Source organism: Drosophila tropicalis, unplaced genomic scaffold (assembly GCF_018151085.1).
Source record: "Drosophila tropicalis isolate 14030-0801.00 unplaced genomic scaffold, ASM1815108v1 contig_4, whole genome shotgun sequence".
NCBI classification, from domain to species: domain Eukaryota; kingdom Metazoa; phylum Arthropoda; class Insecta; order Diptera; family Drosophilidae; genus Drosophila; species Drosophila tropicalis.
Window position 1 is genome coordinate 1,523,233 of NW_027172862.1, and position 144,179 is coordinate 1,667,411.

At 37.2% G+C, this 144,179-nt stretch overlaps 9 protein-coding genes across 18 annotated transcripts; 3 read left to right on the top strand and 6 right to left on the bottom strand.

Moving 5' to 3' along the window:
- The first annotated feature begins 13,856 nt into the window (after positions 1-13,856).
- On the top strand, positions 13,857-14,750 carry LOC137573314 (venom allergen-1-like). Its single transcript, XM_068285241.1, has 2 exons — positions 13,857-14,391; positions 14,457-14,750. The coding sequence occupies exons 1-2, from the start codon at positions 13,868-13,870 to the stop codon at positions 14,701-14,703; spliced, it is 771 nt and encodes a 256-aa protein (XP_068141342.1). The 5' UTR covers positions 13,857-13,867; the 3' UTR covers positions 14,704-14,750.
- A 1,016-nt stretch (positions 14,751-15,766) lies between these two features.
- LOC137573313 (venom allergen-1-like) lies at positions 15,767-16,812 on the bottom strand. The gene is made up of 2 exons (XM_068285240.1): positions 16,650-16,812; positions 15,767-16,585 (listed from the first exon to the last, which is right to left on the bottom strand). Exons 1-2 carry the CDS (start codon positions 16,782-16,784, stop codon positions 15,929-15,931), a joined length of 792 nt encoding a protein of 263 aa, XP_068141341.1. The 5' UTR covers positions 16,785-16,812; the 3' UTR covers positions 15,767-15,928.
- Positions 16,813-23,154: 6,342 nt separating this feature from the next.
- On the bottom strand, positions 23,155-23,720 carry LOC137573401 (venom allergen-1-like). The gene is made up of 2 exons (XM_068285337.1): positions 23,458-23,720; positions 23,155-23,386 (listed from the first exon to the last, which is right to left on the bottom strand). The coding sequence occupies exons 1-2, from the start codon at positions 23,718-23,720 to the stop codon at positions 23,155-23,157; spliced, it is 495 nt and encodes a 164-aa protein (XP_068141438.1).
- A 1,017-nt stretch (positions 23,721-24,737) lies between these two features.
- Positions 24,738-60,433, bottom strand: rut (rutabaga). Of its 2 annotated transcripts, XM_068284980.1 has the most exons (18): positions 60,141-60,433; positions 59,339-59,441; positions 36,633-36,921; positions 35,827-36,564; positions 35,633-35,760; positions 35,263-35,566; positions 34,902-35,180; positions 31,792-32,268; positions 31,543-31,724; positions 31,352-31,462; positions 31,028-31,268; positions 30,592-30,958; positions 30,343-30,517; positions 29,415-30,280; positions 29,266-29,348; positions 27,568-28,742; positions 26,659-27,326; positions 24,738-26,597 (listed from the first exon to the last, which is right to left on the bottom strand). In XM_068284980.1, exons 3-18 carry the CDS (start codon positions 36,831-36,833, stop codon positions 26,251-26,253), a joined length of 6,342 nt encoding a protein of 2,113 aa, XP_068141081.1. In that variant the 5' UTR covers positions 36,834-36,921; positions 59,339-59,441; positions 60,141-60,433; the 3' UTR covers positions 24,738-26,250. The 2 variants fall into 2 exon arrangements, with proteins under 2 accessions (XP_068141081.1, XP_068141080.1); XM_068284979.1 differs by lacking the exon at positions 29,266-29,348 and having other exon boundaries at positions 24,739-26,597; positions 29,698-30,280; positions 60,141-60,432.
- Positions 60,434-62,590: 2,157 nt separating this feature from the next.
- if (inflated) lies at positions 62,591-95,511 on the bottom strand. 8 transcript variants are annotated; one of them, XM_068285150.1, is made up of 12 exons: positions 95,417-95,511; positions 91,354-91,717; positions 81,715-81,839; positions 79,433-79,530; positions 74,074-74,200; positions 71,251-71,312; positions 70,657-70,705; positions 68,667-68,741; positions 65,591-66,872; positions 65,269-65,512; positions 63,492-65,210; positions 62,591-63,425 (listed from the first exon to the last, which is right to left on the bottom strand). In XM_068285150.1, the coding sequence occupies exons 2-12, from the start codon at positions 91,527-91,529 to the stop codon at positions 63,336-63,338; spliced, it is 4,047 nt and encodes a 1,348-aa protein (XP_068141251.1). In that variant the 5' UTR covers positions 91,530-91,717; positions 95,417-95,511; the 3' UTR covers positions 62,591-63,335. The 8 variants fall into 8 exon arrangements, with proteins under 8 accessions (XP_068141251.1, XP_068141250.1, XP_068141248.1 ...); XM_068285149.1 differs by having other exon boundaries at positions 95,413-95,450; XM_068285147.1 differs by having other exon boundaries at positions 95,409-95,436.
- Positions 95,512-101,291: 5,780 nt separating this feature from the next.
- On the top strand, positions 101,292-102,367 carry mRpL22 (mitochondrial ribosomal protein L22). Its single transcript, XM_068285279.1, has 3 exons — positions 101,292-101,684; positions 101,749-101,962; positions 102,028-102,367. Exons 1-3 carry the CDS (start codon positions 101,394-101,396, stop codon positions 102,243-102,245), a joined length of 723 nt encoding a protein of 240 aa, XP_068141380.1. The 5' UTR covers positions 101,292-101,393; the 3' UTR covers positions 102,246-102,367.
- Positions 102,330-103,674, bottom strand: LOC137573351 (zinc finger protein 501). The gene is made up of 2 exons (XM_068285278.1): positions 103,422-103,674; positions 102,330-103,346 (listed from the first exon to the last, which is right to left on the bottom strand). The coding sequence occupies exons 1-2, from the start codon at positions 103,605-103,607 to the stop codon at positions 102,375-102,377; spliced, it is 1,158 nt and encodes a 385-aa protein (XP_068141379.1). The 5' UTR covers positions 103,608-103,674; the 3' UTR covers positions 102,330-102,374.
- A 350-nt stretch (positions 103,675-104,024) lies between these two features.
- On the top strand, positions 104,025-113,971 carry Crag (DENN domain-containing protein Crag). 2 transcript variants are annotated; one of them, XM_068285010.1, is made up of 15 exons: positions 104,025-104,177; positions 105,230-105,594; positions 105,662-106,208; positions 106,277-106,427; positions 106,490-106,761; positions 106,822-107,035; positions 107,107-107,262; positions 107,325-107,489; positions 107,563-109,103; positions 109,165-109,470; positions 109,948-110,028; positions 111,134-111,566; positions 111,642-112,109; positions 112,175-112,359; positions 112,428-113,971. In XM_068285010.1, the coding sequence occupies exons 2-15, from the start codon at positions 105,294-105,296 to the stop codon at positions 112,744-112,746; spliced, it is 5,139 nt and encodes a 1,712-aa protein (XP_068141111.1). In that variant the 5' UTR covers positions 104,025-104,177; positions 105,230-105,293; the 3' UTR covers positions 112,747-113,971. The 2 variants fall into 2 exon arrangements, with proteins under 2 accessions (XP_068141111.1, XP_068141112.1); XM_068285011.1 differs by lacking the exon at positions 109,948-110,028.
- Positions 113,972-114,527: 556 nt separating this feature from the next.
- Positions 114,528-118,342, bottom strand: Caf1-180 (Chromatin assembly factor 1, p180 subunit). Its single transcript, XM_068285198.1, has 3 exons — positions 116,393-118,342; positions 116,160-116,335; positions 114,528-116,099 (listed from the first exon to the last, which is right to left on the bottom strand). The coding sequence occupies exons 1-3, from the start codon at positions 118,227-118,229 to the stop codon at positions 114,936-114,938; spliced, it is 3,177 nt and encodes a 1,058-aa protein (XP_068141299.1). The 5' UTR covers positions 118,230-118,342; the 3' UTR covers positions 114,528-114,935.
- Between the last annotated feature and the right edge of the window lie 25,837 nt (positions 118,343-144,179).

Below are 144,179 nucleotides of genomic sequence, written 5' to 3' on the forward strand. Positions count from 1 at the left end.
CCTACCTACATATGTAGCTATATATAACATAGAATACCTATGAAAATCACCTACCTCTTTGTGTCTATCAGTTATAACGCCCTGAAGGTTTCTTCCGCATTCCAATTTCTATGAAGGTCTTTTGCATTATCTCACTTAACCACATATATACATTTTACAGGACACCATAAACCCAATTGTTATCAAAATCACAAAAACTAGGTCACTTCAATACTGAATGATGATGTTAGGACTTTCTTACATAATGCCGGACATTATATTTTTCTTTATTCATAGTTGTCAATAACAATAAATTATAAATCACATCAATACAATAATTATTGCCAAGTTAAAACGTTTAAATCATTGTCAAAAATATTATAATTTTATAAAATTGTAATATAAATATATATTTTTGTTTTGTTCCATTTATTAAGGCTAAATGAATGGTATTTCAGTTGTTTAGTCACATAGATCACAATGAGTTATAAAACTGTTGTAACTTTGTGCATCTGTTTCTTAGTAAGTAACTAATATTAGCCCAATGTATAAAAAGCAAACCAACTGCATTTTAAGTTAATAGCCCTTTGTTTGCTTTCAAGTCTTGCTAGATATACATACATACATATATAGAGAGCTACTTATTAAAAGAATATATCAGAGGGTAGATTTTTGGCTTAGAATAGTTTGAGGATTTATCAAAATTCATAAATTTAAACAAATTTAACAGATATATACCATAAAAATACTTTAAATGAATCTACCTGTAGGATTCCATTCCTTAAATCAATAAATTTCAATACTTTTAAAACACTTTAAAGTTTATTTGAAATGTGTTTTCCAACTATTGATTTAAATAAACAAATGTTGATTCAAACATTCCAGTTAATGACAATTGAATGAGGTTATTATTTTTTTTAGTACTAACTTTAATTATACAATTATATTATTTACTAATTTTAATGCAAAATGTACTTAGTCATTGTTATGATTTTTGATGAATTTAATTTAACAAAAGTCGAAATTTTCTTTTCATTTCTAAAGAGTTTTGATTCAATTTTAATAGCAAAATTTTGCAATTTTACGGTCTAACAATCAATTTTTGAAATATATATTTTTGTGTCAATGATTTACATGAACCTTTTCCACATAAAAATTAAAATCGTTTTGTTTAACTAGTAAAACAATTAAGCTAATATATGGTAAAAAGTTCCCCCTCACTTGAGATTATTGTTAAATCGTGCCCGAATTATCTTCACTTTTCATTTCTATGAATTACAAAAGAAAAAAAAAATAAGAAGAAAAAATTAACTTTCAACAATTTATTGTAATGACTTTTTGAATAGAACACATACAATGGGTTGGTGGGAATCGTCGGAGGGGGGAGGGCGACGTGTAGAGGTGCACGTGCTAAACACTTGATAACAAGGTGAAGGCCCAACAACTACTTCGCCAAAAAGTGCTAACGAGCAAAGAAAAATCAAAAAAGAAAACAAAACAAAACGGTGGCAAAAAAAATAAATCAAACGAAAAAAAAAAAACTTAACAACAAATTGACGCATTTTAGGCATTAAATGAAAATGACAATATAAATTCATTTAATTTGTAATAAAAACAAAATTAAAACAGCTCAAAAGATTAGTTTTTCTTGGGCTTAAATGGTTGGATCGTTTTTTTTTTTTCTTCTTCTCTTTTGTTTAACGAAAATGAATTTCCACTTGAATTCAATTGGATTCAAGGTGCAAAAGCGGCAAACAATTTTGCTCTGGCCATTAAGCGAAAATTAATTATGATTTTTGCATTAACTTTAATTGGTCTAACATAAGAGAGCTTTATGGGCGGGCGGTGGGTTAGATTGTTTCACTGCACTGGCCCAGGGCCTTGCATCACGCCCCTTTTGGGCCTTGACTTACCAAGCTGCCGTCAAGCTGCGATAGTCAACATTGATGAGTTCTCAGTTGTCGATTCTCTTGGCGTCTCTGCTCAAGTGTAACCGAGAATTTAAGCCCTAGAACAACCAGCTTGGCCCTTGCCCACTACCCATCGTCCATCGCGTCCCCTACTGCTTCCCCAACCCCACTGCAAGTCTAGCTTATTAAAAATAATTTATTTATTTGGTAATTTGATGAAGCTAAACACAAATAATAATAATAATAATAAAAAGTGCAAAAAAAATGTGCATTTTTGCTGTTGCAGTTGTTCATTAATTTCCAATTGTAATTATGTTTGCAACACACTAGCTCTCCCCATCCTTCCAGCCCATCACAACCCCCCACTATCCCCTGCACACCCACCGCCCCGCAGATGTCGTAATTATCTCTGTTGCTCTGCGAAGTCTTATGCAAATTTTCAATTGCAAAAATGCTTTGGCATTTATTGATTTGCTTCTGTTGCTTGTTGCTGGTTGCTGGCTAAATGCAGAAGGGGTTGCCAACTCACGGGGTGGTTGGCGGGGGGGCATCGTGTCACATGACAATCGACGATTAACGAACCGATTAAGTGTCGATAAATCAAAATAAATCATCATATCAAACAAGTGATGATGCTGCACTTGCTGCTGCAATTGTTGCCATGGGAAGATGATGCTTCTTCCACAGATAAACTTTCACTTTTCACCTGATTCCACAATCTTAGGAAGTTTTCATACATTAAATTTCGCCTTTTCAATAGAAAAATGGTTGCAAAAAATGCTTTATCTCGTTTCAAATTGGTTTTAGCTAAATATTTAATTTGTGTTTGAGTTTTTGAATATACAAAAGCAAAGCTTTTAAGAAGTCTTTAAACTATCCTTAAAAGTTCAAACATTTTCATATTTAATAGTCTTAAGAAATATACTTAAAAGACCATTTATTTTAATATTTGAAATACAGATTTTTTGTACATTTTTGTAATTTTGCAACACTATTTTCGTATTGAGTGCCTTAAATGCCGTTTCACAACACTATTTTGTATTACCCATGATAATATAGTATTCTAAACAAGAAAAAGTTGTTCCAAAAAAGGAACGTGCTTATCTTTGAAACTTTCAAGTGTGTATTAACACAGAAGACTATTAAATAACATTTCATATATAATTTACAGTGTTGTTAATCAAATCTTAAACCTTTTGGTTTGTATAAATAGTGTTGTAAAGGCGTTGTTAAAAAAACTTTATGCTATTTAATATGTAGATAAAAAAAGTACTATTGATCACAATTTGTGATTTACTTAAAGTTATAAACATAAAACAAACTCACCATCCAGGGTAACCAAAATTCCATATGTATATGTAGGTATATAAATTCCTGGGCCAATACTTTCAAAAAATTTGCCACAGAAATCAGCCTCAGGCCAATTGCGACAGATTTGCAGCTGATGGGCCCCGCCGTTAACTAGCCGGTAATGCCTTGACACATTTCTCATTTAATCGTTAATCACATAGAGTCTCGTACACACATACATGCATAACTTTTACTTCACTTCACACTGCTCTCCCTTTGTGTGCATAGATCGCGGACACTTTCACTTGACCAGTTTTGATCATATGTAGGTAAACAAAATATCAAATTGATTAATTAGACTTGCTAATTGACAATATATCGACGACGAGTTTTTTTTTTTTTTTTTTTTTTTTTGCCGCATATAATTTATTAATGATGCGATGATTATTTTGCTGCTCATTATGCGGAAGACTATAAACAAATATACATAGGTACATACATATGTATGTCTACTACGTAGATGTAGTTGTTGATAAAATAAATACATAAAACATAAATGAGTTGGCAGCAGCTGCCGGCAACATCGCCTCCAAGTTTACCTTACGCTCCCCTTGAACACCGTGTTGTTGCCCATTTTTGGAGCAGGTGTCAAAAGTTTGCCCAGCGCAACGATAAATTATTAATAGCAACAACTCCACACAGACATCCAACTGGACGGAGTTGCCGCCAATGTCCGCAACGGTACAGATATAACGAGTTGTAGCTAATTTTGTCTAGTTTCACTCAGTCAACTTACTCGCCGCTTGCTGCTTGTGTGGGTGACTTGGCCAAAACACTGTGATGAAGGTAACACAAAGAATACACAACCCAAGAAAAAAAACAACAAAAAAATAAACGCTTAAACTGTTTTCCTCACACCCTTTGTATGAAATGTGTTTGAGTATATTTGGTTTATCACCATAGTGAGCAGTATAGCCAAGTAGACAAAAATGTGATCTAAGCTTGCTATATACTACTATATGCATATCATATTCCCGATCAGCATCAACAATCAATTTATTGTTTGACTTTCCATAAGCATTTCATTGTGCAATCTGTTAATAGCGAAATGTTTTGCAAACAGAAAACTTTTCTTTAAAATAGGAAAATAGGAATAGGAAAGATCGTTGGGTTAAACTAAAATTCTAGATGGTTAAAAATCTTTCTTATTTGCTTTTGAATCTAATTTAAAGTGTCTTTTATTTTCATATTAAAGAACAGCCAAAAGATGTAAAGAAGATGTAGAAGATACGTTTTTAAGCAATAAGTTTTAGTTCTATTTAGACATTATCTTCAGTAGGATACCACAGTTAACCAAGCAAGAAAAAAGAGGGATATGATGTCTGATTTAAGTATCAAAGTGCAAATTAACTATGGTTTTCACAGACTTTTGTTAGTTTGATTGAACTAATTGTAAGTATTTGGTATCCCAAAAGGGTTATAGACCTAGAGACTGTCAACGTAGATTTTGGGGCTGCAACGAACTGATTGTAGGATGCTGACAGGCCTGCAAAAGGAACAATGGCTCAAGTGTAGAAACTTGGTACACTCAAATGCACCACATGCAGGAAATGCCAAGAAGCCTCTGGAGCATCTCCTAGGTAATTGCTCAGTCTTGGCGACTGCGAGAAGGAGGTACTCCACAAACTGCTTTCCTATGCCAACAACTTAAAGATCGTTAATGACAGGCAGGTCAAATGGGTAATCTGCATGCACTTGTCCATCGGCTTGAGGGCCAGGGCATTATCATAGGCTTCTAGCCCGGAGAGGAACCGAATGCCATACCTTTGGATCTCGCACTTAACTGAGGGGGGTGTTAAGGTCTCTATGGATGACTGAGTTACACGCTTAACAAGGCGTGTTAGCATTCTGAGTAGAAACTTGCTCGTTGCAGAATCTCAATTAAAGGTCTTATAAGATTCATATGACATTCTTGTATTCATCATTTAGCAGGCATTTGGAAGTCGGACAGTTTTCATGAATTTGTTCTTTTTTTTGAATGTCGCGCTTGGTTAATATTAACGTTAACATTGGCTTATAACCAATCAGCTGGACTGTCTGTTATTGGATGTACAAATTATATTTCATTTGGTGGTCATCTCTATGCATGAGCTGCTAAGCGATGTGTGTGTTTTTTCTGAGTAGCTGAACTTTTTGCCAAAAACCTGAAAACAAAAAGGAAAAAAAAATTATGCCACGCAGATGTCACGTGATGATGGGCAAAGTTTATCGATTGTTGTTTTACTATTCACAATGATTGCAATATTTTTCATGGGAAAGAACAAAAAATCACAAAAGAAAAAAACAAATACCCATATAATTATTTGTAATTGAAAATGAAATTGAAATTAGAATTTCAGTGCAAAAATTTTGTCAACAAATCATTGGCCGGAACTTAATTATTGTAATTATTGTGATATCACGCATACGCAGCGTATGCAAAAAATAGAATAGCAATGACATTAGTCATAGATTTTAAAAATATTACAAAATGTCTGTGCTGTCACTCTCTCTCTCTCCATCTCCTGTTTTTTATTTCTCTAAATGTTTAAAGCAATTTATTATTCTACTTTCATATGCTGAATATTTGATAAATTGGCAATGTGATGCTTTAGGGATTTCAATGGTTCGTGCCACACACTTATTAGCTATTTATATTACCCATAAGCATTGACCACTACCAATTGCTGGTGCAAAGGATACTTCGAAGGGAGGTAGGAAAAGTTAAATACTTAAAAATTTAAACTCCATTTATTTTCACTCAGTTGTAACTTACTCACTCAATCGACAAACCTCATTTGGCTTTCCATCTGCATTGAATGCTTCCCTGCACATAAATTAGCATGTCTATTGCATAAAGCAATCGATTGATTAATTGATGTACTGATGAAAACAAATATTGCGTGCGAAATGATTTCACAAATGGGCTGCCAGAGAATGGGGCAAGACCTGAGGGGCAAATCCATTTGCCATTTACCATTCGCCACTCCATCCACTCCAGAGGCTTGTTCACATTCAAAATTTATGCAGAACTGAACACTTTGTTTACAATACACAAAATTTTACACGCACATTTCTCTCTCGCATAGTTTTCAACGTAATTACTAATTGTTGCATAAATTTTCCTCGAGAAATGCAATGCACTGCATTAAATTTGTATAATTATATTGTAGACTTTATTGGCATACGTTTTCTTATGGTTTGTTTTACTCAATTTAGGTTAACAATTTACAATTTCTCTGCTCTTCCTTTAGTAGCCCAGAAACTCTGGTCAAACGTTTAGCTGAATGATTCATAAAAATAGTTGGCAATTTTGGATTAAAAGCATCACGAATTTAATATCTTACTTTGCAGACATGGAAATAACAAAAATTCTTACTAGCTCAGATTGAACTAAAGGGAAAAAAAATTCAAAAATAATTCTAAAACTAAAAACTTGTGTTCAGCTTTCAAATGACCGATATTTTCTGCAGGATTCCAATGAGCCACAAGATGTTTTTGCAATCATTATCAAGGAATTGGCCAGATACGTTTAGGGGATGGTTAAATATTAAATATTTATTTAGGTATTCATTCTATTTTAGCTGAAATTTTATACATGTTTGTTTTAAAATTGCATTTCATTCAATTTGTTTTAATATAAAAATTCTAATTGTTTTCTTTTTCAAACACTAATCTTAATTTATCTAAAATATTATTTAAAAAAATAACTCATTTAAATCTTAACTTTTGTTTATAATACATTAAAATACCAAGTATATATTGAACTAGATATAAAAGTTTTATAATAAAACACAATTTTAGATAAACCTTCGATTTAGATTTAAACCCTCGATTTAAAAATTATAAAGACATAAGTTTAACAAGGTCTTTCAAGAACGTAAATAATTATAAAGACTCCATCAAAATCTAATTTCCATACATCAAAAGCAAAACGCAAAGCCATTCCAATACATGAGCTACCAATGTGAACATTAAGTAATCAAAAGTGATTAAGAAAAGAGGGAATGGGCAAATTATGAAGGAGAAGCCATCGTTCGAGTACAATTTGATCATTTTTGACTTTTTTAATCCGATTCGTATAAGATTTGTCTACATTTTGCTTTTAGTTTGACTTCTCTAACCTTTAAAAGTTGTTAACTTAATAAATGTGCTAGTAATTATTAAATTATGCGGACTCCATTCATGTGAGTATGGAACAACATCATCAACAATGTACATTTAACAAAGAAATTAAACAACAAATTATTTAATAAGAGAAAGAAAGGTTTAGGCAGACTTAAGACTAAGACTAAGACAGACTTAACGCCAGAATCGTATATGATCAGATATTTTATGAGATTGCTTTAAAATTTTTAAAATGACTAGGCCTGGTTAAAAAAAAAACGGCTTGCAGTTAAATACAAATTTCTCTTTTGTATTTGAAAAAGTAAAACTATCTTTAAGATACTTTCATAGTTTAAGCTTAGCATGTCAACTGTACCCCTGGGGTAAGAATATCAGCTACTTTCGCTTTATGTGGCTTATTTCTTCTTACAATATGTGTGCGCAAATAAACATATATATATATCTAACTTAAGATATACATATATATATTTATTTATTATCTTATATGGCCCCCAAGTTGCATGTGAGCGGTCAATTTAGCTGGTCAAACTGAACCAAAAAAGTAGGAAGGAAGCCCCCAAGAGGGGACCTTGTGTTGTATTACCTCCTTCCCCTGGTTTGTATCCTTTTTCCTTCTTCGTGAACCGCTGATAAGAGGTCGCAATGTTGTGGCATAGTTGTTGTTGTTATTGCTGCTGTTACTGTGACCGGCATATGCTGCTTCTGCTGCTGCTGTCTTCCATTTCGCACTAAGCCTTTGTTTGCCTCTGGCCTAACCAAGATGTTGCTGATGTTTCTTCAGATTTTTTTGTTATTCTCCTTTCCTCTGAGTGGTGGTTGGGAGGCAGGTGGGGGTGGTGGTGGTGGTTCGTTTTTTTTATGACTTTATCAACGTTTATGGCCCGAGCCGGGGCTCCCAGGAGGATTTGTGCCAACAGTTGTGTGGCTTTATTATTGCATCATTATAACATGTTTTTTTTTTTTTTTTTTTTTTTTATACATACATACCTAAGTCAAAAAGAAAAGGATGTTGTAGCTGAGGCCGATAATGATGATGCTGGGTAGCATCGGCTGATGACGATGATGATGCCAACGTCTCCAACACCACTTTAAAGTGCCCTGAACTTGATTAATGAATGGCAAAAATGCTGAAAAGTATGCTACAAACAACACTCTCACACTAACACACACACATTAACATATATAAACCCACACTCAACATGTCAACGACACGGCAGAAAATGAATGAATGAATGAAAGAAAATCCTTGACTAACAACAACATCACCTTAACAAAAAAAACACATGTATGTAGAGGGAAAAACTGAAGAGAACACAAAAACAGAAATGAAAATTGGCTCACAACTTGGCAGCTAATTTAATTTTTCAATTCTTAGCAGATGGAAGGGGGAGAGTGCTGCTGTGAGGTTGTCTGCTTGAAAAATTGTTTCAACATTTGGATTATACTTTTCTAATTGCTACAGACACACAAGTGGCAACTGCTAAATAGCTTCGTCATTTTATTTGTACAATAGTTTTCGAGTGGACCAAGTTAATAAACATTTTCCACCCAAGTGTCTTCACTTCTTCCAGTCTCACGTCTGCTTAAGAGTTTAACTTGGCTTACCTAGAAGTATGCAAGTGTTCTTTTCAACTGAATTATCTGCGTGTGTCGTCGTCTCGCTTTTACACTGGCTCCCACAAGTATGCAATGAATGTTTTGCCTGAAAAACCTCCCCCCGACCATAATCTAAACTCTTACATCTTCACCCTCTACTTCCATTACAAATTTTGAACATCCTTTCGACTGATTTTGGTCTTGCCCCATTCCAGTTTCTTCTTGCCACTTAGTCCTTTTGGAGAGTTACAAAAGTTGCTCGGGTTGGAGAGGGAATGAGAGGAGGCACAAAACTTTGTTGCATGTCCGTTTTAATAAATTGGCTTATGATTGCCTTTCGATAAACTTTGCTAAAGTGAAATGCTAATACAACCAAAGGGGCCCCCCTTTCAACCACTATGACGACCATGATGACGATGACTTAAAGCGGTTTTCAAGCGAAAAACAGATATACATACATATGCACATACAAATGCTGAATGGTAGGGGTGAAGGTGGGAAGACGGACATGGACACGGAACCGGTTGCGGATTCGCGCTCATATTCGTATCTTTGTGGAAAAGTTGGCGCCGCTTGCGTCGTCTCCATTTTGCTTCCTGGTAACAACAGTTTTTATGGCTTCCTGTGCAACGTTTAAATAGATACAACTCTCTCACACACACACACACACACAAATACACCTACACAGACATTACATTACCTTGGATGGTAATTTAAATTGCCATGTGACTGTGTGTGTGTGTGTGTGTGTATGTGTGTGAGTCTGGATGGGTGTGCATCCTCTTTCTCTGTAATTTGCCAATAATTGAATTTCAACAATTTACAACATGAAAAAATTATTCAAGAATTTTTATTTAATTCAAATCATGAATATTTATTGAATTGGAAAAACTCTTGTCGAAATGGCAAATGGAAATGAAAATCTTTATTTACATAGATATTCCTAATATGATTTATCAAATTCAAAATAATATATTTGATTAGACATTAAAAAAAAAACTGAAATGAATATTAACTTATATTAAGAATATTGAAATCAATTAAGGTTTTAAAGAGTTAAATTAATTATAGTCGTGATTCTATAGATTAATGCCACTATTTAAGTCATTTACTTTTCAATTGTATTGCATTATATTAGTTTATGTTTTTAGTTTATGATTAAAGAAGTTTCAGTCTATCTAAAAAAATTCTAGTTTTAAAAAAAACTACTTCAAATGAAATAATTCTATTAATTTCTATTAAACTTTTTTGACTATTTTCTTGAAATTGTTTTAGTGCTTAGATGTTAGAAGATCTGTTTCTTGGGTCGTAGTGAAACTTGGAAGAGCACTTTCCAATCTAACTTGTCCAATATTCGACCGATTTTAAAAAAGTTCCATCTCAATTGAATTAGAATTTCATAATTTGTTTGCTAAATTGGCAAAAATGTTAGTTCTCATTAGAGATTTAAAGACATTGGTCAAGCTTGAAATACTTCAAAAATTGATTAAATTAGAGCTTCATGAATTTTTTTTGGAATTTGTGTCTTGCTTAAAGAGATAACTTTTTAGCTATCGTAATTAACATTCCAATTAAAAATTGAATTAAATAAGCATTAAAATCACTTTTGAAAGTTGTTTACAGAAATTTTCAGAATTTTTCAAATTTACTTAAAAAATCTCTTAGCAGGCGCTGGACTAGAAGCCGATGACTAACATAGTCAAACCATTAAAACCAGAAGATGAAATCTTATGTTTTTGCTTTTTTAAATTATGAATCCTTTAGAGCTGAACTAGTTATATTAAATTAAATGGTAAATATTCTATTACCTAAAATTGTCATAATTCATATGACCCTAGTAAGTTTTGTGGCAATTGAATTCCATCAAAATTATGAAAAGTTTTTCAAGAAAGTTTATAAACTACTCTAAACAAATTCATTAACTTAAAGAATTTTGAACCATTGTGTTTAACTTGTAACTTAATTTCATGTAGATTAAAAATATTTCTCTTGAGCTCAAATCGCAGTTCCAGAGAGCTAAATATGGACTATAAATCGGTCTCATTTCCTTGGCTCAATGTACAGAATCTGAAGAAGGGCTTCCATCGAGCGTGCTTCGTGGTATTTGTGCTCGTTAAGTTCTCATTAAAATTCAATGCCGTAAATCCACAGGAATTCCATCAGCTTATTTTCGATTTGTGCAACAAATGAAGTGAGAAATTATGATTATTATTTTCATTACAGGCAAACGAAACGAACCCAAACGTGGGAAGGGATGGATGAGTGGGGGCAGAAAGAGAGAAAAATGGCAAATAAAAAGCAACACACATTTTTTGTAAGGGGTTCCTTTATTTTTTTTCTTTTATTACTTCATGTTGGCATAAGCAAATGTTGTAAGAGTAGCCCCAATCTTGCGATCTCATTCCATTGCCCAGCTCCCCCGGCTGCGCGCCGTACCGACATCGGTTCACCATTGGTGAAACGTGCATCACGTATTCACAAAGCAAACAAACGCCGGCGCACGCATAAATAAACAGGCGGAGGAGCTGGAAGATGGAGCAAAAGACCTGCGAGATGGTAGCTGAAGCTGAGGGCTTTTTTCTGGCAAAGTTAAGTAAAAATATGAAAAATAACCAAGAAAAAGGAAAAGTAAATTTTTGTGTTGTGTTGCGTTTTTTCTCCCCTTCTCTACATTTCTTATTTTTTTGGTGGTCTTCTTTCTTGACGTTTCATTCAGACAGGCAGCCAGTCAGTCACATCATTAAAATCGAGCAAAATGGATGCTGCCACCTAATTCCAATCCTTGCCGCAAGGGCGATGAGTGCCTGCCTGCCCGACTTTCGTGTCGGGTCGTGGACTGGAGACGGACGATGGGGGGTTAGAAATGAAGAATGGCCATATACATATACATATATACATTGTCTGCAAATACTAGAATTGTGGGGTGAAGTAAAATTCTCTGGAGGCATTCATCAATATGCCAAACATGTTTTGTTATCATCAAATGGAAAATGCTTCATTTTCACGTACGACAGGCGAAGATGGCACACAGACAACCACCCGAGAGAGATAGAGATAGAGAGAGAGAGAGGGAGATAAAACAGTCGGAAGGAAGAGAATTTTCCAGGTGAAAGTTAAAGTTCCCAAGCCAGCACAAAAGACGGGAGGTTTGGGGCTTAGGTCGGTTGGTGCTAACGCTCCTCTGTGGTTAAACCACCAAGAAACTAAACTCAAAACGTGGCGAATGTTCGGAACACATAAATTGATTACCAAAACACATTTCACGACAAATTCGCCATGGAACAACAACAACAACAACAATGACAGGGCCAAAAGCAGACAGACTCATAGAATACTGAGAGATGCGGTGGGGATGGGGGCAAAATGGGGTCTTGTCTTCTAAAGGGGAACTTCCCACGATGATGACGCTTATCGGCATACACAGAACGTCGCAGTGCCGGAAGCAATATGCTTATACATTGCCTTCACTTGCCGAAAAACTTGTCATTCGAATTATGTAGAAGAGAAAAATCTTTCCAATCCCATCCCATCACCCCAAAATAACAAAAAAAAAAAAAAAGGGAAGCAACAAGATTTCGTCAAATAAAATTCTAGCAACCGGTAGAAAAAGATTTACCGATTTAATCATAATACTTGATTTCGTTTATTGTTCAATTGACATTTAGATCAAATAATCCACTAGGTAGTCCACATTGGTTAAGTGATTTGCCATTCGATTTGATGAAACGGTCAAAAACAAAATTTACATAAATATTTCCCTCAAAATTTCAACCCAAAGAGGTTTGAGCCGGTTCTAAAACCTTGCCATTGTCCTTGAGTGAAAGACTAATTCTCCAGAGCTTAATTCTAGTAAGAACTTTAAGAGCAGGACAACGAAAGATATGTTAGAATGCAGGCTCCACATCCCTGTAGAATGTAGCTTTAGGCTCTGTTTTCTTCATTTAGTTATAATTCAGAACTAGTTTTAGCATTGAAGTTTCGGTGTGGCAGGATTAAAACTTAAGACGCAGAGCTAAGAACTAAGAATTTGTTTTCCTTGTAAGTCTTGGCATTTTTATTTCTTAAAAAACTAGCAATCACTTTGTTAACTTTTATATGTATAAATGATGACTAAGTTTTCATTATTATTATTGTTATTAGGTTTTGGTACTCTCGAGTCTGGTTAATCTACTATCTACATATATTGATATTCTTAGACAATTCAATCAATATATTTTTTTTGTAAACCATTTTTGAAGTACTTCAGTTGGGGTAATCGAAACTCGTATATGTCTATCTTTTTAATAATTTACTAGTCCAAAAAGCCCTCAAAACTAAGATCACAGGAAAGGAAATTTTCAAAAGAAAAAAAAAACATACATATGTTTATTATCAATTATCAATTCGTTGATTAATTTGTTATTATTATTCGCCAAAGATTGATGGCGGATGGGAGAGGGGGGGGCTGAAAGAAAAATGTAGCCCGAAATAAATTGTAATTATATTCTGATTACACACGCGCCAAGTATATGAGGGGAAATATCTCATAAATTCATGGAGATAAGAGACAAAATTAAAAAAGATGTTTCTTCTTCCCACTGGAATGACAGAGAAAAAAAACCCCAAGAAACTAACCTGCCTTAAGAAGATTGATTTTAGAATGAAAGTGGTTCTTGTTTTGGGGTCTGAAGGATTGGGTTCGCATTTTTATTCTTCACGAAATCGTTCTTTGGTTTTATAGTCATAAATCTTTTGTTTACTGCTTGCCACTTTTCTTTGGACGAGTTGCAAATGATTAGATAAGAGAGTTTTTCAATGAAGTCCAATGGTTGAGAATTAATGAAGATGATTTACCATTCACTTGTGTTGTATACGATAAGCTGGCTTCGTCTATATAAGCTCGTACGATAGGCCAAATAATGGAATATATAGATTTCTTATTCAATATGAAAGTGACACTGGCTGTGGCATTAACTCTTCTCCTGGCGGTAACTGTTACCCAGGCCACCGACTACTGTTCGTGGGATGTCTGCAATGGCGGCAATCACATTGCTTGTGGTCATAGCAATTGGTGGGACAGCAACTGTCCCGGTGATGCCGAGTTGATTGACATCAATGATGACTACAAGTGGGTATTTGTTCATTCGCATAATGACAAGCGCAACTATATTGCCGGAGGTTATGATTCCAATCATAATGCCGCCTGCCGCATGGCCACCATGGAGTGGGACGATGAATTGGCCTATTTGGCTTCCCTGAATGTCCGTCAATGCAATATGATTCACGATAGCTGCCACAATACCGATGCCTTCAAATACTCTGGCCAAAATCTGGCCTGGCAGGCCTATTCGGGTGATCTGCCCGATATGGGTTACATTCTGGACAACAGTGTCCAAATGTGGTTCGATGAGGTTCAAAATTCCAACAGCGGCATCATCGAAGGTGGCTATCCATCAGGCTACAGTGGACCGTAAGAATAGGAAGCAGCGCCCCCGTCAACTGACATTGGACTAACAATATATTCTTTTTTCATAGTGCCATTGGTCACTTCACTGTCATGATGTCCGAGAGGAATACTCGTCTGGGCTGTGCTGCTGCCAGATATAATCGCGATGGCTGGAATCAGGTTTTGGTTGCCTGCAACTATGCCACCACCAATATGATCGGTCGTCAAATTTACTCCACCTGCGATTGGGGTGCACAGGGCTGCAGCTCGGGCAGCAATGGTGAATTTGGTAATCTCTGCTCCAACAATGAGTGGTACGATGTCAACAGTTGGTAAACAGAAATTAACCAATAAAAAGCAAAACTAGAGCACACTCAAGCAAAGTCAATTCAAAGTCTTTTCTTAGGCAATTACTTACAATTAGACAGAGAATATTGATAAAGTGAGTTACGCAGTTCTCAGCCTAGGTTAAGGAACGATATTTTAGCTTGAATCACAAGCAACCTGAAGCAACAATTCTGCGAATCGCTATCAGTTGAAAGATATACAAATATTTATATAAATATATGTATGTATATGTTTTAGACCCATAGATTATTACATTATTCTGCGGAAAGCACTTGCAATTGCCCTATTCTAGTTAATTCCTTGAATTGGGACAATAAGGAAAGTATTTTCCGGTAGATATGGCTTAGTGATAATAAACAAATGCGATGTGAGCACAAGTTCTTTGTTTTTTACCCTCTGATAGGAAGATGCTTATTTGGTGAGGTTTTTGTAATTATATAAACTTTTTATCTAATATATTATAGTTTCTCTTAGTAGCAACGATCGTCTCTACATTTAAGTAATAGATTTACTCATCTAAACAAAAATGAGTAAATAGGGGCAGATGACATTTTTTGTTATGTTTCTATAGCCATGTCCATTCAGTTGGTCATCTGTCTGAATCATTGCAATCTACTACTAGATCATTGAGGATTCAGTGCGGAAGTTTCACATATATTTTTGACTCAGTGGAATAAATGGCAATTGATTAGAAACTCACAAGGGTTCAATATTAAGAAGTTCGTTATACATCGTGTTGATCGTGCCTGCTCAATGTGTCACGAAATAATAGTCCTAATGCATTTTGTAATGAGATGGCTTATTAATTGGCATTGCTTAAACTAACTTATGTGGGTAGGTCGGTTCTATATATTCTATATATGTATGTAATATATATTTTCCGTCTGGGCCAAGAGCTTGGCCTTTGTTTTTTGTTTTGCTTTACCGCCATTCTGGTTAAGAGTTCTGCAAAACAAGGTCCACACAGCGATGCGGTTGCTATTTGTGTGTTTACATGTGTTTCCTTATCTTATCTTTAGTATGCTAACAGAGAGTCCATAAAAACTTGCCGTTGATTCATAAATTCTCTTATTGTTTTTATTTATTCATGGTTTTGTTTTGCTTTTTTGTTGAAATTACTTTTCCTTCTCCTCTTTAGCGGAAGTTCAAGTAGATGCAATATAGTTAATTTACTGCATTATATATAACATTTGGCCATATGCTGTTGATGTTTTTAATAGGACAAATTATTGACATCGTAAACCTCTTTGGCACTGCATAGATATTTGTAGTCGGAGTTTGTGCCCGTTGTGCATTTGGAGGCCGGTTTGTTTGGACACGAGTTGTACATTTTGATGCCCACAACATTGGTGGCAGCAAAATTGCAGGCCAAGAGGAAACCCTTATAGGATTGACCACTCACCGAGAAGGTGGAAGCGGCACAACCGATGTCCGTATTACGATCCGAAACCAAAACAGTGAAGTGTCCAATAACCGGGCCATTGTAATTCGTTGGATAGGCATCGATATAGGCCTGTTTGGTATAGACATGCTCACCGTACCACATGTCGACACCCCATTGCACATAATGGGTTACATTCAACGGCGAATACCAGCCCATCCAGGCCAAATCCTGGCCAGACCAATCGAAGGCATCGGTATTATGGCAGCCATCGTGTTCCATCACACAACTGCGGACATTGAGAGCAGCCAGATTGGCCAATTCATCGTTCCACTTGATCGTAGCCATGCGACAGGCCGCACTTAGATTTGCATTTAATCCGCCGGCAATGAAATTACGATATTCATTCGTTCTTGACACAATGGCGGCCTTATCCGCAGCAGTGAGTGTAACTAAGGCAGCATCTTTGGGACAACTGGAACCCCAGGCCTATGGGGGAGAATATAATGAGAAACCATCTCTTTACATGGATAGAAGTAAGTTGCAGACTTACCCCACTGTTATCGCAACCGATATTCTTGGTGCCACCGCAGGATTTCTTACAATAATCTGTAGCCTGTGCCACATTCATTTGTAGGGCCACAATGGCCACAACGATGCCCAAAATATTCCACAAGATGTTGCTCATTGCTCTACTGCAAAACAAGTGCTAATTACTTAAACTCCACGCTCGCCCTTATATTGGAGGGGGAACTTTTTTTCTGCTCCATTTTATCTAAATTGTTTATCAACATTTGATTAAATATTTACCCTCTTCTCGACGCTCTATCTTTGTCGCTGTTCAGGGTATTGCTATTGCTAATTTGTTGGCTGCTGTGTAATCCATCAACAACAACAACAACAACAATAACATGGCGGTAGACGTCATTCGATTGAATCAAAACATCATATGGATAAACATTATCCCGCCAATACTCTCGAATATACACCTAATCAAACTTTTTTTGTAACCAGGCGGAAAGTGAAGCGCATCCATCCACGTGCATTGAGCAAATGTTTAAACAATTGAGTAGCTTGACAAACAACAGGAAAAATTATTCAGCTGCTCATGTCAAATAGTTAAAAGAATATTTAATTATGCATATGGAAACATTAAAGCCAGCCAGAACCGAACCTCTGATTTTTCCTTTTTGCATGGGAAATTTTCCACTGCATGAAGTTGAAAACAATAAATGAAATTGTTAAATGTATTATTCCCTTTCAATTTGTGGCTATAAAAGAAGCCACTTGCAACGTTTTCTGGGCAACAAGTGACAAAATGTGGCTACTGTCTGTTCTTTTACTCAGTTACCTGGCGATACCCAACTTGAGTATTACCTTGGATTATTGCGCCAGATCATTGTGTGGCCGTAGACAACATATAGCCTGTAATAATTTGGGTGTAAGTGGCAAAGAATCATCGTAAATTGTGAAAACGACCAACCAATACTCTTACAGGCCTGGTCATCTGCATGTCCTAGAGCACCCTCAGAACCATTGGCCATCAATTTCAATGAAGCCCATCGCAATCAAATTGTTTTAGGTCATAATGTTCGAAGGAATCAAATAGCAGGTGGAAATTTAAATGGCTACAGATCGGCCAGACGTATGGCAACAATGCGTTGGGATAACGAGTTGGCTCAATTGGCCTTGCTCAATGTGCGACAATGTGAGATGAGACACGATGCCTGTCGCAATACGGATACTTTTCGGGGAAGTGGTCAGAATCTGGCTATATATGGTTATTCTGGAGCACGATCGCGACGAACCATTGCACAGTTGATAAACATTTCAATGGAAATGTGGTGGAATGAGTATAGAGATGCCAGTATGAATATAATCAATAGATATCCCAGCAATCACAGTGGACCGTAAGTTTATGTTTTGTAAGGATAATAATGATGGGTGATGGGTGATTTGGAGAAGTGAGGAGAGTGAAAGCAATGGCCTGTTGAATTCTAAAAGATGATTTTAGTCCCTAAGAGCTCCAAGTAGGGCCCAAGTCAGCCTAGAGATTGCTTCCTTATGCTCCTCATATTGTTATGTGTTAATTCTTTTATCGATTGAGAGAGGTTTTTCTTTCAGATGGGGTTTCCATTTCAATCCTTTGTGATTCATGAAAACAATTCTCCTATCTCCTTTCTCAGACAAATCGGTCATTTTACTGCCATGGCCCAGGCAAATAATACTCATTGTGGCTGTGCTGCTTCCTTTTTTGTAAAAGATTCAATGAATTGGTTCCTTCTGGCCTGCAATTATGCCACCACCAATTGGGTGGGTCAACCTGTTTATCAAGTGGGAAATCCTGCATCCGGTTGCCTTAGAGGCAGAAATAATAATTTTAGATCTCTATGTAGTGTTAGTGAACGCTTTAATGTTTAATTATTATTATTTTTTTCTTTCAAATAAACATAATTTGTCTCTTTATATCTCATTGATCAACAAGTAATCAACATGTTGACATCTTGTTCTTCAAATGTCTGTACAAATATTGACCTAAAAAACACACACACACAATTCAAATTATGCCATATGTTTTTGGGCTTTAACTTTTAAAAGATTTAAGAGCAAAGCAGAAAGCGTTGAACAATATTTACCTAAAGACAAAACAAAGTTGAAAATGAAAAAAAACAACAATTTTCTAAATGGAAAACAAAATGTCAATTCAATGCAGAATCATAACTTCCCTTCCAAACAATCGAAAAACGATTTCACTTTGCCAAATGACATTTATTAGAATATTTTGTGGAGTATTATTTAAAAGTAAGTTCAAATCGGTTAAATTTCAAATTAAACAATTATTTTTAACTGGTTTTCTATTTTGCTTTAGTTGGAATTCCAAAACATTTTTACATTATTTATGGCCAGTGCCGGACTTCGTTAGCGCGGGGCCTGTAGAAGATTACTTTCCAGTTTGAAAGTGAATGAAAATAGGTCAAAAATTATTCGCAAAACTAAAGAATTTTTCCGAATTTTCCCATACATTTTATCATCTCATATTTTAGTCAATTTCTAACCACAATCATATGGTGATAAGTCAGGTCAATCGGAATTCAGCATATTTTAAAATAACATCAAATGCTTGGAAACTGGAAAATTAATCATTTAATTTCAGAACTTTAAAACATTAAAAAGATATATCATCTTATCAATTTGGCAATTTGGGTTCCAAAGTTACGAGTTTTTGAGAATTTTCAGAAATTTTCAAGTTAAATTTTTGTCAATTTACGTATTTTGCCTAGAACCGCAATAAAAAATTTGATAAGTTTCACTAATCAACAATTTTTTAACAACTCCTGCTATCCCGTAGTCCTTAGCTAATCCTGCTAGTCCTGTTTATGACTCTATGAAAAGGAAACATCTAAAACTTTCAACAATTTCATTTATATTCACATTATTTATTAGATCTTCATGACTTAAAAAAATATATTTTGGAATTGTCAGATTAATTGGGATTCATTGAGCTGGCAAAGATCACTTTCTTTTTCATTGTTTATCCTTGCTTGACCTTGAGAATTTATAGTTTCGCTTTATTTCTTGCTTTTTGGACAGATTTCATGTTTCTTTAGCTCATTTTTTCGAGCGCGTGTCGCTTAAATAAAAGTGAATGGAGTCGGAATCAAATATTTATTTCATCCAAACAAATATTTAGTTTATATTTATATTTCTTCATTATGCAACTCAGCTAAGAAACCATTAGAAGTACGCCCATCGGGTACGCATTATGGTATATAAAGGATAGACATTTTGGCATAAATTAGTGAAGACTAAAAGAAGAGAAATGATGTGGCAAAGTGCTGTTATAATGTTTGGCTCTTGCATTTTGTTGGCCATGGGACAAACTTCTAATTATTGCGATAAGGCATTATGCGGAACCTCCAAGAATATAGCCTGCAACAATAATGGAGTAAGTTTAATCCGTCTATGATTCACAATGAAATCATTGAGTTAGGGCGCTTCATTCGATTAGGCTTGGTCCTCGAACTGTCCCAAGAGTCCGGCACCAGTGGCAGTCACCTTCAATGCGGCCGAAAGGGCAACCATTTTGGATAAGCATAATACGATGAGAAATACTTTGGCTGGCGGCAAATTATCTGGCTACAAGGCGGCCAAACGTATGGCCACTATGCGCTGGAACGACGAATTGGCCAAACTGGCCGCCCTCAATACAAAGCAGTGTGAGATGAAGCACGACGCATGCCGGAATACAAATCAATTCCGTGCAAGTGGTCAGAATATTGCATTCTATGGCTATTCCGGTACGGCCAATTCAGGCATCAGCAATGCATGGCTGGCCTCTACCAGCATTGACATGTGGTGGAATGAATACAAGGACTGCAAGCAGGCGTATATGGATAAGTATCCCTCTGGCTACAGTGGACCGTAAGTGTTAAGTGGATATACATATATCCCAAATCACACATGCTTCTTTTCAACCTCCTTTCGAACTGGCAGGCAAATTGGTCATTTCACCGGCATGAGTCTGGAGAAGAATACGGCTGTGGGCTGTGCCGCCGCCAAGTATCTTAAGAATGGTTTCAACATGTTCCTAATGACCTGCAATTATGCCACCACCAATTATGTGGGACTACCTGTCTATGAGAGCGGCTCAGCAGCCTCCGGTTGCACCAAAGGCAAGAATTCGAAATATACTTCTCTCTGCAGCGAATCAGAAGTTTATAAGCTTTAATTATTGCAAATAAAAAGTTAACCGAATCTATGAGAGATATTTTCCTAAAGATATTGTTAGATGGGACAAATCTTTAACTCTCAGCCAAGTCGTTAGTCAAGTCAATTAAGATATCTTAGCTGATCTGGTATTATATTTAACGAATTCATCAGCGATTAAGGAAAATGAATTTTAATCGAAAAACTTTACTCTTTATTTATTTATTGAGCTTTGGATTTTTCTATTTTTTATAACTGAAAACAAAAGTAAATTTTTAACCATTCGAATCGCTTTCCTGTAATTTCAATGTTCTCTTTAAAAACTCATTAGTTTGAAGCTTAAATTTTGGTCGCAAAAAGTCAGAGAAAATCCGAATAGAACTATATTTCTATTTTATAAATATTAGAATTAATAAATTTGCTTCCAATTTATTAAGAATTTCCTACTCTCGCAAAGATAATGAAAAATCTAAATATCTCTAAAATACTTTTCTAGTAAAGAAAATATACTAAATTTTATGATATTGAATGAACAACATTTTTGAAAACTAAAATTGTATTTATTTAAAAAAAAATCTCATTAGGCAGCAGTTCCAATTCCCCCTAGAGCATTGAGTTTTTGTTTGCATTAGGAATTCATTCAATTTAGTTAAATATTTGTTTTTAATAATTTATTTAATTTAATTCATTTCAATATGAGGTAATATTTAGCGTTTTTTAAAAGCCAAAAATCAAGAAATTTGAAACTTGATTAAAAGAGAATATTTAAGATGACGAAATTGTTGATAAATGCTAAAAGAAAGTTTTCAATACGCTCAATAATTTCTGTGTGTGTTTTTTTTCAACATTTTTCATCATAATAAATGTATTAAAATTAGGTAAAATCGAATATCTATATCATAAAATAGTTAGTTCTAGCTTGGTACGAAAAGTTGATATATTTTACAGAAACTTTGTGCTTCTGCTTCTGGTATTAATATGTTAATTATGTTGTCTCAGCTTTAGACAGCTTTTATAACGAATTTGAGCTTTATAAATTGAGTCATGCAGTCCTTGGTAGATGAGTTGTCTAACAATAAGTGGCCCAGTCATTTAGTCAGCTGAACAACGAGGATCCGGGTTCGAATTCCAGGCTAGTGTATGGATGTAGTTTTCGTCTAAGGCGAAGCCCTTAGTTGCCAGTGCTTGTAAAGGTTGATAGTTTACCACTTAGGATATAGTACTTATAATATCGGTGTTGGTCGTCTGCCCAAAGGATGCAGACGCTTTAGCCTACGCCTGGAGGTGTTGCCGGCCAAATCATTGGCTAAGGGATTCGGATGAGCTTCGAGGCGGTTTCTATAGAGCGTGCTGGGTCGACCTTTTAGCTATTCAGCTAGCCTGAGTAGGCCCAGGTCATCGATTGTATATATTTAATGTTTGAGTTAAACCTTTAGATTTTTACTCTTTGGCCTTTCATTTGAAACTTTAGTTTCCGTTTTTTTTTTCTAAAAAATTATTAAATAAATAATAAATTATTTTGTATTGCCATTCACAATAAAAATATGAACCAGGGAAAAATCGAAAAACAAATAAAAAAAAAAAAAACACTTGTTATTAAATATTTACCCTGTTCTAAAAGATAGACCAAATGTATAAACAACATACACTTCATCACTTTACTCATACTTGGCAGTGTCGGATTAAAACAAGGCGGGGCCAAAAAAACCAAAATGTAGATTTTTTAGCTCATTTTCCTGTGTAAAAGTAAGGACATGAATGAAAAATTTTTAAAAACTTACATTTTTAAAAAATTTGTTCAATTATTTTTAAACTAACCTTTATTGAAAAGTTATATATCAATATTAAAACAAATTAATTTCATCTCAATTGTGCGAAAGTGGCTAAACAGATTGAGTTTTCGAGCTTTAAATGCGGTTTGACTTCAAAATCAAGACATGAGATTTAAAAATTCTCCAACAAAGAATTCATGAAGTTATGGCTTATTGAAATACTTTTCTGTTCTTGTTCTTCTCTAGCTTGTTGTGCTTCAAATGATTACTTGATAATTAATGTGACTAAGATTCAAGAGTAAATTTAAAACCATTAAAATGGAGACATTATATTCGAAAATCTCTTAAAGTGACAGATTCGCAAAGTTAGAAGTTGTTAAGAATTTCCCGAATTGAATTCAAAGTAAATTTATACTCTTTATGGATGGATGGATGTATGTAGATGAAGGATACTATGTAATATTTTATAAACATCTTTGGGAAGTTCATTAGAACAATCGACTAGTTAAAACAAACATTGCAAAGATAATAACAATTTAAGATTTTAGACAATTATTTATATATGTATTGACTTTTTTTTTACACATCGTATTTCTCGGCTATTTTACACAAATTTGTATAATTATCATTTTTGCCTGTATTGCAACCAGATGCAGCAGTTCCTTGTTGATAGACAGGTTGACCCACCCAATTGGTGGTGGCATAATTACATGCCATCAGGAACCAATTCATTGAGTTCTCGAACTTAACAGCAGCGCAACCCAAATGGGTATTCTTCTCTTGGGCCATGGCAGTGAAATGACCAATTTGTCTATGAGAGTGAGAGAGAGAGAGAGGGAGAGTGAGGTGAATTGGAATAGATTATCACTTAATTTCACTTACGGTCCTGAGTAGTTGCTAGGATATTTCTTGATTAGCGACATATTGGCATCCTTATACTCATTCCACCACATTTGAATGGAAGCTGTGACCAATTGAGCTGTTGTCTTGCTCGATCTGGCTCCAGAATAACCATATATAGCCAAATTCTGGCCACTGGCCCTAAATGTATCCGTATTGTGGCAGGCATCGTGCTGCATTTCACACTGTTTCACATTGAGCAGGGCCAATTTGGCCAATTCGGCATTCCAACGCATGGTGGCCATTCTTTTGGCCGGCTTATAGCCTGTCAACTTGCCGCCGGCTATTTTATTTCTTCTGACATTATGAGCTTTCAGGATTTGGTTTCTGCGCGCTTTGTTAAAAGTCACAGCCACAGGAGCAGGACTTGTGGGACAATTGGATGACCAGGCCTGTGAAAGGACAAGTGACAATCAGTTTATTATTTCTCTTTGGTAAAAGGGAATCTCACTCCATTGTTGTTGCAGCCAATATTCGTGGAACCGCTGCATAAAGAGGGGGAGCAATAGTTGGTGGCCTCTACCAAAGCCAACAGCAGGCTAAAGAAGCAGCAGACTAGGGGACCGTAACCGAATTGAAACATCTTTTCTTGGCGCTAAAATAAGTTAATGATCGTTTCTGGCTTATATAGGCAAAGATACTTACCAACATATGGCCTCTCAATAGAAAGTTCAGCAAGCGTGTACACTAAATATTTAATTAAAGACTATTGTTTAATCACCTCAAATATTTATCAACAAATTTTTAACAAAGTTTTTATGCCAAATGTTTAAATATGTTTTTTTTTTATTATTATTTTATTCAAATTAAGGGGATTTAATTTTAATTTCAATTCAGTTTGAAATGCTTGGATTCTCAATCTAATGCAATATTTTCATTCCTTTTTATAGAAGTTCTACAATTATTTTCAATTTTAATAAAAATCTAAAGTACTTTATTGAGAATTGTTTTTGCCAAGACATCAGCAAGGAAAATGAGTAAGTTCTTCTACATAGAAGTTCAATGGAAGTGACGATTGTTCATCCTTGAAATTGGGACATCCCCAGCTTATCCCATTCCCATCTTATCCTATTGAAAAGGAAGTTCTTACACATAAGTTGGCCAGGAAATTTTCTTCTTTTAACTGAAATTTTATTCCTCGATTTGCCACCCATGAAATGAAATAATGAACAGATTGTTAAATATTTTGTTGACATATTTGATATGCTGCCATTTTTTTTTTTTTTTTTTTTTTTTTTTTTTTTTTTGTATTTTTATTTTAGTTGTATGTAGGTTTTCAGTTTTTGTGTTTGTTGCTTGGTTGTTTTTGTTTTAATTTGATTTGTGTTTTTTTTTTTTGGTTTTGTCGATATATTTATATATACCTATATTAAATCCATACCAATTTGTTATGGATCATTTCATCTTTATTGGTTTTTGTTGTTGGTACAGAAAAATAAATATTCTTGCTTTTCCATATATGATATATAGATATATTAAAGTAGATCTGCACTTTTACGCTTTATTTCTATATATTGGTATTTTTTTTTTTTTTTTTTTCAATATAATTTTCTGTGGGCTGTTTTGTTGTTGTTGTTGTTGCGGTTGTTGTTCTTGTTAGTTAGTATTTAATAGAGATGATTTCCCAATCTAATAAATTTCACACACAAAATATCGGTTTCTATTTATGTATATATATATGTATGTATATCGGTTTATGCTTTTTCTGCTTTTTATATTTCGCTTTTGGGAAGATTTGTTGTTTCCTTTTAGTAATTGTGAGTATGCTTTATATACAGGTTTCTTATATGCTACACATTATATTTTCATCTTCATTTCCATCCTCATCTTTATAATTGTATATGTATGTATGTATGTATGTAGGTATGTATAAATTCTTAATAAAGCAAATGAAAATTGTGCATTTAGCCACTTGACTTTAAGTCAAGTATTGCCAATCAATCATGATTCATGATTGGTATTAGGTTTAGGTTTAGGTTCATAACATATAATCCACACATTAGATGAAATTAAAATTAAAATTAGGCCACTTCATGGCACTTGACATTGACATCGCCATCGACAACGACTACGACTAAACGATTCCATGCAATAGAATCCATCAATCTTATATTTATGTATGTATATATGCATATTTAGTATATAAAAACAAAAAAAACATTTACGTAATATCAAATTAATTTTTCTTACTTTCCTTTTGTATATTTACAACAATGTCATGGTCGCCATGAATTGATTTATTTTAGTTTTCTTTTTTGACATATTCGATTATATAGATTCCTAAGAGGATTTTTGCTCAAAGCGCACAGAAAACGATATTAATTGCATGCTATATATTTATATATATATATCATTAATTTGAGATTTTATTTTAGGTTTCGGGTTGTGAGGATGAAACTGGAACGTGTTTAACTGGGCAACAGAAAACCAATGACTGACTACGATTAAATATATCATTATGCTTTTTTCTTTTATATATTATAAATATTATATTTACTATTTCTAGGGAGATAATATTTAAGAGGGTATTAGTGATGAAGGGAAGGGTGGTAAAAGGGGGAGAGAGTGCCGTTTACAAACATATATTGTAGGTGTATAGAATATCCATAAATAGTTTCTGTGTTTCTAGACTAATATTAGTTTCTTAATAGACACCATTTGCATTTTAGCAGTAACAACGTGTTGAGTGTTGAGTTCCTTTCATCTTTAATTTGTCCCTTTGTGGTTTTTTGTTGTTTGTTTTATCTATATCTCTATATTTACTTAAGTACTTGTTCAATCTCTGGACTCGGCCGTATTAGCTGGGGATGCTTGTTGCTGTTGTTGTGCCGCCGGCGATGCAGGTGGTCCAAATTTGCTGGTTATCTTGTGCGAGGCATTCACAATGGCCAACTCATGCTTTGAATCCAAATCACAATCATAGAGACCGCTCAATGAATCGAGGCTAAGTAAACGTGAACTGGCACGACTCGACACAGATGTATCGTCCACATCGGGTGCATTGTACAATGAATTGACATCCGAGAGTGCGCCTTCAGCATCGGTCAGACCAGCCTCATTAAGCAGCGATATATTCTCTAGGCCCGGTTCATCTGTTATATAGCCTGTCGATTCGGCTCCCCCTAGACGAGAGAAGAACATAATTGAGAATGTGATGAGAAATTATAGATTACAACAGCTTACCTGTGGCCTCTTCGCGGCCATCGTCATCCGACCATTCCGATTGACTCTCAAGCGGATTGGAGTCCATGGACTGGTGATGATGTGTGTGATGTGCCGCTCCATATTTGAGCTCATCGTTTATCACATTCGACTCTAGACGCAGCAAACTGCCATTGGTTAGCGGTGCTGTTGCTCCTGCTGCCTCCTCATGCTCTTCCTGCTCATCGTCGTCGTCGTCGTCCTCGTCCTCGTCCTCATCCACCTGCTCATGATCGCCATGCTTTTTGTCCTTGGTATTATCATTATTCTTATGATGCTGTTGCATCAGACGCTTCTGTCGCACATGGCGACCCACTTCATCATCTTCAAATTCTTCATCGGCCAGGTTATCCTCGGTATCATCGTGATCATCCTGCTCGTTGACATGATTATAGCGTGTCGCCGACACAGCTGCCGCCGACTGTTGTCTCTGATGATGATGATGATGGTGATGACGCTGATGACGTTGCTGCTGCTGCTGCTGCTGATGATCCATTCTGCCATCGAGACTCTCATGGCTGTGTTGTAGCTCCTTGGAGCGTGGCCGTTGGCGATGCAAGCGCTGTTGGTTCTGCTCCAGCATGGCCAGAGCCTGCATTTGGCTGCGATTCTCGTGCAATATCTCGCAGGATTCCGTGTCCGAGGTTTGCCTTCAAAGAGAAGCGAAAGGAAAAACAGGAATTATAGAAAGCCAACTAGTTAAAGTTTAAATAATGTTGGGTTAATAGGAATTAGGGTCAATTGTCAAGTAGTGGATGGATGAATGAATGAATGGACGGATGGATGGATGAACGGATGGATAGATGAATGAATGGTTTTAATGGCCTATGCAGCCTTGTGGGCGGTGGGTGGGGATAATGGTCCTTTACCCACACTCCACCTTCTACTTACATTTGGCTCGACTCTGAGGGATTTTTGTTGCGCGTTATCTCCTTGATGGCCTCCAGGCCAACTGGATGCTTGGCTATCATGAAGCTATTACTTACAGGCAGCTTACTGCCGCCATTGCCGGCCCCACTAACAGCCATTACCATTAACTCATGCTCATCCTGCTTACTATTTTGATGGTGGTGTGGATGATTATTGTTGCCGCTGTTTGAATTGCTTCCACCGCTGAGATTACCATTCAGACTGCCAGCACTTCCTATGCCCTGTCCATTGGTTGAGCTTAGCTCTACATTCTGGCGACTGCTGCTACTGTTGCTCGTCGTGTGCTCCGATGTGGTAGCTCCGCCACCTGTTGCAGCAGCCAAACAACGTGCACGCGAAGATTCATTGAGCAGTCTTTGCAATTCCCTCTCAAACGGTGACTTGGTGCTATTGGCTAATCCAGTTGCCGTTGTTCCTGCTGTCGCCGCTGCCGATGATCCGTTACCGCCATTTGCCGTTGCCTTTTGCTGATAGTCGAAACTGTTGCAACTATCGCCCTTGTGTTGACTCTGGCCATGGCTCTCGGTGGTGGAGCTTAGTTCGAAATCTTGCAAATGACTCATATCCACAATCGGTGAGGTGGGATCCACTTGGATGTCACAGGGGTAAAGCCATTGCAGGGGATTTACGCGACCAGCAGGCGGCATTTGATAGCCATTGCCGTGTCCGTGACCGTGTCCATGTCCATGTCCGTTTCGATGCAAAATGCGACGCGGCGAATCCTCATCGCCATCATCAATATCGCCCTCACCTTCACCTTCAGTGGTCTTCGAGTAACTCTCATCTGAACTGCTCATCGATGGTGAATGTGGACGTGAGCTTAAATCATCTGTGGATGACATTTCACGATTCTCTTCCAGCTCGGCTGGCGGTAGCTTAGGCAAAGGTTTCATATACGTTCGTATTCCAGACAACGAGGAGGACGATTGTGGTCCATTGATCGTTGATGCGAGAGCTTGTTGTGTCGAGGGTTTTGGTGGCAATTGCGGTAATGGCGGCTGTTGTGAATACATGGCATATTGTTGCCGATGATCCAATTGTTGTTGTTGTTGTTGTTGCTGCAGTGATAACATGGAGTTGGGACAGGTGTAACGTGGTGGCTCGTACTTTGGTGCTGCATGCTGCATGGGCATGATCTGGATATTTTGTTTTGTTTTATTTGGGTTTTTGTTAGTAAATATGTGACGCGGGCGGGCGAGCAGGCGAGCGAGCGAGATGTGCGTGTGCATGCAGAGAGAGAGAGAGAGAGAGAGAAAGAAAGAGAGAGATAAAGAGTGGACACAGAGATATAGTGTTAGACACACACACACACACACAAATACATATATATATACACAAAAAGAAAGTGAGATCTATATAATGGTTTAAGATTTAGTTGTAAACAAATGGGAGTGGGTTCATCCGTTTTAAGAATTAATCACAAAATGGTACAAAAAAGGAAGGGACTGGACTGGATGGGATGGTTGGATGGTTGCATGTGCCAGGCACTGGGATAATTGGTCCATTTCAAAGGAGTATCTCCTTGCTCCAAAGCATTAGATCAACATCTTCTACATCTATGTCTACGTCATCATCATAATCTTCATCATTATCGTCATCATCATAATTATTGCCACCGTTATCGTTTTCGTCTTCGTCTTCATCTTCATCTTCACTCACCTTGGCTACCGGTGCGATGCTGCTGGCATGCAATAGCGGCTCGCTCTCACGGCAATGGCCATAGCCCAAGCTAGCGGACGATGCATTTGTATGAAGATGATGATTATGAAGTATTGTTTGTGATGGTTGTTGTTGTTGCTGCTGCTGTTGTTGTTGTTGTAGTTGCTGCTGTTGAATGTTACCATGCTGGTTGTGGTTGTGGAATTGATTGTGTTGGGTTATAATGGGCAATGCCGGCGGCGGTGCGTAGCTTCTTAGCTGAAGCTCCCGTCGCGGCATCATGAAACAGTCACCACCAATACCACCGACACCACCACCGCCAATGGACATGGCCATTTGTGTTGGCGGTAACTGTTCCATTAGCTGCTGCGACAGATGCCGACCAGCAATTGAATTTGGATTCTCAATGATATTGAATTCGCGCAACATTACCGAAGGGTGTTGGTGGGTCTGATTTTGTTGCTGTTGTTGTTGTTGATGATGATGCTGGAGCTGAAGCTGATGTTGAAGTAGGAGCTGTTGGTGCTGGGCTGAAGGCGGTGCCGTGGAGGAGGACATCATATAATGTGACTGCTGCTGCTGCTGTTCACCATTGTGACCATTCTCTCGTATATTGGGCAATCCACCATTGGCTATGAAATTCGATGGCTGCTTCTGTAGTTTACTATTCAGACGCTGCTGTTGCTGCTGGTGCAGGTGATGTGGCGCAGGTGGAGGCGGTGCCGGCGTCGGTGCTGGTATCATGGCCACCGGAGCCACCTGTGTATGATGCTGCAGCAGCAGTTGATGCTCCTCATTATTTGACATGCCCATTATGGCCTTTTTGCTGTACGTATCCGTGTTGACACGATTCTCCGTAAACTGTGATGCTTTCATATAATAATCTGGTGTATGCATCGATTGCGGCAACGACATGGTATTCCGCACCTCACCATTCAAAGATTTATTATTACTATCGCAAAGGAAATAGGTGACCATGTCACCTTTACCCTTGACCTTAATGGTGCCACGACAACTATAAAGAAGAGAACACAATTTTCAAACTGCATCAGCATACAAAGAACATTCAAAACTTACCGAAATTCGAAGTGTGAACCAACTAGACTATCGACAACCTCTTGGGTAACCTGAGAGTAGCCTGGCACTCCGGTGGAATCCATGCGACTGGCCACATTGACCGTATTGCCCCAAATATCATATTGTGGCTTACGGGCACCAATCACACCAGCCACCACGGGACCAATGTTGATGCCTGCAAAATACAAGAATAGAAATGCACGTAAAGGGATTTGCATAAGAGTAAGGGGGAAAGATGCCTTTACTCACCCACTCGTAGCATGAAATTATTATAAGAGTGACTATTGATCTCCTGCAGGGATAAACGCATCGCCTTGACATACTCAATCAATGCCGTCATATGGCGACGCACTGAATTGGGATCATTCGGTTGGATTTTGTATTCTGGGATCAAACCAACCACAGCCATATATGTGCTGCCCACAGTCTTGATCTTATCAATGCCACGGAAACGATCCTCCTTGAGCAGCTCATCGAAATCGGCAATTATCTCATTCAAGAGACGTAGACACTCTAAACCTTGATCGGAGCCATCCATTTCGGTATAGAATTCATTGAAATTCGGTACGCTGGCAAATATTACGCCAACCTTGGCATAGCTCTGATGGTAAAGCTCCTGTTAACCGAAGAAAATGACCCAATTATTATTCAATGTGTGTTAGGTGTGGTTTTATCCTAAACTAACCATATTGTTGCGGAATTGCGCATCAAGAAAATGTGCAGCCACATGAGCGGGCAGCAAATTGTGCAGAATGCGCTTATTTGACTCCTGCAGCACATCCATTTCTTTTTTCTCCTGTGAGGCCTGCATTTGCCATAGAAAGTCCAGACGAGCTGTACCCTCAACGAGACGTCCATGCACTAAAATGGCAATCATAAAGATGACAATGCGGGCCAATGAGATCAAATGAAGCGGAATGGAAGCGCTGCAAAAAATAAAGGTTTTAGCGGCCAATTTAGTCAATGGAATAAAAATGTGCCAAATATAGCAAAAGAGAGATTGACCTACTTAACGCGATTGTCGTAACACTCGAAGATATTCTGATGTGACAGCTCAATGAACAGGCCATAGATGGTGCCCATGCCAAGGACAAGCAGCGATTTAAATATAATTGGCAATCTAAAAGGAAAACAAACATGAACAACAAAATTTGATTAATGCGATGCCTTGTGGATTGGCTTGGGCTTGCGCCTACTCACCTGAGGAATACGGAAACGGAGAGGAAGGCAAATGCAGCCGATAACGAGACATATTGCGGTAAAGAGCATTTGCGATGTGCATCATTTGGATATGAAAATATATGGGTATAGATTGTTCGACTAGACAGGGCATTGGCTGTGGCATTTGACGAGCAGATCGGATGATCGGAAACACAAGTAAACTGTGAAATATAAATTGAATAAATGGGTGGGCATATTTTTGGGAGTGGGAATCCTTTGATCACTTACCACATTAACCTGTCCCACCGAATAGATCAGGATTATTGTAAATATCGTAATGGCCATTCGAAGAGTAAAACTTTCAGATATATCCCAAATGATCCATTTCAAGCGTACAGCCAGCAATAGCATCAATATGGCACTGACCCAAATGAAGGCAGTGAGAAAGAGTAGCAAAAGGATAAGGGTACGGGGCAAAGCTGTCACTTGAAGGGCTGCGCCCAATATCAATAACAGCAAGGAACAGCCCATGGCTGTGGTGAAGCCCAGATCAAAGTCCTTGTGATATTCTCGCTCCATTTCGCTTTGACGGAAACGCAATGTCAGCCGGTCGACATGTTCGGACTTGTCACAGTCCACAGAACGGGCATTGATGGCCTGCGAGAGGAAGCGATTAACCCGATTCGTTGGCTGTTGATGATGTGCGGCCACCGAGTGACGTTTGCGGAAGGGTCGCTTAAACTTATCGGCCACCTTGGATTGCGACTAATCAGCCACGGGTAGGAAGATGAAACAAAAAACAAGCTTAGTTAGTTTCACTCGCTATGATAGGTTCTAGTTATTCGCTGGCATTGCTGCTACGTCGAGAATTAAGAATGTGTGTGTGTGTGAGAGAGAGAGTTTAATAAGTTTAAAGAGAAAGAGAGCGAGCTGGTAAATTCGCTAGTTTTTTGGGCGAGCGAGCTGAGGCTTTTTTTTTTTAGGACATGCAAAGGTTGAGAGCAGAGCGCTAACTGTGATGATTTAATAACGAATTAAAACAACGAGTAAGCTAATTGAACTAAACAATATGAGAACATGCATTCGGGAACACGTTACTCTTTAAAAGCCTCCCCGCGAGAGCAAAATCTTATGAAACCAAAATAAAAATAGTTATAGTGATGAGTGCATTACATGTAATATGTGTGTATGTTTAATAGTTCAATGACTTAAGAAAGGTTTGCGAAATTGAAATTTAAACAAGAGAGAGCTAGAATGCTAACAAATGAGTCTTTAGTAGCGTCTTAAGTAATTGAACTTACATACATATGAAATTTTGAAAGGCATAGTGAATACTTTGGACATTTCTTTATAATTTTTTGATTAATGACAGCTTTGTTAGGCAGCATAAACGAAACACAGAGAACGAGCGAGAGAACAGAACGACAGAAGTAACGAGCGAGTGAGCGAACATTAAACACAACGACGAGTAATGAACGAAACCAACGAGTGAGTACAAGACATAAACACCACAACGAGAAGACGGCCGACAAAGTATGGAACAAGTATAAAAAATACCAAAAAAAGATAAAAAGAACTTGAATGAATAGAACAAATGAAACGAATTAAAAAAAAAAAAACGAACAAATTGAACGGTTTGTATTTTTTTTTTTTTTTTTTTTTGGATATTTGATTTTTTAAATTTTTTTATTGGCTTATTTGGGCTCTGCTCACTTTATTATTGGTCGTGTGATTGTTGTGCCTATGTATGCGACTAATCGTACTCGCTGCTGAATTGGGATTTGTGCCTACGGTCACTTGGACACTGCCCCCCCTGAACCGCCGCCACCGCTACCACCACCACCATTCGCACCACCATTAGTGACACCACCAAGACCAAGACTATTACCAACACCACCTGCACCTGGACCGCTGTCAACGCTGATGACGCTGCCATAGCCGATGCCGTGCGGTGGCGGGGTAGCATGTAAGATTTTTTGTAGACGTATTACCTAAAGATCGGAGAAGTATATACAGTATATATATATACACATATACAGTAGTAAGTTTTGTTGCTTAAAAACTAGACTTTTGTTTAGCCAAAGAAAAGACCAAAAAACGAAAAACTAAAAGTTAAATAGATTTGTTGTTTACTTATTTAGCAAGAATTAAATTGAGTTAAACAAGAGGTGAAAGGTAAGAGTAAGGATAGTTAGGAGATATAGAGAAATACAGATACATAGATAGAGTGAAAAACAGAGAAAGAGACAAAGAGAAAGAGAGAGAGAGAGATAAATGAAGGGAAAAACAATAGAGACAAAGGTCAACGAAAACTAAACGCAACTCAAATATAGACTAAAAACATATTTCGATTAGTATGAATTGATTTTAAAAGCATAGAACTTGATTTACCAAAATTTCCAACATCAAAGGAACTCATAAGCATATCAGATACCCTGTAGCCATACCCTAAGGTGGGTGTAATTTGGCATTTTTGTGCTTATTGAGTTCCTTCGAATGGATATTCCCCCCAATCAAATTTCAAATCAAAACCCCCTGCCAAATTTCAAATTTATGTAATGGTGAGAAAACTGTGTCAGTGTTGTGTAATGTCCAATGAGTACTTCTAAACTAACTACGACGGGACAACGAGAACGAAATGATTTGGATTTAAATTTAATCAAACTACGCACAACATTAAAACGTTTGAGACTAGACTATTACTTTTATACTACCAAGACTACAAGTTAGTTAGTAGATACGAGTAGTAAGTAGTTTATACATTAAATAAAAACAAAACTAATACAACCCACAGAAAACATGAGGAAAGGAAAACCAAAAACAAACTGAGGGGAGACAAATTCAAAGGGAAATGAAAGTTGGAAGTCTGGATCACTGGGTTTGGGGGGCGGGTGGGGAAAGATTCCCTTCGAATTAGTTTGGTATTAACTCGTTTGCTTTCTTTTTTTTTTCATTTTGGGCAAAACTTACCGCATCCTGAAAGTAAACGAAAAAGAATGAAATCAACGCAAGAAAGAAATCAGGAAGAAATTAGAAAACATCTTTTTTTTCTTTTTAACGCATTTCTACAGGGCAAATGAATAAAAAGACAAAAAAAGGACAACGCAAACGAAAACAGGACCCAAAAAAAAAAAAAAAAACTGCTCATACCCAGCAACTGTTTCTGCTTCATGCACCCAAAGAGAGGAAGAGTAAAAGGAGAAAAAGAACTCAACTGAAAACTGATTAACTACAACTACAAAGAGAAGAACAGGATCGATTTGGAACAAAGAGACGTAGCCAGAGTATGTATATATATATATATATGGGGGAGGGGGAGAAAGATAGATAGAGTAGAGAAGAGAACAGAATAGAAGGAGCGGGGACAAGAAGAAGGCGACCATAATTGAGCTTCTTACCTTACGCGAACCCTTCTCGGACACATGTACGGCTGTGGCTGCTGTCGCCGAATCTGTCGTAGAAGCGCCTCCTCTTGCTCCCACAATACCACCACCCACCAAGGCATTGGCTGCTGCTGCCGATGGAAACGAACCGGTGGCTATATTCGAGAACGGCACTGGCTCTGAGAATTTAATGGTATGCAATAATTGCATAACCACATTCGATACATTTCTAAATGACAATTTGCGACGACTGCCGATGGCCGAGCGGACACCCAAAGTGTTTAGCATCAGTGGCTATAAAAACGAGAGATGAAAAGATATTAAAGTAAAATTGCATCTAATGACAAAATGACAAATGATGATGATAATGTCTTACTTTACGCCGATGCGGTGGCGGGACTATAAAGAATGTATCAACGCCATGATCACGCAAATACGAGGAACGCTCATCGCCGTGTCCGGCCTCCACCTCGTATTCACCTGACAGCGAATCGAGAGTGGCACGGGTAACATGCACACGGCCAGGCTCACCGCCAGATTCCATATAATTGGCCAATGTGACATCATTTGACCAAACATCAAATTGCCATTTACGTAGGCCAAGAACACCGCAAAGCACACGTCCAGTATGAATGCCCACACGCATATTAAGAATCACATCGGTGGCCTCCACCACAGTGCTAAGAATCACAAGAATTATGGTTTATATAAAGATTTTGTGTGATAGACCAACGGGTAGCACTCACGCAATGGCATCGATCATATCGAGACCCATTTCCACTGCACATTTGGCATGATCTTTGCGCGGTTCCGGCAAACCAGAGACACAATAATAACAATCACCCAATATCTTAATGCGCAGGCAATGATTATCCTACAAATGATATAGAAATTTGGATTATATTAAAATTGTCACAACTAGTGGATTAGTTAAACTTACATGGGCCAATTGATCAAAGCGTCCGAATAACTCATTCAGCAGACGAACCAACTCCTGGGCGCTACATTGCGATGAGAGCACAGTGAATCCAACAATATCGGCAAATAGAATGCTAACATTCTCATGCTTTTGTATATAGATGCGATGAAATTGTCCAGCCACTGGCGATAGTATGTCATTCTTCATCTGCATGGCCACATGCTGTGGCAACACCGATAGCAACAATCGTTCCAGTTTCTCATTCTCATCCTGTATCTCCAGGCGTGCGGCAATACAGTTTCGTGTATCGAGGAAGGCTCGACGTTGGGCCCGCTCCATCATGATGTTGACCACCAAACCGGCCACATTGACACCAATGAATACGACAATATTGGCAATCAATTGATTATATTCCAAATACTGTAGAGCATCCGTGAATATCTTATAGACCGTGAGGCTAATGTGCACCGATGGTAGGGCGATGCCAAAGGCAACCGCCTCCCAGATTTGAAGCGGCATCATTGCATAGGCTAGAAAGACCACAAAGACAATCTGCCAAACTCCTTCGGCCATCACCTCTTTGGTGTCTACGGGGAATACACTGCCCAATAGAGTGGGCATGGAAACTATGCAAATGCTGGCCGTGAAGAGAAGTATGCCATAGCATAGTGTAGGTAAATGATGATCCTTGATAACAGAGCATTGCAATAGACCCAGCACAATGGCAAATAGCACACAGACAATTGAATTGAAGATGTTCTAACGAATTAGTGGGACGAGAGTTAAGATTAAGCTAATTAAAGGGTTAGTTTAAGCTAAATACTCACATGAAAGGTGGCCGCATTATTAAAGGCCAATGAGAGGGCTGCCATAACACCGCATAGGACAACAACTAGAGCCACCACGCCCAGCACCGAGAATCGTTGCAATTTGAGTGTATATCGCTGATATAGACATTCCAGTTCATCATTCTCGAAGCGCAGCGTATTGAGCGGGCGGCCGCGCGTCGCCTTCACGGCATGATCCATGCGGATGCCGGCGCTGCCGCCGCTAAGCGGCTCCTCCTCCTGTTTATGATGATGGCCAAACGACAAGGGTTGGCCAAGTTTATCTTAGCTGCAATAAGATTAAATGAGTCAAATGAGTTAAACTGACAAACGACCTTGAAAACGCAATCAATGGAGAGGAAAACTCAACATAATCATCATTAACGCAAATCCCAAAGTCCGCAAGTCCCACCCCCCATCACCTTCTCCTTCTGTCTATCTATCTATCTATCTATCGACTGTTTCTACTGTGCTTTTGCTAGTGTTATATATGGTGGGAGGGTGTCTTTAAAAATAAATCAAAACATTTCCCACATTTGCTCAAAATATCGACTAAAAATAAGCGCGCACAAGGAACACAAGAAGTAGCTGGCGTGAAATCAATCAATGTTCAGTGTCCAAGTTTGTTCCACCAGCAGCAGCAACCAGCAGCAGCCAGCAGAAGCCAGCAACAACACACCACAGCAATTTGCGCACCAGCAACTCGCCACCTGCCCGAGAAACCAGCCAGGCCAAAAAGCTTCCTATGGGAGGCATTGAGAAGGGGCTGGGGAAGAGCTGGGTGATGAGCTGACTTGAGAGAGTATGGGGGAATGGGCCATATGGGCCATATGGGTGACAACATGACAACGCACACACACACACATACACAGTCATCATCCATGGTAAGATTAATGGCGATTTGTATGCCGGCAATCCGTTAAATTCATTAAAATATTATGCACAAATTCACATTTTCAAAATAAAAATCCGTAATTAGTTGCCAGCAGCAAAACAGATCGGGGCGTTCAGCCAAATCAGTAAAGGAAAAGGAAGAAGAAGAAGAAGGGAGTGCTGAGGGGCAGACCGGTAGGGATCATCATTCCATCAATTAGCCATGACATGATATGATTATTATATATACAATACATATATATCTTTTTTTTTTTTTTTTTTGGTAATGTACTTTCTATATATTAAGAAACTTAAGAAACAGTTAAATATATATACATATAGTATATGTACGATATCTGTACGATATTTTCCAGTCTTAAGGTTATAATTTGTCAGTATTTGTTCTTTCTTCGTGGCTTTAATTAATTCATTTTCGTTTGAAGAGAATTTTTAAAATGAACATGCTTTAATTTCAAAAGGTTTTTTTAGTTTTCATATTTAAAAATTCCCCTGACCTTTTAATTATGGCTTGAAACTGACATACACTGTTAAAAATATTGAAAAAGAAAACTGAAATAAATACCTTTTATTTCTAAATATTCAAAAACCTTTTAAATTTGTTTTGTTTATTCATTTAGTTTCTTTTGATGGGCTTTGATTTCAATAACCAAAATTGTTGGCCTTAAGTAAAAAAAAAGTAAGAAACTAAATTTCATTTAGATTTCCAAATGTTCAGTTAAAATTTGGCCTAAACAAACCAGGGAAAAAATATGACCTAGAGAGAGAGAGAATTGTTTTTAATTATTTCAATTCAAAGTGGTCATTAAACATTAAGAATTTCCAATGAATATTGAACAATAGTTTGCACCAAATGTGGCCCAGAATAATGTTAATTATAAAATATACCTATATATGTTGTTTGTTTCTTTCGATTTTATAGCCCCAACAGGTGTTTTTTCAGTTAAGGTCTTACATAAACCTTTTGCTTAATTACTTGTGAAAAGTTTTCAGTAATCGAACATTCTCGCCATATTTGAGCTTCTATATACACAATTCAGAGACGACAATTGACAAAAGATTGTGTTTATTTGTTTGTTTACTTGTTTGCTTTTTCTTTTTGGCAGTTTGGGCAGAACTTTTCCTTCTCGCGTTTAATGTTCGCACCGTGCACATTTTGCACATTTCGCGACGGGCACACAACACGACATATTTAATATAATGAGACGTGAATATTTTTAATTTCATATTTCCAAAAAAAAAAAACCAAAAAAAACGAATAAAAATAAAATTCAAATTAAAATAAACAAGAAAAACGCAACAAGAAGAAACATTCTATTTGCGGTATGCCGAGAAAAAGAGACCCAAAACATTGCTCGAACATTTCTGAGTTATGCAAGTGTAAATAATAAATTTGCATTGCAGGTTTAACGAAATGCCCCCACCGCCCCCCTCTGCGCTTTATCCATCAACACATATAATTGAAATTCACGTCAAGTAGGCATTTTTCGTGCGTATTTTGGAAAATTATATTTATGTGTCCAACATAAATTGACGCCACTTGATATATAAGATTGCTACCCTGTATGCATGAGCATACACATGGGGTATATAAGCAATGACAGAGGAAGCTATAGAAAAATCAATTCTGATCAATACATATATTAAAAAGATACTTAAGAATCGAAAAATGGTCAACAAATGAATTTAGTTAGGTCTATTCTCGTTTTCTTTTTTGAATAAATTTGATCGATTTGAAAACGTTTGAATATGTGACATTTTAGCAACATTTACTAACACCACAAATCCTACGATGTGTTCATCCTAAGTCCACGGCATCTTGTAGTCGTATAAGCCAAAATCAAAAAGAAAAAAACCTTTACTTCAGTTTGTTGTGGTAACTTTAAGATATATTAATTGAGTTTTGTGAATGAATAGAGAAAATGTATCAATGGCAAATTGCTCATTTGATTGTTAAACGATTTTTAATGTATATTGGCAATAATTTAAGCATAATTTACTGCAGCAATTTGGCGAACATGAAATTTTTGGCAGCATTCACTGGCTCTTGCCAAAGAACACACACACACTGACAGCCACACACACACAGAGATACAACTAAAGAAAGAACAACAAGTTAAACATCAATTAAAAGGCCACGCTCCCTTGTCTTGAGAGAAATAGTAAAATAGACAACGATGTGGCTCTAAGTTCATTGTCAATCAAAAAGGCGACAAAATTGCAAAACAAATACATATATATATATATCTTATATATTCTTATTTTTTGTTGCATTCAATTAGAATAGAAAAAGTATCACACAGATTTTCTTTCATTTGCACTTGACTGAGATTTAGAATAAATCATATTTACACTTCTTTGCTCCATCAACCAATTATCAAACGAACATTCAATCAATCCAAACAACACACTTCAAAATACAAACTGACGTAGAAACCCACACCTAGAAAGAGTGAGAGAAACAATAAAGAATAGAGGGAAATCAGTAAATTGTATCTCAAAGATTTGAATGCCTCATCTTTAGACAAGACGAAAGCGAAGCAATCAACTAAACTGATGGACGTTTAGTCGTTTATAGAAATACCCTGTAGTAGGAATCTCTAATATAATTTTGCCAACATATTTTAAGACTATAACAATAAATTAAAGAAGTTTATGGTTTTGCTAAAGAGAATACTATTTATTAATCAACAGGAGAATCTAAAGATCTAACAAAAAACAATTTCATATAGTCCTATTAAGAAAGAAGTTCATGTTTCAAATACTTTTTTGTCCAATGCCAATATACTCTTACTTGCTTAAGTCCTGGGTATATGCACATCCTTTCAACTTCAATCATCAAAATATGCATAATTTCAATTCAATATTTAGATAGCTAATAGAATCAGATTAACTAGAAATATTTATTGTTGTATTAAACTGATAACATAAAAGGAAAAAGCGCAACCAAAACATTTCAACAATTGTATAATTAATAAATGCATTCACTCATATTTATAAATACAAACATTCATATGAACATATTTCATCTATCTTTATCGGTTTGCCTGTCTTTGTGTCTGTTTTCTTGGTGGCTGGCAAAGAGAATTCAATTAGAAAATAGTTTCCGGTGTTTTTTTTTTTTTCTGTGGATTCACAAGCAATCTAATTTCGTTCCGCTTTCGTCAATCAGAAGAACTTATTGATTATATATACAATATTATGCCTGGATGTAGATGTGCGGGCCAGTCTGGGTCCTTTTAGTTATTATTTTTGCAAATCAATTAGCTGATGCAGTTCCAAGAGAGAAAAAGGACATCGGAGCCTTCAATCGCGGCTCCATAATTTGATTATTGGCTAATTTTGTATGGCTTTTATCCAGCCATATGTGTGTGTGTGTGTGTGTGTGTGTGTCTGTTGTTGTCGATAGCAATTTAAGTGCCGCCTCGCCGTCATCTATAGAAGGAACCCAAAACAAAATCACTTTAGTTGACCCACCAAGACAAAAACAAAATACAATTTTTGGCGGATGACAGGATGAGTAAGAACAGAAGGCAAATTGGAAAAAAGAAGAGAGAAGAGGACGAGAAAAAATATGGCGCCAAAAGAAATTTTTGTGGCGCGCCAGGAACTCGTAGATATGTCCTGATGAGGGAGTGAACTCGTATGGGAATGGGGATGGGTTGTGTGTGTGTGTGTGTGTGTGTGTTGGGGGAGAATTATTCCAGTTTTCTTTTCTAGATACATGACAAAATGTTTATATACCCTGCAGGAATGATTAATATTAATAGTCCCTCGAACGAAAGGTCTTCCAATTGAAAAATTAAAGGAACTCTTAATGAACTCTTTCTCAAAAACAATCAATCAATTTGTTAGAGAGAATTCCATTGAATAATGGCAGAGTATGGCAGATTCGGTTATGGCCTGCTTTAGTTTTTGTTTTCTTGTTTTTATTAGCATGTGTGAAGACTCGAGTTCAAGGATATAAATATTTTGTCTTTGGTCCGTCGTATTTGTTGTTATTGTTGCTCCTTTCTGATGTCAGCAATTTTCAATGGGGTTGGTTCTATTGAAGGGTTTATAATATCCATTAAATAAATATTTGTTTTAAACTTTTTGGGTGCATTGTTGTTATTTTTAAAGGCCTCATATATATGTATGTACTTGTATGTATGTGTATGTGTATGTAAAATAAGCAGGCACATACATATGTATGTATGTTTTACTTTTCATTAAAGCACAAGGACATCCTCTACATCATAATAATTATTCTTCTTTTGCATTTTCTTTTCTAGTCCTTTTCCGTTTAGCCCTTTTGCCATTCTCCTCTGCTTAGGTTCTTTCATATCATTCGTTTGTCATACTCGTATGTCTGGATTTTGTTCTAGTATTTTCTTTCATTTATTGATTCCGCCTTCTCATCTTGTTTTTTGTATCAACTGTAACATTTCTCTGCCTTTCTTTTGCATTGTTGTCGTTTTACTTTTACTCCACTGCATAAATCACTATTTCATCTACATTTCCTTTCCATTGTTTTCCTCTAAGGTCCTTGACTGACATCTTGACTTACAAATAGCGAGTAACGAGTAACAAATGTTTGACTAGCTCAATCTCTTCCATTACTTCATTGTGAATTGTCAGATTTACTTCAATTTTTTACGCTTATCCGTTAAGAGAACTTGTTAGCTTTATTTGTAGATGAGTAGGGGGGAGGACGGAAGGTAAATAGGTAAGAGGTAAGAGCACGGTTAACGGAAATTATCTCTCAGTTGTTTCAGTGTTGTTTCGTTTTGTGTTATATTTGTTTGGAGCTGCCTATTTACCCTCACTGTTTGCGCATTTGCACGGCCTCCTCTTGTCTCTATCAATGCAGTGCAATGCACCTGCTCATCACCCCCACTCCCATTACCACCCACCCACCCATATGGCTGGCTAAAGCGATAATCAGCCACAGCAGGGCAGTAACGACACGATCTTCAGTTCAGCATAGTTTAATGGGAAAGGAGTGAAGTGAAGTGAGGTGTAAACGATGGGACACAGTGCGATAAGCGTAATGACTTGGCGATTTAGATTTAAAATTGGATTTCAAATTGAATTTTCGTTTTTGCATAAAATTTGGTTTTGTTTTTGTTTTGTTTTTGTCGTTTTTGCGCCTAATTAAATGGAATGAGAAGGTTGCCAGTGTTTAAGGGAAATAAGTCAATGCATTGAACATATGTTAAAATGTTGGCTGACTGAGCTAGAATTGTGCGGGAGGGTAAGGGAATGGGAAATGGAATGCCTGTGTAAAGAGGATGGACTTGAAACGTGGTTTTGCATCCGCAATAACTGGTAGGAGGGGGACAATGTCAAAGGCGGGGCGGGATGGGTTGAAAGGTTGGGCTGAGTTGGGTGCAATTGGCAAACAGTCAAGAGACTTGGCGGCAAGGGCATGCAAATTAACCCGCTAAAAGGCCAAAGCACACAAAATGTATGAAGAGAAAATCAATAATTTTTGGGTTTTTATTTTTAAACATAAAAATGATAAAGAATAAAACAAAGGGCCGGATTCTATATGCCCCTATGTTTCTATCTACTTCGAGTGTAAAGATCTATTAGAAAATGCAATAGGGACGAGAACGATACTCAAGAACAATTCCCCTGATCGATTTTACCTTTCAAACTCGATACCAATCTTAAATTATTAACACTAGTTACAACATTTTAAGAGCAAAACTATTTAAATTAGTTTAATTTATTAGATATAATTAACTTTGTTTCTATTAAGACCTATAGAGATGGCTAAGGTTATCTATTGTCAAATTTTCGTTCGATAATATTTATATACCCCTTATGGGAAGGGTGTTTAGACATATTTAGATGCTTTTAGCATTTTGTTGGCTATTACCGGACGAACGGTTAAATCGTCTGTAAAAACACATTTCCCTTTTCATTTTTTTTTTCGCCCAGTTTTTTTTCCATTTTTCTCAATTTTAAAAATAAAACTGTATTTGTTCGATGAGCATCAGAAGGAGTCGGCATCGTTGTCGGACCAGATGGGTTGAATTGGTCTGTCTTGTTGGTTGTTATTGTTGTAGCAGGGAAGTTATTAGGAATTTGCCTGAAATATACACACACACACAGCTAGACACATAAACGAATGTGTGTGTGTGTGTACAATTTTGAATTGATATTTCTGAGAATTTTGCAATTAATGTAGAGGGCAGAAGAAAGAAGAAAAAAAGTTTCTGTTTATTAGGGTTCATTCTAAAGAGAAATTGTGGTGCGAAATGGAGGGGGTGAGATCTTTCAACAAATTGTTTATGTAAATACATAGAATATAAGTTAAGGCAGAGTTATGCAAAACTCAGATAATGCATTCCTTTTTTGGGTATAACCTACAAAAGTAACCGAATAGAAAACACTTTTAACGAGACTTTTGAACGTATTTCTAAATGATCGAATTGTTCAGAAATGTTTAATGACAATTTCAATTATTTTCCATTACACATGCATGTTCATAGATATGCCATTTGTCACACTCAATGTGGAAAGTTTGTCGTCATTTGAACCAACGTCACATCAAGTTCAAGATTTCAGCCTATCCTTTCAATTTGAAATATCTGGCACGTGCATTTCGTTTGCACAAAATGTTGCAATTCGAGCGTAATACAAAAAAACATTCTCATTCTCGTTTGTGTGTGATATGAAATGTCAAATTCTTTGTATATTTTCTGTGACATAGATTGACAAATTGTAATACCCTAAAAATGCTCGAAAAGGTGTAAGAAAATTGCAATAGTTTGTTATCTCTTTTAAGCATTTGTTTTTTGTTCATTTTTAAGGACAATTTTACTTCTGAAGATACAAATTTTCTTGTTTTTAGAGGGTATTAAAGTTAAAAATCAAAAAAATAATTACAACAAAATTCTTCATTTTCTTCTAGTATTTTTTTGTTTTTGTTTTTTTGGCATGTTTCTAATTAGACAGGAGATTGACGGACGGGCAACATTCGAGGCAATGCCATGACGCCGACTGTGGCTGCTGGTCCACCCGATTCCCCACTTATCCGCTTGTCGCTCCATTCAACCACCCACCCATTCTCAAGTAAGTGCTGACAAGTTGGACAGTCGTTTTGGTCATGGAAACCAAATGATGGTCATGTCAGTCAGTCATTCAGTCAGCCAGATAGCCAGCCAAGACGTTCTCTATGTTAGCAATTTGTCTAATAGAGATTTAATCTAAAACTTTATGTAATATTTGTATAACCCCACACAAAGTAAAAAAACGTTCAGCTCTTGAAATGTTTGCATCATAAATATTTATAATATGACATCTGTATAAGTGTTTAAAGACATGCCAAATCCTTCAATCCATTTTTAACTGCTTGTCTGTCATCAACAATGGAAACAAAAACAACCATTGCAACTGTTACTACTTAGTTAGTATGTCTACTAAACGACAACGTTTCAGTCAAGAACGTTTCACAATTGCTAAATAACTGTAATTTGTTAACAATTTTCAAGTATTTAGGGCGGGCCATAAGGCACTTAAGTGGCCAAGATACGAGAGAAAGAGAAGGAGACAAAAAAAAAAGAGGGAGAGGGCGAAGGAAAGCTACACGAGAGGGTCTATTGAGTTGTTTTTAATGTGACATAACCAAAAAAAAATAAAACAACCAAACAAATTCATACAGAAGTGAATTGATTGGGTTAACTTTAAGGTTGAAAGCTTTACTAGAAAAATCTATAACTCAATTGGTTAAGCCATATAATTGGAATGTTTTTTTATTATTAACCGGGGCAATCGTTGCGTATACGTGATATGCTTGTTTATAAATAAAACCAATTCAACTAGGAACTGATGTTTAAGTGTTTCAAGCATTATTATTGATTACTATATTCATCTTGAAACTAATATCTGTATTAAGCCCTATAATTTTTAAAGAGATCTCTTGCCCTCCCCCCTTCCTGGTCGATGATATAAACTACTATAATTAGTAAACCAAGTCCAAATAGCAACTGGATACATTGTGATTTCATTAGAATGACTGAGAGGAAGCAAACCTTGGCATAACTTGGACTTTAATGCTTGGCACGCAAATTGAACCAGAAATTAAGCCAAGTCCAGAGACAACAGGGTGCTCAGTTGCGGGGTCAACGTCATCGCCATCGCCATCGTCGTCATCGTTATCGTCATCGTCATCGAGTGACCATTATGAATATCAAATATTTTCAACCGTTTCAAGTGAAACCAAAAGGCACGTGGAGGCGACAACAACAAAACGACAACGACAAAGTCGGCGGCGACGACGACGACGATGAAGGCAGATGTGACCAAAAATGAATAAATTCAATTTGCTAGAAGGTTTAAGTGACCGCGAAATGGCAGGGTCAAAATTTTGCAATTTTCCAACCACTGTATGCGAGAGTGTATGTGTGCGTGTAACTACAGTGGCACCAAACTGTTGTGTGCTTATGTGTGTGAGTATGTTTTGCTGTGAAGGTTCATTGATTAAGAAAATAAGCAATTTAACATGCTTAACTTGAGGTTAACTGTAATCTAATCTTAGTTTCAAAATTTAAAAAGAATTTAAAACACATTTGATGCAAAAGGTTCAAGATCAAAAATCAGATTTATGTATATTCAATGCAATCCTTTAGAATACCGTCAAAATAGATTTTACTTCAATTTACTTTTATCTCAATCAAAAATGTGAATTTGTGAAAAGAACCAAATATTGTTCCAATTTGTATTGAGATTCAATTCATTGATTTGATCGTTACTTGATGGTTTTTGTTGGCCACATGCGCCAAGCCAATCTGATGCCATGGCCCCGAATATATGTATGTGTATGAATGTGTGTTTGAATGACCTCTGGATGAGGCGTTGACGCCTTCTTATTGACGTTCACGATGACTGCGATGATTGCTGCTGCTAGCCTTATTGTTGGGCTGGCTGACATCGCGCACAGAGTCTCATTTAAAAGCGTTTAAAGTGTTGAATTTTAAATAGGCAGTCAACCAGAGAAAATACAAACAAAAACCGCCGACAGCAACAGCAAACACACAGCGACAACAAGCAGCAGAAGAGGAACAAAAAATAATAAAAAAAACATTTATATTTTTTGCCATTGACTTTGTCCTTAGAAATTTTTCATGTCAAATCAGAGAAGTAACAAATGAAAATGAAGTAATGCAGACAGACAGACAAACTGAAAAGGGATTTCAAGCCTTTTGGTTGGGTCCTTGAACTTGAGATAAGACAAACACAAGAGCTAAGAATCAAGAAAGATATATTCATCTGTTAGCCAATATATATTAGTATATCATATGATCTATTCGCAGTTAACAAGCTGAAGAAAAGATTAATTGATTAGACTTTTTGTAGAAACAAAGTTGAGATTTGATCATTTTGTTGTTTCTGTCTTTTTGTTTATCTAACAATGCAATCAACATTCAAAGCGAATGACACTTTCTGGTTCTGGGTCCACAGAACTTTTCACATAATCGTTAACCAACTTTTCTTGTCACCACGCACACAACACCCCCCTCTTACTCTCTCTCTCTCTCTCTCTATTTCTGGTATATTTGCCGGTGGTTGAACCAAATATGCCAAATGAATTGCAGTTGGTTGTCTCATAGTCTCTGTACGTTCCGTTCTTTGTGGAGTGCAGCGACCTACGCACAGGAAACAGCTGCAAAGTGTCCTATACACCTGCATTTCTTGCTCCTCCCTCCATCCATCCATACATCCCTTCCTTTCTTATCAAGGGCCGAGAGTGTTGATGACCCTTTGGCGTAATGCCAATAAGGCACGTTTTCGCCCGGCTGGGCAAATAAACGATGTACCAGAGGTTAAATGCTGGTAAACTGCTAAACTCTATACTAAATTGAGGTAATAAGCTTGGCTATTATATAAGTTAACCCTAAAACCCGTGATGGACAAGTTATCTGTATAAGTATATTGTGACAAAAATTCACCAATAGTTTTTAAGGTTTTAATTCAATTTATCAGATATTTTCAAAATTATTAATTTTTACAGATTTTAGGGATTTCTGAAACATAAAGTTTAAATGCTTAATAAGACAAAATCAAATAGTGCCCTTTGTATGAGGGATAAACGAAATTGATTATAAAGAGGCAACTACTCGAAATTTGTCAGGTTTGTTTACGATTTAGTCTAAAGGAACGTGGCCTGCACGGATCTTATGAATCATTACCAATATGTGAAGGAAACTTGGCTTATAAATGGGTTTTAACATGAATGAGAGAGAATTTTCGTCTTGTTCTTCATATTTTTTGGTGAGAATAGAAAAGTCACATTTTTTGAATCATAAACCTATAAACTCTTTGCCTATCTAATAGAGAAAGATCTGCCAGTAAATCCATATGTGCTTTAAATTATCCTTTGATAGCAATGATCCAATCCAATATGACCAAAATTTGAACTTGTGTGACTGTTTTGATTTTGAATTCGGGTAATAATTACAAAAACATTACAAAAACATTGATTTTCTGCCATTTAAGTTGTTGTTTTCGTTCTTTAAATTCATGTCAGTGAACTCCTTTGCAGTAAGTGCTGCAAATTGTCATGTCCTGTGGAGCAAGGCAACAACATGCATATATTTACAACTATCTGTGTGTGTGTGTGTTTGTGTGTCTATGGATGTTATTGCAGTCAAAGTTGTCATTCCCTACGACTTGGTTATTTATTATCCCATTGCATTTGTCAAGTAGTCAAATAAATAAAAAAAAAGAGTAAAGAAAATGCAACGTTGATTGAATTGCAAAAGCCACATGATAGCGATGGAATGGAGGGGGTAAAAGGGGGAGTCTTCATTTTTTTTAAGTGTCGCTGATAAAGAAAATAACTCAAGTGGCTTTTTGCCCAGTATATACCATATACTTCAAGTACTTTATGATATAGAAATCGTTTTTCATTATCAATGCCACAGCCGAAATTCATTTTAGTGTTGTGCCTAGTTGCGTTGATTTTGTTTAAGGGGGGTCAGTGTATACCTAAATATGTAGTTTCGATTAGTTATAGTGCAAATGACAAACATTTGCCAACTACTTGGCTGGCAATGTTAAAGGGTGTGATTATTATTAGTATGGGCTTAATACATATATTTGCCTGATTTCAATATTTGCGACGAGAACCTTTCTTTTTTCGTAGTTTTATATCGATTCACCCTGAGTGAGTGAGTGAGTGATGTCATTTTGAGAGCACGTAAAGAGATAGATACATAAACGCAGCGACACAGCAGGAATAGGAATAGAAATTGGTATTGGTATTGGTATTGGCATTGGAAATGGAATTCAAATCGAAGAGAGATTGGATGGCAAACGCACGCCCACCTTGTTGGGAGGACGGGGCCATATCAAGGTCAAGTTGTTTGTCGTTGCGTGTCGAAGGAGAATGTGGTGTATTATATGTGCGGATTGCATCTCATTTACTTAGCTAATGAGGATATAAAGAAATCATGCAACTTTTGCCAGCCCCCAATTCCCCAATAAACTCTTATCTCAATTAGATTCAAAAGTTTATGTCTATTTTTGAACAACTAATTAAGTGTAAAACCTTAAGCTATTAAGGTCAAAACACAAGATATTGACAACTTTTTCTTAGACGTATGAACAAAATGGCTTAAATGGCATTAATTCTACAAACTTTAACTTTTGACTTTAACTTTGCTAAATAATTTTTAAAAAGTTTAAAATTCTCGTTCCTTGACATTGAATAAAGCCTAGTATTTTTCCTGTACTTTGAACAAGTGATGTAAAATGAATTATAGCAGCTTGAACTAGCTCTGTTCTTAGCTGTGGTCGTCAAAACGTTTGTGTTTATTGCTTAGATATTTGGGTCAATGAGAAATTCACTTTTCATTGCATACATTAGGGGAGTTGGTTTATTTCCCTTCTTACGAGCAATTTCAATGTTTTCGTATCTTTAAGTTTCAGGAACGAAAACTTAAAGTTACGTTTCAGTAGATATGTTGAAGAAAATTATCCACTCTATTGCCCTTTCTTAACATTGTAATGACAAAAAATTTACAACAAATGTTACTCAACTTAAAGCCCAGAAGTATGTATGTTGATCCAGCTCTCTGGGTTTTTTAGTTTTTGTTTTGTTTTTATTTCTTTCTTTCATCTTTCACTATGAATTTTGAAACAAACGACAAATGTGTAATTATAATTGAAAATATTCGTTTCGAAAGTAAATCAAAGGACCGACATAAAGATACTTCACATCAGATCATCGAGTTATACTCAATCAAGAATTAATTTTCAGAATATTTATTCAAGTAAGTTCTCATGGGCAAATCTATGGCCAGAAAGAATCTCTTCTTCCGCATTGTAACGTGGTTAAAAATAATTGGACATGTGGCATACATTTTGCTAACATTAATATGCCCTTTTACCCCTTTCCATTTGTAGGGTAACGAAAATAAACTAAACATTTTGCGACTTCCCTTTGTTTTTTTTTTTTGTTTTTCTTATTCTGTTTTTGCTTCTCGGTACATGTGTCAAACGTCTGTTGATGGTTTTTGTTTTTAATTTTTATTTCATGTTTTCGTATTTGTTGTTTCGCAGCAGCAGAGGCAGCAGCAGCAGCAGAGGCAAATAATGAGCAATGGCAAACAGAAATGAATTATGGAAAATACTTATGTTGCGGGCATTCAAAAGTTAGTCCGATATAAATAGATTCCGTTGAAGCATTTGACGAGAATGAAATCAGTTTTTATAATTTTTCGTTTTATTTCGCTTTGTATTTAATTAATCAATTTGTATGATTGTCAAATGTTTATACACTTTTGCGCGTTTTTGTTTTGTTTGTTGTGTATGTGTTTATAACTGCAATAAATTGTCAACGTTCATCCGATAGTCAGTTAATTGTTTCCCATAATCGGATTGCAAAGATCGTAAAGTAATTTTACTCGTATATATAGTTTGGTGTGTGGGGCGGTTGCAAAGGGTGAGGGGTCTGCCACATTATGTACCGGGCATCATTCCCATCATGTCATTATCATCATCATCTTGATTGCTTAATACGTCAATGATGAATTGGAAATTAAACGGAAGCATCTTCTTTCTTTTTTGCCTTCTTGATTCTGATTTACTTTTTAATATATTTATATGAAAATACATAATTTTAACGTTTTTCTAGTACATATCCTTAAATCAAATTACAAAAAAACTCTTTTGAGCCACTAACGGCAAACTTTGTTAATTTGTTAGAAGTTTCCTACACATATATATATTTAGGCCAATAGATATTACCACACAAGTCTTCATTTCTTTTGGAATGAAGGGTATACAAACTGCATATAGACTCTGAAAAAGATAGTTTTTATTCAAATTACAGGGGGCGTAGGAGGCGTGGCAATAATTTAAAATAAACTCAATCTGCCTTAGGATTACACGCGTCTCCATACCGACTTTGGTGGCTCTAGTTTTAACAATTTTCAAGATCTTGGTATTCAAACAGACATCATTCCAAAAGGTTAACACTTTTTCTTTCCTTTGGAAACATTTGTATGTATATAAATTAACTTGGGGGATGTATAGTATCAAGAATAGTGTGTTAAAATTTAAGATGGATCCAAGTAAAACTTCTAAAGTTATAGGTAGTTGATTAAAGATTTTTGGGTGTCCAAAACTTTAAAACGCTCTCCTGAAAAGTTGCCATTTTCAAAATCGGTGTACACGATCCTGTAAAATCTACTGGACGAATTGTTTTGAAATTTTGCACAGTACTTCTTCTCTTAATGATTGAATCATTTCAGATGATTCTGTGACGAGTTACGATGTACACCGCAAACCACTTCTTTTTCGAGGTCCTGCCGGAGATTGTCTATATCTCACTTAATTTTCAATATTTTTGGATGAAAATTTTCACACATATTGTTTTAATGTTGTATTATCACACATTTAACTGAGACTATTCTTATAGCCAATAAAAGTTCTTAAAAAATTACCGATTTTGCACGAATTAACTATACTATAGTATATGGGAGTTGAACCTCAGTTTAGTTCAGAATAGAACCGAAAATTATTGATTTAGTTCGGATGTGATCCTTTTGGCTTGTCACATTTCAAATATATCGAATACATATCAGATAATGAAATTGTTGGCTGTTCATCAAAGTGTTTCATTGAGTTACTCAAACGAAAGAAAAGTGTTGAACAAACAAAACACAGAGGCAGCACCCAAAGGGCAAACGCTGACAACCTCTCAAGTGTACTCTCCGGTCATTGAAGGCATAAACACACACACACACACACAGATTGACACACAAGAGTACATAGTTGGACAGCTACTATGTTTTATATGAGCCTCTCGAGTGGCAGTTGGCAATTGGAAGGCGCCCAACTTCATAACGCCAATTGTGTGCTAATTGTTTTGTCTGCAAGCTGCTTTCAATTGACAGGCTACTGAGATGATGACGACGACGACGACGATGATGATGATGATGATGATGCTAACAGCTAATTGTGGGCATTAACAAGTCTTCGTTTTGAGCTCAAACTCAACTTGGACTTGGAGTGTTTGTTTCTACGAATAAATACATACATATGTACATATGTATATTTAGTAGGCCTGCTGCCTGCCTGTCTTGCCCCCCTTCTTTCCTCGTATGTAGCTGTCAATCTGCCTCTGGTTTTTTCTACTCTAACTTCATGCAAGATTGATTGGCTTTCAAACTATAGCGATTGAATCGATTGTCAAAAGATAATCATCTCGTTCAAGATAGCAATCTGAATAAAATTAGCAATTAAATCAAGTCAAAGCATTAAGTTTTGATTGAGTCTTAGATTGAAAACAGGTGTATATTGAATTCAACTAGAGATCGATATAAGCCTAATATTTCAGGCCGGTCCAGTTAACAATGAGAATTTTTCGCAAATGGTTTAAATTTTACAATTACTCTATTAATAATTTGTTTGGTTTTTGAGAATTTCGTAACTAAAACCTCATTATTTTAATGGGATTTGAGAATTTGTTCATCTTGAGCGCTTTGAACTTGGTGCCGTATGTTTAAAGCTCGTAACCTTATTCTTATGTCAAAAGGAAATAGAAAGAAGCTTCTAGACTTTTTGCTATGAAGAGTTTTATACAAATAGTTGTTAGGTTGGCCAAATTGTACTGAAGAAATAAGCTAAGAAGAGCCATATAATCAGATAAAAACACAATCGTTTCTAAGAGTAAGGCATATCTTTCGTTTCGAAAAGTAACTAATCCAACTATTACCACTAAAACCAATGCTTAGCTTAGTCGTATCGGTGCGAATATAACTAATTTGATGCGCGTGCGCGAACGGCAACCACTTCTCCGAGTGCTGCACCACATTCAGCGCAATTGCTGAATCAAAAGCGCAATCAAAACACGCGTGCGCGCATTCAGTTCGATTTTCAACTTTGTTTCAGTTGTTTTTATTTAGCTGGCCAATAAAGTAAAGTTTGTTAGTTTAGTTGAGGCTACACAGTTTACTCAGTTGGCTGCAGACAGAATTGTTGCCCGTCCGTTTGTCCATTATTTAGTTAGTTACTTAGTTAGTTAGTTAGTTAGTTTGTTGGCGGCGGCACGTCTTTGTCAGGGTTGCCAGCGTGAGTTCATTTTAATTGCAAGCACATTCCATTAGTTCAACAATATTATATTGGATTTATACCCTTTTTAATGGCTAATCACTAAAAATCAAAAAGAGTTGGTCTCTTTAACATTAAAATATATACATATAAAAGTTTCGACTTTTCTCATATTTGGATTATTATCATGGATAAATGTTGTTTTGTAAATTATATCAAGTGTATTTCAACTTCGTTTTCTTTCTCCCACACTGAACAACTTTTCCTTCTCTCTCTCTCTCTCTCTCTCTCTCTCTCTGAGTTTTGTTGTTGCTGCGGCTTCAACTCTGCCACATTTGGCGGCAAACAAATTAATTTTTGCGCCTACATACGCTAATTGACTTGAATAATATGGGCGTCGGTTTTTTGTTTTTTTTTAATTGCGACAAACGATTAATAAACAGCTTAAGGAGGAGCAGCTGAAGGAGGAGCCGGCAATAGGGTGGACTAGGTGTGGGAAAAGCCAACACAGCCTAACCTTATCTACATACATCTATGACCTCCCACGCACTCACAGATCACTCGGAACGTGCCGCTTGACCTACAAAGTATTTGCACAAAGAGAAGGTGACAAGCAAAAAAAAGAAAGAAACCAATACCGATCAAGTGCCCCATACACGTGCGGTGGAAGGAGGAAAGCAGCAAACTACCCCATAAGAGCAAAAAGGAAAAAAATGAAACCAAACTATGCCATCAAATGGCTGCTGCTTGGTTAATTAGAAATCAATTGAAACGCAGCAACAGCAGCAGCAGCAACAACAACAACAACTGCAAATCTGGCGACCTAAATACGTTGTGCCAACAAAACTGGCCCCCACCCGACTATGTCCATGTCTGTGACTATGTCTATCTATATTAGAGACTACTAGAGATGAACGCGTGTGGCACTGGGCCCAAAAACAAGATCGTGAGGCACGATCTCATCTTTAGTTTTTTAGTTAAGTTTTAGTCACTTTGTGTGGCATGCAAACTGGCCCCTGGCTCCATCGCGGGAACCAGTTTTTTTGGTTGCCACCGTTCATTCCGATTGTTCTTGCTACCCCCTGACACCGCCTCTCTCCTTACCCAACTTGCTGCTGTTGCTGCTGCTAACTCACTTACTCACCCCTTCGGTCGCTCGCTTACTGGCTCTTGGCCATTATCTCGACGAAAAAAATGCTTAATTGCGTTCGCCTTGCATATCGAAGACGATGCAGATAATGCAGAAATTTATTGGCAAATTTAAGTTCTATTTGATTTCAGTGTAATAATCTTAAGTAGGATTGAGTGGTGGGTTTGTGGTGGTGCAATCAATGTCACTAGCTTTTTATTGTGGCCCTTTAATGGGACTACTTGAGCTAACACTTCACCTCCATTCACCTCCATTCGCCTTCTTTTACCTTTCTTACCCCACGGTTCATAGTTTTCTCTCTCTGTCCCTCTTTTGATTTAGTTTTAGGACAGCCACAGTTTCTCTCTCTCTCTTACTCTCAGCGATTCGGCCGCCTTACCTTGTCTAAGGTGTTTTACCTTCTTAACCCCTCCCTCCCTGTCACCCGCCACCCTGGCACAATGCACAATTTGCATGCATGTCACGTTCCTTGCAATGATGACGGCTCCGTCACCTGGTCTCGCATAATCCCAGAAAGCCAACAAAAATTATATGTAAAACAAAAGCCGATATCTAAAATACGCTTTTAAGAGACTAAAAATAGTTGAGATCACTTAATAGCCTCTAGTTAAAATAATAAAAATACTTGCTGAGCTCACGAAATATATTGATTTGAAGTTATGGCAAGGCTAAAGTATACCCTGCAAATGGTAGGTATAATATCCCAACTCTAACTCTTAAGAGGCACTTGGCAAATACTATATTAAATTGTTCATATTGAGGAATATAATGAGATTAAGTATGGCTCATTTGAACGACTTTAATATACCCTTTCGGTACCCTATGCTGGCTGGGTATATTAAAAAATATTGTTAAAGTCAATTAAAAAATCTTTGGCCATGTTTCTTTTTGTTTTTGTTTTTGGTGTGTGTCTGCGTTCGAAGTGAATTGAATTCTTGGCATGCTCCAGCTCTAGACTAACAGCCACCCCTTCCGCCCCCTTCTCCGTGTCTCTTGATGGCGCCATGATTTACGATTTAGGAGAATGCCATAATCGAAAATGAAATTGTCGGATGGCAAGAATTGAAATTGAAAGGCAAAAAAACAAAAAAAACACAACGAAAAAAGACAAAAAGCTATTGGTCGATGATGTTGAAAGATGTTGATGATGTTGCAGTGTCAAGTTTGAGAGTGTGTGTGTGTGTGTGCGGGGGTGTCTCTGTGTGTTTCAGTGTGTGTTGCAATTACATTTGGCGATGATGAAGATAATGAAGTTGTTTGTTCTACGTTGTTCTTATTGTTGTTGTTGTTGCAAGTTTAGCGCTCAGTGTCTCGACGTTGGAAAAGGAATTGCGGTCACAGTTCATTGAACCGTTAGAATGCACTTTACACTGCCACCACAACAAGCCAAACAGCCAGCCAGCCAGCCAGCCAGCCAGCCAGCCAGCCTGCCATCTTTCTACATATAGATACATATATACTTGTATGCATATAAGAAAGATGCAACGCACCACTCATTCTCACCATCACCATCATCGCTCTTGCCCTGATGGGTGTTGGGTGGCACCCTTGAGAGAGCATGTCAACAGCCAACAACAACCATAAGAAGGACCTACCGACAGACAGCTTGTAGATCTAGAGGAAAAGAAGAGGATGCTTTATTTCAAGCATTAACCGTGAGAATGAGTGATTCTTTTAAGCAAAACAAGCAATAGAATATTACACTAGAACAATTACAATTCAACGACTCAAGAGGATAATGAAACTTAAACAGAATCTATAACTTACAATAACAAACTATAAATCGCCAGCATATAATCACAGGAAAGGATTCTCGTTGTGGTGGAAATGAGGAAAATTTATCAAAACTTTGTTATGCAAGTTCTATATTACCTTTTTGACATTATAATTCTTTAGAACACTATCGATGGCTTATAAAAAACCAATCGACTTATAGCCCAATTTCTTGACCATCGTAACAAGCGCAGTTGTAGCTCTTTCAACTATCAGTAGTTATTCAGCAAAACTTTCTCTATTTCATCTTTCACCTATGAATGCAACAATGCATTGCGTGTTAGAAGAGACTTTATTATTTTCCAGCCGAAATTAATTATTTTAAAAAAAGTCAAAGATCATTTCGAATTCATGATATTAGCCAAGAGGTTTAAACCAATTTGTTTGCCTTGTTTTAGTTCCCCTTTCATTAACCATTTTCCAAGTTTTCCTTTTCATAATTGGCCGAGAAATGATTTCCTCTTGCAGCTAATCACACACATGTTCTTTGTGGGTGAACAACTCTTTGGTGGAATGATCTTTTTGATTTATTTTCGGTATGGCTTTCCGCTTATTCATTTCGAATGGGAGACAAATCCCTCTGTGATGATGTTGTTGTTGCTGCTCGCTTGTTTGTTTTCGTTTGTTTGTTTGCCGCCTCTGTGTGCTATTATTATTTTTAGTTGACTCTCTACTACTGGAAGACTTGCGCCTTGGCGACTTGTGACATTGCAGTTGCACTGGGTAAATTATAGATCAAAGAGGCCTCCCCGCCGCCTCTTCGCATCAAGTGAAATTGGTTATAAGTTATAATGCCATTGGCCTCTATAATGACTCGCTGTTGGGTTGTGTTGGGGGCATTTTCAAACAATAGATCCCCCAAACCGAACCGACTGCTAAGGCAACTGCCTCATCGAAGAGGAGACAGCTTAAGCATGAGAAAAATAATAAAAACAACACCAACAAACACCATACAGAAAAGACTAAAGCTAAAGACAATGCTGCATTTGCTATGCCCTTTTTCACCATTTTCGTTTCCATATTTCAGTTTATGCCAACGCTAAACGTTCGATCTCCAACTATTTTAACTTCTATTTACACAAAAATAGATCCAAAATATTTCTACATATATGTAGATTATAAAGCATTGCGCAATTGGTAAACATTTTGTTAAAGGTAACGCACCCTTTTTCGTCGAAGGGTATGATAAAACACGTATGCAAAATGAATATGGCAACAATCCAAGTGCTTTGTAGTTGCAGTTGCTGTTGTGTTCACAAGTGCATAAATATTGCATTTATTGCTCTCTCTCTCTCTCACACACACACCAACAGAAACACAAATGATTATATACATTCACATACATACATACACATATTATTTTTCTATACGCACTTTTAACTTCAGAGTTCTAGGATAAAACGGAGATTTGGGTCGTTGCTTGCTGTCTAATGAACTTTTTTCCAATTTAAGAGAAGATAGCGCAAGTTAGATTCAATGTCAAATATATATATGTAAAAGTTAACTTAAGAAACTGTTATATTATTTAATTCAGAAATACCCAAACATTTATGCGAATCAAAGAAGTTATACAACATTATTTATATAAATAATATAACACGTTCAGTTAAACATATAGAAAGTGAAACCTGCAGGGCCGGATTGAGCATACAGCAGGATTATTAGATGCTATAATTTTGGTTTGCTATAAAGTTGATTCCATCTTTTAAACATTGGGAATCTGTAACTTTGCCACATTTTACAACGAGATCTTACAATGATTTTAAGTTCCGTTTTGAATTGGATTGTAATTCACGCTAATTATGATGTTATCTTCTTAAGCGAGGATAACAACAAATAAATCCAAGAAACCTTAATTTCATGGAGCTCTAAATTAGTTAATTTTTGAAGTATTTGTAAAATTCATCTCTTTAAGTTAGAGTGGTATCTTTCAATCTACATTAACATCTCGAAAATCGAAACAAAATTTTTTTTTTTCAATTATCCTAGTGTTCAATGGCATTTGAAAATATGATATATATCTTTTTAAAATCGGTTGAAAATTGTCCAAAATCATTTGTCCATTATTGCTCCTGGCCCCTGAAGCTGCCTGCACTGCTTATTATTGTTGTTTAACAAAATTGTCCTACAAAAGTGCTATAAAAATGTTAACAATACTTTTATGTCGTGAATGTGGTAATATGGTGAAGCACACTTTTATACATAAACTGTTATACAGCATTTGGTATATATTATTTCGTACATACATAGCTGTCACATGGAAGCAAATATACTTGACAAGGCTATATATTGTTATACGAACTGTTATACAAAACAATAAATCGAAGTTTAAGAGTTGTGCATACAATCCCACAAAGAAAGGGAATGTCTACACAGTTCAATTAAACTAAAGTTTAGAATTAACTAACCATCTGTATTCTACCAACCAATTAACTTTATTAAATTAACTGAATTGTAATTAATTTTTAACAGATTTTGACTTTAACAATCATTTAGACAACATTTTAAAGAGTATCCAATAGTTCAATTTGGTATAATTGATTGCAACAAAAATTGTATAATGCAATTTTGAAAGTTTGTATGCATATAAATATATAGAAGTAACTATATAGAAGGTACACATATCAATCATGTCAGCTCTTGGAATTGAAGAGCTTAGAATTGTCTAGATTTTCCTTACATAAGAATGATATGTGTATGTATGTATGTTAACTATGATCGCTGAACTTGAAAGTTGAACTGCACAATCTATCTACAATGAGGTTTCCCCATGCTACCATGAAGAGAGGGCTTTGTGTACCTGCCCCTCCTGTCTCCACCAGTTCCCCTCTCTAGCGACATCTTCACCTCACCTCACCACGCTGTTAACGGGGTTTTTTCTTTTTGAAGATAGTCGGAAAAACAAATACCCAAGAGGTAGATACTGCCATCAAATGGAAATGTAGGGTCCGCGACAACTTATGGACAAATACAAGACCATCTTTGGGGGAATATATGTACATACATATACAAATTCCACTTTATAATTGAAATGAAAACACACAAAATGTCGTCTATTCGAAAGTTTTAATCAACTTGAAGGCAAATTTTAGTTCATGAATTGTTATTATCGACTTGAATCAAAAATTGAATCACAAATTACTTATTATTTGGGTTGACATGCTTTATCAACATTTTCTATTATGTACGTTTCCTATCTAACTAACTTGTACTTGACCATATAAAGTGAGAGTGAGAGGGACAGAGAGAGAGAGAGAGAGAGAGCAAAAGATTGGGCCAAGAAAGAAGTAAACATTAAAAAAGCAAAAAAGGAAAACGGAAAATGAAAAGAAAATCAACTTACCCAAATAAAAATGTTGCAATGCAAGTTAACGGTTGTTATTTTTTGTAGTTGTAGTTATTGTTGTTATTGTACTTGTTGTTGCAATCAAAGATGCCTCAGAATGCTGCGTGGGAGAAAGAGAGAGTGTGTGTGTGAGATGAAGAGAAACTAAGACAGACAGACAGAGATAGAAAGAGGAAGAGAGGAGATAGAGCGTTTAAGCCTAAATGAAATAACATTCATCCACGCCCACGCTCAACGAAAAAAAAAATGCAAGGCAACTTTTTTCCGTCTCCTCATTTCGTCTTCATAGATTGGTTTTTTCTTTTCCTCCTCTTTTATATTTGATTATCTAACATTGAAGAAGTAGGAAGTGGCAAAAAGGGCTTTGGGATTGTTGCTGTTGCTGCTGTTGCTACTGTTAATACCGTTATTGATTTTTTTGCGGCTAAGCTCTTACCAAAAACAAAACTCACAAAAAAAGACAAAAAGAAAAACGAAAAGGCAAGAAATAAGGCGTGTTTGGCCTAAACGCATCCATAGACAACACACACAAACGCAATCACACACACTGACACACACACACACACACAAAGCAAAACGAGTTAAGACGCAGCCACAGACAAGAAGCGACTGCAAGATAAAGCTACAAGAACAACTACAATAGCAACAACAACAAAAGAACTTTGCCTTTTCCTCTGCAGCATTGCTGCTTCTTCGTCTTGAAAAATGTTTGACTAATTTTTGTTTGTATTTTTCGGTTTTTTTTTTGTTTTCCCTTATATTGTAGGGTACGGATGGGGGAATATTTGCTATTATTTACATTTTTCTTTTGCAATTTTTGTCGTTCGCCTTTTTAGTTGCGCGCGCGCATTTGGCCAACAACAAACCAAGAAAAAAAAAAAAAACAACAAAAAAAACTTTGCAACTTTAAAAAAAAAACAAGAAACTTTAATAGCGGCTGCAACGGTTTCACTAAACGCACACACTAACAGAAAACAAAACCGACAATTTGTTAACAATTTTCTCTCTGTTTCGGTTCAAGCTTTGTTTGTTCTTTTTAAACCAAAAGTTAATCGACATCCGCGCGCGTTACGGCCGCACAACACCATTCAACTTGAAAACAAAAACAACACTAGAGATGGCACGTACCTCGATTGCAGCATTTTACACATGAAATATCGATGGGTTACCACACCACGAACAAAACATAACCCAGCAAATATTTTGTGTAACTCAATGGAAATGTCTACCCAGTAGACATTTTCTTTAATAACATAATATCATGCACTGCTTCTTAGATTTATAGAGTTTATTTAATATGTTTTTTTCTTTAAAAATAAAAATGTTGAGAAAATAGCGAATTTTAAATTAAGTAACAATTTTAAAAAGGATGTGGTAAAAAGTGGACTAACAATTTTTAATAAGAAATCACCTGTTTTCTGTTTCCACTTCAGCCCACCACATCAGTATGATTGCATACTTTGCGGGTTGTGCAATTGTATTTGCTTACTTCCATACTTTTTTGATTATAATTTATTAATGTTTCATGTATTTTTACATATTTTTTATTACCCTATATGTGTGTATATTTTAAAGGTACATAAATAATAATTATACATTTGATGTGTTAAATTTTGAGAGAAATTGAAATTAAAAGAATTTCTTTACTTTTAATTCTTAACAGAGGCTGAGTCTGTTAACACTTGTTGAGTCTGTTAATACATTTTGAGACTGTTAACAGTGCCGCAACTGTCAAAAAAGAGCGCGTGGTTTTAAAAAATTCATACTTCACTTTTAGAAAAGCTCTTAACACTTTCAACTAATCCCATTTGGCCAGGGCAGAGATTTTAATATAAATTAGAAAATCACTTTCCAGTCTATAAGTTGGGATATGAATATCAATTAGAATATTTTAAACATTAATTTTTGGTCAACTTGCCTATTTTTTCCACCCATAATTTGACGAATTACTTCTTTTAAAAAGTTGTGTATCAATTCATCCCCAATTATTTTAAAATGATGTTAAACATTTGGATATTTAAAATAGAAAAATTAAGAGTTTTAAAGTTTTTGACCCTTAGGATTTGTTAATCCTACTAAATCAGTCAAGTCTCAAATGCAAATGGAGTAGCAAAAGAACTTACCTTACCATTAATGTTTCAAATATAATTCCACTTTTTATATCGTTTTTACAATTTCGATTGTTTCGTAAATTTTATTTTTTTTGTTGTTTTTTATTTATTTTTTTCAGTTTGTTTTGTTTTTTTCCATTGTTTAATAATAAAATATTACATTTAATTAAAAAAAATAATAATAATAATAAAAATAAAAATAAATGAAGAAGAAAAATTATCAAAAAAATAGCTCATTTAATAAGTACAGTTAATAAATTAAATAATAGCGCATAATTGAAACTAGAATTGCATTTCTAGTTTTTTTTTTTTTTAAAGATTTAGTATTAGAGGATTTACACACACAAAGGTTTTTAAAATTTGATATTCCTTTCCCATTTGTATACCCTTGCAGGAGGTATTATAAAATTGGTCAGATGTTTGTAACGCACAGAAGGAGACGTCTCCGACTTCATAAAGTATATACATATATTCTTGATCAGCATGAGAAGCTGAGTCGATATAGCCATGTCCGTCTGTGCAAATTACTTTCACGCCGCCATCTGAAGAGCTATCGGAATAAAACTTGATATTTGAGCTACTTTTAGCCCGGAACAGATAAAGTATGAAAATTGTCAGGATCGGACTACTATATCATATAGTTGTAGAAGAAATATAGATGAAGAAATTGGAGTATCTCAATGAAATTTACTAATATGATAGTTTTTTGTGCATTGATACCGAAAAAATAATTTGGAACAAGTCAAAATATTATGGCCAAGGACTGCAAGGGTATATAAACTTCGGCACAGCCGAAGTTAGCTTCTTTGACATTTCATTTTTATTTCGAGAATACACCAGAAGAAGTCAGTCAGTTTTGTCCGCTTCTTGCGATGTAGTACAGAAATAAATGCATTTAACGCAATTTAATAAAGTTTTGTTTTGGGTTTTTTTTTTCTTCTTTTCGTTTGTTTGTTATTAGTATTTACACATTTAAAAAAAAAATGAATTACATATATTAATTAATAGTTTTTAGAATTTAACACATTTTGGCATGACAAACTTTGAGTTTGGCTAGCAAAACGAAAACGAAAATGATGTGATAAAATTTGAAGAAAATCCTTTTGTATTTATGGGAAAGATTGATAGAGTTATGAAATTCCATAGGGTAGCACCTTTTTGTTTTTATTGATTTCAATTGCTACTGGTTTGTTGCCTGGCCGGCATGGGAGGGCGGTTGTGGGGCGTGGCAGTATATATAACTACAGATCATTGCTCTTCCCCATAGATATAACTTTGTTTTCATAATTTTTGCAACTTAATTACTGACAACAAAAATTATTAAAAAAAAAAAAAAAAAATTGGAGAATCATAATTATATTTTATAATATCTCTCTCAAATAATATTAGCTAACATTCACTCACTCTCTATCTCTCATACTCATTCAGAACTCATTCATACTCACTTAGCATTAGGTTATCATCTTCTCTCATCATTTAAACTTTAGTATAGATTAATATAGCACTTTAACTTGTTTTTGTTTCTTCGTGTGTGTGTGTGTGTGTGTGTGTGTGTCTGTGTGTGGTTTTTGCTTTCTTTTGTTGTTAATAAAAACCTTTTAACGCTTATGAAAGTTCTTAATTTCGTGACTAGGCAAGTTATATGGTAACTATATAGAAAATGATCGTAAACATCGCAAAAAACTAGAGAGAACACAAACAAGAAGTTTTGCCTTTTAAAAGCAAGCGCAGCCAGGTTTGAAACTAGGCTAAGCGCTTTCAATGTGATTTTTTTGTTTTTTGTTTTATAAGTTAGTATATTGTTTAGTGCGATGTTAGTTGTTCGTATTTGTTGTTGTTGGTATTGCTGATAGTTTTTTTTGTTTTTTGTGTATTAAGGCAATCTATAGATGCTCATCGCCATGGTAGCCATTACGAAGTGGTTGCCGTTCTTGTGAATGATCTGTGGGCCGATTGCGATTGAAGAAACCACACTAAAAATAATAGAATTGAGAATGATTAGTATATAAAATGATCATTGTTAACTTTTATCAACTTACCTTATACAGCAAAAAGATGAGCAGCAGCAATATCAAAGCGCCAGCACATGCTGAAAGGACCACAATCCAGAGGGATATAACATCTGGAACTGCCAATGGTTCCGGTTCGGCCTTATAGAACACCTCGTGAGATTTAACAATCTGATCCTTTGGTTGGCCAATAAATGGCAGTTTTGTGACATTGGCCACAGCCAGTGTAGATACATTCAATGGCACATTGGAGGCCAGTTTCTCCATTGTCTTGGCCACCATGCGTGCACGGATGGCCACAAAAGCGGCATCAATATCCTCCGAGCCCAAATTGGTAACCTCACAGCGTATGGTACGGCATTTGGCTGCCTGGCATGGTGAATTTAGATCGATTTGCGTTGGTCCTTCGGTTGGCTTTTCTTCGCGGCGAACACGATGCTGAGAGGAACTGCTACTCGAACTCGACCATTGCTGGTGGGCACGACCCTGACCCTGGCCCTGACCCAGTCCCTGTCCTCCTTGATTATCCTCGTCATAGTAATCCTCATTTTCGCGTCCATAGTACGACGGCTTGTTATGGACGACACGATGTTGCTGTTGCTGATAACCACCCACAGGTGCATGGCTTCGGTATAGTTCATTGTCCACATTGACCCGATGGATGGGACCCAGTTCAAAAGTGGACGTATGGAAATTTCCACTTTGGCCACCACCACCACCACCGATGCCACCACTAGCACCGCCAACACCCGCATAATGAATAGTTCTGGGCTCATTATTGGGCAAACGGAATTGCTGATTACGATATTGCTGACTGGAACTGGATGTGACAATTGGTGGTTCTGGTCCATTGGCCATTTGTATGTAACCATGAGTGCTATGGCCACGCAATTGGCCACTTGGAAGTTGGCCATTGGTGCTGGAGTAGCTGCTGCTGGTTGTCAGGGTGCTGTGATTCAATGGTAGCTCCGGATCCACTCCCACCGCTTGATTGGCACGATCCTGATGGACATAAGAAGCATCGCCGGTGGCATCTTGGGCATCCTCACGTTCCAAGAGATCCTTTTGCTTGGTCGTGAAATGGAAACGTCTCTCATTGCTTACGGCAACCCCACCCTGGCCAGCCTGGTTTGAACCCTGAGAGATTTCCACATGTCCTCCTGAGCTCTCCGACTCGCCATTGATCTTAACACTGGCATCCGCACTGCCAGCGGACGATGAGCCTGACAAGCTGCTGGTATGCCCCACCGAATTACTGATGGCTCCCTGAGCATGCAGATACGATTTCCTCTGCAATTTGGTATCCAATTTCAATTGGCGCTCATTCACTTCGGAAATCATGTCGCAGTGAATGCGTCCACCGGTTTCGGGCTGGTTGAGCAGATACATCAATGGATCACCGGCTATGGTCTCATAGGGATAATGAATATAGACGACTGCCTCTTCGATAATCGATGGACGATTGTTGCGTATCTCGTAGATGTGGACAACTTGTGGCCCCAAATCCTCCTCGGCCGTGGCGTTCTCCACACTCTTGTAGTCGTCGGCCTTATAAAGCTGATAGTCGGGCAGGGAAGTGCCCTTAATACTTAAATCAGTGTCCACCCAGATGCCAACACTCTTGCGATAAATATTATCGAAATGGGAACCAGGTTTCTCCAGATTTGTCGAATTTGCCTCAAAATAAAAGTCATAGCTCGATGAGCTACCGAATTTCTCTGCGGGCACTAAACTGATCTTGAAATGAGCCTAGAAAGACGAAAAAGGATTAAATCTCCATCAATATCAATTGACAGGGAATTCTTACCAGTTTGCCGGCCTCTAGGGGATTGCCTATATCACATTTGAGCGTATGATTGTTGGCAGCAGTTGGCGCCGAACAGGTAACGGGCGTATCAGGATTCTCATCCAATTGATGCAGTTTACGGAATTCCAAATCGCGCGGCGTTACCATATAGAAGGCCGCCTCAAAGGCATCCTCATTATTGTTAGTGATCATTACCTCGATGGTCAGAGGTTCGGGTGAACCAAACAAATATTTATCGACAGTCCTGAAATTAAATTAAATGAATCGAGGATGGTTCTATCTAGAATCTATCCTTGACAAGAAGGACTTTCGAAACACTCACTTGATTTCCAATTTTAGATCCGGTTCACAAATGTTATCCAGTCCACAATTCTTTTGGATATTGATGGCATCCCTTAGGACAATCTCACGATTCTGATCGATCACTGGCTCCAGAGCCTCCCGCTTGCGTCTAACCAAAGTCTGTTGTGGGTACAAGTTGCTGCGCAAGTTGTAACGTGCCTCCACTTCCAAGGGGGTTAGCTTATCCTGCACCTTATCCACCAGGTAGACCGTCTCATTGAGACAATATGTTTGGCCATAATTCAGACTGATGGTTTGATTGCGAATATTTTTGCCCTCGTCGCGCAGGAAGAACATGCGAGGATTGCGCGTCTTTTTGGCATCCAGAAGCCAGGAGACATCAAAGATCAACTGATTGGGCAATTTGCGACCTGTATAACTCCAGCAGGTGGTCAACAACATGCAGGGGACCATCTTGTGATCACGCTGCAATTGACACTTGCGATCATCGAGACTGATCAGTTTCGAGGGACTGGCAAAAGTGGTCTCAGCATTCACAGCCGCCACGGGGCGAGCTTTGAATATGAAGACCTGATCGGAGGCATAGGCACCGACAGCCAAATCGGGATACGTATTGCCATCCATATCGACACCGCCAGAGAGGGCAAAGCCAAAGGTGCGCGGATAGGGGGCACCTTCTACCAGATCCTCGGCCATAATGACCTGTGATGGTTTCGCCAATGGGCCATTCGCCGAGCCATGGAACAGATAGACCACACCTCGACCCTCCGGACCATCGTAGGGAGCACCCACTGCAAAATCTCCATAGCCATCGCCATTGACATCACCCAGTGTGGTCAGGGCCAGACCGAAACGTCCTTTCGTATTGAAACCATCGCGTATATGCTCGGTGGTATACCTTTCCGATGGAGTCGATCCTCCCTGCAGCAGAATGTAGACACGTCCCACATCATATTTACCCTCGACATTATTCGGTTCTGTGTACATTGGTGCGCCAATGATCAGATCGTCGAGACCATCGCCGTCCACATCGCTGGTGGCCAGGGAATAGCCAAAGTATTCACCAATCTGCCGGCCCGATATATTGAATATATTCGCCATATTCCAACGATTAACAACAATTTTGCCCAGCAAATTGGCGCCTCTTGGCATTCCGATGGCCACATCTTCCGTCCGATCGGCATCAAAATCACCCGTAATCATTGAATAACCCAAATACGAATCATCGTAGGCCGATGAACTCTCCGGGGTGGAGAACACTTGATTCTCGGGCTTTGTCACATCCTGAGAACTGGCTTGACCTGTCAATATGCAAGAGATCATTTTTCGTTAGCGGTTAAATTTGAAAATGCATTTCGAGTCTCTTTATTCTTTTTTTTGGTTTTGCTTGAAATGGGTGAGTGTGTAACTAACTAAATTCATGCTAGACAATGACAACATCAATTAAGCATTAACAATAAGTACATAGATATTTATATATATAAATAGGCTACAACAACAACAACAACAAGCTACTACAACATTTATGTAAACAATTATGTGATAGATATGTGTACGAGAATTTCCATTTCCATTTGCTAGTCATGCTAATCACATGCGGCACATTTAATTTGACTTATTTATGTTGGGATTAGTAGTAAATTAGCCATACAGCAAGTACCCAAACCAAAGAGTTAGTACACAAACCCATTTTGCTGTCGGTTAACAAATAGGCTAAGCAGATACATGAACCATAGTTTCTTGTTTCTTTTCTTTTGGCATTGTCCTTTTCGTGATTAAAAAAAGAATCCAAAATCAATACCTTTTGCAATACATACGGATTTGAGTAAACAAATATTTAAATTCCAAGGATATTTCAGTGAACTCGCCTTTTAGAAATTTAAGCAATATTTTTAAAGGGATATTTAATATATCAATCTAAAGCATACATATTAATCATTATCCTTAAATCCTTTTAAGCCTTGAAAACATTACAAAAAGTTCTTTTCTAACTTTGGCTGCATCGAAGATCAAGGGAATATTATGTGTAGTTGAGTTATATATTCAAGAGATAAGATATTTGATAGGACTTTTCTATATTCCTCAGTAATCTTGGCTTAAACAGATGTTTCTTCAGTTTCCACAGCAGTTATATATGTGAATGACTCATTTGAACGAATTATTCGGAATTGGGCCTTAAAAAGCTTTCATACAATGCCTCTTTTCAGTGGCTTTTGAAATGAGAAAGTGAAGTTAGAACCTATTGATAGATAGATGGACAGACGAACATGGCTATATTGACTTGTCTTCTGATATTAATTAAGAATATATAAGGTGTCAGAAGCATCTCTTTCTCTAATGCTACAAAAAATCTAACTCCTCTTCAGTAGGAGTTTTTCATAACTTAAGTTTCTAACTAACTAACTAACCATTACTATTTGTTGCCTAAATTTACATTACACATATTGCAAAATAATTGAACTCTTTTGATTGGATTCTTTTTCAAGCAAAGGTTATGCCATAGAGATTACAAATAGTTGTCAATATAGTAGATATATTATAGATTGTATTTTAATTATAAGTTAGACTTAATATGGGTAAATCATTTCGTTGACTTCGATGATGATAATGTTGATGACTTAGTCTAGACAACAACCAGAGCGGCATTGGCAACAGCAGCAGCAAGAGCAGGACTTTTTGGTCCTTTTTGTTTTTTGTTCTCTATGGGAGGAGGACACGTTTTTCTGTGTGATTATCCAAGCCCAGAGGCCATTTTATTTTTTGTTAGCTAAGCATAAATGGCATATAGTATAATATATAGTAGATCTATGTAGCAATGGGCAATGTTTTTTTGTTTTATGTTTAACAATTTGAATGAGTTTTGAGTTGTTTTATGTACTAGATGGTTTTTATTTTCAGTTTTATCAGACACCATTATGGAGAGCGAGTTTTTCGGTCTTTTGTACAAATGTATTATTTGTTTTTGGTTGTTTTCTTAGACACTTTTCATGTATTAAAATTAAGTAGGTATTTGGTTTTTTTTTTTTTTTTTTGTCATTTGAGGCGTTTGAGGTGAGAAGCGTATTTGGTTTTTGGTTTTGTTTTGTTTTTATTACCTCCAGTGCCGAAGGGCTGATAAAAAGGCGGCTTATATGGAAACGAGGCATCGGGCGGTATTGAATAGGTTTCTCCTTTTAATTCAGTATTTCAGTGTTTATATTTTTGTTGGTATTAAAAGAAGTAAGTTGTTTTATAGGATAGTGATGAGGATTTTGGATTTTGGTTGGTTGATTGGGTTGATTGGTTGAGCAACAGACACAGTTTCGGTACAGAATGTATACGTTGTTTATATGATATTTGATTTCGATTCGTTTCGTTTTTCGGTACAAAATTGCATGCATTTTGCGCCAAATGAACGAAACAGAGTAATAGATAGAAATTTAATTAGAGAGAACGAGAGAGAGAGAGAGAGAGAGAGAGAAAGAGAGAGAATACATAATTTTAGATTAATCAAATATGAGACAACAACAAACTAAAGAAATTCAAAAATTGATACTTTTCATTAAAAAAAAAAACAAAAAAAAGAAATGTTTATGGGACAACTTGTTAAACGGTACAGGTACAGTTACTGGTACAGGTACAGTTAACATATGTATTACAGTTACATGTAAGTTATATATATGTATTATAGAATAATATGTGGTAAGTTAATATATATATAATATAATTACGAATACAATAGATACAACTAAAGAGTTACATTACGTTTTAACCATTTCTGCTGTCGAGTTGGTTGTTTGTTTTTTTTTTTGGGTGGATTAGAATGAATTGGTAATTAATTTTGAATATATATTTTTATTTTGTTTTTGGTATTTCCATTTTGTGGTTAGAAGCGACAACATGGCGACACGGGTAAGCCAAATTAAGTTAAAGAAATTGTTGGAGGTTTTTTTTTTATTTTTAATTTACTTTGGGTGAAAACAACTCGACAACACATATACACACGCACGATAGAAAAATTTAAGTTTTAAGTTACAAAATAAGTATTCTAAACATATTTCAAAGTTCTAGTTGGTGTCTCTAATCCCAGGGTTTAGCTTAAGAGACAAGGCAAGGGAGTGGCTAATGACGAATGGTGAATGGGGGAGGGTTGGGAATCAAAAGATTCCTACTTTATACATTGATTTCTGAACTGTATGAATGTAGGTTTGTCTGTGGATCACTTTACACATAAATTATATAAATTTGGTAGTAGTCAAAACAAAGAAATTAGTTATACTTGGTGACAAATTTAAGAAAATTCCATTAGAAAATTTCTCATCATTTCATTCTCCATAGATCTGCCATTGTTTAGAATTCTCTCTAAGAGTGTTATTTGAACAATTTTTTGACGCCAATCGACACCTTGCCTTATCTTTTAGCTTTAGGATCGTATATAATACTATATATGTATGTATGTATGGATATCTAAAACTAACTGTAATTTAGGCTAAAGAGGTCTAAGAAAATTTAACTAGGAACTAAATAATACAAAATGCCACATGCACTAACTAAACAAGGCAAATTATAATATATATACGGTTTTCCGGTTTGGGCTAGGGACATTCGATTGAGATGATCCAAAAATTTTACCTCTTAAACTCTAAATTTGTGTTTTTTTTTTTTTTTTGATGTTAGGTACTTTTTTGTTTTGGTAAAATGTTTTTAAGACAATACAAGACATAAAACTAGCCTAGATAAGATACAAATTATTATTTTGTGGGAGGGGGAATATTATAACTCTCTCTAGGTTAAAGGACTAGACAGTGGACAATTTGGAACTGAATAAAAAACAAAGAAAAGGAGCGGAAGGAATTCTAGCTAAAAGTAAAGTACAAGGATCAAAACTTGACAAAGGGGATAACCAAAAATTTAAAGTAAAAAAAAACAATCTACAAGAAGGACGACTTAAAGTTCTAGCTAAGGATAAGTAAATAGCTTTATTTCAATGGTTTTCGAAGGACAATACATACATACTATAAAGGGGAAGTGGAAAGGTAACACTATTAAACTCATTTCGAAATAATTTCTGATCTAGGATAGAATGTGGGAAAAACGTGCACTTACCTTGCCAATACCAGCTGCCAGGTGCGCCAATGAATAAACGCGATCCATTCTGTAGAGAGAGAGAGACATATATACGTTTATAAGTAACCCATAAGAAATGTTCAAATTGTGAATGCAAATGTTATGCCACGATCCCACAACAAGGTGCCAACTAAACGTGCCCACGCCGAGTCCACCAACAAGGAAAAAAGCCAAAACCACCAACCAAAATCGGTAAACAGTTTGGGCCAAGATGTCGACTTGTAGACACCCTGTAGACAAAATTTATTTGAAACCTATTTAGAGTTTGGCTTATGCCGAGTTTGGCTTATGCCCCACTGTCCTTTGAATACAGGGTAAGAACATGGAATGCACAAAACAACTCAATGCAAGAGAACAAGATGATAAGGACGGACGGATATAGAAAGAAAACTAAAAATCTTTGAAAAACGAAGCATTTAATGCTCTCTAGATCTGAAGATATTTCAAAATTCAGTTCTTTAGACTATAATGACAACTGATAAATGAGTAAATCTACTAGAATTTGCCGCATTGAGACGAAATTATAGACTCATTTTGTGGATTCGTGGAATTTGTTTATTTGCATATACTTACACTATTGATTGCCGCACTGAAACCAGCCTGACACGAGCCTTGTCGATGATAGCCCCAGTTGTCTGAAAAGAGATACAAAATAGTTTAGTGGGGGAGAGAGAGAGAGAGAGATAGAAGACGAAATGTAGTTGTATTATGCATTTGTAATTTCATCATCATAAATGTTGTTTGCACAAGCCCCGAATCAATGAGCCAGGATCGACAATCGACAATCAGCAATCGACTATTGAGTCAGTTAGCCCTTTGGGGATGTGGCAAATAAATTGCAAATAATTACCACAGCAATGCAATAAATTGCACTGTGATTTGTCAGTCGGTCGTCTGACTGAGTGAAATGACGACAACGACAACGACAACGACGACGACGACGAACTGGCCAGGCCAGGCCAGATGATGTTGATGTGGAAGTAAACATAAAAGGATTAGAGCGCTCCTTGGGGGCAACAACAACTGCCAAGTGCCAAGACAACCGATGGACATTGAAATGTACAAAACAACAAAACGAATACAATACAAACAAAAAGACACAGAGAGAGCGAGATAGATAGAGAGAGAGAGCCAGAGGAGATCCCAAAACCCAACCACATCCCCAACATCCTTTTGTTTGGCACCGCCTTTTGTCCGGCTACAAAACAAAACACCAAAAGAAAAAAAAATCACGCAATGCCCCCGCGGCAACAGCAACAACCAACAGCAGCAGCAGCAGCAGCAGCAGCAACATGTCGCCTGCCTCTCGAGTTGTACAAAATCAACAGCCAGATCGTGCGTTTGATCAAATTAAACGATAACAATTTGTCTCCGAAGTGTTTCAATTTGAGCGCAGAGCAAAAAAACAACAACAACAACAAAAAGTAACCAAACCAAAACAAGAAGTACCTACGCCAAGCAAGCAACCAGCAACATGTTGCTGACGCTCTTGCGACGGCAGCAATCGCCTCGTCTTGGCTCGCATAAGTCAACTCTTTTTGGTTTTTTCTTAAAGGTTTTCGCAGATTACTTCATGGGCGTCCCAACAAAGGGGTAGCTAAGCTTTCTAGCTTTCTGCTAATACATGTTAAGAAAGCTATCACAATTTCTGTCTAATTTAAATGTCTAAAAGAGTTTGGGATTTCAGTTTCTTGCAAATCGTTTTCAACTGAATATTTGTTGATATTTCTGCGCCCCCTTTGAGACTACGTCTCTGATTGTTATTGAAGTAATTCCCATAATAAAATCGCCCCCGTCTTGAATTACAATTAGGTATTGAAGCAAGGGCACTTGCGAACTCAAACTTCAGCTCGGACTTGGACTTGGACTCGGACTCGGACTCTGATTCGGACTTGAGCGTGGTATCTTTTTTTTTTTTTTTTATTTCTTTACTTTTGCTTGGCTTTTGTTGTATTTTTTACTATACCCTTTTCTTTCTGTTGTAGTTGTTGTTCTACCTCGCTTGTCGATGCGTCCATTTCTCATTCGTCTTAACTATTAGTTTGGCATTTTGTGCGTTAAGTTGGTATTTATTGCTTTCAGTGATGTCGGAATGTACGCTGGGCCAGATGAGTTGATGTTGCTACCGCAGTTGCTGCTGTTGCTGCTGTTGCTGTCGATGTTGCTGCTAATCATTTCACAACAACAGCAACATTAATAACACAATGGGCCTAACCCCAAAAGGGGAATCTGGTCAGGGACTGGTAAATGCGTTTAGAATCATTAAATTGCTTTGCCCCCCGCGCTCGAATCGATTTCTTGATTTCATTTCGGTCTAACTGAAGATTGAGCAATCGCTGATGGACACATTTTGTTAAATGAATTGGAGTTGTTTGGAGGAAATATCAAAGAAGTTGTTCTTGAAATTCAATTCGGATGAAATCGATTTTTACTAATAAATGAAACTCGTGAACTTCATTTTGATTCTTGAATTTCACTCCACAAATTCTGCTCACATCATTATTGGACATGAAATAAACTTTATATGAAACTAGACTACATCTGAGTAATTAACCAAATATTGACTATTTGGCCAGCTGTATATAAATACTTATATCTATTCTATACTATATATATTTGATTGTACATTCCCCTTTAGATTGTGTATACGCTGTTTGTTAGCATCTGCTAGGCAATGCTAAAAATACTCTCACCTTAGGCAAAACTCGTGAAAGATTCATGAATGAGAATGGGAAAGGAGAACCAAACAGGAGCAGAAGGTAGAGTGGTGGAATATGGTGCCACACATGTGTGCCTTGTCCAGCATGTGAGTTCGTTGGATCTAAATATATACACACTCCCGCACACATACATATGTATGGTAGGTATATATGTATGCCCAAATCTACTTCATCTGTATGTGGACTATATTGGGTGAAAGTGACTAAGGAAAAGAAAACATTTGTCAGGCAAATGGTCTGGCCCCTGGCCTCTAGTTTCTATCGTAGATCACAAAAGCAAATCTATCTAAATACGTATATATACAAATGGGCAATGGATTCAGAACACTGGAATGCGTGTTCTTAGGGCAAATAAACGCCCATAAATGTTTCATCAGGAGGAAAAATGTAGGTGAAGCATATATACAAGCATTCGCTCCACCCACACCCAATTCTTCACACTAATAGCCCTAATTTCCCCCAAAATTTTACGTTTTCTTGTTCATCATCTTTTTCGTACTTCTTGTCATACGACACCAATCCCCCACACCGATGAAAAAAAAAGACCCTCTGACAGTTTGAGTTCTGCATTTTGGCGTTTCAAGGGATTCCCTCGACATTACTCAAATTACCTTGAAACGTTAAAGAAACGCACTTAAATCACATACACACCAAATTGTGGCTTAATCTCACTTACTTGTACGACATGGTGATATCTCATGGAATTGCTTGAAATTGTGCGAGGCAAAGCAGGTGCCCACTGGATCATAGCGCAGCGCCCTCGATGGCGTCATTGTATGGAACACATAACGCGGTGCACAGGCCTGCAAGTAAAAAAGAGAAAAACACACAAAATGAAGGAGAAATAATATACATTCAACCAAAAAAAGACAGGCATGGAAATTATTTTTGGGTTAAAGATGTGAAACAATGGCCAGGGCCAAGTTGTTTGCCGCTGTTGTTGCCAACTTCGATGGATCGCGGCGCACACAAACCAAACCAAAAATGGTCACATCGAATTACTCCAACAGATACGACCGAAACAGTGGTTCAGAGAACTTTAGTTGGGTGATCAATTTCAGTAGTCTATAAGAGGTCTATAATATGAAGTTAAAGCTTGAAGAAACAACTCGCAAATTAATTTAGTTTATATACAATCTGGCAACTCCATGGCAACAGTAAGCGATCTACATGAAGAAGAAGAAGAATGGAAGATCCAAACAGAATGATCGATTGAAGTAGATCCATGTGAAATAGAATTTCAATCAGATCAGTTCTTATTATCGGATAGGACTACTTTAAACGTTTTTGTTTTTCAAACTTAGATCATCTAGATCTTATATTTCATATCTACTCGTATTTTTCTATTTTCCCTCTATTGACTACTTGAACTGATCGTCAATACATTAATTTGGCAATATAAACAATAGAACCTTTTCCACAGTAGCCACATCATAGTGTATTTATACAGATATATTGTCTATATAGATAGATATATACATATATATATATGTATGTATATGCGTGTATATAGTTTTATAATGTATAAATGGCCTGGCAGTTGGACATAAAACACGCACGAGTCAGGCCGCCTTCTGCCTACAATGCCAAATATGGTTATCCAAGCCCAAACCCAAGACCAGGCCCCAGACTCCCAGCTTCAGCTTTAGCTTTAGTGCCAACTGCAGCTTGAGGCAGTTGCCGGCATTGCAACTATCTATGTGTGTGTGTGTGTGTTTCGAGGAGAGATCTCTTAGGCATGACTGGAGTTGGCTGGTTGGCATTGTGTCTCTGTCTCTACATTGCCTTCACTGCAATTACTTTTACAAATTTATACATATTGTGCCTTTTATGGCCAGAAGTGCCTCTCCTCTTGGGCTCTGACATAAACTCAAAATGACGCGCTATCGCCAAAAATGCATGCTGATCGCCGTGCCACAACCAAGGAGAGATGTTTTGGGGGAGCGGGAATGGAAAGCCATTCAAATGGCTCCCATTGAATCACAAATCTATGCGTTATTATGCAAGCGCTGAAATCACAACAGACCGTCAAAAAAATAATAAAAAAAAAAATACCGAAAATCCGCCTCGCCGCTGGACGCTTGAAACAATTCAATTGAATTCACAATCTTGGAGAAAAAACTAAACCATTGTCCAATGAAAAAAAAGGCTCCACCAGGATGGATGAATACATGATAGAGGAAGGGGGGGATGCCAGGCAATAAGTTAATAGCCTTTTCCTATTAAAAACTTTATTATCAGTTAAGAGCTTTCCCCCACTTCCTTTTCCCCTCTCTCTTTCTTTATCCTCACTCCGGGGATTCAGATATGCAAATGCACCAGAAAGAAGCCAGAGCACAAACAAACAGATAGAGAATCAACCTGAGAAATAGAATAGAATTGGAATAGAAACCAACAATTCAAAGGAAGGTTAACTATGAATTCTTCTAAAGAATTTGATCGGTCACTCAAGTACAATGAGAAAGAAGAGAAGTGAATTGTTTTGATTTACTTGAAAGTTAACTAAAGAATTCAAAAAATGGCAACTCAATTTCCTAATCAATTTATGTTATTGTTATTACAGAGAGAGAGAGAGAGAGAGTTCATTATCCTCCAATTGTAAACTTTTGCCATTACAAAAATGTGAATTACAAATTTGTTTTTCTTTCTCTGCTCTGTTGCAATTTACTGCCAATTTATATTGACCATTAAAGGTGTTCCAGTTATGCAATCTAATTAAAATTAGGCAAAAGAAAGATGCACATAGAATAGAAGAATAACTTAAACTGAAGGCTAAATTTTAAAATGCCTTGAGTTTGTTAAATTAAATACGGTTTAAGATTTGAATCCCGACTTTGGAATTTAGACTTCTGAATATAAATAAAGCCCTCCATTTGGCATCGTTGAAATTGAAGAGAAGGTCAACTGAGGTGTTAAGTGAACATTAGTGAGAGAGATTATACTATATAGAAGAAATAGGTTAAAAAAGGAGATAACTATTTTCTTATTCTACCATCCTTTTTATTTGCAAAAAGATAGACTTGAAGACAAAGTAACTAAATGTCTATGATTTGGCTATAAATTTAGACATAAGCCAACTGCTGACTCAAAGACCGCAAGGCCTTGGCTAACTTGATTTTGGCCTGAATATCCATAAACATATTGTTCTTGGTTAATCAGCCTATATAAGACAAAAAGACAAATATAAAAACCATATTGGAATGTCAATAAACCTTTTATGCCACAAACTTTTTCATTCTTAAGGCAGAGAGTAAGTTGAGCGAAATGAAAATATATTATTTAGGAAGATCTGTCGCAAATTTTGTTGGCCATCTTTTTAACATCTTCGTTTTTTTTTTTTTTTTTGTGAGGGGGTGAGGGGTTTTTTGGTGACCGAAATTGTTTTGTCGTGTTCTTGAAATTTGGGCTTAACGTTTCTCTTTGAATTTTTATTTTTGCTTTTTGGTTCCCCCCCAATTTTGGACGACAGCAAAACATATTTTTGAATGATTTTGTTGTGTGTGTGTGTGTGGAGTGTGTGCTTTTTGGGTTAGTTGTTCTTTCTTTCGTTTGTTTGTTTGGTTTTTTGTTTGCAGCCTTGTTTGGCAGACAGCGCATACCAAAACGCCAACGATAAATTTTTGAGACATTAAACTGCACTTTTGCAGACGCCGTCAACGAGTTGCCAAGTTGCCCCCATCCTGAATGGCAACAAGTAACTGCACCAACAACAACAACTAAAGTCAAAAGTCAACACGTTTGACATGGTCGACATGCAGACGTTACCATTGCGAATGCTAAAGAATCGGCCTCGGGCCAGGCCATGCTAGGCCAGGCCAGGCTGGGCCAGTCCAGATGCAGATGGTAGAAGTCTATGCCTCCATCCACATCACCGCCAGCATCTCTCTGTTGTGTGTGTGTGTGCCTTGTCCATATTTGAGTTCAGTTCAATAGCTCGCTCTCCGGCAATTTCACAGATCGTGTCGATGATCATGTCGCAATCGCAACAACAAACAAAAACACACACAAAATAAAAACGAAACGAGACCCCACGACAAGCTTTGGCACATGCCCCCAGAGTAATGCAATAGAAAGGCAAAGCCAAGTGGAAGAAGAACCTATCCACAAGGACTGAGATCCATCCATACACAGGCACACAAACACAGACAGACAGGCAGACAGATGATGATGTTCAGGAACTACAATGACCTTGCCTAAATCAAACTTTAACTTAGCTTCACCTTACCAAAGGAACTGTTGCAAACAAAGCTTTAGAACTGATAGAGTACACGGACATAGCGATATTTATTACAATCTCTTCACCTACTGAGGTGAATATATACTATACTACTATTGGATCCTTTGCATGCATTGTTAAAATCGCTAACTTATTGCAAATCTGATGAAAGATACAACTTCATTCTGCCTATTGATTGTATTATCTTTCTCTCTCTCTATTTCTCTCTATTACCTTCAAGGGTAAATTGATACCTAATCTAATTTACTTTCAAGTTTTATCTGCAATCAACTTGTCCTTCTTGCACAGCTATTAACCTTTTTTTTTTTGGATTATAAAACTGTGTGCCACGACCACACAAAGAACGTAATGCCATCAGTTTGATTTCTCAACTTAATGTCTTGTTAATGCACTAAAAAGGAGAAGGAGACGGAAGAGGGAGATGGAGATGGAGATGGAGAGCGAGAGGAAGAGGGACTTTCATTTTCAGCTGACCTACTGACTGACTTTTTATATACACACATTGAATGAATGAATGGCATCATCATCACCATCACCATCACCATCATCGTCATTGATATAATCATCAGCTGTGGAGAAGCTCGTTAAATGTCAAATCGCATTGAAAGTGCAAGCTGGTAAGCAGGCAGACAGACAGACAGACAGACAGACAAGCCACCGCGCCAGGTGACGGCAGATCAGAACAGGTGGGCGTCATCGCGACATGGAGTCAACTGAAACTGACACTGACATTTTCTTTGAAATTCAGAGAGAGAAAGAGACAGCCGAGGAAGGGGTAGGAAGTGATGTAGATTTTGTTTATCCCCCCCCCACCAACAAAAGCCGCTATGTCAGTGGGTGTTGGGTCTCTTTGAGTTTCCAATGCGTTTTCATTTTAACGGATTTTGTCATCTTTTGTGGTTGAAGATTGCGTCAAGTAAACCGCACAACAAAACTAAAACAAAAAAAAAAAAAAAAAAAAAGAAATCGGTATACATTCACATAGATTACTTCTTGGTGGCGGTGGTTGGGCTTCTTCTTCTTCGTCTTCTACTACTACGTTAAGGTGTGCCCCGGTTTTTTGTGTGGTTAATTGCGTTAGCGTTGGCGTTGCCCGCCGACCACCCACAATCAATGACGATGGATTAGAACGGAGTGGGAGGAAGGAAGAGAGCATAAACATTTGATTTTCACTTTAGTTCTCAATTAACTTTGATTTGGCCCATTTGATATGGCGGAGGGATGGCAAAAAAGGTGCAGAACAACCGTTAAATGTTGATGGCCAGTACGTCGATTGTGTATGGTGCCATTGCTGCTCTTGGCCCTATTGAACCTGCTGTCCAGGTCACTTCCGCCACGCGCTTTTTTGTTTGAGCTGACCTGGCTGGCCTTCAAATGACCATTAACAGGCGTTCATCGATTTTGTGTAACGCCAAGTGCGCCAAATACAATAAAAGAAGAACAACAACAAAAAATGGGAGCATCAGGAGTCAGTGGAAGACTACATCATCGGCAAACCGGTATGTCATATTTTAGATGTCCTTGGCGTATATTTAGTTCTTTTCAAGCTTTTTAAACGTTCAAAGTAATGAAAAATTAACCCCCTTTGAAATTTTTAACTTGGTTTATCGATTACTAGTTTGACTATCGTAACACTATCATCACTAGCAACAAACACACAATCTGTGATTGAAAAAAGAAAGCAATTCTATACAAAATGAACTTCATCTCTGTCATCCTAAAAAGTGTAATTTGATAGATAGGTTTGCCCTTAAAAGTAGGCAATTGTATCAATTCATAATCTTTGTATTGTACTTACCACAACCAAATCATTATCACGTCCTGTGACCACTGTAGCTCCTAGCCATTGATAGGATTTACGATCGATAGTCTCGCCTTGAGTATTTTTGTTGTTACCTTTTGAAAGGAGAAGATGAAAGAGATTGATTAAATGAAAGAAAACACATTCGTCAATTTGCATAAAACCAAGAAGAGAAGCAACTAAGAAAGAGACAGAGAATACAGCAAACTCTAAATTGAAACTTAAAATATAAGACGAACGACGAAGACAGATTTTAAATGTGCAACGGAAATCAACAATTTAGTTGAAATTAATGTAAATGTTTTTGCGTTTCTTCATCGTCATATATTTCTTTTGTGATAGGTGGTGCCTAAGAGAAAAGATAAAACCAAAAACAAAAAACAAGAGAATACAAAAGAAAACACTAACAATAAGCAAAGCAAACTAATTAAGTTGCTCCGAATTTGTGCTACACACACACACACACAAAACACTTGAAAAATTATGATGGACACTTCCGTTTTACGCAATGATTTATGACATAATTGTGTGTATAATGAAAAGGTAATTTGTAAATTATATTTTGTGACAGTGCAGAGCAGATTCAAATATGATCTAAGGAATGGATGGAACAGAACAGAACAGAATAGAACAGATGATGGCATCGATGATATCAAATGAATAAATCAATTTATATTTATTTGAATCATCTTTCAAAATATTGGCAAAATGACTGACGGGGTGAATAATGCAAAATAATGAATAAACTCTTTGGGCAAATGAATCAGAAAGAAATTCGGCATGAATCATGGGTTAATGGCGTTTGATGATGCGAATGTTGTTGAAGGGTGATGAAGACTGTTGATGCTATGAGAGATACATGTAACCAACCTGCTAGCCGAATGAAGCACCTGTTTGCTCCTGGTCAAGCATTTTAGAAATACAAGATAAATATATGTACATACATGTATGTATGTGTGAGTGCCACTTAGCCAACAAAGGGGATAGCCAAAGAAAATGAGAGACTAACTGTCAGTTGCAATGGGGTTTGTTCAAATTTATGCATTTCACTCAACGAAGACACTCCCAATCCTAAAAAATCATCACACCCCATTAGCCACCATGGGCAAAAAAAAGCCCTCAATGATTATAAAGTAACAGCAAAAGATTTTTCAATATTTGCCCTGAAGCTAGTTTCAAATAGTTCCATATACTTTTCGTAGACCCCATAGATTAATGATTTTAACACAGAGATCAACTTTCAAAATCGATTACAATCGATATGGAAGAAATCAAACTTTGTTTCAAATCATTTAGAACCTACTTCTTCGTTACGATAAGAGTATTACGACCTACACCTAGGTGGGATATATCCTCAATTAACATCTTAATACCCAACTATCGATATATTTCCGTCTAAGTTTAGTAAAATTCCTAGAGATTGGAATGATAATACGAATACTACTCTTAAAATAAAAGTATTTATATTTTAACAGGTAGTTCCAATAGCAATTACTTTTCTGATAAGTTATCGATAATTTTCCATCACTAATAAAAACTATTTTTTTATTTCTCCCACAACTGCATTAACTTTTAATCATCTGTTTAGTTATACAACTGCTCATTTACATCTGGAACGATTATGATCAATCCTAGATTGAAACAGGTGCAAAAACCAAGCCCTTTTTTTCATCATTTCTGTTGTTACCTTTTAACCTGTAATAGCCCAGGGAACTCACATGTTACTTTACAGTAAAACACCGGAAAATGACACCATAAAACACAATTACTAAGAACATTACTAGTAATTACTTATGTAGCATAAGTCAAACATGCAAATGCTTCAAATGAGGCGACTTCAAGTGTTATAAATCAACATTTATGTCAAGGAAAATCAACTTTTTACCCACGGTGCCCATTGGCCATTATCGATGAGGGCCTTGACAATGTGTATGCAAAAATATATATTTCTTCTTGTTTATATCTGTTTTATCATTTCCGTTTTTTGTTGTTATATACATACTTCCTCTCTGGCGCATTTCTGCTAAAAATAACACACACATTTGCATTTTTATGCATTTGGCATACAACGTAAGGAATATACATATATTCTGGAGACTCTTACGAATCTCAATACTGAACACGGCCTGATATACTGCTGCTACACGCATGCGTGTAAGCCATAAATAATCCCAAGTGCAATTTCTGTTTGTCACTGGCGCCAATTTGATTGAGACACGCCGCTAGATAGACCTAGACCCAGACCCCATAGCCATAGCCATTGCCATTAGTGGACTTACCTTTTGAATCGAAGGCCACCAATTGGCAGTCATCGTCTTTCAGGCTGCATTTGAATACACCACCAGCCTCAATAACGCCCATTTGAATGCGGGATGTATCATATTTGGGAGCTCCAACAATTAGACTAAAAAAGGTAAACAAGAAACGAAGCATTAGAGAATAAAATACCTAAGATATATGACATTAGATCGCTTATCTTACTTAAACTAGTTCATGATCAGCAGGCGGAACGATCTGAATCGGTTGAAAGTTGCCGTTGATAGATCACAGACAATAATCATTCTATATACACACATATGTATATACAAAAATCAATCAATCTTAACAATTGTGAATGGGATTAAACTTAATTGCTAAGAGCACATTTGGGCAATTTAAGGAAACGACTTTCAATTGAAAAACCAAAATGAATTCATTATAAAAATTGCATTTAAGGGTTTTCATTCATCCTTCTGTAAGGTATAACTATTGTACTCATCACCCTCGCCCTTAGTTTCTTGCTCCCACTCTGTCTCTCAGAGCACTTCTGGTTGTAGTTCATCATTGGCACGCACATTGACAGCTGTCATTAGCATTCATTGCGGAAGCGGCATCGGAATCGGCGAACAAAAAAATAAAAATTAAAAGGAAAAAAATGACTATTGAAGGGTCCGCCATGGGCCGCTCAAAAATTTCTGCCATAGGGTGCAGCAGTAAATGGGCCTTCATTAAAATTGAAAATAATAAAAATGAAAACATTCTATGTGTGTGTGTGTGTGTGTGTGTAACTAGAAGCCGACAACGGCAAATCAAACACTTGAAAGTTAATTAAAAACGTGCCCGACCCAAACGACGACCACGATCTTGCTGCCACCACCACAGTCAGCACCACCTCCAACTCCTAAGGCCCACATGCAACAATTTGACGCTTGAGTAAAGCAAAAATTGCACAGATGCGTGAAACAAGAAAACGACAACAAAGTCGATTTCTCGATGTCGATGTCGATGTTGATGTTGATGAATTAAAAAAGCCTTCTCTGTTGATATTTGAACTTGGTTTTCATCGAATCCGTTGTCCAATGAAATTTGTTAAAAACACAGAATTCTATCCACTTTTTATGAGAATTTGTTTTGTGGCATTTTATAGATTGGCGCTGACATCATTGGCATTCAAGGCATTGCTTGATTCGATCATTCTCTCTTACAATACCCTAAGAATTAGAATCAAAATGAGTATATTTGACCTCACCAGATTCATTTACAATCATTTATTAGATATTTATCATGTTGTTAGGCCCTTTATGATTAGGATCTTCATAATCGATTAAACGATAAAAAGAGAAGCTAACGAGGTCGATAAACGATAACTACAAATGACAAAAAGCGTTGGGAAGGATGGCTATAGATAATATATACTAGTTTAGGATGATAATTATTATCATTGATACAAAGTATTTTGAAAGTCGAGTTACATTTTTGGTAGAGCTTTTAATTTATTTGTTTTTTTTTTTTCGAACATAATTAATACAATATTTACGAACACACATAGCAGCAGCAGTGACAATGAGGCGAGACCAGACATCAAACCAGTAACAGGTTTCATATATCCCCTCCCCCCGAATCCCCACTCCCCTCTTTGGTGTTCAGTGGGCTTAACATTTGCATTTTATTGAATGAAAATGGCAAAATGAATTTATGTATTTCAAAAATATATATATTTTTTGGAACATTATGACGAATTATGCTGATTTGAATGAAATATATTTAAATTAGTGATAAATGCAATGTGTGATGTCAAAGGAAATGAGCAATCTTTAAAATTATTAGCAGGAAACGAGATATGCGACAAATTAGTAAGACTTTCAAATATTTATTAATCAAATAATTTTCTTAAGAAAAACTTTTGGATAAAAGCCATTGTGATTAACTAAATTTCGTCTTTAAACGTTTTAAGGGATTATTTTTATGACGTGTGATCAAAAAACTTTAAAATGAGTAGAAATTGTGATGGGATCGAAAATGGGAACAAAAAGCCACAAAGTTTTTTTTAGTTATCTTTTAGAAATTAGAAATTTTGGCGTAAAAATAATGAGTGGCCAATCTATCAGTGATAGATCAGAGTTTTTTTTTTCGATTTATTTTTGTTTTTTCCTCTTTTTATGTATTTTGTTTTTATACCCTTGCAAAAAGAGTATATTAAATGTGCAATGCATAGAAGGAAGCATCTCCGACCATACAAAGTATATATATTCTTGATCAGCACCATGAGACGAGTTCATATAGTCATGTCCGTTCGTCCGTCTGGATCAACGGAAATTCCTACTAGACCGTAAGAGCTACAGAGCTGAAATTTTGCATGTAGGCTTGTATATCTCGGATTCAGCCGGATCGGACCACTATATCATATAGCTCCCATACAAACGCCAAAGTCATGAACAGTGACTTTTCTCAAAAACTTCTTTACTTTCTGAGCTATTGTCTTGAAATTTAATATTAATAAGCTTATTACACTTATGAACGACTCTGCCGACTCTAATTTGATCAAGATCGGATGACTATATCATATAGCTCCCATAGGAATGATCGGTGGAATACAGAGACTTTGAGCAACAAAATCTTTATTTGGCATGCTAAGATTGTAGGTCGTCCATTAGACTTTTTAGATGAAATGTTTTTCCGCTTTGACGGCTATACGTAAGGTAAGAGTAACAAAAAACTTGCAAAGGTATACAAATTTCGGTGCGGTCGAAGTTCGACCCGGACCTCTGGCTTAAATTAAAACAGCACGCGTCAGACTTTTGAATTCTTATGTATGCATATGTAGTTGTATGTATGTATGTATGTATATGTATATGTATATGTTTGATGTATTTTCAAACGAGTGTGCAATGAACCATAGAAAAGCAAAATTGACATACAAACTCAACACACAATTCATTTGTGTGGAAGGCAAATCAAAATCAAAAATTAAATGCTCTTCAATAAAAAAGAGAAGAAATAAAACGAAAAACACCCAAAAAGTGTAATCGTAACAAAGGAAACAACTGAAATAAAGGCGCCAAAAGTGGAATCATTCAATTGTGGCCATTATACGATCTGTATGGACCTCAAACACATAATCCCAGTGCAATTTCAATGGCTCAATTACCAAATCCCCCCACAGAACAATTTGCCCCCCTCTACCGTTCTTGCAAGGGACTCGAAAATTAACTGGAAGAGACGCATATGTGTGCATTCAATGAAGGAAGAAAACAACAACAACAACAACGAAAAAGGAGAAACGCGTAGAGAAAAGGAAAACCTTTTGCTGGATCGCACATTGAATGTTAAATTCGAAATGAATGTTGTCGTCGTCGACGTCGCGTGCAGCAGCCGCAATAAAAATAATGTTTAAAAATAAATTTCTTCTTTTTTTTCTCTTTCTGTGTTTGTAAATTGTTCTTGGATTACCTTGGTGCCGGCGTTCCCTATGGGTCCCTTCGCTCGATCCCTCACTAAACACAGTACAACAATACAATGCAATACAACACATGCCGAACATCCGTTCCTTAGCTCGAAGGATAGCACGGGATCCGATCCGATCCAAACCATAAGTGAGTGAGGGAGTGAGTGAATGAGGCCCTCATGTGGGTGCGCGTGCGCGTGTGAAGCTGCGCATGCTTCCTGCCTCTGACTGACTCCCTCTCTCTCTCTCTCTCTCTCTCTCTCTGTGTCTCCGCGAAACGAAAATGAATGAATGCCACGTGCATAGTGGTTGAGAAATGTATGCGACCTACGATTATTCATTGGAATCCGTTCCAACAGCTGTCATCCACAATCTCTACGGATTCTGTGTGACGTTTCATCTATTTTTGAATACTCAAAGATGGATATTTGGAAACGTTTCGAGTATTTTTTTTGGGGGAAAGTCCCAAACCTATAAAACGGAAGTAAAAACTGCTTCGCATATCTTTCCATAAACTTTTGACCTGCAGTGTGCCTATTGAATAGGAAACCTTTCTAAAATAATACAAATAGAGTTTCCACACACACACACACACACGCATACACAAAATCAGCAAGTCACATTATCCCAGAGTCAGTTTCGAAGTTAAAGGAACCGAAACGATTGAGGCAAAGTCAATGAGAGGGTGAGGGTGAAAGCGAGGGCGAGGGCGAAGGCAAAGGCGAAGGCGTGTCGGCGCTAAACATGTGTGCGCCTCATTTCGCCCCCCTCCTCCCGTGTGTGTGTGGGAAAATAACTAAGAATTAACCGTTCTATTCCACACGTGACGCGGTTTGCCCTCCGCAGGCGCTTCAAAAATGAAGGTTCATTTATGGCTGCTCATTGAGCCATTTACCTAAAAATGTGCCCAAAGACCCAGCATGTGACTTTCTTTCTTTGTCTCACTCTCTCTGTGTGTGTGTGTGTGTTTTTCCAACACCTTTTTTACACATTGACACTTCCGTATGCCATAGAAAAATAGAGAGAAAGATAGAAAGAGGATAAGCAAGCCAGGATGCGGTGAACCTCCAGCTCAATGTTGATCTCTATCTCGAGTGTCTGCAATCAAGCGGCAATTAAATGGCCACCGTACAACAACAACAAACGAAACGAAACGAAACGAACAAACTAATGGAAAGTACAGTAAATATTTGAAATCAATTACACATTTTTCATTGTGTCTGCCATTTGCCCAGTTGCCATTTCATAACCACAACAAAAGCAAAACGACCGACAACAACAGATCAAACCGTAGTAAGAGGAACAGCAGCTGCCTCACTTATGCAATCGATCGTGCCCCCTACCTCCGTGCCGCTGCCCCTGCCACATGCTCCTGCCCCTTCAGCTAGATCAAATTGGCAAAAGAGATTCAATTTCTGTTAAATGGAGAGACATTTCAAGTGATATTTTTGCTACTTCAGCATTCCTCAAAGTCCCAAACAGCAAACAAACTTATGCACAAGCTACACACACATGTATCTTAAAGATAGAAATACTTAGTTAACCCGTACCCGTACCCGTACATTCATATATCTGGGCAAAGTTCTTATCAAAACTGCGCCCATCGTCAGACAACAAACATTCCCCTTTCAAATTGTTCAAATTGATAACCCCCATGATGCTCATTAGAGGTAGATTAAGATATGACATAATCGCATTCCATTAAAGCAAAAGATAAAAAGCGTAATATAACTTCATCACTTGTTTATCATTAGAGACTAAAAAACCAAATATGGACTTTTCTCACTAAAATTTATTTTATTAACAATTAGATGCAATGCAATTTCACTTTAGGTATTCGTCTATTAAGACGATGCAAGATTCGACATATAGCAGGATTAGGATCAGGATAAGGATCAGAATATTTAATCACTAAAAAGTTAACTTGAGTTTAAAATATAATATGGGGAGTAATTGAATTTGAAACATTCAGAAAATTCCTAAAACCTCTTAACTTTGTTAAATTTTGGAAAGAAATATCTCATCTTAATAGTTTTATAATGCTTAACTCACTTTCGGATCGAAATATATGTCAAGTTCACTGTTTCAACCTAGACAAAAATGCCAATGACTAGCAAATCATCCCAAAAAACCTTTATTTCTTAAAGCTCTGATTTAGTAAATTTTTCGAGTATTTGAAAAATTCATATCTTCATTTTCTTTTTAGAATAATTGTCTTTAAACTTGTGTAAATTGAATTATGACCACGAAAACTTATAATTGGCTTTTCGGATTGCCTTTGCTGGCCTTTAAAAAAGAGGAGAACTCTTGAGAACATTTTAGAAGCAATTTATGCATTGATAAACAAAAATTTCAAATCTCCGTCAAAATTGTTTATTCATCTTAAAAAGTTATTGAAAAAAAAGCTGATCTCTGAAGTTCTAATGCCAATCAAAAGTTATGATTCTTGAAAATTCAAAAGAACTATGCAAAACTTAAGAATTGTCTCGAAATACAATCAGAATTTGCAAACTCAATGAAATCTTTAAGATGTCAGATTATATAGCAGCAAAGTTGTTCCTCAAAGTTGATAGTCTCATCTTATTGATCTTATTGAAATGTTTATTTTGCTTAGAGAGCAGTTTCAGCATGAAATGAAAGCAAAGGCCGATCATTATAATGAATATGAGTGTATACTTAATATAAACATTGATCTGATCTGAATGGAAAGCTCTATCAAAAAGTGAAACTGTACATAGAAATACATACCAAATATCTGTTTTTTTTCTTCTACCAAGAGGCTACTCAAAAGATGTTTTTCATTTAGACGATTGCGTGTGGTTACAGATGATAACAAGAAAAAGAATCAAATGGTATTTCACTTCCACTTATCGCTAGCCTTAAATAGTCTAGACTAAAACAAGAATCGGGAACAGTTCTAATGAGCTAATGGCCATGTTTAAGATATTTCGGTGTAAAAGGAAACCTGTGCCAGTCGCACTGAGGCAGTGTGGCAGGCACCTGCAACTTGGCTGCCACTGCTAACGGACTTAACGACTTTATTTGGCCAATTGGGTGAAGCAACATTGGCACAGGCAACGATCCTCATGCCTGTTAGGCCAAACACTTGACCGTAAATAGCACAGCACGCACATTGGGGCAAAAATATTCACTGATTGTAACCATATAGTAAATTTGTAACTGTGTCAACTTAAGATACAGATACACAAACAAGCAAACAAACATACACATTAAGTACGTATCTATGTGTGTGTGTGTGTGAGTGTGTATCTCTTGGATACGGATACATTTTGTGCTGTATTAATTGCTAGACTGGCGTTCAGGGCAAACCACATTGGCCAACGACTTTGCCTTATAAACAATAACCACAACTAGTTACCCCACCACCCGCTACCACATCCCCCCGCCCCTTGACCCGCCGTTGTTCTCCTCTTGTGTATATGGAGGCAACTTTTGTTTGTGCACACATAATTATCTCTCTCTCTCTCTCTCTTTCTAATGAAATTGTGTGCTAGATGAAGATGAAGAGTCAGGTAATTTTCAGCTTTTAACGCACTTAACAGCATTGAGATTGTTTGGAAACGTTGACGAGACGGGTAGGGGGAAGGGGGGAGGTGGGCAGGGGAATAGTGTTAAGATGAAGAAGGTCTAGAATTAGTAGTAGAATATTTCTTGCCCTTCAGTCAAGAGTATCCATCACTTAACAAACTTAATGTGTTAATTTCTAGACAATGGGAATTGTTCGTAAAATCACTCAAGACTACTTATACATACATATGTATGTATGTATGTGGTGTATCGGTGTGTGTGTGTGTGTGTGCTATTTCTTTAAATGAAGCTTAAAAGTGCTAAGCCCTAGAAAATATCCTTAACTTTAAATTATAATTCAAAAGTTAGTATGAGAATTAATTCATTATTTAACAAATTTTATAACATGAAAGTTATGTTTGATAAAGAAGAACTATATATAGACCATTTTGACAGTTACATATACATATATATAAGCTATATTAACAACTATCTCCATAGTTGATATAGATACTCTTCCAAATCCAAATCTTTAAATTTGAAATGAAAAAGAAGTTTGAAATCGATTTCCTTTTCGACTAAGAAATATTGAAGTCTCCATACATAAGTATATATATAGAAAGAATAGTGAATCAACTGATATCAAATAATTATGAAATTAATCAAATCAAATCACAAATTTCTTAATCAAATGATATCAAATAATAATCATATTTTAATCACTTTGGAATCACGTCTCAAAAAAATCTTTCCGGTAAAGTTTTTGATGATAATATTTATCACTAAAAACTAGTTCAAGAAGCAATCTTGATCGCGAAATGAACTTTTAAGAGTAGATTTTCTTTAATTTTGGAATTAAAAAAGTTAAAAATTAACCAAGTTAGGGCATTAAATATTCGTTGTGGTTAATGGCATTTCAATTGGAGCTTCACTGAGACTTTTGTTTTGTTTTGTATCCCAAAAACGTGTCGCATCTGTCTGGCCTTAGACATTCTCTGATACATATGTATGTATGTATCTGTATCTCTATATGAACTGCTCGGGGGGCATCTTCTTCTTCTTCTTCTAGAGTGTGTGTGTGTTTGTGTGTATGTTTATATGCGTCTGTTTATTGAATTGTAAACATTTTAACGTTGCATTTAAATAATTTTCCCGGCATACTTTTCGTTTTCGTTTACTTGGTTTTCTTCTTTCCTTCTTGGCATTTGTTTTTTTTTTTTTCTGTTCCGTTGTGCTTCTCTTTAAAAAGCACTTAAAGTTCGAGAAAAAAATAAAAACTGCTACACTGTGAAATGGCCAAAGGCCATTCACACACGTACCACAACTAGAGAGCCCAGATGCTGTTGCATTGATAGTCTTTCACCTCTCTATCGATGGGTTGGCATCTGCCTACCATTCCCTACTTCTGCCTCGGCCTCTTCCATTGACTGCCTCTCATCGAGTCTGAGACTCTGTCTTGGTCCGAGTCTGCCAGCTCTTGCCAAGTGAACGTGCGAAAACTCAGACCACATATAACTACAGCTCGTACTACTGATTAACACGCTTCATCGACCTGAACTTTGTCTTATCATTTCTAAGAGGCAACACAAAAAAAAAAAAAAATGTATGAGGGAAAAACCTCCACAGTAAAGACAAGAGAAATCCAACTTAGTTTGCGGTTCAAAGGCAAAGTATGCCCATTATAAATGACTTTTGGGTATACTTCATTCCATTTAGATCATTGGGACAAGCTGTCTATCATCAATTTGAATGAATGAATGAATGATTGAATGAGCTAACGAATTGAATCGAACGGCCAGAAGAGCAATAATTTATACGCATCAAAGATCAAATAGTATAAAATGATAAGCAAAGTTATGTTGCATACATATGTACATACATACATATACATACATGTTCTAAAAACTATCTCAAAAACCCCAATTAATCAGTGCTCTAACATAGATTAGAGAAGGAAACTAGAGACTTTTGTAAAATAATAGTTTATCGTGAAAAGTTTTCAATTCAAATAAGTTAAAAATGTGTAATTTTTCTCTCCATGATAGTCTGGCCCCCAAAGTTAGGCAACAAAACACTTGCAACCTCCATTTAGGTAATTTATGTAATGTGAGACAATCATATATCCATATAAATAAAGTTGTTTCAAAAGATTTTCTTATCTGTTTGACTGTTATGATCCACTTAAATGCACATTTTTCATGAAAGGGCCTAAAAAGCAGAAAATTATCTAATTTATGTATGTACCAACATCTTTGTAAGAGAATAAAAGAACATTCGTATGCTATCATCTTTTTTCTTATGCATATTATGAACCGAAGTGAGAGAGAGAGAGAGGGAGAGAGCGGGAGAATCTTAGTTGGATTCCGATTTCTTGACCCCTTATCACAATTTCATTTGAAATGTCTGTGCTGTTTGGAAACAATTATCAGAACCGAACCGAAACGCAGTATTAAGAAATAACATACAGAATTCCGGTTCGATGTGACGACTTTAAGTATACCCTACATACAAGGGGATAGAGAGGTCATCTCTGTGACCCCTTTTTACTTATAAGGTAAGTTCGATTTGATTTTGTTTCCGGTGTCTGCTGTTCGACTTCGAAGGTCATAACTTCCCACATACTTCCTCCCCCCTTAAAATATGTAAAATGTAATTACTTTTTTTTTTAAATTTAAGATTTACTTACTTGCTTTGGCTGCCAGAGTAATCGCTTTGTCCCTTATGAAGGGCAATACTAAATCCAAACATCGAATTGCTGGCCTGTCGATATCTTACATAACTGGGCAAATCGATGTTGTAGGCGTGGCTGAGGCTTAATGTCACGATTAGGACAAGCCATTGAAGGCTCCATTTAATGATCATCTTCTCTGTGTGTGTGTGAGGGTGTGTGTGTGTGTGTTTTATAGACACTTTTTGGATCCTTTGGCGTTTTTGATGTCGTTGGGGTCTGTTTGTTGACTTTTCGTTTCGGTTGGTTTTTTGTTTTTATTTTTGTAAATTTTGTTTAATTATTGCATTTTTACAGCTGTTTGAATTTTTATGCGATTGGCCTAAATAAATTGTTTAAATTATATATTAAAACATTGCAAACACAGGCAGCATATGGTCGAAGAGAACAAAATGTATGAGATATGAGAATAAGAGAGACAAACTTGGGGAGAGTCATAACATCCCACACACACACACAGAAGCTAACACACACTCTCACATACATATGTACATATATATCGCGCATGATCTCAACCTTGGCCGAAATGAAATTTAAATTCAAAAAAAAAAAAAAAAAAGTATTTAAAAAAACCGCTCAACTCAACAAAATTGAAAAAGTTGAAGAAAAACAGAAACAGAAAATGCCAAAAAAAAAAAATACCCAAATTCTAGCTGATTTTTTTTTTTATTGGTGAGAAGGGAAACGAATATATTTATGTCTATGTATACCCTATATTCAATCAGTGTTAGTTATTAGACTTAATATGTCATTCAGTCCCATCATCTTTGGGCACTTTTTGAAACAAATTCTGTATTCTAAGCCATGTCAATTTTAACTGTTGTTGATTTAGAATGATTAAGAATATATATCTCTGGTTAGGGTATCAAATGAGCGGTCTTGTTTTTTTGCTATTGCCATTGGAAGTCATAATATGCTGGCCATATCTGATTTTGTTGTTTCAAAAGATTTTGTTTTTTGACTGCTGCTTTTCTTGTTTATTTATCTGCTCAGGTTTTTAGGTTTTTTGGCGCGCTCGTTAGCATCTCTCTCTCGCTGGCGATCTCTCTCTCTCTCTCTCTCTCTCTCTCTCTCAAGTTCTCTTTTATTTGATTGGTGACGTAATGCGGCGGCGGCTGATAGAAAACAGGTTGCCAAAATGACAGTTTGAGAGACAGACAACTTAAAAATTCTTTTTTTTTTGTTTTGCCATTTAGCTAGGTTCCGAACCCTATAAGAAAATGCATATCCCAAAGCGTGGGAGGCTTCAAGGCAGGTGACATTTGACAAGTGGGTAGAGCGAAATGCAGAAAGAGAGTGTCTCTGTGTGTGTGACTCAGTGTATGTATGTGTGTGTGTGTGTATGTAATTGTGGGGGCGCCAAAATAGACAACTCATTGATAGGCTGTCCCATTCATAGAGTTTTGAACCGCAACAACAACAACAACAACTGTTGAAGAAAAACTCAAACAAACTGACGGCCATATGGTCGGTCGCTTGGTCGATCAGCAATCATTTCGATTCGAATCACATGAGAATGAGATACACACACACACACACACACACACTAACATGAACACAATTAATATGCTGGTCTCATGGCCTAATAAAACCGTTAAATTGATGTTGCTCGAAAGCTCAGAAAAGGAAAAACAAACCCCAAAGCAGATGAACCTAACAAAAATTGCAAAATGGCACCAAAAAAAAAAAGGAATCAAACAAATTAAAAACTCTGCACAACAACAAACACAATGCATTGAAATTTCTACAATCCTTTATTAACTTTACTCGATTTGGATTCGTGATTGTTTTTTTTTTTTTTCATATTTTTACTCAAATTAACTATAAAACTAAGTCAACTCTGACAACAATTGAATTTTGGTGGACAGTGTAAATAAATTATTATCACAAGAACTCTTGGAGAACTCTTTGCCATTCATTTCTTTAAGAAAGTAATGTAAGTTGTATTTTTCTATAAAATTTATTTAATAAACTAATCTGCGGATAGAAATAATAGCTAAGAATATAAGTTCTCTCAAGCTAAAGAGGTCAAACAAGGATCCCCCCTTCATTTGGCTGGCTCTAATTCTCAAGGCGCCTTGAGGTATGCACAAATTGTTCAAACTTCAGTGTTATGATTCACAACTAGTCTTCGCTTTGAAGTTAAGTAAGGAATGGCAATCTGAAATTTCCTTGCTATACTTTTTTGTAGCTAAAATATAAATACATAAAACTTTTGAGATAAATCAGCATGAATAACAAGTCGAAAATTTACTCATGGGTTTTTTTTTTTTTTGTTGCATTAATACAAGAATTTTAGATATGCAGTTCTTATAATTTATATCCAGAATTTAATTTTATGCCTTAAAATTGGCTTGCCCTATCACAAAATACACAGAGAGAAAAACCACAACCGCAAAAATATTTCGAATTTCGTTTTCAATACTTGTCAAAGTTTTTGTTTTAACAATTATGAGTCACTTTAATGAATAGTGATTATTTAATTGTTGATTTCACTTTCTTTATTGTATTAAACACTTTATTTGTTTGTCTCTGTGTAGGAATTGGCACAAGTGAAGTTCAATGTTTTTTAATGGATTTTTTTATATGTCCTCAAGTTGATATGGTTTATATGTACATACATATATACATTCACATTTGATTATAACTTTAGCACTATCGCAAATTTTCACTTGTTCTTGTTGAAAACGAACATTTCGCAAAGAAATTATGTCACCCGCATTAAACATTAATCTTTGATGTCTTTTTTTCTACACTCAAGTTTTAGTTTTTTTGCTTTGAATCGTTTAGGTAGAAATTGTTTTCACTATATCTTTAGTTTAAACTTTTTCGAAAGATGCTTTTCCTTCAATATTATAACCATCTGGACAAAATGAGTTTCCTATTTGACTAGGTTGACTATTAACAGAGCGAGCAAAAACAAAAAATTAAAATTAAAAAAACAACAAAAGTCTAGAAACAACATATATGTATAAGAAAACTACAGAGAGGGCTAGAGATAGAGACAGAGAGAGAGGGAGAGGGAGAGAGAGATCACTTGTCTAAAAATAAATTATTTCATCTACCGTGTCTGAATGTGTGAGCGAGAATTGAGTTGAAAATGAGAGGAGATCCCAAAGATACTATGAACGCCCAAGTCATAGGTACACACATATCTGCATATATATAAAATTGTCGATATATGTATATATATAAAATGGAAGACAACACAACATATACTAGGTACATCTATTGAAATTAGTCAGCATCTGGTTTAAAAATAAAATCTATAAGAACCAAAAAAAAAAAAAAAAAATACCTTAAAATCGAAAACTCTTAATTGTTTTTTTTTTTTTTAAACCAACTATTTCTATATTTTTTTTGCACTATTTTACACTTGATGATGAATAGACTTTGACAAAATAACTTAAAAAGTGGTCCAAAAGTTATCTATTAGATACGTTTGAACGTATCTAAACAGAGACACTCTTGTTAGATTCGCCTACTGAAACATTCGTTAGGTTGGGATGGGGAGAGACATTATTTCTGTTGAGAGATAGCAAAGTTTAAGATTGCTCTGTTTTTTTTTTTTGCTTTTGCTTTTGCTTTTTTGGTAATGTGTGGGCATTGATTGCCATTAGCTGGAGGTGTGTGTGTGTGTGTGTGTGTGTGTTAGCAATTGAGTAGGTGGCATCTGGTTATATATGTTTATATTAAATATATTTCATTTTGTGATTTTCGATTCGTTTTATTTGAATTGTTATTTCCGTTTTGTCAATAGTTTTTGCTGAATTTGTCATTTGCTTTCAAATTTTCTTAGCCCAATATAAACAAATAACCGGCTGATAGTTTCAAATTCCATTCGACAAACAAAACAACAACAAGAAAAAAAACAACAAATAAAATCTCAATCTCGTTAGACACTAGCTATTAAATATTAAACAAAACAACTCTCACTGTCACTTTTAAAAACTTTTCGAATATCTTAGATTTTTGAATTGAATTTTCAGAATTTTGTTTCTTTCTGCATTCACCTACGTACGCGTACGCAGCCGTCTCCGTCTATTAGTCAACTGACATCCATTTGAAATTCAGCGGTAGAGCTGGAAAATAACATCGATGGTACTATCGATACATCGATGGTTTGTTATTTTTATAAAACATCGATTGAAAACATCGATGGTCGCATGGTTGGAGTTCGACTCCTTTGCCATTGCCATTGCAACGTTACCGTTAACTGTTAAGTAACATTTGCTCTCTGTTAAGTGAAAGCAGTTCGCATCATGTGCGTAAAGTTAGCCACACTGTTAATGCCGAGTTATCCACAACCCTCTGTTAACCCACTGTTATTTTTTTTTGAATTTTTAATTTTCAATTTTTCAGCTATTTATGAACATTTTTGAAAGAAATAAAGTTTAATATTATAAAAAATACATCAATCTACTGTTTTTATTCACTTTTGGGGGATTTCGAATATTCTATATATATACAATTTGTCTATGAAAATGGGTATTTTACGTATTCGTTTAGCACAGCTCCAAAGGCACAGCTCAATGACAATTAAATGCCAGAATTTTCCCCAATTATTCATTTATATCCCCAAGAAATTTCAATAAAAACGTGTGAACAGTTTTCGAGAAAATTGCATTTTTGTTGACTACCCATGTTTTTCCCCATACAAAATATGCCAAAAATATGCGCCAACTTTGACGAGTTGCACAAAATTTCCAAGAACACAGCTCAATGGACATTAAATGCCAGAATGATTAATGGACTTTTAGGAATATGTGCAGAGAGTTTCATTGAGAATGTGTGAACAGTTTTCGAGAAAAATGTAAAAATATATGGGTACTTCGATGAAATAAACATTTTTTGAGCAAAAACAATTCGCCTCAATTTTCTTCTTCTTCCCCTTTTTATTTCGCCATACAAAATATGTCTAAAATATGCGCCAACTTTGACGAGTTGCACAAAATTTCCAAGAACACAGCTCAATGGACATTAAATGCCAGAATGATCAATGGACTTTTAGAAATATGTGCATAGAATTTCATTGAGAATGTGTGAACAGTTTTCGAGAAAAATGCATAAATATAAGGGTATCTCGAAGATTTAAATTTCGCTCTAGCAATTGCAGTTCGCCGCTCGATTTTGATTTGCTCGACGCAATTTGAGATTCGCCGCTGAGCTCTCTGCTTCTTCCCCCTTTAATTTCGCCATACAAAATATGCCTAAAATATGCGCCAACTTTGGCGAGTTGCACAAAATTTCCAAGAACACAGCTCAATGGACATTAAATGCCAGAATGATCAATGCACTTTTAGAAATATGTGCATAGAATTTCATTGAGAATGTGTGAACAGTTTTCGAGAAAAATGCATAAATATAAGGGTATCTCGAAAATATAAATTTCGCTCTAGCAATTGCAGTTCGCCGCTCGATTTTGATCCGCTCGACGCAATTTGAGATTCGCCGCTGAGCTCTCTGCTTCTTCCCCCTTTAATTTCGCCATACAAAATATGCCTAAAATATGCGCCAACTTTGGCGAGTTGCACAAAATTTCCAAGAACACAGCTCAATGGACATTAAATGCCAGAATGATCAATGGACTTTTAGAAATATGTGCATAGAATTTCATTGAGAATGTGTGAACAGTTTTCGAGAAAAATGCATAAATGTAAGGGTACATATTTGTTCAGCAAAGGCAAGTTGCCGCTCAGTTTTGAATTTCGCCATTCAATAGAGTGGAATAGGGGGACTATGGCACATATGGTGCCAATGAAATAGTGGGTTTTGCATTGTGGTACACGACTGCAATAAAAACATGTTATTTTTTTTTATAATAATATTAAATATTTTTATGTAGGCTTTTCTTCAAAATATGAATAAACTTAATGAAATACGTATTTGTTAAATTTGTCTTTTTCATTTAAGGGAGAATTGTAGTAATGTATTTATATGTACATATATGTACATACATATGTATGTATGTTTGTGCAAGTGGAAACAAATTTGCTGCAAACAAATAAGACTTGCACCACTGTATCATACTAATAATAGTTTTTCGTAATTTATTTAAATAATTAACAAAACAAATTCAATCGCACTATTGCAAAACAACAGCTTTCTCTATTGTGAGAAAGAAATTTGAAGCAAAAAAAAGAAAATTTTTATTAAAAATAAACAATCGCCTCCGCCAGGATTTGAACCTCTACTTCTTTTATATATGCATATGAAAACAATGCGTGTAATAAAAAAAATTATAAATTCTCCACTAGGATTCGAACCCATATACATTTTGTATATACGTATCATATATTTTTTATATATACTTAATTGCCCTATGAAATTCTTGTTTTTCATTTACTCACAATTAAAAGGTCACTATTTGACTTTTCACCTGTGGTTTTATAGGATGAAAAAAAAGACGAAAAAAAAAAATATATATATATATTAATTAGTAGAAGTGTAAAAAAAAAAAAACCCACGAGTGGTCCGAACCTACACACAAATTGCACCGCCTTGGTAACAAGTGATTTGCTAGCAACACCAATCTACTTTCTTAGTTTGGGGTTAAGGAAACCTAATAAGATAATGGTAAAATATATATCTCACATATAAAAACAGCAAAAAGGCGGTGCACACAGTGGTATGTGTTCAGGAAACGTTTTTCGAAATAATATTAATAAAAATGATATGAAAAAAATTGTGATTAACAATAACACAAATTGTAAATATTCTTCTTACTTAAATTGGAGTAAAGTATAAATAAAACGAAACATTCAAGTGTAATTTTAAATTCTAAAATTCCTTGATTATTTCATTTTATAAGCAAATTTAATAGTTGTCCCATATTGAGACCAATTGCGATTCAGTAAAGCATTTTCAAAATAATAGTAATGCAAATTTCTCAAATATTTGTATGTACATACATATGTATGTAAATACACATGTACACCATTGCAGTTCCGTTTGCATTTCCACATGTTGGAATACCACATTGCCACACAAACGACTCTAGTCTATTGATAGAAGACTTTTTCGTTTCATTAGTAGTCTTCTATCAATAGACTAGAGTCGTTTGTGTGGCAATGTGGTATTCCAACATGTGGAAATGCAAACGGAACTGCAATGGTGTACATGTGTATTTACATACATATGTATGTACATACAAATATTTGAGAAATTTGCATTACTATTATTTTGAAAATGCTTTACTGAATCGCAATTGGTCTCAATATGGGACAACTATTAAATTTGCTTATAAAATGAAATAATCAAGGAATTTTAGAATTTAAAATTACACTTGAATGTTTCGTTTTATTTATACTTTACTCCAATTTAAGTAAGAAGAATATTTACAATTTGTGTTATTGTTAATCACAATTTTTTTCATATCATTTTTATTAATATTATTTCGAAAAACGTTTCCTGAACACATACCACTGTGTGCACCGCCTTTTTGCTGTTTTTATATGTGAGATATATATTTTACCATTATCTTATTAGGTTTCCTTAACCCCAAACTAAGAAAGTAGATTGGTGTTGCTAGCAAATCACTTGTTACCAAGGCGGTGCAATTTGTGTGTAGGTTCGGACCACTCGTGGGTTTTTTTTTTTTTACACTTCTACTAATTAATATATATATATATTTTTTTTTTCGTCTTTTTTTTTCATCCTATAAAACCACAGGTGAAAAGTCAAATAGTGACCTTTTAATTGTGAGTAAATGAAAAACAAGAATTTCATAGGGCAATTAAGTATATATAAAAAATATATGATACGTATATACAAAATGTATATGGGTTCGAATCCTAGTGGAGAATTTATAATTTTTTTTATTACACGCATTGTTTTCATATGCATATATAAAAGAAGTAGAGGTTCAAATCCTGGCGGAGGCGATTGTTTATTTTTAATAAAAATTTTTTTTTTTTGCTTCAAATTTCTTTCTCACAATAGAGAAAGCTGTTGTTTTGCAATAGTGCGATTGAATTTGTTTTGTTAATTATTTAAATAAATTACGAAAAACTATTATTAGTATGATACAGTGGTGCAAGTCTTATTTGTTTGCAGCAAATTTGTTTCCACTTGCACAAACATACATACATATGTATGTACATATATGTACATATAAATACATTACTACAATTCTCCCTTAAATGAAAAAGACAAATTTAACAAATACGTATTTCATTAAGTTTATTCATATTTTGAAGAAAAGCCTACATAAAAATATTTAATATTATTATAAAAAAAAATAACATGTTTTTATTGCAGTCGTGTACCACAATGCAAAACCCACTATTTCATTGGCACCATATGTGCCATAGTCCCCCTATTCCACTCTATTGAATGGCGAAATTCAAAACTGAGCGGCAACTTGCCTTTTGCTGAACAAATATGTACCCTTACATTTATGCATTTTTCTCGAAAACTGTTCACACATTCTCAATGAAATTCTATGCACATATTTCTAAAAGTCCATTGATCATTCTGGCATTTAATGTCCATTGAGCTGTGTTCTTGGAAATTTTGTGCAACTCGCCAAAGTTGGCGCATATTTTAGGCATATTTTGTATGGCGAAATTAAAGGGGGAAGAAGCAGAGAGCTCAGCGGCGAATCTCAAATTGCGTCGAGCGGATCAAAATCGAGCGGCGAACTGCAATTGCTAGAGCGAAATTTATATTTTCGAGATACCCTTATATTTATGCATTTTTCTCGAAAACTGTTCACACATTCTCAATGAAATTCTATGCACATATTTCTAAAAGTGCATTGATCATTCTGGCATTTAATGTCCATTGAGCTGTGTTCTTGGAAATTTTGTGCAACTCGCCAAAGTTGGCGCATATTTTAGGCATATTTTGTATGGCGAAATTAAAGGGGGAAGAAGCAGAGAGCTCAGCGGCGAATCTCAAATTGCGTCGAGCAAATCAAAATCGAGCGGCGAACTGCAATTGCTAGAGCGAAATTTAAATCTTCGAGATACCCTTATATTTATGCATTTTTCTCGAAAACTGTTCACACATTCTCAATGAAATTCTATGCACATATTTCTAAAAGTCCATTGATCATTCTGGCATTTAATGTCCATTGAGCTGTGTTCTTGGAAATTTTGTGCAACTCGCCAAAGTTGGCGCATATTTTAGACATATTTTGTATGGCGAAATAAAAAGGGGAAGAAGAAGAAAATTGAGGCGAATTGTTTTTGCTCAAAAAATGTTTATTTCATCGAAGTACCCATATATTTTTACATTTTTCTCGAAAACTGTTCACACATTCTCAATGAAACTCTCTGCACATATTCCTAAAAGTCCATTAATCATTCTGGCATTTAATGTCCATTGAGCTGTGTTCTTGGAAATTTTGTGCAACTCGTCAAAGTTGGCGCATATTTTTGGCATATTTTGTATGGGGAAAAACATGGGTAGTCAACAAAAATGCAATTTTCTCGAAAACTGTTCACACGTTTTTATTGAAATTTCTTGGGGATATAAATGAATAATTGGGGAAAATTCTGGCATTTAATTGTCATTGAGCTGTGCCTTTGGAGCTGTGCTAAACGAATACGTAAAATACCCATTTTCATAGACAAATTGTATATATATAGAATATTCGAAATCCCCCAAAAGTGAATAAAAACAGTAGATTGATGTATTTTTTATAATATTAAACTTTATTTCTTTCAAAAATGTTCATAAATAGCTGAAAAATTGAAAATTAAAAATTCAAAAAAATTAACAGTGGGTTAACAGAGGGTTGTGGATAACTCGGCATTAACAGTGTGGCTAACTTTACGCACATGTTCGCATCTGTTAAGTGGCAACTGTTGTTAATGGCACGGTATGGCAATACATTTTGCAAAGCTAGTGGCGCCACCTAGAGTTATTTGTGCAGGGCTGCCATAGGTGAACTCTTTTTTTATCCCAGCCCTGGTTGCCTGCTGGTAGATTACGCGACCGTGTTAATTCTGGTTTTCTATAATTTTTCAATAAAATTGTATGCGACACCAGACATGCATAAGGTCCTGAGACAAATATCCCAGCTGAGGCTGCATTCGAGACCGCTGCTGGAGCCTAGCTCTGGCAACGCCATACAGTCGCTTGCTGTCGTTCCTGCAGGTCATCATCCCATGCTGACGGTAGGCCAAGCTTCAGTCAGCGCTAGTCGAGATCTGCACACAGCAGCCGGAGCTGGTGGGCTGTGTGCCAAGTGGAATAAAAACAACCACGGGCCACGCAAATGGCTGGAATACAACAAAACAGTTCATCCACCCCAGCAAAACGATGAAGAGCCGCGCAAGGCTGTGAGTATTCCACCAATCTATTCTCCCCATTCCATATTATGGCTTATTTTATTGTTTTGTCTAGTATGTTTGTCACATGCGAAGTAATATCAAATACAGTCCAGACAAGATGTGGTACATTGCTGCCTTCGTTCGAGGCATGAGTGTTGATGAGGCCTTAAAACAGCTCAATTTTGTTCTAAAAAAGGGAGCCACAGATGTCAGAGAGACGATACTGGAGGCCCAAGAAATGGCTGTGCACAATCACAATGTGGAATATAAAAGCAACTTGTGGATAGGTGAATAGACAAAAATCATTGGCCCACCATTCAGTTGCACTGATTCTCTGATTTACTTGTTCTAGCCGAATCATTTGTGGGCAAGGGACGCGTGTTTAAGGGCATGCGACGACATGCCCGCGGTCGTTACGGTCATGTGGAGTACAAGCATTGTCATTACTTTGTCCGCCTGGAGGAGGGTGAACCACCAGTGCATTATTACCAGGAGCCCCAAACACCGCAACAGCAATATGACCAATGGATGGAACAGATGCGCAGTCGAAAAATTATCAATTCGTTGTAGGAATCCACTTCTTCCCAATCCCGATGCCAATCCTCATCATCCCTCCTCTATCATTTACAAACTTTTGTGTTACAATATGAAAACTTGTTTAATAAATTACCAAATCAAAAAAGTATTTGGAAATTTATTTTACAAATCATCCAAAGTGTCTTGCAGCAGCTGTTCTACGCTTAGCTCTTGAGCTACCTTCTCCATTACCCCAATCTCACGTTGACGAATTGCCTCCTCGGTGTCCTTGTCCAGTTGAGGTAGAGCTGACAGTTTAGACAGTTGGGAATGTTTGCTTTGACCACAATCTCGACGACGTTTGCGAGGATTTTTCGATTTCTTTGTGGGAGGTATCATGGTCTGCTCCGGTGTTGGCTTCGCTGTTCCCTCTTTGTGATCTCTTATCAAATGTTTGGCCAGATTTTGGGCACTACTAAAGCAACGATTACAACCAACTGCCTGACACTCGAAACGACGACCTGTGTGGGCGGCCAATTGATGCTGGCGGAGATTACGTTCATAGCTATACGAGCGCGAACAATTAGGCTCGGGACATGTGAAGGATTTTGCAGTTCCCCCGGAATGCTTAACTTCACGATGACGCTTCAGATCGCTGGGCTTTTCGTAGGTCTGTTCGCAGTCCTGGCATTTGTGTTTCCGACGGCCATGCAAAGTGTCCCGGCAATGCTTTATGTAGATAGTCCATTTATCGAACTCCATTTTGCAGCCGGATTCGGGACAGGTGTAGAGTTTGCAAGTTTTGTGATGACTCTCCTGCTGCCATTGTTGATAAAATCCGCGCTGACATTTCGCACACCGGAATGGATAGTCTTGGGTGTGCTCACGGATCTCGTGACGCTTGAGTTTCAGTTTCTGTGAGAATTTCTTTGGGCAATGAGAGCAGGGATATTCGCGCGGGCACTCGTGATTATCCCGTACATGTCGCAGCATATTCGATGAAGATGTAAACAGTTTGTCGCACTCGACTACGGAGCATTTAATGGTCTTGGCCGCCGGCTCGGTTCGTTCATGAGTGCTACGCAAATGCCGCTTTAAATGGGTGACTATGGAATAAACCTTGTCGCAGCCCTCATAGGAGCAGGCATGTCGTTTCTATGTCAATCGGGAAGAGAAAGTAAAACGGATTTGCTTCATTCATATTATTAAACTGCCCTACAGTCTACTTACGATTCCGGTGTGATGATATTCATGGCGATCCAATTGATCCAAACGTCTGAAACTTTCCCCACAACCGCTAATACTGCATGTGTACTTGCTGTCACCCACACTAAGGCGGCGCTCTTGACGTGATTTGAACTCCTCTAGCACCTGCTCTAAGTCACTGTCACTGGTTAATTCTGCTGTAGGCGGCATAACTATTTAAAAAAAAACTGAGAGCCATCAACAACAAAATCGTGGTGCCTTCTTTACCACAACAAAAAAAAAAGGAATCGATAACAAAATGTTTTGCCAACACTAGCGGAAACTGTCAGCCAAACCACCAGTGGTGCCTTTTTTTCGCAGCAACAAAAAAAGCCAAAAACACTAGCCTACCGGATAGCAAATTAAGTAATTAGAAATCTACATATAGGATTAGCTACCCCAATATGTTTCAATTTTCTTTTTTTTTTTTTTTTCTGATTTTTTTAATATGCATGTGAAAACAGAATAATTTCATCGCATATTTATTACGATGTAAGTTGGCTGAAAATGAAGAGAGCGGCATCACAGGTGGTCAGTGTTGTATAAGCAGTGGTAGTGGCTACCATCGATAGTATCGATATAACCATCGATTATTCTGCCAGCACTAGCACTGGTTGAGATTCAGAGAAAAAAACGAAGGAAAAAATTAATAAGTAGAACTGACAATAAATTCTAGACCAACTTTGGGGCCTGGAGCAGCAGCAGCAGGCGGAGGAGGATCTGGGTGTAGCAATAGAAATAGTGAGTACTACATCCAGTCAGGTAGTTTGTAAATCCAAAAGAACCAAAAGCCCATGGCCAGAAGGCAACAGCAACATTGTTAGCAGCAGCACAAGCAACGACAACAACAACACAAAAGCCGTCAACTCAATTGGCCTCCCCACTAACTTGCCCCGCGCCGCCGACACCCTTTCAGCAACATTTGTGTGTTTGTACGGTGAGGGGGGTAGTGGCAACAGCAAAGTTTAAACGGAAGCAGAGGAAGTTGAATCATCGTGCGGAACTTGTTTTTGTTTCTTGTTGTTGTTGTTGTTGTTTGTGTTGTATTGTTTGCGGCCAAGCATAATAAAACATAAAACACAGTACAAATAAAAGAATCGAAGCTAAAGCAACGCAGCGCAACGCAAAGTCCAAAGGCAACAACAAAATCAACTGCGACAACGACGACCGCGACAATCTAAATTGGGATTCCATTAAACACACACGCACACACAGACACACACACACAAGGAAAGGAAATAACTACATATGTAGCTTAATGTTTATTAATTTGATTCCAAGTTTATCAAGTTAAAGGCGTGGCTTGGAGCAGCGATAGGAGTTCTAAAAAGACCCGCAAAACGACGACGACAATGTAAACAAAGATTTGTGTATTATTATTTGCGCGCAAATCAGAACAAAGACTCCCCATCCCGCTTCTCCGTCTAAAAACCCAGTTGTTTAAATTACAGTGAGGATTTGTAAACAGTGAACAATCGTCTCCTGTGACAGATCAAAAATGATTCATTAATTGAAACCTTTATTTGAAACTTCTCCATTAGAATCAGCTGATTGTATATGTATATATACATATATAGTTTGGAAGTTCCAAGTTAATTTTAAACACACTTATCTTAGTCTAGAGTTACAGTAGATATTTCCCCCACATTTGCCCTTATTGATTATTGCATAATTATCTTATCTCTTGGAAGGTGTCTTCTGTGTTCTGCTGTTGGCACATAAGTCATAGATACTAGCATATATGTACGTACTTACAAACATATATTCAATTGATGGTCTCTGTTAATTTTTAGTTCCCCCGAATTGGGGCCCCAACTGAAGAAGAAGAAGTAGACGAGACATCGACCTCAACCGACGATGGAGGAGAAACGGATTGCCGACTATTTTGTGGTAGCTGGCATGCCCGAGCAACCACAATTGCTGCAAGATAATATCTTCAATGATTCGGGTAGATTGAGGGCAGCAAATACAATCGAACCGATCACAGATATCGGTGTATTTTATCCATTGCTCGGGGAGGAGATACCAGAGGGTTACGAGCTACTTGAATATACACCAACTGGTTTGCCAGCAAATCTTAATCATGGCTCTGTGAGAACAACCGAATGTTATATATATTTCCGGCGTGGTAAAGATCGACCACCACTGGTGGATATAGGTAAGTGGGAAATTAATGACCATGAACATTCAATTCTTATCCAATTCATTTGCTCTGTGTGCTTCAGGTGTCCTTTATGATGGCCATGAACGTATCATGTCCGATGCGGAAATTGTGGCCGAAACTCCGGGTGGTCGCGTGGCCAATGTGAATAATTCATCGGCCAAAACATTTCTCACATATCGTCGAGCACGGGCCGATATGCCCTGCAATGAACTAGTGGTCACCGAACTCTGTGTCATTGTCCAGAGCAAGGGGGAACGTGCACCGCATGCCTTTTGCCTCATCTACAAGACCCTGAATAAAGGCTATATGGGTAGTGATGTGTATTTGTGTTATAAAAAGTCCATGTACCGTCCCAAGCATATTAGCTATAAGCCGGAGATCTTGCTACGATATCCCACAATCGATCACAATGATTTCCCATTGAATTTATGCCCAAGTGTGCCGCTCTTTTGCCTGCCCATGGGTGCCTCGCTAGAGGCCTGGCCACACGTGAATGGCACAGATAAACGGAAACCGATCAGTCCAGTCTTTAGTACTTTTGTCCTGACCGTCAGTGATGGTACCTATAAGGTATACGGTTCGGCATTGACCTTCTATGAGGATTTTGAGTGAGTTTCAATTGAATTGAATTGCTTAATTGATTGATTGATCTTATCCAATTTGTTGTTGTCCATAGTGAGTCAAACTTGTCGACGGAGCAGCGCGAACTATTGGGCTGGGATGAGGAATTCGCTAGCCAGCATTCTCTCCATATGATCAAGGCTATTTGCTTGCTATCGCATCATCCATTTGGCGATACCTTCGATAAATGGCTGAAATATTTGCATGTAAATAGCTTATTTCTAAGAGTTTTCTTTAAACTACACGATTGCTTTATTTGTTTTTCTAGCGCATGGTATTGTATGGCGTCAATATACCCATTCCGGTGGAACGCTATATAACCCAACTGTTGGATGAGGTGCCTTTCCCGGCACCCAGCATTCATCTACAGCTATCGAGCGAACCAAAGGATCGAATATTGTTAACCCAACCAGAAGATTCACCATTGCCACGAAGTGGTGCTGGTTTCTATATGCTTCTACAAAATCTGGGCACGGATAACTGTTTGCATGTCCTGTTACTAGCGCTGACCGAACAGAAAATACTTATCCATTCGTTGAGGTGGGAGATTCTATGATGTAAAGTATGAAATGGTTGTATATAGTTGGTTTATTCTTTTAGACCCGCAACATTGACTGCTGTGGCCGAGGCCATTGTTTCCCTGTTATTTCCCTTTAAATGGCAATGTCCTTATATACCATTATGTCCATTGGGTTTGGCTGAAGTGTTGCATGCTCCATTGCCATATCTAATTGGTGTGGATTCACGTTTCTTTGATCTATATGAACCGCCCACAGATGTTACCTGCATCGATTTGGACACGAATAACATAAGCGTACGTTGAGGGACTAGCTTGATTTTATGTAAATTCTAAATAATCCTCTTGATCTCTCTCCCTATCTGCAGCTGTGCGAATCGCAGAGACATTTAACGCCTAAACTATTGCCCAAGCGAGCTGCTCGATTGTTGCGTCAGACGCTGACGGAATTGGAAATTGTCAAACCAATTACACATGATTCAACCAATAGCCTGGATCGTGATATACGCAAACGGAAACGTGAGGTGAGAGGTGAAAGAAATCAAAAAGTAATTGGAAATTAATAGGAATTTTAAATGATTTCTAGTTGGTGTTGGAGCAGCACATTCAAGAAGCATTTCTACTCTTTATGGCATCTATATTGCGTGGATATCGCGATTACTTGGTACCCATATCGAAGGCACCCTCAGTGGGTGCCACAGATCCGAATGCTTTGTTCCAGCACAAGGCTTTCCTGAGATCACGTGATAAGGTAAGAGTTGCCTCCCAATAAAACACTTGGCTTAAACTCATTTAATCCCCTCTCTTTTTTTTGTATTTCGCAGTCGCATCAGAAATTCTTTGATCTGTTGATGAAGACACAAATGTTTATACGATTCATTGAGGAACGCTCCTTTGTCTCGGATGGTGATCATGGCTTGAGTTTCTTTGACGAATGCGCCGAGAAGGTTGGCAGCTATGATGAGACGCCGGCTCAATTGCATTTGGTTGATTGGGACATGGGTCAGAGTAGTGAACGTACCAAATATATATTTCCCCCGGACAGTGTCTCGCCAGCAGCAGCAACTGGCAGTGGAAATGGAAATGGGAACGGTGTCTGTGCCTACAATTATACGAATTTCACCCTACAACCAGAACTGTTGCAGAGCAATCGAAAGACAGCATTATCCAAGTTTCTGCAACTCCAACTGAATGCCTCGCTATCGCCGGGCTCACCCATAGCACGGCGTACCAAGCATGAGATTAAGTTGTCACAGAAAATGGCCAGTCGTTGCCAACAGCATCCGGAGGCATGGTCAAAATATTTACTGGCCACCTGCTATTCTCTGTACTTTCTCATTTTGCCCTCGATGGTATTGGATACGCGACATGCCGGCAAGGAGCACGACATTCTGCGCTCTGCCTACGATGTCCTGGTCCGGGCAAGCAAATTGAAGATCACATGTGATGAGTTCTGCTATCGCATCATGATGCAACTGTGTGGCATACACAATCTGCCTGTTTTGGCCGTCCGCCTGCACTACCTGATGAAGCGTTCTGGTGTCCAGCCGAATGCCCTGACCTATGGCTTCTACAATCGATGTGTATTGGAATCGCAATGGCCCAGCGATAGCACCACTCTCAGCCAAATACGATGGAATCGCATTAAAAATGTGGTAATGGGTGCCGCCCAATTCCGCAGGGCTGGCAAGCGGCGACGTGCAGCTGCCGCCCAGTCCAATAAGGTCGGTAGCAAATCGTTGAGTGCCTCACAGGATCAGAATCTAAGTACGCTGGAAACTGTCGATGGGCAATCGCATAGCAGTCTCGCCTCATCCACTGGCGAGGGAGGCGGTGGAGCTGGTGGATCCGGAGGCGGTGGAGGACATGGCCTCTTGGATTTCGCCTCATTTGATAGATTGCGCAATAAACTGGGAAGCATTGTAAGGCAAACGGTTACAGGGACGGGAGGCAGTGAATCACCCACTTTACCCACCGAGGCGGATGTGGTTAATAGCGCTGCCGGTTTGCTCATACCAGGCGAATCCAGTGCTCCACATACTCCAATTTATGGTGGAGATGCCGAACTGATTAATAAGGCGTTGCAACAGCAACAGCCCAGGAAGCAAGGCATCATGAGCATAGGCGGCGATGATGAAGACGAGGATGACGACGTCGACGACGAAGAAGAAGACGACGATGATGATGATGTGAAACCGACAAATATTGTTGGCCTGGAAAAGACCAAAGGCTATCATGTTGGTGACGATGACGATGAGGCAGAAGAGGATGAGTTGCCACAGCCAGAACTGGACGACGATGAGGATCAGTTGGATGAACATGTGGCCGCTCAGCGAGCACGACAGCGTGTCCAAAGTCCAACTAAGTAAGTTAGGCCAGCCATTCGACTTCTCTTACACTCAATCATTGCCGTGTCTTCCTTTCAGAATCTCACCACGTACTCCGGTTACGCAAAACGATCCACTGGGTGCACTCAATGAGGAGGAGACTGCCACTCCCACTCAACAGACAGCAGATAATAGCAACGCCAATTCATCCAATGCATCCACCTTGATCAATAGCGCACTTTATAGTGATAAGCCGATTCTCTTTCGTGGCCAACGCAGCGCCACCTTTGATGAGTCAACGCAAATTGGAAAGAGTATGCACCGTTCGGAGACAATGCCGGTGGCCAGTAGCGGTGTCACGCATAGTCTGGCCAATATTGGCTCCTCATTGAAATTCACTTTCGGGTAATTAGATGTGTATTCCCCCACGCCCAACCGCCCAACTTTTCCCCTCTTCTCCACCACAAACAACACCAACAATCAACGCCTTGGCTTGATTCGCTGTTTCCTGTACCCTTTCCCCCCCATCCACCCTACGATCCATACACGTCATTGGCTCCCCGCAACTATCCATTCATCCGCACACACACACAAAGGACACTGCAATTTCTTAAATTCTCATTTTATTTTATTTACTGCCATACCTTCTATTTCTCTCTCTCTCTCTCGCTCTTTTCTCACCTGCTATCTCTCACTCTTTCTCTCTCTCCCTTTCTCTGTCTGTCTCGGCTCGTCTGTTATCCTGAATCCATTTTAATTATTTGTTGGTCCATTTTTTTGTTGTTTATGTATTCCGTTTTGATATTTTTTTTTTAATTCCATATATATCTTTTATATATATATATATATATATATATATGTATATATAAATATATATCGTAGACGTTATTCACCCGCACGATTGTCCCTTAAGAAAGACTTGAAATTGCCCGCCAATATAATAGAAAATATATCGAGCATAAGGTAAGTGTAATAATTATTGCCTATAAAATCCAAATTAATCGTTTACACACAACACAAACACACACACAACACAAACACACACATATAAGTGAGAATAAACATTCTTAAGGCTTTCTTAAATTAGTATAAGGAATTGCCTTTATGCTGTTCCATATATCAGACTATATAGTATATACATATATTTATAAAGATCCTTGCGAAGCTGTGCTCCGTTTTTATCCATGTAGATTGACAGGATTCCTTGTATTAAATATATCAGATAAAAGTCATGCTAGTCAGCTTAACTGAAGCATTCAAATGTTTAAACTAGCCACTTAATTATTTATTTAAACAGAATTCACAAGCGATTTACTTATGTAAGAAAGTTATCTATTGAATCATTGTTTTTATTCTCATTATAAAATGCCTTTTTATATCCCATATAAAAGCTTACATTTCTCAGAGCTATTTTGTAATACATGATGTTATAGAGCTACAGCTTACTTTATGACTTTTTGTTTAATTCAAATAATTATTGTGAGTTTTCGAATAGGCCATGTATTCATTCCGTAACCTTTGAGTACTCAAAAGACTGAAAATATTTAGAGTTCGAATGATTCTATCCTTCCTTTTTTCGATTTCCTTTATTACAAATGTATTCAAAAAGCTTTCGAATAACTAAATTATTTGCATTCAAATATGAGTTCAGTTTTGAATGTATTCGTTTACTTTAATTTGTATTGACTTTGCGAGATTGATTATTATATAAGTTATAGGACTATATAGATATTATCTAAAGTTAACAGGCAGATCAAAGAATAAACACACACTTAAACACACACACACACACAAATGTTTAAACTCCTGTTGGTGGCGGGCAAATTCAAGGTTTGATACAAGCCAATATGACCAAATTTTGTAACATTTAAAAAATCAAAAAAAAAAAAAAAAAAAAAACTCACAAAAAACTGATCGATCTTCCACTTGGCCATTCCATCCAAGCACTAATGCACGCAACACCATCACGGTCCATAATCATAAATATTTGTTTAATTTATTGGTACTTCGACAATATGTATAATAATTGCATACGATTTCTCTTTCCTTTTCACTTTCCTTTTTTTAGTCCTAGTTTGACGGGCAAAAAATCGAATGAACTTATTCAGGGAAGCCTGAGTAGCATAAAATATGCGGCCAATTCATTGAGGGGAAAATTTGATGAGATCAAGGGAGCCATATCATCGGCGAATTCGCCGGTTAAGACGAATAATGGACACCATCAGCATCCGCATCATCATCACCACCATCATCATCACCAGCAGCATCATCATCATCAGCAGCACGATCAGGAGGAGCACGATTCGGGCACTGGCATTGGCTATGAAGAGGGCAAACTGAGACGAGTTTCCAGTGATCTAGATCCCTGGGGACGTTTGAGCGAATCACGTAAATCCAGCTACAACAATCTGGTGCCTCTGGGCGAGAATAGTTCGACAGGTGCCTTACATATGCATGCGTTTCCTGCGTTGCCCGATAATCTGTACAGCCCCACAGTCGATGTAAGCGAAACGAGCCTCCCTCCCCCACAAGATTCTTGACAATGATTTGTATATGTGTATATTCTTTGTTTGCAGTGCGCTAGCGATCGAACTGAGGATTGCGATGTTCTCATTCAATTGACAACCTGCTCGCAATGCCACAATTGCTCAGTCCTTGTCTATGACGAGGAGATCATGAGCGGTTGGACAGCTGAAGACTCCAATCTGAATACAACATGTCATGCATGTAATAAGCTGACTGTGCCCTTCCTTAGTGTTCAGATAGCACGACAGGACGTTGGCCAGGACGATGCCGTCGGCAGTGGCGGGGCGGGTGGAGAAGGCGAAGAGAAAGCCAGTCCAAAGTCCAGTCTTACAGTTCCGTATTTGAATCCATTGGTCTTGCGCAAAGAATTGGAGAATATACTCACACAAGAGGGCGACTTGGCATTGATAAAGCCCGAATTTGTTGACGAGCATCCGATCATCTATTGGAATCTATTATGGCTTATGGAGCGCATCGAAAGCAAAACCCATTTGCCGGAGCTTTGTCTACCGACACCGGTAAGCAAAATCGCAGATTATTAAACAAAACAGAATTCCATTTTGAGATTCATTTCAAATTTCAGATCGATGCTGAGGAAATTGATCCATTGACCAAGGTAAAAACTGTTCACATTCAATGCCTGTGGGATAATCTCAATTTGCATAGCGAGGCCAGTGGTCCGCCTATGTATATTCTGTACCGTGAGACACAGCCAACGAGTCCCCTGATCAAGGCTCTACTGACCGATCAGGCGCAGCTGAACAAGAAGTAAGCACACTATATACATAGGTTTCCTGTAGGAAAAAATGTCTTATTCTTCATGTTTTCTTCATTAGCGTTATTCAGCAAATTATATCGGCCATACGATGCAATGATCTGGCTACGCCATTGAAACGTTTGGCCAACGAACGACACAAATTGAAGAGCAACGGAGTGGAGCGCTCGCATTCCTTCTATCGGGATATCCTCTTCTTGGCCCTAACGGCCATCGGGCGAACGAATGTCGATTTGGCCACATTCCATCGTGAATATGCGGCGGTATTCGATAAGTTAACGGAACGTGAATGTAATATGTATTATCGTAATCAGGATTTGCCGCCATCGGCATCAACGATATTCTGTCGTGCCTATTTTCGGCCATTATTGTTGCCCTGACGTTCCATCGAACAGGACAAGGCAACTGAGAATGACGACCAAGTAAACAAGGAATAATGATCCAACAACGGAAATAATTATAAAAGACAAGAAACAAAAAGAAAAGGCGACCAAAAAAAAGAAAGAAAAGAAAAACAAATAACAAATTTGAGGAAAAAATTAACAACAAAACGCTTATCACATACATAAACAAACAAAACACACACACACACACATACACATACCTAAATGAAAAACTTAACTTTGTAAATGACTTGAACTTACATCTTAAGTACTTAAATCAAATTTTCTGTGCTACTTTTGTTGCGTTCGCTTTCTCGCTCAAATTTTAAAACCACACACACACATACACATTAACACAAACACAGATAAACTCCAATTATATACAACGACTGGTTTCTGACAATACACCGACATACATATACATATATATGCACTTTATATTCTCTACTCGCTTAGCAATTTGTTCATTTGATTATTTTACATTCTACACTAAATTCAACTTTGACCCTCGTCATATATTTGCCTTATTATATATAATATAAACGCTACGTGCATGTATATCTATATACATATACGATGAACTGGTATAATCAACATTGTAGGTTTTATCGCCTGCTCAGGCCCTCAATTGAACTCTTTGTGAACTTAGATAGCTAGTTGGTTATTTCAAAAATAACTTCAACTCTTATTTGCATTCAATTATATATTTTTTTTGTTGTTTTTTGTTTTGTTTTATGAGAGCGGCGATTAATCTTGCAATTTTTGTTTTGGGGTTTTTTTTTTTTTGTCTTTTAGGGGAATAGAATCTTACAATTAGTTAGCTTAGCGAACTTTCAAAGGTTAGACCAGAGTGTAGAAGAACGAAAAAGGGTTAAAGGGGTACAAAGATAATGTGGATGGAGCAGGGAAGTGGGAAGAAACAAACGAAATCTGTTTTTAAGCGATTTGCAAATCAATCAATCAATATTTCAAACACCAACAGACAATTTTTTTTAGACAGACTATAGGAGCAAAAACAACGATTAAAACCGTAGATATATACATATATATACAATTATCATAAAGAAATTATGCAACTTATTAAAAATAACACAAAAAACCAAAACAAAAACAACAGTTCACGTCCATGTTCACGTTTTTAAAGAGTCCACAACCCACAAAACTATAGAAATTTAACTAACAAACACTTGTGCAACAATATACAAAATACTTTTCAGCAATATTTGAATTTGCATTCCAATTTTAATTGGGGAAATTCAAATGAAAATTTAATTTTCGTTTTTTTTTTTTTTTGTATGTATTTTTTGTTTGGTTCTGTCGTCATTTGGGCATATTAACTAAATGTATATTTAATAATTAAATTATTTAAAAACCGAAAAGAAACAAAAATTAAAACAGAGAGCAAAAAAAAATTTATAAAATATTAAAGAAAATAAAAACAAAACAAAGTTGTAAAAATAATTTGAAAATTGTTTTATGTCATTTGAAGATTTTTAGAGGAAGAGGCAATCAAAGGAAATTTCAAGTTAAGTAAGTAAACTGAGATTAAAGCAAGTCTCTATCCTTAAAAAGTCATTCATTGGAAGCGAAATAATACATCCCATATGTAGGCAGGAACAGTTTAAAGTAAGAATGAGAACAGTTTGACTTAAGACATTTATAAGAAGCAACTTTTTCCACAGATATTCAAGTTTCGAAAGGTTTCATATCCAAATTTTACTTTTGATAAGCAAAGAAAGATTATATCCGAGTTTAAAATAATGAAACAGCAACAAAAATGTTGAATAAAACTTTTAATTTACTTTAAGCACGTTGAACTGCATTTAGCCCATTACTAATATCGACTTGTGCATATTGTTAATATATGTATATTAATATTAATATGTTATACTATAACTAAATGTTAGTTTATGAAATAGAGAAAAAAAACCCTTGGCGTATATGTATATATTTATAAATATGTATATAATCAAGTTTATCTAAAAATTGTATAGTTCACTTAACAAAGAAGAATGGGGAAATTTAAAGGCTTCTGGCTCACACACACACATACATATGTGCATATATATATATATAAGTATAACGAACAGACTTACACAAAAAAAAAAAAATTATAGGAATTTTTATATGTATGTATGTGTGAGCCATACATTTATATATATAATTTAAATATTATATTCTAATCTCTAATCGGAGAGTTCGACGACATCGTCCCCTTGCTGCTGATCGGACTTATCCGTTTTGGCGGCCTTGGCATCACTCTGTCGCCTCAGATATCGACTGATGAGGGCATTTTTTGTTGGCCCATGAATTGGCTGATCCCTGGGAACGGACATTAGCAGAGGAGCACGTTTCTTTTGTGATCCTCCGGCTTTTGGGTTTGCTGTTTTCGGTGATGATTCTACAGTTTCTTCAGAAACAGAGGATGGCAGTGGCGGAAGAGGAGCCGGCGGTGTCGACTCATCTTGCATAGAGATATCACGTATCGATGTATCGGCGGCGCCTTGTTTGACTTTCGGAGTTAGGGCATAGCTCCATTCATTTTGCAGGGTCAAGGCTTTCAGATCATATTTTTCAAGCATATCCTCGGGCACAACCCAGCAGAGTCGCTTCTTGGGTTTCTTCAGCTTTTTAGCGCTGGCAGCATTGTTGCCATTAGTTACCGGAGTTTCGGATGAATTAGTCAATTCAATTGGCTGCCAGGTGGCCAATTCATCAAACTTTTCACGTAGAACACTTTTCGAGGGCAACTGATATTGCTGTGGTGTGCCGGCCTCTTCCTGCAGAGGACCTTTGAGATACTCCAAAAATTCAGATATTAGAAATACTTTTGAATTGCGATTGCCGTGAACCAGTCTTATCAGCTGCTGGATGCGCGGCGTATCCAATTGCAAAATGTTCAATGGATTTGTTGTCTCTTCCTCGCGTTGAGGTTCGGGTGGCGGCTCAAGAGTGAGTGGTTCTAGCTGCCAGCAGCCATACATTTCGATGGTCTGGGCAAAACAGGCTGGATATAACTGCGACATTTTACCATTCTCGTCCAGCCACACAGGTCCGAGGAGACGGGGCTTAATCTTTTTCGTTTGCTTCTTCATTTCCTGGGCGAATTCCTGTTGCAGCACCTGCAACTTAGCCTTTTGGGCCTCTCTCGTATTGCCATCTTCCATTTCACCGTCGTTTTGAAGCTCCTCATCGCTGAGATGGCCATGCGGCACATACCATTCATTGTATTCCTCTTCAGACTCCTCTTCGGACTCCTTTTCCTTTTCATCTTCGCTGGCACTCAGTGATTCGCCTGGTTCTTCCTCCTCCCATTCGCAATCCGAGTCGAGATCGTAATCAAAATGAAGCTAAAGGAAGAGCATATGTTATTGAGATGTTTGATTGATAAAAAGTTCTTCGATTTTTACCTTATCTTGGGCCAAGGGGCGACGGGCGGAAATGGTCTTTGTGGTTTTGCGCCATGTACCATAATAGGGCGGACGACGATTATCGGCAAAGTGTAAATATTTGGCTCTCATTCGAGGCAGTTGCTTGGATTGATCCTCCACAATGGGCATCATGCCGGCTCCAGTATCCAAATCGTCTGTGGGAATGTATAAATTATTAAATGATAGATGGATGGGGATATTATGTGTCTTACCTATGATCTGTACATCATCATATTCCTCCTCATCTTTGGTACGTCTTTCCAAGCGGGCATCACGCTGGGTCTTAAGAGCCTTGTGCTTGCCCAGACTTAATTCACTAAGATAAAGCTGACCTTTTGAAGGACGCTTAGAGCGTCCAATCGTTTTTTCATCTTCATCATCGTCCGCATCGTCATCCCGACGAAAGAGTCCATCCAATTGTTTCCGTTGTGGTGAATCTATGATGGCTCTTGTCACGGGTGCCATTACCATGTCGTCCTTCACCTGGAAGGGTCGAAAGGCTAGTAACTGTTGGCTATTGGTACCGCCAATTTGATGGCCATTACTGTCACAGCTATTCTGCTCGGCCTCGGGACAGTTGGTGCCGCCTTCTCCATTGGGTGTTTGTTTTTGGACAAAGAATTTGCTGAAGGATTCGGCTGCCCGTTTTTTCTTTTGTTCGGCCTCCTCTTTCTCTTGCTCTTTGCGACGACGATCTTCATCTTTTTTGCGTTGAATCTCTTCCTTGGCCTCGTTACGTTTGCGTTTTTCCTCGTTCTTGCTGTCCATCTCGGCTTGGCGTTTGCGTTCCCTCTCCTCGCGTTCTTTGCGGCGTTGTTCCTCCTTTTCATCTCGTTCCTTGCGCCGCTGCTCCTCTTTCTGGTCACGTTCCAGTTTCTTTTGCTGTTCCCGTTGCTCCTTCTCCTCCTGCTTAAGTCTTCGCTCTTCCTGCAGCTTTTGCTCCTTCTCCTCCCGTGCCTTGCGTCGTTGCTCTAGTAGACGCTGCTGTTTGGGTGTAAGATTGTCCTGTTTTTTAGATTCACTACCACCAGCAGCAGCAGCAACAGATGCAACTTGTGGAATGCTTTTCCGCGAAGGTTTCTCTTTTTCGGGTGTGATTTTATTTACAGTCTCTGTGTCGTCAACATCCATTTCCTGATCTGTATTAGAGGGAAGGTTGGACTCACTCTCACTGCTGGACACTAGCTGAACCTCCGATTGTTCCACATTTTCGGGAGTCCCTTCCTTTGGTTTTTCGGTGTTTTTGCTTTGGGGCGGCTCTTTAGATTTCTTCGTATCTTCGCTGTCCTTCTTTCGCTTGCTCTTCTTCGCCTCCTGGGCCTTTGAAGTTTCCGCGACTTTTTGCTTCTTTTGGGGATTTAATTCTTCAGCCAATTCTTCAATATCATCACTAGAGTCACTGGCCACCACTGCGGCAGCTTTGGTGACTGTTGGCTTAGCTTCCTCCTCTGGCATCTTTAGGGATTTGCGACGCTTCGATCGTTTATTCAAAAGTGGCAACTTAATTTGTATTTTCACTTGGGTCGGCTCCTTTTGCTTGGGTTTTTTAGTATCAGTTTCAATCGCCGGATCGCTATCATCGTCGTCATCCAAGGCGATTACATCTTCGGCCATTGCTTCAGCTTCTGATTCCACTGTCTTGGCTTTCTTAGTGGCAGTGGCACCGACAGCCAGATTCTCTTTGCTGTTCGAGCGGCGCAACAGAGAATCTTCACTGCCGCTTGTGTTGCCATTTGCGGTGGCTTCATCATCGTTCTCCTCCGCGCCATACGATAATTTGCGCTTGCGCGGCTCTACGACATCCAAATCGATCACAGTCAATGATGATGCTGAAGTGGTGGATGCACCATCTTCAGCGATTCCTTTCGCAGTTCCAGTCCCTGGTGTTATCAGCTTAAAGGGCAGACGCGTCTGGACCAATTTCTTACCACCGCTGGACGTGGCCGAGCCCTTGCCCTCGGCTGATCTAGTTTTCTTTGCAGAATTGGCATCTTTGTTACCACCTGCCCCACGACCAGAATTCGGTGTCTTAATAATGCCAGCAGGCATTTCGTTTTATAAACAATGAATTGTTTTGCTTTTCGGATAGCAATTAAAAGAGATTTTCTTGAGCCAAATAAAGAAAAACGCGGTGAAAAACAAAAGAGATGTGAATTCTATTGATAAATTGCCGCCAATAACTAAATGTTCGACCGCAATCGATCACGATTACCGGACCGATTGGCATGCGCAGTGCTGCTTTTCAATTGGCGCCACTGAGCATTGTGGCGCCATTCCTTAAATGTAACGTATTTTTCAAATCACATCAGCTAAACAAATAGAAGAAACTTTTCACATGCTCTCTCTGAGAGAGAAAAAAAAACATCTTTGAGAAAAACTAATTATCATCTACAATTTAGTTATGGATCAAATAAAATAATTAGCAGTATTCCATTAGTTTTTTTTTTGCTTAAATTCCAAAGGGCCTACCTTTCTTTTATCCTAATGCTCTTATTTTTATTATTATCAGTGCCGAACTAAAACTCACTTAGAAATAAAAATTCAAACCCAATTTTGGTAATAATTTACTTTCAAGTTTTATTAATGAAAATACTATTATAAATCTTAATGAAGAAATTTAGATAAAATTTTAATTTGTTTATGTTTCAACCTTTTGGTTTTCGGAAGCTGTAATTTGGTCAATTTTTAACCAACTTAAACATTTGGGAAAAGGATTCTAACTCGATTTCTTTATATCACGATGAATAAGCCCAAACGTCTAGAAGTAGGCAACAATATTCATAGCTCCTCCCAGGACTTTCAAGACATTTTCTTAGCTTTGTTTCCTTCATGGGAGGAGTCGTTCGATATTACTTTAGTTAAGCACATTTCTAAAATAATCGAGCTATGAACATTTATCCGGTTTTTCGACCTTAAATTTTAATCTTTTCCGAATAAACAATTTAAACAGTTGACTTTTATACGTCAATACGATGAACTAAAAAAAGTATTGCATACTTATTGGGTATATGAAGAAACCTAAAATATTTACGTTGTTCTCTCTTTTGATTCTTATCAGGACAAAAGTGATATAGAGTTGTTTTAGCTTGGTAAACTAATTTTACTAATTATCTAAGAAGAAAAAGTGCAAAGTACTGCAATAAATCTTAATTACAAGACGTTTTAATTAGAAGTATTTAAAAAATCTATTTCTTTATTGAAGGTAGAATGATTTCATGCGAACTGCATTGGAACATTGAAAACTAAATTTTTGCCAAATCGGTTCGGCCTTTTTATATCTCAAACTTAAGCCCTTAACTTTGCAGTCTACGATTTCAATACAGTGATGATGTAAACATCACGAATTCGAGGTTTTAATGTAACTTATTAGATCACAAATAAAAAACGAAGACCTAAATTTCGAAACTTGATCAAAAATTCACAGAATTCTATGATTCGCAAAGTAACAAGTTTTTGTGTTGAGAGAATCGTAGAACCTCTTTGTCGTTTTGAGGACCATAGTTCCCTATTGAGAATTATGACAGGATGTGTACAAGATGTCACAATTGATAAACTTTTGGAAAAACTCACTTTAACTGTCAACATTTTACAAAACACGTTGCCAAAAACAAAAAAAGAAAGAGTAAGAAAAATTGTTTACTCAGTTTAATGTGGCATTTTTACTAATCCCGGATAAGTGGAAAACGCTTGCGGCCAAAATAACCCAACGCCCCGCTACGAACGACTCCATCTCCCACCCACACACACACGCATATTAACTCTCACCCTCGCCCTTCTTTGTGGCTGGTTGACATGGTGACCTGAGCCTGAGCCTGTGCCGGAGCCTGAGCTTGAGCTACAGCGTCAACTCAGCTGTTGCCTGAGGACAGGAATACATTCATTTAATTACAATTTGCCTCAATAGGCTTGTCCGCACGAAGGGGTATGGGGGGGGAGTGGGGTGAGTAAGTGCGGGGCATCGCTAGATTGGTTATAGTTGGAATTGCAACCGATGCACAAGTGTATACATATAACTACAAATTTTCACTCTCCTTCCCTTCCCTCTTCGACTCCTTGTCCGACTCCTTGTTCCGCATGTAACCCATTTAACTTTCACTAAAAATCTACAGGATCTCTAATATGAACATGTGTATCGACTGCCTCGACTCCTTGATACTTTCGTCCTCCTGCTGTGGTCGCTGCTGTGTCGTCTCCTGTTGTGGCTTTTGTTTGTGGTAAACGCAAGGGGGATGGGCCGATAGGGTACGGGGCGGACATGTGGCATATTATACACATTTAGATCCTGACTGGGATTTCAGTCATCGACTCCTTTTAATAATGATAATAATAATCATTTTGCGTTGATTCCCATTGGGACTGTGTTTCCCCACAAAACTACAAACAGGGCGTAAAATGGAAATTCGGTCATGCATGTGAATGATGGCTATTGCAGGGGGTGGCGGTGGGTTGTTGGTTCTTGGTGGTGGTGGTCTTGGTGGTACTATGTATGTATGTACATACATATATTTAGTCGAAGCTGTGTAATAGAAAATCTATTAGCGCACACAAAATCTGAGATTGCTAAAGGGAGTGCGGGGGGCTGAATGTGAATGTAGTCGTAAGGGGGGCACATCCTTTTGATGATGACACGCAAAACAGAGGCAAAGGCAAAAGCGAACACTATGTTCGACAGTGTTCTAAGCTAAAAGTGTAGCAAACGACGGGCATACACTCGGAGAAGTGAAATTAGAGACCTGTTGGCGTGGCTTGGCGTGGCGTGGCGTGAAGCGTGCATGACAAGACACTGACAGAACTGACAGACTGACAGTCTCGTCGCGGTCGCCCTCTTACTTTCTTTCTCTCTGTCTCTGTCTCACTCTTTCTTTCTCTTGTTTTTTACAAAGTTGTTACAGTGGGGTACAAGGGTATATCATATGCAAATTAAGGATCTGCAAACTTTATTAGAGTTTTTTTCATACATACATACATATATCTTCTTAATCAGCACGACGAGACGAGATCATACGACTGTTCGTATATATTAGATACATAACGATTTTTTGCAAAACTTCTCCAGAGCTTAATGCAGATTGAAGGACATTATTCCGACATCATAATAAACACATAAATGTTTGAAAAACTCTAAAAATTTACCAAATTAGAGATTCTTGAATTTAGGAAAATAACTTTATACTAAACTTGATTTACATTTCCTATTCAAAATTTAATATAAAAACATAAAAAAAGCTATTATTTTCGAAAATCTGTTAAAATTTGATTAAAAGTTAGAAGGACTTTTTAGGAATTTTGAGAATTTTAGTTATCAAAAATCATTTGCTAATCCTCATACATGCATATCCTGATCTAATTGAATTCATTTGACCACTGTGCATGGTGCCTTATCAATCGCAGTCACAGTCACAGTCACAGTAACAGTCACAGTAACAATTGCAGTGAGAGTGGATGGGAAGTACCCCAAGTAAATGTTGTTGAGTATTGTATTTAAGTAATTGGAGGGTAAAATGTGTTTCCAATTTGTTGGTTGTTGTACCTATGCTAGTAACATTTCTTTTTATTTTTTTTGTTCCTTTTGATACTTTTTCTTCATGTTGTTGTTGTTGTTGTTACTTACTTACTGGCTGAACAACAGCAACAACCTACACAAGATTGAAAAAAGTATTGAATTACATTTAGACAACATTTGGTTGAATAGCTTTTGGGTGTATAGATGGTTGGGTGGAGGTTGAGGTGGTCGGGCAGGCAGGCAGACAGACAGTCGGTCGGTCGGTCGGTCGGTTGACGGGTGCTGCGGTTTGAGTTTCCTTTTGTCGTTTTGTGGAGGTGGTTGGATGGGTGGGTGGGTAGGTAGGTCGGTTGGTCGGGGTTTTAGGTTTGAGTTTGGGTTTTTGGACGATTATGGGCCTGGGCTTTGGGTATATTTTGTGGCTTCCATGGTGTCTAGAACATTGTTGTTACCACTGCTGCCAGTGCTGCTGTTTCTGTTGCTGACGCTTTTGTCGTTGAATGCGTGAAGGCGTTTGAACTGAAACTGGGAGCCTGAGCGGCATTCCCGCAGGAATCACTGTGAAAATTCATTAGTTGCCCATTTTGATGGTACTTTATTTCATCATAATGGCACACGGATGCATGCATTTAGTTTAACCCCCGCCCACCTCACCATCTCCATCACCATTTCCATCTCCATACATGTCATACTTTTCTCTGTCCCTGTTCTCTAATGCCCTTTGATGCATCGAACCAAACAGACACGCATTAAAATTGTAACAGGCTCAGGAACAGAAAAAAAAGGAAAGGAAAATGAAAAAGGGAAGTCGTCTCGATAGCTCGCTCAGGTACAACATTGACACACTTGCCCTAACTTGTCAGTTGGAAATGAGGAAAAAACAGAAAATTTCCTACATATAAAAGAAAGACAACGAAGAAACGAAACGACGCAACGACGTCCTTTACACAATGAAACTTTTGTTTGGCCCTTCCGGACTCTACACACACACACACACACACACGCATACATACATTCGTATATGCCATTTCCCACACTTTTCACTCATGATGCTAGTGATTTGATTTTTTCTTTCTGTTTCTTTACTTATTCTCTCACTTTTCGTTGGGATTTCCCAACCTGTCGATCGGTTAAAGGTAACCATAAATAGCTGTCAAACTCAATTCCGTTTTCCCTCTCTCCGCCCTGCATCTCAGTCAACGTCTTTCTCATGCCACTTTCCCCCACTTCCCCTTACAGTTAGTCTCGTTTGATTTGATTTTCTCTCTCTCTCTCTCTTTCTCTGGTTTTTTCCTCAATTCATTTTATTCTGTAAGCTTCCCATTGCAACAAATTAGCTTGATTCGGGATTGATATTTTTTTGTGTAACCATGAGCTGACATTTTTTTGTCCCCCCCCACGCCCTTGGTATAGCTTCCGATCTAAAAGTTTTACTAGTCATGCACATAAATTATTGAACAATCGAAAGAAATTGTGAGGGGGGGCGAGGTGGAGGTGGTGGAGATGGAGGAGCACCAAAACTATAAGTATAACAAACGGTAAAGGAAAAGAGAAAAATTATTATTTGAACAATTTGATAATAATCAATGAAAATATTGAACAAATTGTTTTAAATGTAGTTAGAGAATTCTCCCAGGATATTCTTATATATATTGAGAGAGGAGACATGAACTTTTTGTCCTTTATTTCTGGTTATATTTTTCTGATTTTACTGATTAATGTAAATTTATAGTTCTGAGTTGGTCATTCTATTAGAATTTTAGTAAAACTAAGAAAAAGTTTTTGAAATTGGCTCCAGAATCCAATTTGGATTCAAATTGAAATACTTGAAATTTGTATCCTTTCATTTGTCTTTATGCATATTTTTTTTCCAAAATTCATTTCATTATTGTTTCAAAGTTTTTCAGAACTTTTCTCGTTTTCAAATTGTTATTAAAATCATTTTGGAATTCAAAAATAGAATTGAAATATTTCTCGAAAATGGATTTCTAAATGCAAACTAAGCGCAAACTAATTTCCAAATCAAAAACGGGGGCTTGGAAAACTTCTTGAGGCAAATTGTCCATTAAGAAGTGTACGAATTCAAGGAGTCCTCTTTAGATGGGGTTAAGGATCATTTCAGAGCACTTAAGAACTGTCTCCAGTCTGCTGAATAAGAGATCAAAATTTTGTTTTTCAAGTTTGCCAAAATACCAGACAAATGAACGAAAAGTAATAGCCACTATTTTGGCCCACAACTATGTATGTAGGACTTGGCCCTCGCCTAACAAGGACTCTTTTAGCACGAACTCGGTCAAATTTGCTCCCATCCCCCTTTCAACCTCGTTCTTACACGAATGCATTTGATATGAATTGAAACATGTGATCTCCTTGGTTTTTAACATTTTTAAGTTTCTATAAAGTTAAACATGTTAATTAATTATATGAAGGACCTTTTTTTATTTAACATCAACTTTTAATTTGGTAAACATGAATGTTATGCATTTATTAAAGGCATATACATAATAACTTTTGGTTAGTTTTGAACAAATGTCTGAAACTTTAATAAAAACAGACAAAACTTGAATAAAAACAAATTTGTTTTCTGCAAATTTTGAATTTTGAGAACGTTAACCCTTATATTGTACTGAATCCGTGTTAAGCGAGGGCCAATTGTAGTTAGTCAGTCTTTGTAGTTGTCATACTGCTTTTAAAGAATGCACATATTGTAATTACTACTGAAATTAAGGAGCCGAACGAACGATTTTTGATTGGAATCTTCCCAAAAATATTTGATAGAGCCGTTCAAATTGTTCTAAATAGATTGTTATTGCTTTTTTGTATCGTCTAATGACTTTCCTTCAACTTGGATTCTTCCTATATCGTTGGAATCTCCGTTAATGTTAACAGAGTTAAGGACAAAGCTTTTAAGTTAATGTTAGTTAGCAAAACTTTGAGATGATCGTGATTTGATCCTTCTTCTAAGGCAAATATGTATGTATTTTGGTCATTATATAATTGCCATAGTTTTACAAACAAGAATAGAGGGGAAATATATGGTTATTACCCCATATCCACTTTCAATTCCATTCTCACTTTCATCCTTTGTCGGCATTTCAAGACAACGAAGACAGCGGCGTCTTTCAAAACAACAATTTCTCGCTCTATAAAAACACAAGATTGAAATGCGTAACGAAAACTGTTTTGATTTCTATTTGAAATTTTTGTAAAAGTAATACCAAAATATGCAGACAATTGCTTTGAAGGGCAATTGCAATTGGCCCTATGCATGAAATTAATATACAAAGGATCTAACAGAGAGAGGGAAAGAGCGAGAGAGAGCGAGAACAATAATGAGGATAAGAACGGGAACAGGGGATGGGAAAAAAAGGCCACAGGAAGTCAAAGTGTCAGGGTCGGGGATTGAAAACTACAAAACGATCGATGGAACAAGGCGGAAACGCGGCTAATTTGCGCCTATGTCTACTATTCCCAGATCCTACTATTCCTCCTCCTCCTCCTCCTGTTTCGGTTGTTTCTGCTGCTGGTCTTGGTCCTGTCGCTGAGCGTGCCTGCCCCTCTCCTGCCCTTGCCTCCGTGTCTCCTTTTCCGATTGCTCAGCTTGCGAAATTATTAATTTACGAGCTGTCAACAGTTATTGTTTGACAGCCTTGTGTTTACACATCCACATCCCCAGATGGACGGTTGGATGGTTGGATGACTGCTTGGTTAATACCTTTGACAAATTTGCTGTTAGATGTATGTGTGTGTGTGTGTATAGGTACCAATGACCCACCCCCATTCATTGCCCCATTCATCAGGTAATAGCAATTATTCTCGATTAGCCAATATCATGATTTCCCTCCTTCCCTTTCTGGCGCATTTGATGTGGGTTTGTTCTACGCAATTAACAAGATGACTTGGTAGCTTTTTCTGTTTTGTGTGTTATCGTCTCCTCTCGTCGTCGTCTTCTGCTGATTTTGCTTCTTAAATGATCAGAGGCTTCGTCACTCCATTTCGTATCATTAGAGAGCGCTAATTAAATCAAGTGTAGGAAGTTTCATATTTTTGTCTCTTCCATCTAAAATTTCAACTGCGTCATTGTTTGGACAATGGCTGAGCAATTAGCCCTGGCCTGATGATGCGTTAAGTTGCTTGCCAATGAAAAATGGAATGGGTATGAGAATCGATATCGGAATTGGAATTGAAATCGGAATTAGTATGTTTCCTATACATAGTTTTTAGATGGAAGGCCAATGCACTGTTTTTTCTTCTTCTCCATCTTCTTCTGTTGACTCTTAGGAATCTTAAAAAGGGCTAAAAGAAAACTTGTCTTCGAAAAACATCCAGTCAGTTATAAAGGATATCTTTAGAAGATGGTCCAAAGAGTTTTCAAAGTAACTAAAGACAAAAGTTTTCTAAAATTCTTTAATTTTGGTTCCTTTTAACAGAAGAAATTGTCATTTTGTTATGTCTTTAAGACCTAGAGTCTGAAAAGGAAAGGAAAGTATAAATATTTTCCAATGGGATATAAGTTTATTTTGTCTTTAAGTTCAAAGATCATGTGGGTTAATTGGGTAATTCAAAATATAATTTGTATATCGACTCGGTTTCTCACGCTGATCCAGAATACATATAGTTTGAAGGATCGAAAACATCAATCAACAATTTTATATTCTAAACTTGGATTTCCTCGGATTTTTGAATATTTTTAAATGAGGAATATAGTAAATCGGAGGCCAATTAAAACAATCTTTATAAAAACTCTACAAATTGCGACCTATTTAGGGAGAATTTCAAGGGGATTTGAAAACGATTTGTAATGTGATACCTAAAAGTTGATATTGAGTTGAGTTGAGTCGAGTTGAGTTGAATATTTTGTGCGAATCCTTTTCTGCTAGTCCGTATGTAATCTGTCTGGTGTGGCGTGGTGTTAAGCTCCTGCAATGATCGCTGCTTAATCGCTTATCGCATTAAGTTGGGTTAATCCCCCTGGATTGGTCTGGGTCGGATACGGGGCTTGAACTGATCTCGGGTCTTGGGCATGTTTGGACCTGCTATCTTCTCTTTTTCGAGATGAGAAGTGGGAATGGGAATGAGAATTGGCTGGGTCCCTTCGCCTTAAGCCGCTGGGCAAACTCTGACAAATGCCAAAGACAAATAATTCAAATAAAAAAACAAAAGCAAAAATGAACATTAAAATTATGCGAGAATCTCCGCATAAACGAGAGATGTCTTTGTGTGTGTATATGTTATAAATAGATGTTATACTATATGTATGTATGTTGGTGTGTATGTATTGCTTTTGTATTCTCCATTCTTGTCACAGGTGCCACTTGCTCCCATTCGCCAATTGTTTGGCATTGTTTCCCCATTCACAGGCACCACGAGAGCCGGTTGAACCAGGCGAACCACTAGACATGTCCTTGTTTTTTGCTTGTGCCACTTGACAACCCTTGAAGTGGCATCTCTAAAATCTAAATGAGCAATTCATGAGTTTGTTGGCAACCCTACTTGAAAGTGCGTCGCCTTGCTAACCCCCCCTCACCCCAACCACCACCTCCACACCATTCCAATTCACGTCACTCTACCCACTCAGTCACCGTGACTCATTCCATCTCTCTCTTGCCATTATATCCTTTTTTTGTCCTTTTGTCCTGTTCATCAAAGAGTGAGTAACTTTTCTTCTGGTCGCCCGTTATTGAGCTCGTCATTATGATGCTTATTATTGTATATATTTATATATATGTATATAGCAGGTATATATATTCTCGATTCTCGATTCTCTACTTGTATTTTTTAATAATCAACTGACTTGACTTCTGTTCTTGCACTCACACACATGCGTGCAATTTATTTACACAGCATTGCCACGCCTCATTTACCAAGCCGCCAACATTTATTGTAATGACGATAGAACAACATACAGTGGGTCAAAGCTTGACCAAAATTGAGAGAAATCTGTTTCAAAATAATGAAATTTCTTTAAGTTTGCCTATTTGACATTCTTAACAACTTCTGATATATTTTTTGAGAGCTTGCCGAAGAAATCGGCTAAGAAAGCTAATATCTCATAATATCAAATTACTCAAATGTTTTTTTGGCAGACTGTGAACCACTGTGGTAAATAGGGATATCTTCTTGTCCTGGGCGCCTTTTATGCGCTTACCACCCTGAACACACAAAAAAAAAAAATAAAAGAAGGAAGAAATCTGGGTGCGGTTTTTACACTCCAAATATTCAATTACGCCACAGGCGGTAGCTGGTTACACGGATGCGGATGCGGATGCGAATGTGAATGCGGATGCTCGTTTATTATTGCCTTTTGCCCAAGGAATGGCAACGTAGGATGAGAAGTGCCACTGGTTGGATGATGAAGAGATGGAAACGGAGGAGGACGAGGACGAGGAGGGTAAAATCGGAGGCTTGACTCTCTCTCATCGTAGTGCTCTGTTGACACTTGAGCTCAGGCGGTGGTATTTAATATGCGGCTCAACATTCTTTTCATTTTCATTTTATTTTTCAGTTCATTGTTGACTACAAAAAAAAAAAAAAAAAAAAGGAGGAAGAAAAAAAAAAAACACACACAACAACAAAAATGACTGCAAAAATGAATTTTTCGTCCCGCCGACAAACGACAAACGTCAAGTGTCAAAACGCAAAAGGCAGAGGCAAACGTAGTCGACGGTTTTGGCTTTTGATGATGTGATTTCACTCCTCTCCACGGGAATTGATGAGATGCACTGTGAATAAAGAAGAAGAGTAGTAGTGTAGGTGCCTTCGGGGGGTGGCAGAGGGGCTGGGGGCACAGGGACACGGGGACAGCAAAAGATAAGGCAAAGTGCGGGGCAAACTTCCTGCTGATTGCTTAATTGACAAAGAGCATATGCGATGCATGAATGAATACCATTTCATATTGTATACACATACATACATACATACATGTGTACATGTGTGTGTGAACCCACACTCAGATAGCCTCAGAGACCTGTCTGTCATTGTTGGTGGCCATAAGCTGCTCTCTGGCCCATCATCGCGCATGGGCGTCCATGTCCAAAACGTTGAAAATGCATTAGCGAGGAGTCCAATTCAGTTTCAGTTTGTATCTCTACTCCACCTTATATCCCGTGCCTACATATACATATACATATGTGATTTAGTGTGTGTGTGTGTGACCGAGTGTGTGTGTGTGTGCGTTGCGCCAAAGATTAAAATCTAAAAACTGTCAATTAGAGCACACATTTTTCCTCATCAAAACTCCAAGTAACAACAAAGTGGACGAGGTTTTTTGTTGTTGTAGACTCTCAACGAATTTAACATACACTACCATGAGTTCATTGATTTATTCTCATTTCCAGGATCTCGCCTACATCCTATCGACCAAACTTTTGAGAATATACAAAATGGGGTCAACATGGGATCCTTGAAGTTGACTCAGTTTTTGGTTAGGGTATAACAAGAGGGTATAGCAAAACCGAAACCAACTGATTAATGGGGACCGGGAAGGGCGGCTGGGCGGGGCAAACCAAGTTAAGCTGCTGCTGTTTCTGTTGCTGCCTGCCGTCTCCCACTTTATATACGTCCATCAATGTGATGGCGTCCCACGTTCCATTGGCCTGGACTTGGGGCAACTCACTAAGACTTGCTCTCTTTCTCATCTCCATTGCTTGGAGTCCGTTGTCAGTCATTTGGAATTCATTGACATATTTCGATTTTTGTCTTGGGTTCGATTTTCGTTTCGTTTTCTTCTTTTTTTTTCCAGTTGCTAGCCGCTGGACAGTTGTCCCACAGCTCAGAGTTGGCTTGACTTGACTTGAGTTGAGTTGAATTCAATCGCGGTGGTTTTAAATTACATTGTGGCACCCACCCAAGTTACCTAGTGCCTCTATGGCTAGCCCCCCTCCCACCCCTTTTTCGCCTACCGGCAACCCGCTACGTTTACAAGTAATGCATATATCGTAAATACATTTATTTAGTTCGATCCCCAACATCAACGTCGACATCTTCGTCGTCTTTGCTGCTGCTGCTGCTGCTGTGCGCGGGGGGCTGGGGGGCTGCGTCTTTTGGTTTTTGTCGTCTGGGAGGCAGACAATGAAGGAAGAGCTTAAAAATAATACCTTGCCTGCTTATGTTGCCGTTTTTTTCCTCCATCTCCATCTTCATTCCCATCTCACTCCCTCCTCAACATTATTACATATATATATAAATACATCTCTATATATATATATATATATGTACATATTCACCCGCCCCACCCCTTTTTGTTGTTGTTGCTTGTATCTCTTTGTATCCCCCCAATGGTTGTCACCAGATACCCGTGTCCAGGCTTTTGGCTAGATGCCAAGTGTTAAAGCTGGCCAAGTGCTTCAGTTTCTGTTTTTCTTCATTTCATTTCGTTTTGTTATTCTTTTCTTTTTGCTCAGCCTCAGAATAAAGTTTTAAAGGGGTTGGCGGGGGGGTGGTATTGAAAAAGTCAATGGAGAGTAACGATCTTTTGCAGGATCAATTTGTCCAAAACAAAATGGTCGAATCCATTGAAAATGGGCTCTTTCAATTCAGTTCTAAACCATTCTAAAGGATACAGCAGACGATAGAAAACTAGAAGCACATAGATAAACAAATTGGTATTCCTTAGAAGAGTATTCTTTAATTAACAATCGTTTAGACTTAGTGATTAAGCTAAATAATGATTCAGAATTCAGTTTTAGTTTTAAATAGTCCTTGTAATTATAGGTAAGGCGCTCTTATTACAAAAGGACTTAAATTGGAGAGGGTTTTATTCACGTTTCCAACTTCGAACTAAGACAAAGTTATCAAATATGTATATAAAGTTCCTATCTATTGTTATGTCCATAGTTGAAGCTACTAAAGAAAGCTCCTCTGTTTTGGGTATATCAATTGATTTCGAATTCAAAGTGTGATTAAAAACCAATTGATATAACAGAATTTGGCTCTTCTTTTACACCACAATCTAGGATCCGATCGTTCGGTTTTGAGGCCTGATTCATATTGAGTTACCAAAAAGAAAATATGCCCTAATTGATATGTTTTGAGTTTGAGAATCTTTGGCAACTACCATTTTTCAGTGTCCTTTGAGATGGCTTATCTCACGCCCAAGTGAGAAATGTCAAGGCATTGAAGAATGCCCAATGACCATTGGCCTCTCTCTCTCTCATTACTATTATTACATGTACATGGCATTATTTTTATTATTATTATTATTATTATTGAATTTTTGTGTTTGTATGCGTTTTGTCATTGGAATGCGAACCTCAAAACGACTTGAAAACAAAGGGCCGTTTGCCAACTCAAACTCACAAATCAAGATTGTGTTGCCATCGTCAGCCTTGCCAGCCTCATACAGAAACATCATAACAATGGACAGAAGGGCAGATGATGGGTTTTCCAATCGTGTGCTGAGAATTGGAGAATCGAGAGTGCATTTTGGGTGAAAGCCGATCGCCGATCGCCGATTGATTGACAGACTTGGCAGCAAGCTGAGCAGAAAAATAACAATACAAAAAAAAAAGGATCCGAAATTGGAACTATCATCGCATGCAACCCAAACACCGCATCTATGTATATAAAGATCAATAACTTTGCCTGATCATATAATATATACATATATATTTTGTTGTTTTTATTCTTTTGTTACTTTCAAGGTGTTGATTGTTAAATGATAATCCCAGAACAACAGAATGTCACATAAAAAAATATATATATCCAAAGGCGTAATCCTATCAGAAACCATTTTTATACCATACACCCATAGGGTGAAATGGTATATTAAAGTCGCCAAAATGTATGTAACAGGCAGAAGGAAGCTTCTCCGACCCTATAAAGTATATATATTCTTGATCAGGATGAATAGCCGAGTCGATCTAGCCATGTCCGTCTGTCCGTCCGTCCGTCCGTCCGTATGAACACGCAGATCTCGGAGACTATAAGAGCTAGAGCCACCAAATTTGGTATGTATACTCGTGTAGTATGCACATGTTCAGAGTTAATTGGAATTTCGGCCACGCCCCCTTACGCCCCCAGGAATCACATAAAACTGTTTTTCTTAAAAAGTATAACAGCTAGAGACATCAAATTTGGTTTATATACTCGTTTAGTTGGCGCGCAGAAACAAATTGTTTAAACTTTTTGCCACGCCCCCTTCCGCCCCCGGAATTTACATAAAACTGATTTTCTTAAAAACTATGACAGCTACCGACATCAAATTTGGTATGCAGACTAGTTTAATAGACGCGCAGAAACTGGTTATTTAAAAATTTTGCCACGCCCACTTCCGCCCCCGCAAATCAAACAAAACTGATTTTATCAAAAACAAACAAAGCTAAAGTCACCAAATTTAGTATGTATACTGGCTTAGTATTCGCGCAGAGTATATATATTTTCATATTTTGCCACGCCCACTTCCGCCTCCATAATTAAGAAAAAACCGATTTTCTCCTGTAGTTTTTTGACTATCGCATTCAAATTCTGCAGACTAACTAATCTTATCTATTTCTACAAAACTACCAAATTTTATTGAAATCGGACTAGAAACATGCAAAATATGCGTATGAACGTATTTTGCTACGCGGTCCACAAGGCCAGAATTGGCCGTTGGCTAGTAGCGGCGCTAGAGTGCTCGTGTGTTCGTAGAGTGAGCGAGATAGCACATAGTATGAAACATGTAAAAACAATTTAATAGACATACATATGTACATTTGGTTTTCGAAATTTAAAAAAATTTGTTTCACCTGGTGTATGGTATACCCGAGTCGACGAGTCGACTTACTTGCTTCATTTTTTTCGTATAATTTTCCTTTGCCCTAAAGTTTCTACAATGATCATTTGAATAATGTTAAACTTAATGACGAAAATTATTGAAATGTTGTCGAAAACTGTCTAGATTTTAAAATTGTTCAAAATTTTATTGATTATTAGGAATCAATCTCACAAAGAAGTTTAAAAAAACGTTCTATAGCCACCAAGTTCTATCATCAACCATATATGTATGTATGTATACAAATATCTTCAACACTAAAACTAGTTGGGAATTACAACCAAATTATACAAAAAATCATTGCCAAAGCTTACAATATGAAACTGAAATTGAAATGTAATATTTAATATTTACTTATATTATTTAAATTCGATCAAAGGAAGGATCAAAGGAACCCTTCTTGCGATACGTCTTGGTAGCTTAGCCATGTCTAGTCATATCTTAATTAGAAAAGCGTTAATAGCACTGTCCATTTTGCATCCAATGGATCTCAAGGATTTGAAAGGGTCTGATTTTACGGGATTTGGAGTGGTTTTCGCTTGGTCCTCTCAGTATCTTGATCTGAATCTCATCGATAACTTGTGGGGTAAGCTATAGAATCAGTCGGGATCGACAATTGTGGGAATGCGTCGAAGAAGATTTCGATACAGTCCTGCCAAGCTTTGATTAAGAGTATCCCCAACTGGATGGAAAAAGGTGTTTATCGAATAAACAGTTTTGTTTAGTTTGATGATGAGAATTGTCTGGACGTTGACGCGTACAATACGAAGTACGTACAAGTGGCGCATACGACACCAGGACATAGCCTGTTTCGCGCGAGCCCAAGCAGAGAGCTATCCACCTACCGCCCGCCGTGGGGCGCAGCCGTATATCGGACGGCACGATCGCGTAGACAAATACAAATAAAACGGACAAACAGATAAAATATTATTAACTACAGCTAATTACGAGCTAAGTAAGCTAAGATAGAGGTTTTTGCAAGGGGAAGAGAGGCTTCTTATCTGATTAGAAGTACAGTGTTTTAAGGATAGAGGAATAGAAGAGGTTGTATGATTAGAGTCGGGTTAAGGGCTACCCCATCCGACATGGCAATTAGCTGACATATTTACTTTTAAGTCTTTAACTTTTTTCACTTTTATATGCACGTTGTGTATAAATTGCGATTAATTAGCTAATCTCGGCCATTGATGGGAAATGGAAAAATGTTGGCATATGTATGCAGATAATAATGATTCTGTAACGATTGCAGGACGAGTAGATAAATCGTTTTGTTTCATTTCGTTTTATACCCATTTGATGTAAAGGTAATTCAACTTTGAATGCCGCCTAATGCCGAAGCCTAGCAACGGACAGGCACGAGATGCCTTCATCCCATTCCCAGGGCAAGGTAAGGCAATCATCCCACAAAACACACACACACACATACACACTGGCTCACTGTAAAACGCATAATGGTAGACGCCTCTCTTAAATTAGTTACCCCGATCTAATCAGTTGGCAAAACCTGCTGCAATACCGTTTACTATATCATTGGGTTGGGCTTAAGTCTGAGTTTGGGTTTGGGTTTGGGTTGCCTCGGTTGCCGCAGCGCTTAATTGAGCATATGCCAATTAGCATATATAAAAGAGAGACAGAGAGAGAGAGAGAGAGAGAGAGAGAGAGAGAGACAGGGACAGAGAGAGAGCGAGAGAGAGAGGGAAGAAAGGCCCAAGGACAAGGGGGGTAATGGAAAGTCGACGCATTATCATCGTCATTATCAAAGCATTGTTGCCAGTCAAAAGAAGAAAGAAAAAAAAAGAAGGTTTTTTTTTTATATGTGTGTCCTTCTGCCCTGGGTTGAAGTTGGCAGGAGGATTTTCCAAACAACCCTCACGGGCTGGGCTGATCTCTGCAACTCGTCGGTCGTCATCGTCATTGACGTCGTCGTCCTCGATGTCCTAGCCTGATTATAACTGCTTGACTACCAGCAACTTGGGATTGGTTTCTCTGTCATTTTGCTGGTTGTATATACACATAAATATATATATGTATATGTATATATTCCCCCCTCCCTACTTGCCATCATATCAATGGGCGTGTGTGTGTGTGTGTGTGTGTGAGTTGGTTCTCTCCTACCCGCGTTATTCTGTGCCTGCGGCTCCTGTGGCGACCAACAAGCTATGACTGAGGACCTCGGCCTTTGCTTTAGCTCCTGCTGCTTCTGCTCCTGCTCCTGCTCCTGTCGCTACTGCTGTTTCTGTTGTTGTTGTTGCTGTTGCTGCTCTTGGTGCATTTAATTAATTTAAAAGCGTGTGGATAATACTTTGGCATTTGCAATGAAAAGTCAAATGAATTGAAAACTCAAAATGCTTAATGCTTATAAAGCAAACAAACAGCAGACAACCAGCAACAGCAACAACTACATACACACACACATATGTACATACAACACATGAGTGTATTATTATTAGTACTATTATTATTATAGCTGCAAATACTTATATGTTTGTATGTGTGTATTGTTCACCTGACCAGGGTCGGGCCTTTTTGTTGTTGCTAAAGTTTAATCAGCAAATTACAACACAAAACACACGAAACACACACAAAAAACAATCACCAACTACAACTACAACTACAACTATTGCACAAAACAATAACAATCATTATAATCATCATCATCATTGTCATAATAATAATAATTGGACAACAAGAGAAAAACACTTTTATTTGGGTTTTCCTTTAACTCAATAATCTTAAGCCTTCATTTGCAATAGATGAAACAATTTTTAATCTAAGATTTTTTTAAAAGTATAAACTCTTGCAATTCAAAAATACTTTGGCCTTATGAAATATATGTCTTTTGGACAACTTGTATCGAAATTGCAAATGAATTTCCCAATAAACTGTAAAGTGATGAATGATTCAAGTTAAAGATGGTTTTGGCTTTGGATAGACAATTCAATTTTAAATTCAAATTACTCAATTTAAAATTGTTAGATGAAAAACCATTTTCGGCAAGAACTTTGAACCTGGAAACTCACAGTCATCTAAAGGATCTTGAGTTCATTATGTGGACTTTTAAAGACAGAAAAGGCTTCTTCCAAAAAAAGGGTTTCAAATAAGTTGTTTAACAAATGAGAAATGCAATTTCAAATAGAATCAAAATAGACTAACAACATATCAATATATGATCCAAATGGTCAGGTATATGAATTAGGCTCAAAGAAAGTGTCTTGCCGAAAGTGTCCGCACTCTCTCCTAGAAATTAAAGCAGAAAATCTCATATCCACATGGACTACAATGAGATACATATATGTACCTAGTCGGTGGCTCAATGGAAACCTACTAAAACTACAATTCTGTTGTGCTCGAGTTCGATTCCCGACGTATGTAGGTGGAGTTTCCCCCCGATGAAGCAATACTGAAAGGTAGTTCCCCGTCGGGAATAATGGAAACGATTGTGGATAACGAATAATAACATCTAAGAACTTACTAAAACTATTTCTCCACTTATCAGTAGTGATAATGAATCCATTTGTGGATTAAGTGATCTGAAATTGTAAGTACATATGTATGTATATACCTATGTAGATCGAAAAGTGACACAATTTTCTATTCTGAGTTTACATTATACCTTATATTTGTTACCTTAACTGAATTAGTTAAAATGTCTATATTACAAGGACTTTTTGGTAACCTTTCAAAAGAAATTTAAACTATTATTTAGCTTAAGTGATTAGAGAAAAACCAAATCGGATAGGCATATCAAGGAAATACTTGTTCCAAAATCCTCCAACACCGTAAGAATATAAAATCGCATTTTGGATTCGCCTTTGAGTAAGTTAATCAATTAAACTATATCTTATTCGATTGGAAGTCCTATAAATACTGATTTAGCATTATTTTGTTTAATTAATGATTCAGATAAAGAACAAATTGAACAAATCTTAAGTTGTAGCTGTTATGTATTCCAAGTTTAGTTTAAATCATTCCATTCTAGTCGAGTTCAATTGAAGCGTCTGCAAGGATATAAATTTGTTTATATGTTACCAGAAGCGAATCTAATCAATTTTCCATTCCCTAATTGCCTCAGCCTTTCCATTAATCCACGGCCAATAAACAGGAAGAGAATGGCTGAAAGAGATGCAAAGAGAACGAACCAGAGGGAGACAAAAAGAAAGAAGGAAAGAAAGAAGTAAACTCTAAACAAATTCAACCCAATAAATGTCAAACATTATTCGTTCCTTTTTTTTTCCTTTCTTTACATTTTCTGTTTAAATTTTGTGTTTTTTTTTTTTTTTTTTTGGGGCTAGAAGTGGATACAAGTTGGCCTGCTTGATTTTGATTTCAACGTTAGTTAGTTAGTTCGTTATCTGAGTGGGCCCAAGTCCTCGTTCCCCTTCTGTCCGCACAGCTCCCAGCTGGTATTCGGTGGCCTCTCTCCAGCCCCAACCCCAATCCGAATCCAAAAATGCCATAACCAACCCCCGACCGCAGTTTCAGTGAGTTTTATGTACCAAATACATACAAAATTTTCCTTTTTTTTTTTTTTTTTGCTTGCTTGTTGGTTCGTTGTTTGTGTTTCTGTTCGGGAGTTGCGAATGGCGGTGGGGTTTTTGGGGGTGCAGAGTGGAGGGGGGGAGGGCTTATGTACCACCAACCGACGCAGACAAGAGCGGGTTTCACTTCGGAGTGGAGGTTTTTCCATCTTTTTTTTTTGCTTCTGCCCAAATGGAACAACAGGAGCAGGCAATGAAGAAGAGAGAATCAACGAGAAACGCATGCCAAAAGAAAAATACTTGGAAGTAAGGAAACGAAAGCAACAACAACAACAAGAAAAACAACAAAAAAAACGCAATGTATCAAAAGAAAAACCAAAAACCCCAAAACCCAAAGAAAAAAGCAACGCAATACGAAACACAACAAGACTCGGGCAAAAAGAGAGAGAGAGAGAGAGATGGCTACCATGATGACTATATGGTTGTCTCGCTTGCTCTGCAGGGGAAATGTCAACTCATTCTGATTGGCTGGCAATTGATTCTGTGTAGAAATTTAACAGCAGGACCCTTAACATGGCACCACCTCTCCCCCTGGCCACCGCCCTCCCTCGCCGTCGACCAGCAAGAGCCTTTACATTAATGGGAACTGTTTTTGAAAATTTGTTTGCTGGGAATTTGTTTTATATGTATGTACATCTCTCACATTCATATTATTTCTGTTCGTTTGGCGTTTTGCCGCTTTGTCTTCTTGAAATTTCTGAGAAACAGAAGAAACAAATCGAAAACTGCATCATCTGCATTATTTATCGCCATTTATCGACGGCCATTTAAACCCACACACACACACACACACACACACACACACACACACACAAACTGATATGTGTATTAACAAAAAAAAAAAACCGAAAACAAAAAAGAAAACACAATGCGATCTCTTCTGTCTGTCTGTCTTGTTGCTGTAAAAATAGCAATCGCATAAATAATTTCCACTTAAATCATACGTTTTATGTATGTACATATATTTGATACCCTAACTACAAGGGTATGACCATAAAGAAGAAGCACAAACTTAGATCTTAAAGGACTTTTCCTCTGTGATCTCTTTGGTTCGCTCAGTAGATAAGCAGGAACAGTTCAGACGAATCGAAGGGAATAACATAAAGTCGCAAGAGTATATGATATTCGGTTTGCTTGCAGTTAATTTAGCCCTTTCGTTTAGGCATTTTGTGTTGTCGATTTTTTCAGTCTTCGGTCTTTTGTTTGGTGGAAGGGGAGTGGGGAGGGGGGGGCCCCGTCCATTTTTCAATACAAGTAGCACATTCCAGCCAGAAATTTTAATGCTTATGCATATTTTGTTGTTGTTGGGTGTATGGGCATTAAATGGGTATTTCCCTCCTCTCCCTCTCCCACCCCACTACCTCTTCTTCTTTTTCTTTACCTTCTTCTTTTTATTTTTCATACTAATTAATCAAATTAAGCTTAGCCTTTTGTTAGAGAGCGAGAGCAAAAGAGAAAGATACTGAGAGAGGGAGAGAGAGAGAGAGCGAGAGAGAAGAAACAGGTGAGGGAAGCGTGTAGACTGTTAAGAGGGGGGGCGGCAGGGGAGCGGAGTGGAATGAGTTAGGTGGTCTGCTCTTTTGCAACTTTATCAGCTGCTGCCCAATATAACAATAAATAAATCAAGGGACAACTAATTTTTGGCTTAAAGAGTATTCAAATGTAGCTCGATTCAAACATTTTTGAATATATTTGAATTGGAATCCACTACTAAACTATATGGTTTGAATATTCAAATGGTATTCCTTTTGTATTTTCAACATTTTAAGTAGTCAATGTCATTGTTTGTCGATTGTCTGAAGCCTACTTTAGGGGGCTTTAAACGATCTTGCAAGATACGCTTGTAAGTTCTGGCTTTTTCTTTGTTTTTTGTTGAACTCTTAAGCATACGACTTGGCGCTAAGTTTTAAGGCGCCTGAAAGCTAAAATTTGTCTGGCTTTACTATGACAAAAGCCAAGAAAGCGACAACTTGGTAGAAGATCAACAACAACAACAACAACAATGAAAAGAATCTTTGAAAATTTTCCATATTTTGGAATTCATAAAGCAAACAATATGTCAATTAATCAACTGACAAATGGCAAAGTGGCAAAAATTTTCCCTCATAAACTTGGCATAAAATGGAAGACTTAAGTTGATGGATATATTCAGCGGTATTCTCTCGCCATATCGGTTCACATCAAAGAAGTATGTGGCAAATCATAATAAATAATAAACACACACGCTCCACACAAACACACACACACACACACATGCAGGGAGAGAGACACAACAAACAACCATAGCACATTATCAGGCAAGTGCAGTCGGTATAAAAGTCGAACTTTGTCCATTAGCCGAAGCCAAAAATTAAGTTGATAAAAAGTACAACAACAAGACCAACAATAACAGGCATTCGGGCTAAATGAAAGATGCAAACATTGCCACCGCATCTCAACAGCAGCTGCCACGTGTCGCCAGTCAAATCGATGCCACCGCAGACCCACAGACCCATAGACCCACAGACCCAAAGGAAAGACCCACCCCACCCCACTCCAACCACCCAGACGCACTTTACACGCTACACGCCAAATAATTGAAATAACAACAGTTCTCGAAAAGTCCCAGTCAGTCAGCCAGTCAGTCAGTCATGTTGTTCTGAAGTATCATCTAGGATTATCTATATAGGGCAGGTCAAATCGTTTATATTAGTTCAAAGTTAAATTGATTGGGCTCGAATTCAGACACCTTATGGTAGATCAACTTTTGACATTTCTGTGAATCTATAAATTACTCTACAATGTATTAAAGCTAGGCTCTGAGATTACCCAAGTGCAGTGAGTTGTCCAAATGGCCCGAAGATCCGGGTTCGAATCCCAGGCTAGTGTATGGAAGTAGCCGTTGGCCTTAGTTGCCAGTACTTGTAAAGGTTGATAGTTTACTATATCCTAGACTTGTAATAACAATAACAATGACTAAGTAACCAAACTACCTAATTAGTTTAGCTTTTTATAGGGCTTTCCCTTAAAACTAAACTAACTAGGAGATCTTTATCTCAAAGAAATACTTGAAACCGAGTAAAAATTGTTAAAATTTATCATAACTTTATTTCCAATTTCAAAAGATTAAGATATTTACTAAATATTTGGTCAAAACATTGTCCTATCAATCAATTTTGACTCCTTAGAACCATATTTGGTCTTAAACATTTGTCTGAATCGGAATAAATAAGATTTTTAGCATATTGGAAATTCATTAGCTGAATTTTCTATGACAATAATCCATAAAAAATCTGAAAATTGATTTATAAATGTTAACATTTCAAATTTAAATATGAAAAATGGAACTTTTAAGATATATAATATAGAGAGAAACAGTTAGAGTTGACAAGAATTTAAAGGGAACATATAAAATACAGAGATTGATTAGGAAAAGACTTGAATATATCGAAACCCAACACTTACTTATAATTAAATTGTTAATAAGTTGGATTGTTTTTTAGATTTAAATGGATTACATGAAACGAATGATTCTAATTTTAGAATCATATATATTTTTTTATATTTTAAAAGGATTGAAACAGATTTTGCCAATTGCTAAAAAAATCTAGTAAAAGATATTTCATATAGATAATTAGAACTTCATTTATACTAAACAAACTATAACTTAATGTTTCAAATGGATTCAGAAAGTACTTGGAAACCTTTTAAATAGTCGAAGATGATTGCGTACTTACTCTTATAATTCTCAAGTGGTAATTGATTTGATACTTACTTACTCTTATAATTCTCAAGTGGTAATTGATTTGATACTTACTTACTCTTATAATTCTCAAGTGGTAATTGATTTGATACTTACTTACTCTTATAATTCTCAAGTGGTAATTGATTTGATACTTACTCTTATAATTCTCAAGTGGTAATTGATTTGATACTTACTTACTCTTATCAAATGGTAATTGATTTGATACTTACTTACTCTTATAATTCTCAAGTGGTATCAAAGTTACAGAAACAACAATCAAGTTATGAAAAATACTAACTATTTTGTACTTACACTAAAAAAAAAATGCCTTAAAATTGGTCGGTAAATGAATACAAACGAATGAGTCGAGAATTGGACCAAGAAAATTGAATATGCAATGCAATGGTATGCCCTAATGCCACTTGGGACTCAAGATTTAAAGGATTAAATCCTTCCACAGCTCTAAGTAGATCACAAATTGCCTTCAAATGATGATGATGATGATGATTTCTAACCCCCCCAATAAGATTGACGCCCACCAAATCAAAATAATGAGCTGGCCAGGCGTGTGCCACTGAACTGGTGCTTCCATTTAATTTTTATTTTACTTTCCTTCTCATTTTTGTGTGTTTTGGTTTTTTGGGGTTAGATGAGGGCGCTAAAAGGCGCAACGAAGTCATCATCGGTCGGCTGCAGATTAAAAACAATTTCTGCCGGCTAGCATCTCAATTTGCTGGCTTCCCATTTATTCCGATTTCTAGTCTCGGGTCTCTGGTCTCTGGTCTCTGGTCCCACATGCACTCAGCGAAGCCTCATAAATACCGAATTAGTTGGTAATTCTATAAGCAACACGCGCCCATTGATGGATTGCCTGCCAAGTTGGACGTGGGCGCGTGCAAGATAAAATAAGAAAGAAAACCAGGCAAAGGCAAAGCAAAGGCAAAGCAAAACCAAAAAAAAGGACCAACTGAAAGAGAGAGATGAGATACAAATAGATTTTCCATTTGCCGATTTCATCGTGACACGTGACAATTAGCCGCAAATGTTGAAATCATTTATTTTTCCTTTTGATTAACATTTTTATAATTAATAAGAGGAAAATATCTTCCTATGACTGTACGTATGTATGTATGTATGTGTGTGTGTGTGTGTGTGAATGGACGGCATAATCAAAATCGAATTCTTGACACAGCTTCTGAAAGAGGAGTAGAATATGTTGCATGTTAAACAAAGAAAAGGATTCCAATTCAGATTTTGGTTGGAGGTTTCATTAGGTTCGTTATGGGCTGGGCGTGTTTATGAGCTGAATTAATGGTTTACGATGAACTCGACAGTGACTCGCCTTTGCCTCGAGTCACACAATTGTGTGCCCTCCATCCGGAGACGTGGTTGACGGTAGGCCAAAATGGGGAACAGAACCTAACAAAGGGAACATGGCAAAAAGAAAAACAAAAAAAAAAAAAACATAAGGCGACGCGTGCCCACGAATGTGTGACAGTCTCTCTCTCTCTCTCTCTCTCTCTCTCTCTCTCTCTGTCTCTCTCTCCCTCTTGTTCTCTACACCTTTGCGATAGTTAGAAGAGATCAACATTGACATTTTCATAAGGTACAAACTGTACTTCTTTATGATCAGAACTTGAATCATGAATCTAAATTTAAATTTAAATTTAAAACTTCAATTTAAGTTTTTCCATTTCCTAAAAGGTTTTTTGATCTATTTCTAAGCCGTCTTTTTATATACTACTAATATTTAGTAAGAGATAAGCAGAGATCTCTCCTCAGATCCTGCACTATCATCAAAAGGATGACAAAAGATTTTTGATTACTGAAAAGTTCTAAGCAAATTATCATAATCTCAACGAGTTTGACTCTTAATTGGATCGCAAGTGACACTGAATCCATGAATGAATTCCACGCAAATGTTTCGATCAGATTCAAGTATGGAGTTACAATCCTTTGGACAGAAAATGCACATCTTGGTTAACGTGTCCCCAATCCCTTACTTCGGTGACAATATGTATCTTAAGAAAGCAGAATGTTCACTAAATTGCAAAGACACCGAACTTGGAGTTAGAAGAAGGTGTAAGTTGTTCGACAAGTGAACTTTGAAATGTTCAGATTCTTATTTTCTAGCCACCTGCGGTTCATGTGTTCGAAAGTATCCTGTATGGAGCTACAGTACACTGGAGGAAAGATGCATTTCTTGGCATTCCTGCAAAGAATCGAATCATATAATCGAAACAACTTCCGCTCTAAGGATGATTGCTATGAGAAATGCAAAAAGAGCCTCAATTAAAAATTTAAAAATTTTTAGAAACTCCTAACTTTGAGAACTTTGCTAAATTTTCGAAAGGAATATCTCATTTTAATGCTTTCAAATTCAAATTTTAAATTGAAATACAAATTGCGTTAATTATTAAGGTATCTTTTGAGCCATGACAAGAAGTTCCAATTAATAGCAAAGTATTCCAAATAATATTAATTTCATGAAGCTTTAATTCAGTTAATTCTTTGAGTATTTAAATAATTTGTGTCCTTATTTACAATCTTAGCTTAATATTTTAAGTTAAGTTAAGTTATTTTAAGTTAATTTCTTTGTTTCTGCAATCAAATCTCAAGATCTCATTTTGTTGATAAAAATAATTTTATACATCATGATTTTTCGAAGGGTTTAATACAGCTGTGTTCAAAAATATAGTAGCGCATCATTCTAGCCCTACCCAAGTTATAAACCGAATTATGGATAGATATATTAATGTAGATATATGTATTACGGAATACAATGGTACCATGTGCCAATTGGTAAATGACTTTCTAGTCTAGTCCATTTTCTAATGGACGTATTAACAGGATAACGACCCGAAACATATCAGAAAGCTTGCGAAAGATTGGTTTGCATCCAAAGAGATCGATGTTATGCTATGGCCACCTCAGTCCCAAGATCTTAAATTGATCGAGGACATATAGGGAGATGTTAAGCTTAGACAAATAGTTCAGGAAGCAGGGTCGCAAATCCCCTTAAAGCGTTTTGCTCAGGACCTCATCGAGTCGATGATCCGGCGTTGCGATGCCGGAATTTGAAAAAAAGCCAATACAACAAAGTATTAGACATTATTAAGTAAGAATAAATCGAATAAATAAACTGTTGTTTTTTTCACTCCTTTGTAGCCACTACTATAATTTCGAACAGGCACTTTTTAGTGTATTTCGCAAAAGTCATTAAAATATTATAAAAACCAATGTAAAACAAACGAAATCTAGTCATATTCTCATCCTTATGTCCTATTCTTTGAAAAATATAAAAAAAATTTAATTTTTTTATGTTTAACATGTCGAAAAATTAATATAAATGTTTTAAGGTGATGTGGTTCTATATTTTTGAACACAACTGTAAAATTGGGTAAAATATTGGGTTGAAAGAAATTGAGAGATTGACCAAATTGGAAAACTTTGAACTAAAACGTTATGTGGGCTAATCGTT

What these genes read in the sequence shown, in the direction of transcription:
- mRpL22 (XM_068285279.1), top strand. Translation starts at nt 101,394, where the DNA reads ATGCATAAGGTCCTGAGACAAATATCCCAGCTGAGGCTGCATTCGAGA. An exon ending in ATGAAGAGCCGCGCAAGGCT is followed by an intron (nt 101,685 to 101,748) that starts GTGAGTATTCCA and finishes TGTTTTGTCTAG; the next exon opens with TATGTTTGTCACATGCGAAG. An exon ending in TAAAAGCAACTTGTGGATAG is followed by an intron (nt 101,963 to 102,027) that starts GTGAATAGACAA and finishes TACTTGTTCTAG; the next exon opens with CCGAATCATTTGTGGGCAAG.
- LOC137573313 (XM_068285240.1), bottom strand. Translation starts at nt 16,784, where the DNA reads ATGAGCAACATCTTGTGGAATATTTTGGGCATCGTTGTGGCCATTGTG. An exon ending in TCGGTTGCGATAACAGTGGG is followed by an intron (nt 16,586 to 16,649) that starts GTAAGTCTGCAA and finishes TCTCCCCCATAG; the next exon opens with GCCTGGGGTTCCAGTTGTCC.
- rut (XM_068284980.1), bottom strand. Translation starts at nt 36,833, where the DNA reads ATGGATCATGCCGTGAAGGCGACGCGCGGCCGCCCGCTCAATACGCTG. An exon ending in GATATGATCGATGCCATTGC is followed by an intron (nt 35,567 to 35,632) that starts GTGAGTGCTACC and finishes TGTGATTCTTAG; the next exon opens with CACTGTGGTGGAGGCCACCG. An exon ending in TGGCCGCGAAGAGGCCACAG is followed by an intron (nt 26,598 to 26,658) that starts GTAAGCTGTTGT and finishes TCTCTCGTCTAG; the next exon opens with GGGGAGCCGAATCGACAGGC.
- Crag (XM_068285010.1), top strand. Translation starts at nt 105,294, where the DNA reads ATGGAGGAGAAACGGATTGCCGACTATTTTGTGGTAGCTGGCATGCCC. An exon ending in TACGCAAACGGAAACGTGAG is followed by an intron (nt 107,263 to 107,324) that starts GTGAGAGGTGAA and finishes AATGATTTCTAG; the next exon opens with TTGGTGTTGGAGCAGCACAT. An exon ending in GAAAATATATCGAGCATAAG is followed by an intron (nt 110,029 to 111,133) that starts GTAAGTGTAATA and finishes TCCTTTTTTTAG; the next exon opens with TCCTAGTTTGACGGGCAAAA.
- if (XM_068285150.1), bottom strand. Translation starts at nt 91,529, where the DNA reads ATGATCATTAAATGGAGCCTTCAATGGCTTGTCCTAATCGTGACATTA. An exon ending in GTGATAATGATTTGGTTGTG is followed by an intron (nt 74,201 to 79,432) that starts GTAAGTACAATA and finishes TTTTACTTGCAG; the next exon opens with GCCTGTGCACCGCGTTATGT. An exon ending in TCAGTGCGGCAATCAATAGT is followed by an intron (nt 70,706 to 71,250) that starts GTAAGTATATGC and finishes CTCTCTCTACAG; the next exon opens with AATGGATCGCGTTTATTCAT.
- LOC137573401 (XM_068285337.1), bottom strand. Translation starts at nt 23,720, where the DNA reads ATGGCCACCATGCGTTGGAATGCCGAATTGGCCAAATTGGCCCTGCTC. An exon ending in CCTAGCAACTACTCAGGACC is followed by an intron (nt 23,387 to 23,457) that starts GTAAGTGAAATT and finishes TCACTCTCATAG; the next exon opens with ACAAATTGGTCATTTCACTG.
- LOC137573314 (XM_068285241.1), top strand. Translation starts at nt 13,868, where the DNA reads ATGAAAGTGACACTGGCTGTGGCATTAACTCTTCTCCTGGCGGTAACT. An exon ending in CCATCAGGCTACAGTGGACC is followed by an intron (nt 14,392 to 14,456) that starts GTAAGAATAGGA and finishes CTTTTTTCATAG; the next exon opens with TGCCATTGGTCACTTCACTG.
- LOC137573351 (XM_068285278.1), bottom strand. Translation starts at nt 103,607, where the DNA reads ATGCCGCCTACAGCAGAATTAACCAGTGACAGTGACTTAGAGCAGGTG. An exon ending in AATATCATCACACCGGAATC is followed by an intron (nt 103,347 to 103,421) that starts GTAAGTAGACTG and finishes CGATTGACATAG; the next exon opens with AAACGACATGCCTGCTCCTA.
- Caf1-180 (XM_068285198.1), bottom strand. Translation starts at nt 118,229, where the DNA reads ATGCCTGCTGGCATTATTAAGACACCGAATTCTGGTCGTGGGGCAGGT. An exon ending in TGATGATGTACAGATCATAG is followed by an intron (nt 116,336 to 116,392) that starts GTAAGACACATA and finishes ACATTCCCACAG; the next exon opens with ACGATTTGGATACTGGAGCC. An exon ending in GCCCCTTGGCCCAAGATAAG is followed by an intron (nt 116,100 to 116,159) that starts GTAAAAATCGAA and finishes CTCTTCCTTTAG; the next exon opens with CTTCATTTTGATTACGATCT.